This window comes from Aricia agestis, chromosome 22 (genome assembly GCF_905147365.1).
Source record: "Aricia agestis chromosome 22, ilAriAges1.1, whole genome shotgun sequence".
Classification (NCBI taxonomy): Eukaryota; Metazoa; Arthropoda; class Insecta; order Lepidoptera; family Lycaenidae; genus Aricia; species Aricia agestis.
Genome location: NC_056427.1, coordinates 3,949,334 through 4,075,412, shown reverse-complemented (window position 1 = coordinate 4,075,412; position 126,079 = coordinate 3,949,334). Strand labels below are relative to the sequence as shown.

Here is a 126,079-nt window from a genome sequence, read left to right as displayed (position 1 = left end):
CGCACTTGGCCGGTTTTACCCTTTAGTTACGGAACCCTCAAACCTTTGAGCAAAACTAGGCTAGTGCGAATCGTTAATATCTTATATATAAAATTCTCGTGTCACAATGTTAGGCCGCGTACTCCTCCGAAACGGCTTTACTAATTTTAACCAAATTTTATATGCATGTTCAGTGGGTCTGAGAATCGGCTACTGGGTACTTTATAATTTATATTGTTAAGTGCATTTGTTGAATAAATAATAGTAAATTATTACAACTCGAGACTGACGGCAACTATTGTTTGTGCGACGGGATAGCGATGGACATTGCCATGGTGACATACTTATTTAGTCACTTCAATAAAATAATACGGGCGAAATACTTTATATGGCAAAGAAAGCACGCATTTATACGTGGGAGAGCCATGCTTCGGCAAGAATGGGCCGGCTCGACCGGAGAAATACCACGTTCTCACAGAAAACCGGCGTGAAACAGCGCTTGCGCTGTGTTTCGCCGAGTGAGTGAGTTTACCGGAGGCCCAATTCCCTTCTCTGTCCTCCCCTATTCCATTCCCTTCCCATCCCTACCCTCCCCTATTACCCTATTCCCTCTTAAAAGGCCGGCAACGCACCTGCAGCTCTTCTGATGCTGCGAGTGTCCATGGGCGACGGCAGTTGCTTTCCATCAGGTGACCCGATTGCTCGTTTGCCCCCTTCTTTCATAAAAAAAAAGAAACGTTTGCCGAGACAAGCTAGTTTGATATAAAATCCGTTTTTAATGAAAACTGCTCAGCATTCAACTCACAAATGTAATATCCCATATTCAATATAGACACAATAAGCATTTTCCCTTATGTCTGGATAATATCTTGGAATATGACGGCCAATAAAAACTCCTACCACGTAGGCCTTTTGGGCATTATTCAAAGGGTAAGGGCACATATTCTGTAATCAGTGGCATGGCAACTAAGGAAATTTTTGTAGGATATACAATTTTGTCCCTGTCCCTCGACAAGGACAGCAGATAGCTTTTAAAAGGGGTGACAAGGAGGAAATGTGATCTCTGTAATCGTATTATTAAGAAATTGACATTTTGGATGGTGTTTATAATCTTATATCTTTAAACGAGCAATTCTTGTATATATATATATATATATATATATATATATATATATATATATATATATATATATATATATATTTTTTTTTTTTTTTTGGAATCTCGGAATCGGCTCCAACGATTTTCATGAAATTTAGTATATAGGGGGTTTCGGGGGCGATAAATCGATCTAGCTAGGAATCATTTTCAGAAAATGTCTTTTTATTCGTGTTTTATCGATAATCGATAAGATGAAAAATATGACTCTTCCTGACATCTATTGACGAATAATAATATTATTTTGTTAGCAACAAATTGTTTTAACGACCAGTAGATGGCGTTATTAAGTAACACGAAGTCAATGAGTGTTTGCTATACTGAGCAAGGCTCGGTCATCCAGGTACTATTTATATTATACTAGATGACGGCCGCAACTCCGTTGCGCCAAAATTCGTTTACCGCGCGGCAACCGTACATTTTTTCGGGATAAAAAATATCCTATGTCCTTTACCGGGACACAAAGTATCTCCATACCAAATTTCAGCAAAATCGGTTCAGCAGTCGGATCGTGAAGAGGTAACAGACAGACAGACACACTTTCGCATTTATAATATTAATATGGATTACAACAAACGGGCTTTGGCCCACCACTGTAATCTCCTGTGCCTCCTCTTCATGTATTATGCGTTCCTGGTACCTTAAGTATAATAACCTCTTAACTCAGTAGTACGGTACCAGCCTCTAAAACTCGCCAAGATTTTGTTGTGTGCCGTACGTGGCTACGCATTGATACTCTTATGGCGGCTCTCGACATAGGCGAACGCGTTGGCCAACGCGTCTGCAGACGCGTTGGCCCAATGTGTAGAACGGGCGTTCGCGCGTTGGCCGTAGGTATTTAGACGTTGGCCAACGCGCGAACGCCCGTTCTACACATTGGGCCAACGCGTCTGCCAACGCGTCGGCCAACGCGTTCGCCTATGTCGAGAGCCGCCAATAGGCGGGTCCACACCAAGCGAGCCGCCGCGGGCCAGGCCCGCCTCGCGCGGCATGCGCCGTACGCTCGCTTGGTGTGGACGTTGCTCGGCCGAGGCGGGCGCATGCTCACGCTCGGGCGAGCGCGCGCGTGGCGGAGCCGAGCGGTGTCGGTTTTTTGAAATGCTCAAAGGTGCCTCGGTCGTTTGCCTCGCGCAGTGTGGACGTCATACGTTTTTGTTTGTGCCGCGGTCAAAAATGAACGATCAGAGTCGATAACTAATAAGTTTATACGCCGCAAATGTACGTACACTAACAGAGGGATAAGGGAAGATTCTTGCAGAAAAATCAGCCGCAAAATGAATATTCCTGTTAAGGATCTAAAAAATGGAGTCGACTAATGGCTCGGGCTGTTCGAGCGAGGCAACCTTGCTGTGTACGCCCGTCCGCCTCGCTCTCGGCGAGCATGCCTCGCCCGCGGCTGCTCGCTTGCCGCGCGCGGCGGGCCTCGCCCGAGGCGGCTCGCTTGGTGTGGACCCGCCTAATGGCGCACACATACAAGCCACGCGCGGTACCTTTGTATGAAGATAACTTACTTCCCCTCCTTTAATATGTTAGTATTATAACCTCTTAACTCGGTAGTAATTCATAGTATTATAAGCTCTTTATGTATTATGCGTTCCTGGTACCTCAAGTATAATTAACCTCTTAACTAAGTAGTATAACCTCATGACTCAGCAGTATTATAATCTCTTAACTCAATAAATAATATTATAACCTCATAACTCGGTAGTATAATAACTTTCTCATATTGTATAATACGTTCCTGGTACCTCAAATATCGTAACCTCTTCATAAAATATTATGTGCTCCTGCAAACTCAAGTATTTCTCGGTAATATTACTTCTTCATACATTTTGCGATCCTGGTTATTATAACTCGGCAGCATTTTAATGTCCAAGCGGGCCCCTAGACGGTTTTTATTGTGCATTATTACATATTGCGCAATATTATTGACCGTCTAAGGCGCTGCGCCTTTCATTCTTATTGTCAAATATGGTGTTCAATGGCTTTGTCCACACTGTACCTTTTTCTGTTCGTCAAGGGCATGCGTTATAGCGCAATCAACAGCAAACGCGAGGCATGCCCGCGATGCATTCCCTCTGACCGTATCCAAAAAACAAAAATGAAAATGTTGGCGTTGCGTTCGTTGACGCATTCAATTATTGAATGCGCCAAAACGAAAGTTGAATTAAAGAAGATGACGAAAAATAGCTTTGTCCATACTGTGCATTTTTCTGTTCGTCAAGGGCATGCGTTATAGCGCAATCAACAGCAAACGTGAGGCATGCCCGCGACGCATGTCCTCTGACCGTATCCAAAACTTCAAAAATGACAATATTGGCGTTACGTTCCTTGACGCATTCAATTATTGAATGCGCCAATATGAAACTTGATGACGAAAATTGAAGATGAAAGTGCACAGTGTGGACATAGCTAATAGACTAAGAATTAAGATTTTGGTTTCAAATAACATTATTTTTTATCCGCTTTGTACTTCCTAGTAAATATCTATACTAGTATCATTCAGAAATTCAGGAAATTTATTTCAAGGGTATATTTATATACTTAATTGACGTGGGAGAGCCATGCTTCGGCACGAATGGGCCGGCTCGACCGGAGAGATACCACGTCCTCACAGAAAACCGGCGTGAAACAGCGCTTCCGCTGTGTTTCGCCGAGTAAGTGAGTTTACCGGAGGCCCAATCCCCTACCCTTTTGCTTTCCCTACCCTCCCCTATTTCCTCCCGTACCCTCCCCTATTCTCTTCCCTACCCTCTCCTATTACCCCTTAGAAGGCCGGCAAACGCACCTGCAGCTCTTCTGATGCTGCGAGTGTCCATGGGCGACGGAAGTTGCTTTCCATCAGGTGACCCGTTTGCTCGTTTGCCCCCTTATTTCACCTAAAAGTTAGACAAAAGAGGTATGTTTAATCAGGATAATTTCAGAACAGGGTTACATCGGAACAGGGTAATTTCGGATAAGCAATTCAAGACCGGATGGCGTTTCTTACTACGAAGCTAGGCTTTTCAAGCTATTAACTTAAGCTATCTGGACATACCCTGTTTTTGGACATACCCTGTTTTCGAACTTACCCTGATCAACTCAAAATAAAACATGAAATAGGCCAAAGTTTCATTTTATTTAGAAAAGTATTTGTACAATGTAACTATAGTTAACACTCTAGTTCACCCCAAAAAAACTAAACTAAGATTATAAGCTTTACATTAACAACTCGTAATATTTACAAAAGAAAAAACACACGTTACACTATTTATCACAGAAAAATAATTTTACGTAGCACATTTTAGTAACTATGGTAAGTTCAGTAAGAAAAAGCCAAATCACGTACGAAAACAAGCCAAAGAATGGCTTCAAAATAAATTATGCTAATACAATCTAGTATTATTTTGATCGAGTTTTAATGTAGGTAATGGAGCTATATATTTATTTATGCATAATCATTCTCATAAAAATATTGTGTAACAATAATATGACGCTTCACTCCACGTCAGTCTGGCCCCGTGCTAAGTACCTGAAGGACTTGTGTTACAGGTACCAGACAACGATTTTTATGATATTATGCTACAGATATTTAATACACATCCACGACCCAGGAACTTTTGAAAACTTTTTGTTCCGTAGGCGGGATCCGAACCCGTCGTCGAGTCGAGATGTCAAAGCAAGGAAAATGCGTTCCGACTGGTTAAAACTGCAAATCGTTTGAAGTTTATTTTTTGTATGTTATTACATTTTACTTATAATATACTGAATCAAATGTGTATTAATGCTAGATTATATTAGCAGAATTGTGGTAAACATGATATAAATTGGCTCCTGAAGCCAAATTTCAAAGTATTTTTGACTGAACTTATAATAGCTTTATCTATAACGTCAAAAGACGAGAGAGTTACATTTTACATAATATTTTAGCTTAAAAAGTAGAAAATCTTTTGATAATATCCACTAAACTATACTTAACTATAATGAAATAGGTAAATTTATTTGAAGAAATTATATTAAAAATTTTAAACATGATACTTTTTATGATTTTAAATAATCGACTAAAGAGCAATATTTTAAACTATCTAATTCAATATTATGATAATATTATACAATAATCTTAAATACAATATGATTCTGTACAATTCACTTAATATTACAATATAGTTTGTCTTGATATTTTTTTTATAATTGACATTATTATAATATTATATTTAGCTAAAATTCCAAAAACGAAACGAGTCAAAAATTAATTGTTAACACTCAAACCTCCGCAAGTTTTTGGATTTGGCTTATATTTTTAATCATACATTTTACTAGTCATAGAAATTTCAAGACAATCCATATTATTTATAAGACGGATGATTCTAGGCCATGGATATTTATAATGTATTAACAGCACAATGCTGTACAATTTTTATATTAAAAAATGTAAAACTTACGTGATAAAAAATATTTTAACCGAGTCGATGAGATCGAACGATAAACGATAAAATATTTTATAATATAAAATTTCGACAAGTTTCTTTTCTAAATTCAGAAATGTTTGTCAATTGAAAACGTTTTTTCAATGTCACCTATAATTTTCCATCGCAATACGAAAAAATATAAATCAATAGTAAAAAATTGTAACAACAAATAATTATATGTCGATTAATGTCATTACCACTATATTTGATGACAGGGCACGAAAATAACATGTTCGAGACGTTGAATTATAAGTTAAAAAGTGAATATTATGTTTTTATACCTCATAAATGATTATAATTAATGGATCAATAGCATATTTTCAAGGTCATAGAATAGGGACAAGATCGCCATAAAAATTTTAGGGTCCTTTTTGTATGTTAAAAAAGTAAGTAGCAATTGAATAAAACAGTATATTTGGGCTGTTCCATCAGGTTACTGACTTTCATTAGATTATCCGAAACATCTAGATAAACTTTATGTTTATGTAGAAAGCTTACATAATTCTACCATAGACTGTGTAAAGAGGTCTTTCCAAGTTAGAATTATTTAGAGCGAAACCTAGTTTTAGATTTTATTTCAATGAAAGATACATACGTGGAAAATGTCTGGTCTCTAAATTATTCGAACTAAAAAGTAAAACTACTAATTGTACTGTCCCGTACAAAAGACGTGTTGTGTTTAAATGTTTCTAGGTCACCGATTTTAAGCTGAGGTTTTTCTAGACTCTCCCATTGAATTACAGTTAAAATGATTTTAAAACGAGAGCCTTTTTTTAGTGCTTATTATCTGCTTCGGGTCAGTTCAGATTGAAGAAACTAGACGCGAATGAATAGCATGCGTGTGTGTAATTCAAAATACAAATGTCAAATAAATCGCTTAGAATTTCCATTTTGTTTCGCCATTTCATAGATTATCATATTGTTTTAATACCTCAAAACATTAGATATTTATCCCCTTATATACCAAGCAAAACTAAAATCTTTAGGAGGGCACTAAAAAAAGGTTTCAAGGTCAAATATAGATGTACTTTGCATCTACCTCATCTCGTCTCTACATCACCCAAAGGTTGGCTGGAAGAAAATGCCTAAAGGCATTAAGCCCGCCTCTGTACCTTGATGTGTGCAAAAAGTATAATAAAAAAAATAAAAAAATATGGCTTCCCCCATTTTTGACGTTAAAAAGAAAAGCGGTCATTTGCACCCGATGCCCAAAGTTCACCTAGTTACCCCAATTTTCAACCCCATTTTGGCTTGTTAATTTGAATTTTTGATAAGGATATTGTCGCCTCAAGGATAATTATGTATGGAAATGCGACGATACCGTCGTATTAAGTTCACAATCTTTTGACTTTGATTGATTGAAAGATATGCTAAAAAGGTGTAATTAAGTTGGGTTTATATTTTTGTGGATTTTTGGAAAAAATATTTTTGTAACTATTAATAATTCTGTGTATACTAACAAAAGAAAAAAAAATCGACCGGAGTTATATAATATCACTAATTGTTTTTTGTTGGAATTTCTGTATATTTAATATTAATAATTATTTTAGTACAGAGATTAGTTAGAATGAAGTTATAATCAGTCTTAATAAACAAATCAAATAAGAATATCTACAATTGACATAATTGTTCGATATGTGAAATTCTAACTCTATTACAAAATTCCTAGAGATATGGTTTTAAGGATATGAAAATCTTATTTTATTTCAAACTGATTTAAAGACAGCTTTGTCTGAAAAAATATTATATGTATTTAAGTATTGAAAGATAATTTTTCATTGACTTTACCCCATTTTTCTTTATTTCTGAGATACTCAAATAGTAACAGACCAAAAATGAGGAATAATTTAGTAAGGACGTCACCTTATTGGATTTTTTTATAGATACCGTTATATTAGAATGTTTATAATAATATTATGATTTTATATGTATCCACATAATATATTTCTAATGAGATATGTTTAATGAATGGCACGATATTATTTAAAGCTTAAATTCGATATGAAATCAGTGCTTTCGATGGGAAAATAAGTATCAAAATTTTGGCGGCTTTCTACGGTAATATTTATTCAATATTGATGACCCGGTGAACATCGTACCTCTTGCAAACATAATAATTTCCTAACCATACAAACGTTCCCTCGACTTATACTAATATTTCATGGCTAAAATTAGCCAAATCGATTCGGCCGTTCACGATTTTTTTAGAAAACTAACAAAATAAATATTTTAGCAAGCCATGCTTAAAAGACCGCCAAATGGATGTTACAATCTATACTAAAATAAAATAACATTATAAAACTTATTCCTCGCGACTGTACTCTCCGATATAAAAGTCGTAATAAATTAGACTTACTTCCTCAGAATATTGACGGTACAGTTGAGAACAAAAGTCATTGAAATTTAAAGCAATTAAGAAAATAGCGATTAAAGGAAAGTCAACTCGAAGTTTGAGAGTTTTCCTATAAATTCCATAATCGTTGTTTTTTACGACTTCCATTTTAAGTGGATGTTCCGAATTCGAAATAATGCAATTTAAAAATGTACCAAGTTCCTTTAGATTTTATCCACTTCAATCTTATACTTTATTAAGTAATATGGGATAAAAAATTGTTTTTACTTAAATCTATAATCTAAAAGTGTAAATACGTGAAAATAATATATATTATGTAATATAATAAATCCTGTTTTTGTGCTACCAAAGTAAACATTACAAAATATTTGACGACAGTAAAAATAATAAATGATCTGTTGACGAAATTGACAATTCACATACATTTCATTGATTTTAATAAGTACTACATTTAGTATTTACATTTAAGTGAAAAATCTTATTCTAATATGTATAGTGAGGAGCAGTCTCGAATTTAAAATTGACTTAAATTCCTACAAATTCTTACTAATTACATCTCAAAATACTAAAAACAATTTTCTAGCTAACTATTCAAGACTCTAATAGACAATCATTATAATTATATTATAACTTTTAAGGAAAACAATTTCATTTAGCCACAGGACATAACACTTTGCATGCAATCATATTTATGTAAAGAACAGTACATTGCACAACTGTCAACTAAAAGGCTGTTTTTTTCAGGCGTGTCAAACCAGCTGTAGTTTCAACAAATATAAATAATGAAGATTTCAAGAGATTCATTGATGAATAATAATATAATAGAACACAATGCATTACATTTCCTTAAAATACTGAGTTTTAAGGAAACTTAGCCAAATAAATTCGATATTTACAGTATAAACAGTCAGCAGTCCGTTTCTGACATTTCAGAGTGACTTACACGTTATACATGCGTTGCCAATGGTTGCAGGTTGCTGTTACCTAAGACAAAAACAAAAAACAATTAATATATTATATATACAAAAATAGCAAAAAAGGATATGGGCGAATAGCCATATACAGGATGTAACAAAAACAAGTGATAATAATTTAGGGTGTGTACGTGTTCCCTGTGAAAGTAGCAGCGCTGAAAGACCAAAAATTTTTTTCACTTTTGTATGGGGAAACTCGTGACGCTCGGGCCCTTGCCCATACAAAAGTGAAAAAAAATTTTGGTCTTTCAGCGCTGCTACTTACACAGTGAAATCTCACAGGGAACATGTACACACCCTAAAGTATTATCACTTGTTTTTGTTACACCCTGTATACGGTCCCAAATTATTGATTAAAAAAATATAGGTACTTCATAGAAAAATATTTTAAGAGTTATCATGACGTTGGGAATAAAATTAAAAATTGTGTAATCAGGGTAGTATCAGAAACAGGGAAACAGTCCAGATAATTGAAGTTTTTTTTCTAATTAAAGGACTTTATCGTAAAACGCAGCTAAATCATCGAATATTTTATTCGCCTGGCAGCACTGGAAAAGCTAAAAACTGGAAAAGTAAAGCTAAAAAAATACTTGACTAAATTGCATATTAATTTGTATAATCCGTACTTACCCTGCATCTGAAATTACCCTGATTAGCCTTGTACTGAGTTCGGGAAAACCCTATAGGTAAAATACTAGTTTTTTTCGAACGATTCTAAGCTTGTCTAGTAAAGACCTAGGTAGTTCAGATTTGGCTATAACTAGTCTGTTGGTAGTTGGTTTGGAACAACTCTAGTATTCTTGATTTATGTAGCTTAAACAGGGTAAGTACCCCTGTATCTGAACTTACCCTGTAAGGACAGGGTAAACTCACCTTTTTTGGTAACAGTGTTTGTGATTGCCCTGTTGTTGGCGAGTATGTAGTGTGCGCCCGGCGACTGGGGGGTTACGGACGCCTGTGGAGAAATATACATTAATCCCTTGTACTAACAAATAAACAAGTTATCTTTTTTTTACTAAAATTAGGGCAAAAAAGGCAAACGGGCTAAGAGTTTACTATGTGTAATTTTCGGACGCTTAAATCGCTAAACCTATGTTTTTGGAATAGTACTGACTAACCTTCAACTGACAGCGCCATTAATTTTTCAGTGGCTCTAGGGTAATAAATATGGCATTAGTTAATGAGTTCCCCCCCAAGTGGGCCCCAGTTGCCACCTCATTCGTTACGATAAGGAGAGCGATTGAGACAAAGTCCACGTACAATACAAAAGAATAATAATTTTTTCATCTGACTTAGTTCTTTCCATTTTTTTTATTTTTTTTAAGAAATAAGGGGGCAAACGAGCAAACGGGTCACCTGATGGAAAGCAACTTCCGTCGCCCATGGACACTCGCAGCATCAGAAGAGATGCAGGTGCGTTGCCAGCCTTTTAAGAGGGAATAGAGTAATAGGGTAGGGTAGGGAAGGGAAGGGAAGGGAATAGGGGAGGGTAGGAAAGGGAATAGGGTAGGGGATTGGGCCTCCGGTAAACTCACTCACTCGGCGAAACACAGCGCAAGCGCTGTTTCACGCCGGTTTTCTGTGAGAACGTGGTATTTCTCCGGTCGAGCCGGCCCATTCGTGCTCTCCCACGTATTTTATACTAGATGATGCCCGCAACCGTACATTTTTCCAGGATAAAAAGTATCCTATGTCCTTTCCCGAGACTCGAAGCATCTCTACGCCAAATTTAGCAAAATCGGTTCAGCGGTTTGGGCGTGAAGATGTAATAGACAGACAGATACAGTGTAATTAATCTCTCTCTGGTCTGATTTCAAGGTCGAGTGTATCTACTGTGTTTATACTGTGTAATCAGCAAGGCGCTGACATAGGATTAGTACAGCCCGGTTCATATAATTATAGGGTTGTCAGCTTGCTAAGCTGAAAAGCCGGACAAAGCTGTCTTAGCCGGACATTCGACAAAAAAGCCGGAAACTCCATTATTGAATATTCAGGATATTATGTACAAATTGTCTGTTTTAATAAACATCTAATAGGTAACTGTATTTTAAAAAGATAAAACCGACTTCAAAATTGTACGTAATTGAGAATTAAAACTCCCTATCTCAAAAACTATCGAACCGATTTTGTTGAAACTTGAATTATTCCCTAAGATGAACAATACCTTACCAGGTATTGTTTGCCTTTTTTTAGTGGGTAGTTCCAGAGATATGCGAACACAAACATAAAAACATACATACACTTTTAGAATTTTCGCACATTTGTTCAGACGCTGATATAAAATAACGAAATGATAGAATAATGATATTAAATATACGAAAAATACGGCAGTTCTAGAAAATATATTACATACATACGCGTCGAACGACCTACTTTTTTTGAAGTCGGTTAATAAAATACATCTTATTTGTGGTACTATAATATTATGTAAAAATGTCTAACATTCTCATATGAAATTATTATAGACTTGATGACACCCGCATCTTTGGTTCGCCTAAATTCTTTTATCGCGGGGAAACCATTTTTTTTTCAAAGTATCTATATATCAAATTTCAGAAAAATCGATTTTGTGGTTTGGCCGTATCTGGCAACAGATAGATAGATAGAGATAGATAGCGTTCAAAACCAAACCTAACAGATAGAGGTAGATAGATATTTTCACATAATATTTTATGATGGACTATGGATAATGTTTTTTCAAAGCTCTACATAAGCCGGACTCCCTTAAACTTTAGCTGGACACGCAATCAGAATGACTGTGTCCGACTTTGTCCGGACGCCTGACAACCCTATTCATACCTAATCGCGTCTCGTCTAATCCCAATTTGGCCGGGATTGGGCAGTCACGTGATCATGGCTCGTCCGGGATGTAATTACCGATATTAAGTCAAACAGGTATATTTTATTACACAAACAAGTAGAGTAATGAATACTAATATTATAATTAAGATAGTGTCTGTCTGTTTACTCTTCACGCCCAAACCGCTGAACCGATTTCGATGAAATTCGGTGAGTGCTTTGAGCCCCGGGAAAGGATATAGGATACTTTTTAGTGGGAAAAATGTACGGTTTCCGCGCGATAAACGAATTTTGGCGCAACAGAGTTGCGGGCATTTTCTAGTATTATAATAATTTATTATGTAAGACGAAATCTAAGACAAAAATTATTTCATCTTATAATACTCAAACACATAGTCATATAAGAACTTTTATTACATTACTAGCGAGAAGGCAATAAACGCAAGCCTAAAACGATTTTCCGCGTAAATCTTGATTAAGAAGTCCCAAAATGCATATTTGGGAGTGCAATAGTGGAGGGCCCAATATTGGACCCTTTGGGCCTTAGGGGACTAAATTAAAGGAAGCATAGTGTCCGGCTAACGGACCATTTCGACGCCGAAGCCGGAAGTTTCATGTCCTTCTATATCTATACATAATATTATAAAACAAAGTTGCTTTTTTCCCTCATGTCCCTTTGTTCCCTTTAATCTTTAAAACTACGCAACGGATTTTGATGATTCTTTCAGTGTTAGATAGCCCATTTATCGAGGAAGGCTATAGGCTATATCACGCTAAGACTAATTATAGGAGCGAAGAAATAGAGGAAAATGTGGAAAAAACGGGTAACATTTTTCGAAAGGGCTAACTTGAACGCGCTAATCTCAGGAACTCCTGGTCCGATTTGAAAAATTATTTTAGTGTTCGATAGCTCATTTATTGAAGAAGGCTATTTTATTACGCTAAGACTAGTAGGAGAATGTGGAAAAAACGGGGGAAATTATTTGAAAGGGCTTATCTCGCGAACTACTGGAGCAATTTTTGTTACTTAGCACCGATAAGAAGTAGACCACGTGAAGGATAATAGGCTATCGATTTGAATCATTTTTTCAGTGGCTATATATTTTATACCCGTGCGACGCCGGGGCGGGTCGCTAGTACAAAATAAAATTGGCTACAGTTATTTTTCGATGCTATGCAAACTTTATGAAAATTTATAATATTAACTGTTCTAAAAATAAAAATTTACACGTATACTGTTCATTTTCTAGGAAAGAAACTTTGACATTGGTTTACCAGGAAAATAGCTTACATTTGAAGACGACGCTTTTGCCCAATAAAATATATTAGGGCTAAACGTGCGATAAAGGAAATTGGACAGAAGTGGCCAAAGCTGAACATTGATTTTAATGGCTGAAAATAGCTAAAGCCGAAGATCGTTGTAGCCGTAAATATCTGAAGCCGAACAAGGCCGAATGAAGCCGAAGCCGAATCCCCCTTTTAAACACTAGGAAACGCTGTCAGTTGATTCAAATTAAAACAAATTGAAGTCAACAGAAGGTTGTATCTTCATTTCTACCCCTTATGAATAAAATACACATTTCGGGAGAATTTCATTAGGCCCAGAGATGCTGAACCGTTTTTAGTAATGTTTTAATTAACAAAATGTTTACAAATAATTTACATTGTAACGAATGAAATATTGCTTAGATAACAGTCATTTGCATTGAGAAGTGGTAAATTATGTGTTTTGAAATTTTATAGTTTAAAATATCTTTGGCTCTTTTTAAAGGTTCCGTCCCCAAAGGGTAAAAACGGGACCCCATTACTAACACTTCGTTGTATGTCCGTCTGTCTGTCTCCAGGCTGTCCGTCCGTCTATCTCAAGAACCGCTATAGTAGGAAATCTGAAATTTTCAGAAGTTCAGATTCAGGCACAGGACCGATTTTTCAGATGCTCATCCGACGCATGGATACCTACTACTACCATAACAGCTTAACAACGCCTCCGTGGTCCAGTGGTTTAGAGCGTGGCTCTTGGTAAGATCGTGGGTTCGATTTCCACGTTGGAAACGTGTTATTTTCCAAATTTGTTTAGGACAATGCAGGCTGATCACCTGACTGTCTGACAAGTAAGATGATCCATGCGTCGGATGGGCATGTAAAAAGTCGGTCCTGCGCTTGATCTCTCGCCGGTCGTGTCGGTCTTCCGTCCCACTGGGTTATGAGAGTAAAGAAATAGATAGTGCTCTTGTGTACTGCGCATACACTTGGGTACTATAAAATTACTCCTGCGTAGCTGGCCTGGTTTAAATGAAACCGGTCACCGTCACCGTCAAACGGTGTGGGAACTTATCACATTTTATTGAATTAGTTTATCCGTTTAAGCGTGAATAAGAAACGGACAGACGAACAGACATATGCTTTTATATCTATATTTACTTAATATTATAAAGCGGAAGAGTTTGTTTGTTTGAACGCTCTAATCTCAGGAACTACTGGTCCGATTTGAAAAATTATTTCAGTGTTAGATAGCCTCACAAAGCTCGGCTTTTAGCTTGTATACTATTATTTATAGTACTACTATTATTACTTACCGGTTGTGCGCTGTCATTTGACAGTGTTGAGTTGGTGACGGGGCTGGTGGCATGAGGCGAGGCCCCACTGGTGGGCGACGTGATGGAGTGGGATGATGTACCTGAAAGACGTGGTTGGATTAGTTGGCAAGTTTCGCTTCGTGGCATTAAATGTTTTGCTTAATTGATATGAGAGTTGTAAAACAATAAGATTTTATTCCTGTCTTTTTGGCAAAACTTTAAATTCCTTATTTAACGCTTTAAGGGGTAGGATTCAGAAAAATCCAAAACGAATTTTCTTAAAAATTTCTATCCCCGTTTTAGTAAAATCGCTTCAGTATTGCACATTGAAATTTTTCAGAGCGCACTTGATTGAGTATACTATACATTGGTCCATATCACTTGGTCCATTTTAGACCAACTGATCTTGCACGAAAGCACGATATAATCGTGAAGTCTAGATTACTTACGCATTACTTCGTTTAAATGCGCTTCACTTAGATACACGATGCTTAGATACGTTTCGCTCAAAAACGCTTCACTCACTTCAAACACTTCACTTATACAAAATGACTTGCTCAGCGCGGAAAATAGAAGCTTCGTTAAATACGCTTCGCTCATGTCACATGCGTACATAATACCTTACCGAATGCCATGTGCTGCTGCGAAGCACAGTTTATAAACCCGAAGCTTCGTTAAATACGCTTCGCTTATGTCACATGCGTACAGAATACCTTACCGAATGCCATGTGCTGCTGCGAAGCACAGTTTATAAACCCGAAGCTTCGTTAAATACGCTTCGCTCATGTCACATGCGTACAGAATACCTTACCGAATGCCATGTGCTGCTGCGAAGCACAGTTTATAAACCCGAAGCTTCGTTAAATACGCTTCGCTTATGTCACATGCGTATAGAATACCTTACCGAATGCCATGTGCTGCTGCGAAGCGCAATTTATGGACACGAAGCTTCGCTAAATTACGCTTGTGTATGTACCAACTCACCCGACGGCATTATGACGGAGTTCCGTAGCGCGGAATACGGCGGCGGGGCAGGCGTCGCGGCCGGCACCGCGGTGTGCACGGCGAGGGCTCGCAGGTGCGGGTTGCCGTACGTCGCCGCGTAGCGCACGTCGACGCCGGGCAGGATGCCGTTGGGGGCTCTGCTGCCTGCTGACAAGAAGACCTTATGATTATTTTTGGCGAAACCGATCGTGTATTTGGCTATAAATTAACTTGCGGCCCTCGGGAACCGCCACAGTAACGCCACGGTAAAGCTATAATTGCATAGCATTTTTATCAACTTACTAGAAGACGCCCGCAAACTCGTTGCCCCAAAACTCGTTTATCGCTCGGGAACCGTACATTTTTCCGGGACAAAAAGTATCCTATGTCCTTTCCCGGGACTCAAAGTATATACATGCCAAATTTCAGCAAAATCAGTTCAGCGGTTTGGGCGTGAAGAGGTGACAGACAGACATACTAATGGAAGTATGGATGCAAATAAAATTTGCATACGTCTAGTCGCACGCACACAAACACCGTGCCGAAGTCTGCCGAACTAAAAGCACGTTAGACGATGACGCCGCAGCGATGTCGGAGTGGAGGCATTAGGTTTATTTTCGTCACTTAGATTTGGTCGCCGCGATCAAATCCCGCGATAAAAGCTATGCAATAGTAACAAAACTACATCAAAATTGGCCCGCTCGTTTAGATGCTACGATGCCACGGTCAGACAGACACGTAAAAAAGAGTACTGAGAAGAGGCAAATCGTAATAATATTATACTATCTATAGTGCACTAATATTTGTGTTAATTGTGTTTGTTTTAGGTTTTTCAATTTTCAAAATTTTCAAAGATTTTTCAACAAACATAATAATAATTGTAGATTCACCGTACCATTCTTTGTTCACAACACCATCTTTTAAAGCAGAGTCTACTCTAACACACTGACATTGGCGATTCACAAAGGAGCCATAATTTAAAAAGAAGAAGGAGTACTATCTTGACTGAATAATTTAAAAAAGAGTACTATTTGGACGTGGGAGAGGCATGCTTCGGCAGGAATGGGCCGGCTCGACAGGAGAAATACCACGTTCTCACATAAAACCGGAGTGAAACAGCGCTTACGCTGTGTTTCGCCGAGTGAGTGAGTTTACCGGAGGCCCAACCCCTACCCTAGACCCCTTCCTACCCTCCCCTCTAAAAAGGGCGGGAACGCACCTGCAGCTCTTCTGATGCTGCGAGTGTCCATGGGCGACGGAAGTTGTTTTTCATCAGGTTCCCGTTTGCTCGTTTGCCCCCTTATTTCATTAAAAAATATATATATCTATACGATATGAAAATCGGATCAGTTTTTTTTTGACAAGGCTAAGTTAATACAAACAGTAAGTATATTAAATTGCGCCAGTACCATAATATCAAGTTGCTCAACTTTCAATTCTCACTTAAAGCTCTTTAATGCTAATATTATTTAGCTTTTATACGGCTTTTATAAGCTCAGTAGCTCAGCTTAATTGAAACTAATTTTCACGGACTATTTCGCTTCATTCCTCTCGGGGCAATGAAGCTATACTTTGCTAGGACATTATTACTTGTTATTATATTAATATACGCCTCCGTGGTGCAGTGGTTCAGAGCGTGGCTCTTGACTCGGAGGTCATGGGTTCAAATCCCGCGTTGGAAACATGTTATTTCCAAGTTTGGTTAGGACAATGCAGGCTGATCACCTGATTGTCTGACAAGTAAGATGATCCATTACGCGTTTGTGAGTGAAAACGAACGTTTGCGCTAGTCTCCCGGAATGTTATATCGAAATTCCACAGAAAAACGTGTGTAAGCAGTCACCCTAAAAGACGTTTTCTCGACGATAGTACGTCATGACCTATCCTTACGATAGTCAACACAAACGCATAGAAATCAATAGGTAACAAATTCTTTAAACTGCAAAGAATTTTCATTTCAACTGTTGCCAGTTGGAGTTAAAATTACTAGTTCGAAGGCATTTCCTCGATATTGCCTGTCTATTTTATTGAAATCGAAGGAAATATTACTTTGCAGTTTGGAACATCGGCAATGCATTTCTCAGGTACTGCTTAAGGTGACTTATAAGTCCTCGCGGCGAGCACCCGCGACCGCCAAAAATTCAAATTAATCATGTCATTTTATGACCTAGGTTTTATTTTCTACCGATATTAGTCAGATAGTGACCCCATAAACCAAGCGGAATAGAGCAACAATCTCGAGCTGTCAAACAAAACCGAAATTGGTTTACATCTGTGTACGTATTTACACAAGCATGATTGAACATGAATTCTATGAGATTAAATTGTCAGCGTGCCGATAAGTGCCGACTGGACGTCAAAAACAGAGTTCTGCTGTCAAGTATCACACGTCTCTTTTTACCACGCAGTGTTACTGATAGTGACATATCGCTTGCTCAGGCCTTTGTTTCTCTATTCCGGTAGGTATCTTATATCTTTAAACGAGCAATTCTTGTATATATATAATTGGAATCTCGGAATCGGCTCCAACGATTTTCTGAAATTTAGTATATAAGGGGTTTCGGGGGCGATAAATCGATCTAGCTAGGAATCATTTTCAGAAAATGTCTTTTTATTCGTGTTTTATCGATAATCGATAAACTGAAAAATATGACTCTTCCTGACATCTATTGGCGAATAATACTATTTTGTCAGCAACTAATTGTTTTAACGACCAGCAGATGGCGTTATTAAGTAACACGAACTCAATGAGTGTTTGCTATACGGTACCGAGCAAAGCTCGGTCATCCAGGTACTATTAACTTTATGAGTGACCCATGCCGCCGCTGCTATGTCCACCACAAAGCAAAATAAACTTAGAGCAAAATCAAACCTGTCGTCTACATTTTTTATTTCTTTGAAAATTTGCATTGGTGATACTGTGAGTCCCGGAAAAGAACAAGAACAGGATACTTTTTATTCCAGCAAAATGTAGGGTTCCCCGCGATTATTGAATTTTTGCAGCCGTCATCATCCATACTTCCATACTAATATTATAAATGCGAAAGTGTGACTGTCTGTCTGTCTGTTCCCTCTTCACGCTCAAACCGCTGAACTGATTTTGCGGAAATTTGGCCCCGGGAAAGGACATAGGACACTTTTTATCCCGGAAAAATGTACGGTTCCCGCGCGATAAACGAGTTTTGGCGCAACAGAGTTGCGGACGTCATCTAGTATATGTACATCTTTAAACTATCTACATATAAATGAAATGGGTTAAATGAGATTTAAACAAAGTATCTCAGCAAATATTGTGCAAGCTCAAACATTTGTATCACAGCTAATTTAGTTGGAGAGAGCTCAGGCGTTAAACTAATTAAATATTCGCAGACAACATCTTGATTATACAGAATTAAGCGGAGTAAATTATAAGAATACTAATTATAATCAATGTAGCTAGTAGTATAACTAGTGGGTAGACCTTTGGTTTGCACTCGAGTGGTTGCAGGTTCGATTTCGGGTGGAGTCGTGTACCAATAAAACATTTTCAGATCTCAAGTACATAACACGGACGAAAACCGCACGTGGTTTCAGATTTCAGTATGTGCTTGGGCAACCATACATATAAGTATTTAAATTCATGTCCTAGGCACTACACAATATTTGAAGTGTGGTTACTTCAATCGGAAAATCTACACTACTATTATAAAGAGGAAAGATGTGATTGTTTGTTTGTCTTGAATAGGCTCCGAAACTACTGGACCGATTTGAAAGATTCTTTTACCATTGGAATCCTACATTAATTCTGCTGAACATAGGCTAAATTTTATTTTGGAAAAAATAGGGTTCCGTAAGATATTCGGGATTTTCGGACGCAAGGTGTAAAAAATCAACCAGAAATGTTACTTTTTTCGCGTACGCTGCCTAAACTATAACAGATAGAACCATAAAATGTTCTAAGTAATTGTAGATCTTTTAAATATCTACAAAAAAGTCCGCGACACACTATACCTATCTATGTTGAATGACCATGTACATATGCACAATAACCATGTTTTTATTAAAAAATCTTGAAATGTTTTTGGACTACATTTAAATGCCTTTATTTTACTCATGGCATTAATTCTTATCAAAATAAATTATTTAAAAATCAATGTCCACCCGTGCGAAGCATCAGAAGAGCTGCAGGTGCGTTGCCGGTCTTTTAAGAGGGAATAGGGTAGGGAAGGGAATAGGGGAGAGTAGGGAAGGAAATAGGGGAGGGTAGGAAAGGGAAAAGGGTAGGGGATTGGGCCTCCGGTAAACTCACTCACCCGGCGAAACACAGCGCAAGCGCTGTTTCACGCCGGTTTTCTGTGAGCCCGTGGTATTACTCCGGTCAAGCCGGCCCATTCGTGCCGAAGTATGGCAACTAAGTATTAACCAACAAAAGATACAGTTTCGTAAAGTAAAAATATTCATATTATAATAAGATCAGCTCAGTAGCTCAAATAAATGTTGCTTTGTGTGGAAGGAATAAAAATATTTACTTTATGGTTTATTTTCCAAAGTAGCGTAAGTTATTATGTAGAAGTTAAGAACATGACGTAAACTTCTACTCTACACATAACAAGCCTAAAATATCACCCGAGAACACTAAACAGTGTTATAAAACTTGCTCCCACTATTACTGACTTAGAGTTAATTTTGTTTTCAATCTTATTATCCTTAGTTCGAAGCAAAACTTCAACTTGTTTAATGTAAACTAATTTATACAACATACCTTCGCCATTTTGTGCAATATTGCTGAGAGTTCCGCTGCTGTCTAGCCTTTTTGTTGAACGCTGCAGGGAGTTATTTTGTGATCCGTTCGCGTTGTATTGAGCTGATGATGGTGTGTCTATGCTTCTTGGTAAACTACCGTTGATCGACCTGTCAAAATATCTTTTTAATTATTTATCGAAAATAATATTTTAATCAACAGAAAAAATCTTGTAAAATATCATCATTATAATTAATAAACAAAAGTTGTCCAAAATGTATCCTTGTGGTACTCCAAGGGAAATTTCACGGTGGTTTAGTATATGTGTTGTTTTTTATATAGAAACCTGCAGAGTTATTATAATTACCTGTTTGGCGTCAATTTCTCACTGCCTAACGTTGGAGAGCGTACCCTCAGTGAGCCAGGAGTATAATCATGACCGTAGTGGACGTATGTGTGATATCCATTGCTTATGCCATTTACCTGTCGGAGAAGTATTATCTTGTAGCAAGAATCACAGTGATTTAGATTCAGATAGAGATAATTTAAGATATATTGAATTGAACTTTTCGGAGTTTTTATACTTTTAATCTATTAGTATTGAGGTCAGTAAATCATGCGAAGTCGTTTCAAAAGGCTTACTTAAACATTTCATAATCGATCTCTCTAATGACATTGATTTCAAAAACATTCCTGCTTTCTCTAAATTTAATGCAAACAGAGCTAGGTACATTGTTTTAAATGCTTACCTTATAGCAATCAGCATAAGCTGGATCTGTATAGTCATTGCTATATCTATACGGTTGATATGTGTTACCCTGATTGATGGTGGTAAGTGGTACCGTACCAGCCAGTGGTATACCGCTACCGAGTTTGGCATTCGAACATAACGTACTGTCGGAACCAGTATTTGAGTAATCCTGAAAGAATATTTTAATTAGTGAAGACCTCCTCCAAGCTATATTATAAAACCTAACCTATCAACTTTGGTAAGGTTTAGCAAGTCGTGTTTTTAGTTAGGTATTCATAGTAATTTTTTTTCAATAATACATATTTATTGTTTGATTTGATGCTGTTTTAAACCATTTCAATGCTCATTAAACTCTAAAGAATTTAGTGTTTAAACGATCTACCATTATTTTGGAAAATAAGCCAATTATTTCTTACAACTGCAAAGTTATGCCGTGAGGTTTTTTATACCACTGTTTATGTTCTTTTAGTTATACTATTTTATGCACCTCAGAGTCTATTTAATGATCTACAATGATTAATAATAGTAAATTAGATTTCTTTTAGAAATAAACATTAATTTAGAATTTAATTTAGAAATAAACTTACAATTTCACAGCTTCCATTCGCTTGTCGTAGCTCCAGCTTCAGATCACTTATATTTGAATTCCTATCGTTCTCCTTGTAGAGGTCTTCTGTGGTCACTGTCACGTCTGGCTTCTCCGTGACCTGCTGCTTGTTCTTCCTCTGCTTTCTCTGACAGAGTATCACCAGCATAATCACAGCAGCCACCATGATTGTACCAGACGTCACTCCGAACAATATCAGCAGCAGTGGAAACGATTCTGAAAATAATGTTTCTTTTAGTACCCAATACTTTAAAGGGATACATTTTTCGTATTTGAACTAGATGAAGCCAACTATGTTTCGCCAAATTTCGTTTATCACGCAGGAACAGTAAATTTTTCAGGGATAAAATCCTATGTCCTTTCATGGGACTCAAAGTTACTCTTCACCAAATTTCAGCAAAATAGGCTCGAAGATGTGGGAGTGAAGAACCAACAGGCAGACAAACAGACCGACAAGCAGACAGACGGACACAATTTCGCATTTATAATATTAGTAAAATCCAGAATCCACACGTTCTGAAAGGTTTCAAAACAGCAACCAAAATATAGTTTAGTATATATACGCAAACTGATATTGTAACTAAATCGAGCAGCACAATGTTACAATGTTCTATAGCACTAAGCTTTCCTTTTGAGCTGTAACAGCTACTAAGGTGCTTAGGGTCCTATTACAAAGGAATACCTTAAGAGTCGGATATCCTGGCTGACGTCTGATATATTACATAATATACTACATATACTATATGTATACCCTGGATTCGCCTTGTTTATTTGCAATATGATACAATTAATTACATGATATCTATATTAGATCACAATTCCATTAAAAATGCGAAAGTGTGTCTGTCTGTCTGTCTTTCTGTTACCTATTCACGCCCAAACTTTTGCTGAAACTTGGCATAGTTTGAGATTCGGGAAAAGTCATAGAATTTACCCCGGAAAATATATACGGATATAAACGAATATTGGCGCAACGGAACCACTGCACAGATTTTAATGAAATTTGGAATCAAGATTTTTCAAAATGAAATATGATAGTTTTTATCATGGGAAAAGGTACGGCCAAGTTGTGTACTAGTTATTTTTTAGGAATTAAAACGAGTAATTTCAACGACATCAACATAATAATTACAAAGTTTTAATCGTTACAAAGCGAGAAAAACCTGCAAAAAGCTTTCCTACATGCTCTCGATAAAATCTAATATAGCAAAAAATAAAATAGCTTTGTGTGAAAACAAACAAAGTTTTCTGTATGCATTAGTGTTAAAATGTCAAGAGTTAAGGTTTTTATTCCAGTTGGAAAAAGAAAGTTTAGATTATGGAAAATTATTTTTCCGACAGATTGGAAAAGTTCGGAAGCTATTTAGCCTAATTGAGTGTTATACATACAATTTGTAAAAGTTGACATTAACTCTATCCCTACTCCTATTATAAATGCGAAATGTCTGTCTTTTTCTTCTTCATGCCCAAACTACTGAACCGATATTGTTAAAATTTGGTATGAAGATACTTTGAGTCCCGGGAAAGGACATAGTATACTTACCCATCGATCGTGGAATAACGAGACACAATAGCTTATCTATTGTTATCGCGGCCGAATGCGGCCGCTTAGGGCTTCATGAATTAATCTTGGAAAAAGGCATCATTTTAGTTTGTCTATAATATTGTGAGTTTTACCAGACAAAGTCAAGCCAACTTTGTAAATATTTTAATTACTCAGAGGGGCTGATTGCAAGCAGCAGACGAAACCGTAAAAATCAGACGTTAAAGAACTCAATAAAATTTCTAAAATTGGTGCGAAAAACCTACATACAAAGATAGCAAAAAGAAAAAAAAAGGAAATGGGCTAATAGCCCATAGACGGCCTCAAATTATAAAAATAAAATAAAAATCTAATAGAAATGTGGGTATACGCGTAGTGACCGTAGTCCGTAGTCCGTAGACCGTTGACGTTTGACAACGTTTCTGTAATATTCTGATTATCTTATATCTTTAAACGAGCAATTCTTGTATATATATATATATAATTGGAATCTCGGAATCGGCTCCAACGATTTTAATGAAATTTAGTATATAGGGGGTTTCGGGGGCGATAAATCGATCTAGCTAGGAATCATTTCTAGAAAATGTCATTTAATTCGTGTTTTATCGAATACCGAGCAAAACTTAGTCTAATAGCTAGTTATATCTTTAAACGAGCAATTCTTGTATAAATTTCGGGGGCGATAAATCGATCTAGCTAGGAATGACATTTAATTCGTGTTTTATCGAATACCGAGCAAAGCTCGGTCAAATAGCTAGTTCTGATAATATAACGAGAGCAACATGTCAGATTTTGGCCAGATATACTGTATGCGCAAGTAGCGCCCTCTGCTCCGACCTTTGCGTACCCAATCCCAGAAATAGTATGCTGATGGTAATATTATTAGAAAGGAAGGCACATAATATTGCGTTCCATAAAACAATATATTATTGTAACGAAAATCCAGTGCGACGTTCTCTATTTGGGACAATTATGTAAATGCCTGTAGCGCTCCCGAAATATAAATATTTATCGAATTCCCGCCGAAATATTTTGTCAATTCACCCCCGGGCTAAAACCTCCAAATTAACAATATGGAATTTGAAATGTGCGGTAATAATGTGGCCGACGCGTTAGGAATTATTATAATATGATAGATAATAATATTGTGACTTATTTTAATACTAGATGACGCCCGCAACTCCGTTGCGCCAAGATTCGTATATACGTGGGAGAGCCATGCTTCGGCACGAATGGGCCGGCTCGACCGGAGAAATACTACGTTCTCATAGAAAACCGGCGTGAAACAGCGCTTGCGCTGTGTTTCGCCGAGTGAGTGAGTTTACCGGAGGCCCAATCCCCTACCCTATTCTTTTCCCTACCCTCCCCTATTCCCTTCCTATCCCTGCCCTCCCCTATTACCCTATTCCCTCTTAAAAGGCCGGCAACGCACCTGCAGCTCTTCTGATGCTGCGAGTGTCCATGGGCGACGGAAGTTGCTTTCCATCAGGTGACCCGTTTGCTCGTTTGCCACCTTATTTCATAAAAAAAACGTGGTAGGTACTTACTGTTAGGCTGCAAGACGATCTCCAAAGTGTCACTTCCAAAGTCGTTCGACACGTTGCACTTGTACACGCCGAAATGACGTGACTGGCTGTCTCTGATGATGAGGGTGGAGTTGACGATGCCGCCGGGCTGAAGATCCTCGAGGAAGGCGTAGTCCTGGAGGAAGAATTCAGATTGGCAATGGTTCAGCTGAAGGAAGTAAATAACATTATGAATATTGTCACCGCACACAAACGAAAACAAGTGGAAAAACTAGGTACTTAACAGTTAAATTTTTTGCATAAATGGAGGCTTTAGGGCCGGAAAATTATTTGAAATAAGTGTGGACAGTAGTCACAGTTCTGTGTTTACAGAACCCTATAACGGAACCCTAACGAGCTGGTTTTTTGTTTATTGATAGATTAATAATCATATAATTTAAGAGTAACATTGTCCTACAAATAAAACAGTCCATATTTTAGGATCATCAATTCAAAGTATGAAATCCTTTCTATCTCTGTTAGCTACAACTTTCGAGATTTTTCGCAAAATAAAAATGTTGTTCGTCTTATCAAAATGAAGCTACTCACAAAAAATTTGCTTGATAGTTATAAAAAAAATTGTTCTAGGGCTCCCGTACTATTATTTTTGTAGTCCTTCACGAATCTAACAGTAGAATAAGTGAACTCTTAATTTGACAATAGAAAAAACGTTTACGTTCGTCTAGTACCATTTCAGCTGCTGTGGCAATAAACTTATGATTGAGAAAGAGTAAGCACATAAAATTAAATCTTCTTTCTTCATGAAAATTATTAATTCATTTTATTTACTTCAACTACCATTAAAGGTAGTTTTAAGTACTTTATTTGTACACAGTTTTCCTGTATTCTTTTAGCTTTGAGTTGTACAAAATATAAAGAACTTTCTATTATTTTCTATTCTACCATTATAAATAAACGTTCTTTCTTACCTGATCGTGTAAAGTATCAATCTCTTTCCCCTCAAACGTCCATACAATGTTGTCTATCTTAGGCACCGAGAACGCTGCACATTCTATATGTACGGCGTCACCTTGCGACCCGAACTGGGTGTTGTTGGACAGGATTTTTGGAGGTCCTGAAACAAAAGATGTTGTGAGTACAGAATTAACTAAAGTAAAATAATCGGCCAAGTACGAGTCGGACCTGCGCACGAAGGATTCCGTACCATTATAGAGCAAAATTAGGCCAAAAATTGTGTATTTTGTATGGGAGCCACCCTTAATTTTTAATTTTATTTTAATATTATTATGTAATATTAAAGTACACATAATATAACTAAGGACTTTGAGAAAAAATCATATACCTGTTGCCATTATTGATATATTGCAAAAAAGGCCAAAAAATCATGTTTATTGTATGGGAGCTCCCCTTAAATATTAATTTTATTTTGTTTTTAGTATTTATTGTTATAGCAGCAACAGATATACACAATCTGTGAAAATTTCAACTCTCTAGGTATTACCGTTCTTGAGTTACAGCCTGGAGACAGACAGAGAGACGGACAGACATCGAAGTCTCAGTAATAGGGTCCCGTTTTTACCTTTTGGGTAAGGAACCCTAAAAATACGTGTGTCACTATGGGACTGCCACGGTAAATATATTGGAGAGCTTGCCACGGTAAATTTTTATCAACTTATGCAGTTATAATTCGCATAGATGTCACACAAACACCGTACCGAAGTCTGGCTGTGCCAGTATTCAGAGTTGATAGGTTTATTAGGTTAGGTTTATTTTTACCGCCTCACTTAAAGCCCGCGATAGAAGCTATGCAATAATAATTATTATTAGGAGGTAAGAGCAACAGTTACAGCGTAAAACAAGAAAGGCTGATAACCGAAATCATGATGACTTTCTGAATAAATTATTCTGTGTAGTTTTGATCACATTACAAATATTTTTTTCTTGGTAGAAGTATGGGCCATATTATTTTTTTTATTTTATTTAAAACTTTTGCACGTTTCTGTACAAAGGCGGGCTTAATGCCTCGTGGCATTATCTTCCAGCCAAACCTTAGGGTGTTGCAGAGAATGTGAGGTAGATGCAAACCCTTAGAGGACAAGTGATTAAAAATACCTTAAAATTAATAATACAATTATAGATATATATTCATAATCATACATACAATTCAAAGTAAAATAAACACATTATATACAATATAATATACATATATTATATACAATATTACATATTATATAAGTAATAATTAATATAAAATAAATATATAGGTAATATAAAATAAATATATTAGTTTCTAGACACACTAGGCCGAAGTTACGCGGCGTAAATTCCGCATGATTACGCCCGAAATGTCAAACGCATACAAAATACGGACGGAACGCGACGGAATAGTGTGTCGTAATTAACATACATTGCGGGCGTAATCAAGCGGAATTTACGCCGCGTAACTTCGGCCTAGTGAGTGACACTAAGTTACTAGATGACATCTGCAACAACTTAGCGCCAAAAGTCGTTGATCACACATTTTTCCGCGGGGATAAAAAGGATCCTGTTTTTTTTTCCCAAGGCCTAAGACGAAATTCTCCGTACAGACGAGAAGAGGTAACAGACAGACAGACACACTGTCTAGAATGGATAGTCTATAGTTAACTATAGACGCCTAAGCTTAGATCACTATAACATGTTTTGTAGAATATACAGAATCGCCTACGAATAATAAAAACTAAGGAAAAGTAACTCCGTCAAAAAACATGCTCCACAATACTTGTCAAAAAAGTGTACCTTAGGTACACATTTCAATACATTTGCAATATTTAGGTGACCTTGAGCGGTACTAGGCTGACGTTACATGACAGATCAAAAGGAACCAAATTTAAAACGGTAATAGTATGGGAGTTACGATTCCTTAGTTTTTATTATTCGTAGAGAATCGCTAAAGATTTAGCGCTAGCAAATACCTACGCTAGGTTCATCAGCATTAAATTCTTAACTAAGCAATTAGCAATAGTTCTATTATAATTTAACTGCTTGTAGAGAGTTAACCCAGGTTGATAGTACTTGAACAGGTTTAAACGGAAGTTATTCTGGTCCGGTTAGTTGCACGTCAAAAGTTATAGTAGGGGAGCCCAAGAGCGGATTTCACGAAACGAGCGTGTCAGATTAAGCTTAGGCTTCCCACATGTACAGACTTCAATCTGATGAAGACAATCATATTTTAGACCATGATAAATAGAGAATTATCATGGTATACCAATCAGATTTCTTATTTGGTGGGTTAAAAAAGTTATTTTAAGTGTTGAAATGTCATCGGATCTGGAGCAAGGAAGCTTACACATAAATTCATTCTAATATTGTAAATAAGAATCATAATACACATAAATAAGAATCTGTCTGTCTGTCTGTTACCTCTTTACGCCCAAAACCGCTGAACCGATTTTTCTGAAATTTGGTATGGAAATACTTTGAATCCCGGGAAAGCACAAAGGATACTTTTTATCCTGGAAAAATGTACGGTTTCGGCGCAACGGAGTTGCGAGCGTCATAATATTATCACTGATAATAATTTAAGACACGGTAAGCCTGTTTTAAAATATAGAGCTTCATATTTACTAAGCTTCCCAGATATTTTATGTTGTACTCGCAGGAACAGCCGCTCAATTACATGAATAGCACTCTCGCCTCCCCTACTATTACGGTTTAAATAATTCACAGTTTAATGACCACCGTATTGATTTGAACCTACATAGATAGTTGAGAACTAGAAAACACAAAATGGAGTAACCACTATAAATTGAGCTCAGTTAAAATGGGAACAACGTCAGTGTAAAGTTCATGTTATTTTGGATAAGGAGTCAAAACTTTAATTTGACATTTTGATCCGTGGGAAAAGCTTTTGGCTTTGATTTTGAGATTCCCGAAATAATATCGGAAAACGGTTTCATTTTCATCCAAGCTTAATATTAGCTAACAAGTTCATTTAAATACCTTTTTGAGGCGGCAAAAATTCAAAACTGCCTTTTCACTTAGTCGACCGATTTATCAGTCAAATCTTCTTCCTTCGTACAATTAATATAGTAATACTGATCATAAAAATATAAACTTAATAAGGAATGTGTACAATGTCCGCTAATTGCCTTTGGCATCTATTGTACATTCTCAGACTACTAGAATATTTTTTATAATTCCTGTTGTAAATAGCTCTAAGTCATAATATTGTTACAGTTCGACAAGGCTTTAAGAGCTCACCTGACTCTAAAAATCAAACATCGTCCTTCTCTCTTCACACTCACGCCCGTCTTTCATATGCCAGGTGAAAAAGGACGGCGCGGAATCATCGCCGAGTTAGTTTTACTTGAATAAAAGACGAACTATAATGATTATGAAAAAAGTGTTTTGAGCAAATTTAGGTTTTATCAATACCTTTTTAGATATTAAAAAATATTAAAGAAAAGACAGCAAACTTCGAAGATCCAAGCAAAAATGTGTCTCAAACAAGGTTTTTTGTAAAAAAGAAACAATCGAGCATTTTTTGAGTAATCGTGTTTTCGTCTTGAGCGTTTAATCTTTATGAACTGAAGTTCCTTGTGTCGAAAAAACCGTTTTCTAGACCTTACAGATTTTGAAATCTAGGTTAAAGTATGTAGTCAAGTTAGGGTCATATGGGCTTGTAAATGAACGTGGCGAGAAAAGGAACTAACGCGATTTTCATACAAAAACGTCATTTTTAACAGTTCTCCTTTACCAGCAGCGCCCATTGACATATTCATTTAAAGCCTTGGTGCACTATATATGTTAAATTCTAATTTTCCATCTTTTTAGTAAAAGATGGCCCCGTGCGAGTTTCTTACGTCGGTTCTTCTCGCCGGGTTAGTTCCCGAACCGGTGGTAGGCACCTTAGCAACGACGTTCGGAAATATTTTTGTAAAAAAATTACTCCAGGAATAAAAAAATTTTTGATTTTGATTTTGTAAAAGTCACTCGACACAGAAGTAGCGCGCACTTTTTTTTTACTTTTGCATGGAAAAATCGATGACGCTCGGGCGCTTGCCCATGACAAATCACTGTAAATTTTTTTTCAGCGCTGCTTTCTTTACTATGAACTATATATGAGGAGCCCATACACACCCTAAAATGTTATCAGTTATCACTTACTTTTGTTACTGACACCCTGTATACTTTTTCTTTAAACGAGAAATTCTTGTATTATATACTTATATGTATATTATATTATGTAATTGGAATATCGGAATCGGCTCCAACGATTTTCATGAAATTTTACTATAGTGGGTTTCGGGGACGATAAATCGATCTGGCTAGGAATAATTTTTAGAAAATGACATTTTATTCGTGTTTTATCGAATACCAAGCAAAGATCGGTCAAATAGCTAGTATCATTTAAATAAAAAACATAGCAACACAATCCATCATAAGGAGAAACTGTAAGTAAATTGGTACCGGAAAAAGAACTCATTATTCGCGAAGGTGAAAACTCCATTGACGATAAAATGTAAGCTCTCTCTGTATTTAAATATGCACCGGTCGATACGGAAGAAAGCTCAAGGACTTTCCGTGCTTTTGTAAGTTTCATAAAGCTTTTGTAAGCTCCATCTAATTGAGTGTGAAGTTGGGAATGACATAGATTTTTTCGCATGGTACGCGCGTCTCTGGGTTTGACCTTGAAAGAAAATCAATCACTATTTTATATCGTTTGTGTCTTGAATATATCCATACTAAATAATGTTATAAACTTATAAATTCGAGAGTGTGTCTGTCTGTCTATCTGTCTGTTTGTCTGCCTATGTAAATTTGGCCGGGATGAAAAATATCCTGTGTCCTTTCCCGAGACTCAAAGTATCTTCATACCAAATTTCAGCAAAATCGATTCAGCGGTTTGGGCGTGACAGACAGACAGACACACTTTCGCATTTATAATATTAGTATGGATAATTATTACCTTGCATAATTGAGCAGGTCTCATAAAGGTCTACCAGAATCTGATGGCAAAAAGTGACAAAATAAATTGACTTTAGCAATACCGGGATGATAGGAATAAAACATTTTGATCCTTTTTTCCTTTAGCGGCTTAACTTGCAAATATAAAAATTTCTCCAATGTTCAAGGATATTTTTTGAAAATCTGCCGTCAAAATTTGCCATCAGATTCTGGTAGACCTATATATTATGCATGGTAATAATTATCCATACTAATATTATAAATGCGAAAGTGTACCTGTCTGTCTGTCACGCCCAAACCGCTGAATTGATTTTGCTGAAATTTGGTATGAAGATACTTTGAGTCTCGGGAAAGGACTTATGATATTATTTATCCCGGCAAAATTTACCCCGGCAGACAGACAGACAGATAGACAGACACAGACAGACAGACAGATAGACAGACAGACACACTTTCGCATTTATAAGTTGTACTCAAATGTAACCTCATTTTTGGTCAAACTATGCTGTCCACATTTCAGGGAACGTTCTGACTATTACCAACTAAATTTAAGTTATGTCAGCGAAACTCCAAGATTGCCGCAAACTCCAATCTTTGAGGGGTCGGAGTAATTACATTTCTTCCCAAGTCCGGCCTTATGGGTCGCTTTTTACAAATCTTTGTATGTTCGGAAGTTTCATACTTTGAACTGCGAAGTTACAAATGTCGTGGCTTAATTTAATTGTGGGTTATTAAAAGTTTTATTTTATTTCACTTCTTCGTGGCAATATTCTTGTCATATTTAGCGTTGTCTAAGATTTTAAGATTTATTTTATTATTATCTTATATCTAAAAATGGATTTTCAAATGTGTTAGTCGCGCTAAAACTCGAAAACGGCTGAACGGATTGGGCTGATTTTAATCTTAAAATATTCGTAGAAGTCCAGGGAAGGTTTTAAAGTGACACGAAGTTCACCGGGACAGCTAGTTTATATATATAAAAATGGATTTTCAATTGTGTTAGTAACGCTAAAACTCGAAAACGGCTGAACGGATTGGGCTAATTTTAGTCTTAAAATATTCGTAGAAGTCCAGGGAAGGTTTTACAGTGAAACGAAGTTCACCGGGACAGCTAGCTGATTAATATTTATTTTATCAACCGACTTAAAAAATTTCCTTCGAACGTAACTCCGTAAACTGTATGTAATATTTCCAGAACTGCCCACTTTTCGTATTATACACATTTATACGTGGGAGAGCCATGCTTCGACACGAATGGGCCGGCTCGACCGGAGAAATACCACGTTCTCACAGAAAGCCGGCGTGAAACAGCGCTTGCGCTGTGTTTCGCCGAGTGAGTGAGTTTACCGGAGGCCCAATCCCCTACCCTATTCCCTTCCCTACTCTCCCCTATTCCCTTCCCTTCCCATCCCTACCCTTCCCTATTACCCTATTCCCCCTTAAAAGGCCGGCAACGCACCTGCAGCTCTGCTGATGCTGCGAGTGTCCATGGGCGACGGAAGTTGATTTCCATCAGGTGACCCGTTTGCTCGTTTGCCCCCTTATTTCATAAAAAAAAAAAAAATAATAATATGTTAGTCTATATCAGCGTCTGAACAGATATGCTAAATTTGTATCAGTTGTGTAAAAATTATGTACGTGTATCTTTTTATGTTTACAAGTCCGATTTAACTGTGATCTGACTGTTGATCCTGGCGACACAGGAGTTGCAGTAGTGGAAATGTGTCGTGAGCCATTTGCCCGTTTTAAAAAAAAAGTCCGATTTAAGTAATTATTTTTTGTTGTAATTATTCAACTCTGGGAATACTGCGAGTTTCATCAAAATAGATTCAGCAGTTTTTATTTTGTGTTCGTAAATAGGTTCCTTTGCTTGAATATATTTAATTTTTTCATTTTTGATTAATCTTATCACCAAAAATTTTAATAATCCGACATCTTATGTTATTCTGTTTAACATTTCATAACGACCAATCACAATTCACATCTAAGTGTTTTGCTGTGACAGTTGTGACACTTGTCACATTCGTGTGACATATCGGTGTGTTACGTATAATCGAGATGTTCTTAGTTCATTTAAGGCGACGCCTTGATAATTTAGATGTAGCGATATCGATTTCTCAGCAATGACTAAAGCTAAGAAATTAAAGTTCATTGTCAGTATTCATCATGTCTTTGTCTTTGAATTACCCATAGCATAACACGATTGATCAACTTTTATAACACAGAATGATTCAATCAAAAAGACCTCTGTAAAAAAAGGGATTCCTATTTTGCCAACAGAGGAGAGTGATGTAAGCTTCTAAAATTTGTACATAGATTGTTTCAAGCATACACTTTAATTTGCCCATAGCTTATATGAAATATATTTATGGTTTTCAAATTACGTGACAAAAACCATTTTGTCGCTTACGCCCTTTCCATTTCTTGTTTTCTATGAGAGGCCGGGCCGGCCTCTCATAGAAAACAAACAATCTAAAAAATATCCAACACTATTTTTTACTTTAACGTGGCGTCACCTTAACAAACCCAAACTGTCTTTAAGAAACTTTAAAAAACGGAACACTTCGTGCGCGAGTCCGACTCGCACCTGGCCGACTTCTAAAATATAAATCGGGCTTTGGCCCACCACACATTACCACCGCTGTATCTCCTGTGTCACCAGGATCAACAGTGGTGACCAACCACGAAATGTAACCCTTATGTAATCTCAGGGAGACCGAGGGACATGCCAAAGCTGTCTTGAGACCAGCAAAGAAACTAATCAGATGGAATGGGTTTTCATTTAGCCCTATGGAGCAGCCGGCAGGGAAGTGGGTAGCGCGAGAATGTAAATAGTCACTCGCGCTGCCATTCGCCATGCGCTATACCGCCATACGGCAAGTATGCAGAGGGCTGTGTGTAAACGCTCACGTCGTTACTGCCGCAGAAGTATTCAGGGCAATATTGCCGGCAGCGCGAGGAGCAGCGGTAGTGGCTGAATATAAATGACCCAGAATAATAATAATAACTCCCACACCAGTTACGGTGACGGCGGCCGGATTCATTGAAACCATTCCAGTTACGCAGGAGTAATTTTATAGTGCCCAAGTGTATGCGCAGTGCACCAGAGCACTCTCTTTTCCTATACTCTCATAACCCAGTGGGACGGAAGATCGACACGGCTGGTAAGAGATCAGGCGCAGGACAGACTTTTTACATGCCCATATATGTAAAAATTCGGTCCGATGCATGGATCATCTTACTTGTCATACAATCAGGTCCAACCAAACTTGGAAATAACATGTTTCCAACGCGGGAATCGAACCCACGAGTCACGACCCCCGATTCAAAAGCCACGATCTAAACCACTGGACCATGGAGGCGTTAACGTCCCAGACGAAGGAGTAGGAAGTACATACCTTTGATGAATATGCTGGCCTCAGCCTCAATCTCCTTGTAGCCCTCGACGGAGGCTTTGCACAGATATCGGCCAGAGGTATGAGTGTCCACCGTCAGCGTCAGATTGGAGGTCCGGCCCACACGCTAAAAACAAACTTAGAGTTAATGAATGTGACTAATCTAAATCCTACTAAGTCGAAATTGATTGGAAAGTCTGTTTTCAGTTTTGTCATTTTGATTATAATTTGATTCCCAAACTATTTTTGGAGTTTTATGAAGTTTTATCCAACCAATCAATGGCGACGTAGTCAAGAACAGCAGTCTCGTATGACTTTCCCAATATTATGATAAATTAAGTTAAGCAGACCTTATATGGCTATTCATTGTGTATCTTATTGTAAGCGGGAAGATATTGTTCATATCTCCGCAGTGCCTGAAATAATCTCTCGCCCGCTCAAGGGAAGGGGCAGGGGTATATCGGACTCCCTCCGCAGAGGTTTACCAACTAAAATGGGGGCCATGCCCTCATCAACGCTACACGTGGAGGAGCGGGATCACTACGCATTCTACCGCGTCAAATAATTCATCCTGTAGAAACTGTTCATAATTCCAGAAGAAAACCAATCTTATGTGCGTTTTTCAGTACTCCAAGTATGACCATTAAATTCGGATCAACGATAAGTCATGAAGAGGTAACAAACAGACACACTGCAAGTGTAAACAAACACTGCTGAACTATTTCATCTAGATTTTTTGAGACACTTAGTTCTTTATCCTAAACGTCGTGGTAGACGTGGTTGAAGGTCAAATCACTTCGAACAGCAATTGTAGAAGATTGTATCTTTTGACAACTTTCGATGCTTTCAAATTCAGAGCTATCAGATGCAAAGCGCCCGTTGGATAGCTGGGAATCAATTGGTAAATCTTTTGACGTTTTACGGCCGTTCCCAATATTTGATCTATCTCTGGTTTTGGCCTACAAGAGATAGGAATAGCTCACAATTGACATAAAATATATTATGTCTCTAATGTCTAATCTGAGCTATTCCTATCTCTAGTAGGGCTAAACCAGAGATAGATCAAATATTGGGAACGGCCGTTAGACATTTGATAAAATCTGATATCAAAGTCTTACAAGTGGTTCATGTTATGTCTGGGTGTAAAAACTCACATGAAACCTTTGGTTTGTAAATGCATTTTTAGGGTTCCGTAGCCAAATGGCGAAAAACGGAATCCTTATAGATTCGTCATGTTCTGTCTGTCCGTCCGTATGTCACAGCCGCTTTTCTCCGAAACTATAAGATCTATACTATTGAAACTTAGTAAGTAGATGTTGTCTGTGAACCGCATTAGGATTTTGATACAAAAATGGAAAAATTATAAAAAAATTTAGGGGTCCCCCATAGGTACAACTGAAACAAAAAGGTTTTTTTCATCTAACCTATGCGTGTGGGGTATCTATGGATAGGTCTTCAAAAATCATATTGAGGTTTCTAATATCATTTTTTTCTAACCTGAACAGTTTGCGAGAAAGACTCTTCCAAAGTGGTAAAATATGTGTCCCCCCTCTAACTTCTAAAGTAGGGACATGATAAGTCTAAAAGAAATATATTATGATGTACATTACTATAAAAACTACCAACGAAAATTGGTTTGAATGAGATCTAGCAAGTAGTTTTTTTTATACGTCATAAATGGTAAACCTTAAATTAACTTTCATTTTTTTATCCTGTATTGTATAAAGTTTATTCATTTAGGTCTTCCAAACCTCTAATAGAAACATCAAATATTATTATTATTGTTGCATTATAATTTTACGTGGGAGAGCCATGCTTCGGCACGAATGGGCCGGCTCGACCGGAGAAATACCACGTTCTCACAGAAAACCGGCGTGAAACAGCGCTGTGTTTCGCCGAGTGAGTGAGTTTACCGGAGGCCCAATTCCCTTCCCTATCATCCCCAATTCCCTTCCCTTCCCATCCCTACCCTCCCCTATTACCCTATTCGCTCTTAAAAGGCCGGCAACGCACCTGAAGCTCTTCTGATGCTGCGAGTGTCCATGGGCGACGGATGTTGCCCCCTTATTTCATAAAAAAAAACCTTACTAGGTACTTTTTTCTCCAATGATTGGAAAATCACAAATTACCGTTTTATATTTAAGCCCAATTTAAAAGCCCGAATCGAAGCCTTATCAATTGTTGCCGTCCATGGATGGATTAGGCAGATAGCTTTGAATTCGAAAGCGATGTTTATTCAAAAGCCTCTAAACCCATGTTCGAACCTGGCTATCAAATGTCCAATGTCCATACATTAGAATCGACGTTTGAAAGTAATGTTCTTAATACAAATTTACAATTATTAGGAATTACTGTGATGGATTTATATTTAAGCTTACAATGTTTAATGAGAATTATGTTGATCGTATTGGTCTTGTTGGGTCTCTCTAGGGTCGATGTTTGGTCATAAAATGCTTATAAAAATCTCATTAAGAACTATTTCTATTTTCGTTTCTACTTTCTTTACTAATCAAGAAGTTTTTTTTTGTCTGCAAGAGAGAAAAAGGTTTCTTAATAGCCAAGCCAAGCTGATCCAAATCTAGCAACTTTTTTATAAAATAATTTTTGATTTGTTGACAATTGGATAAGAGAAATTTGGAGTTGAGAATACAGTTCCCTTTCTAATACTTTATTTTCCAAAGGGGAGCATCTGTTATATGCTACGACCAATTTAAATAATTATTAGTGCAGTCGCAAATCACAAAATTCCATCGTTTCTTGTCTCTGTTACATGCGCACGGATATTTTGACTGTCGCATTCTCATCGTCTGTTTTAGCCACAGACATAGATCAAGATAGATACCGCATGCGTACGTACTTCGCGTGCCATATCGCGCTCCCAAACGACGAGCAATGCTCGTCTTTCGAAACTCTGTTCTTTAGTTTGCCCTCCACCGTTCGGAATCGGACGTCAATTGAATTTTAAAAATGCCTGATTGTGCCGTATAGAGCTGTAGAAATTCGAATAGAAACGTTGGCCTAGTTAATGGGCACGTTTCTTATCATCGGTACGTCACAGTAGGTAGGAAAAAAAGTGGCACGCTCGTTTTCATACAAATGGAAGGACACATGCGGTATCTATCTTGATCTATGTCTGGGGTTTTAGCGCATTCCCAGGAAAGTTCAAGAAGTTACCATGACTTCCAAAATTGTTATGCGACCACACTGTAGTATCTTTTGTAGCAATACTTACAATATTGGTATCTTCTTCGTAATGCAGCCATCTGATCTCCGGAGCTGGAAACCCGTCGACATCACAGCTCAGGGTGACCTGCTTCCCCACTTCTGCTTCCACGTCCTTTGGTCTATTCCGGAATGATGGTGGATCTAGGACAATCATGAAATCATTATCGTTAACTTTTATAATGGCCAATGTGGTAAGACTTGATTTTGAAATGTTTTGATTATTTTTAATGTACCGTCGAGGAAATTGATTCCTAGGCAGTTGACGAACCTACGTCATGTGGTCGGCTTATGTCAATGGTAGCTGTGATCGGTCGGATGGATTTGACTTAGCGTGACCAAATTAATTAGGTCCGCAACCTACCTAGGAACCAACTTCTCTGATAATACATATTTGATTGTTTTACTAAATATTTTTATCATTCCAAATAATAATGACTAGATATTGCCGCGTTCGTTGCGCAGAAATTCGTTTATCGCGGGAACCGTACATTTTACCGGGATAAAAAGAATCCTGTGTTCTTTCTCGGGACTCACAGCATACAAAATTTCAGCAAAATAGGTTCTGTCGTTTCAGCGTGAAGAAGTTAGGGTGAAGCCAAACGAGCGTAATTTGTGAGTTGCAGAATTTCGGCTGGCAGAAATTCTGTTGCATTCAGTTTCATATTCAAAAGTCCAGTTTGATTCACACGAGCGTAATTTTGTGAGTCATGATTTGTATGAAAAGATATTTACGTGGCAGAAATTCTGCGATCGTAATTTAGTGCGAGCGTAAGTTTGTGAATCGTGCTCACAAAATTACGCTCGTTTGGTTTCACCGTTACTTGATGATTATCGACTGATAATCATGAATGGGCCCGATTTTCAACCATGATTATTACCAAATACTTACATGTAACCTCAAGTGTTTCTGTCTACTCGCTTCTCCCGGGATAAAAAGTATTCTATGTCCTTTCTCGGGACTCACAGCATACAAAATTTCAGCAAAATAGGTTCTGTCGTTTCAGCGTGAAGAAGTTACTTGATGACTATCAACTGATAATCATGACTGAGCCCGAATTTCAACCATTTCAACCATGATTATTACCAAAATACTTACATGTAACCTCCATAGTTTCTGTCTCCTCGCTTTTGCCAACCTCATTGAAGACCATGCACTTGATGACGACTCCGTTGAAGTCCCTCGACACGTTCGGTATTCGCTGAAACAAATCAAATGTTAGTACGCTAAGCAAACATTTCGGGTACGCTCTTATACGTAGGAGAGCCATGCTTCGGCACGAATGGGCCGGCTCGACCGGAGAAATACCACGTTCTCACAGAAAACCGGCGTGAAACAGCGCTTGCGCTGTGTTTCGCCGAGTGAGTGAGTGTACCGGAGGCACAATCCCCTACCCTATTCTCTTCCCTACTCTCTGAGGGTGAGGAAGGAAATAGGTTTCCTTCCTCACCCTCCCCTATTACCCTATTCCCTCTTAAAAGGCCGGCAACGCACCTGCAGCTCTTCTGATGCTGCGAGTGTCCATGGGCGACGGAACTTGCTTTCCATCAGGTGACCCGTTTGCTCGTTTGCCCCCTTATTTCATAAAAAAAACGCTGTGTATTTTCTTCTCCTTTTGGCGTCTTTTATCTCAATCGCATGCTGAAATTTTGTGCTTTTTGGATGCAAGGATTTAACGGACAGATGCACACACAAACAGACAGACATAAAGACAGACACGTCAAATTATAACACTCTGTTTTCGGCGGGGGTTAAAAAAACATTTTGTCAATCTATCAGACCATTTGCCATTAACCTTGAGCGCGGCGACCGAATCAGGAAATTCCGTAACGAAAAGAAACCTAGCGCATGGTCTAACGTTGCTTCAGTTTGACAGACTTCGGAACTGTTTTCGTATGTGTAAGTCTGTGTGCGACTAGACGTATGCGAGTAGACTAGCTATTAGCTTTGTCCACACTGTGCCTGTTTCTGCTCGTCAAGGGCATGCGTTATAGCGCAGTCAACAGCGAACGTGAGGCATGCCCGCGACGCATGCCCTCTGACCGTATCCAAAACTTCAAAAATGACAATATTGGCGTTGCGTTTCTTGACGCATTCAGTTATTGAATGCGTCAATAAATTGTAAGGTGTACAGGACTAACCCTAGATTTTTCAACAGTCACCGTACGCGTCTCATGATACCGTAACCTTGTTTCTTTATAAAGCCATCTCATAAAGTAAAGTCTTTGCCAAAACACTCTGATACTGGCAACTCACAAAGGAGCCATTAATAAAAAAGAAGAAGTATGAAAGTTGATGATGAAAATTGAAGATGAAAGTGCACAGTGTGGACATAACTATTGCTTTAACAGTACCGCGGCAGTCCCTGAGTGTCACACTTTTTTTTAATCAAGAGGCAAAATAAAATTCAAACTTATAAAATACGAATTATAATTACGAACGAATTTCGACTAAACGCGAAACTCGATATTCAGAACTGTTATCCCCAGCGGCATAAAGTGACATAACGAAATGACAGTTCCCCGAAAATATTGACCCGAAATCGGTAAAATGTCGCATTTGTGTTGGCGGATGAGTGGATATTTGTTATTCAATAACGCCAAGGTACAAACTGTCCACTGCATCAGAATCGGGATGTACGGGCCGGCATAGTAAAAGGAGGGGAAGTAAGTTATCTTCATACAAAGGCACCGCGCGCGGCTTGTATGTGTGCGCCATAGTATCAATGCGTCGCCACACGGCACACAACAAAATCTCGGCGGTACGAGCCTAGTAAAACTGGCCGAGATTTTGTTGTGTGCCGTACGTGGCGACGCATTGATACTATGGCGCACACATACAAGCCACGCGCGGTGCCTTTGTATGAAGATAACTTACTTCCCCTCCTTTTACTATGAACTACGCGCTTGCATCGCTACAAGTTACAACCACGGGTTGCATCACAACAGTCGCGCGTTTCAAATGCGACTAACAAACGTCAAGACTTAAGGCCTTCGCCCACTGCGACTTTTAGTAGCGATGCAGTCGCGCGACTACGAAGCGCACGACTGCATCGCTACTAACGCGCGTCAGTCGACTGCATCGCGACTGTATCGACTGTTTTTTTTTTTATGAAATAAGGGGGCAAACGAGCAAACGGGTCACCTGATGGAAAGCAACTTCCATCGCCCATGGACACTCGCAGCATCAGAAGAGCTGCAAGTGAGTTGCCGACCTTTTAAGAGGGAATAGGGTAATAGGGGAGGGCAGGGAAGGGAAGGGAATAGTTGAGAGTAGGGAAGGGAATAGGGTAGGGGTTAGGGGATTGGGCCTCCGGTAAACTCACTCACTCGGCGAAACACAGCGCAAGCGCTGTTTCACGCCGGTTTTCTGTGAGAACGTGGTATTTATCCGGTCGAGCCGGCCCATTCGTGCCGAAGCATGGCTCTGCCACGTATGAAAGTCGCCGTCAGTCTCGAGTATGCGACAGTATCGCGACTGCATCGCTACAAAAAGGGCGCACGGCCTTAACTAATTAAATCTGATTACTTACCAAAATTAATATCATCAAAACATTTAGTCGATCGAAATAATAGTCAGTTCCTAATTTAGACTTATCGTCAGAAATGAGGCCGACGCCTCCGCACTCATTATATTCGCGAAATTCATTATACAAAGGCCTCATTCAATTAACGAAAAACAATTATTCAACCATTGTGCAGTCAACAGGCCATGCGAAATCACATTTCTATGTGTTATTATTTGGATGAAAAACCGTTAATAGAATCAGGCGTTACTTTGCACAAATCGATATACTTACTAAATTTCAAGCTACAAAATTTAGTGTATAATAAAAATAATTAAATAATATACTTACTAGCTGTCCTGGCAAACGTTTCTTTGCCATATAAAGTATTCCGCCCGTATTATTTTATTGAAGTTACTAAATAAATATGTCACCATGGCAACGTCCATCGCTATCCCGTCGCACAAACAATGGTCGCCGTCAGTCTCGAGTTGAAATAATTTACTATTATTTATTCAACAAATGCACTTATCAATATATAAAGTACCCAGTAGCCGATTCTCAGACCCACTGAACATGCATATAAAATTTGGTTAAAATCAGTAAAGCCGTTTCGGAGGAGTACGCGGCCTAACATTGTGATACGAGAATTAAATAAGATGTAAAAACTGATAATATAGCAATTCAAAGACAGACATTATAAAGCTTTTTTTTCCAATACTCCCAACATATTCTTGGCAATACCTGCAGCCGATGCCGAGAAAAACGTATAAATATACAAGACTAGATGACGCCCGCAACTCTGTTGCGCCAAAACTCGTTTATCGCGGTGGAACCGTACATTTTTCCGGGATAAAAAGTATCCTATGTCCTTTCCCAGGACTCAAAGTATCTCCATGCCCAGCAAAATCGGTTCAGCGTTTTGAGCGTGAAGAGGTAACAGACAGACAGATAGATAGACGGACAGACAGACACACTTTCGCATTTATAATATTAGTATGGAAGTATGGATTGTCTCGTTTGAAGTATATTGAAGTTTGAACTTACCAGTACCGAACTGTTGCCCACAACGGAATCGTTCATCACCCATTTGTATGTGAGATTGTTCGGATTCGCTTCAGCTGTGCACTCTGTAACAAAACGAAAATACAGATTTACAAGGATGTTTATACAGTGTGTAACAAAAATAAGTGATAATACTTTAGGGTGTGTTATGTGTTCCTTGTAAAGAGTTTACTGTGAAAGTAGCAGCGCTGAAAGACCAAAATTTTTTTTCACTTTTGTATGGGCAAGGGCCCGAGCGTCACGAGTTTCCCCATACAAAAGTGAAAAAATATTTTGGTCTTTCAGCGCTGCTACTTTCACAGTAAACTCTCTACAAGGAACACGTACACACCCTAAAGTATTATCACTTATTTTTGTTACACCCTGTATATTACTAGCGACCCGCCCCGGCGTCGCACGGGTATAAAATATATGGCTGCTGTTGCATTGGTGTTTCATCCCACATAAAATCGGGTTTTGAGTTAATAATGCAGTTTTGTTCTTTATAACATAAGGTTTACGACAGTGAAATCCATTTTTTTGAAAACCAACTGTAGCATATTCTAGAGTACAAAAATGGTTAATGCTTATTCCTGTAAGTGAGGTTTTGTATATAGCATTTATGTACTATGTTTCTAAAATTATTTGCGCTTAAACCGCAGAACAGATTTTGATAAAATTTTGTATGCGGATACTTTGAATCAATTAAAATGACATTATATGCTTTTTGTCCCGGAAAATGTACGGTTCCCGCGCAGTCAACAACAATGAATTTGGCATAAGATATCGATATTGAGTACAAGTAGATTATATTTTACGTAAGGTTTTGGAGAAGGACATAGGATAATATTTTTTATCATGGAAAATATTCGGTTTTCACGCAATAAACTTTATTAATTTGCGTTTAAGCTGCTGAACCGATTTTGATTAAATTTAGTTGATGTAGAAATAATTAGTTTATCACGTGCAGAGTTGGGCAAAAAGTAATTAGTAATTTTAATCAGATTACAAATTAATCAGATTGATGAAGTAATTGTGCATCTGAAATTACCCGTAAGTTGATTAATAATAATATGTATAAAATGTATTCTAATAATTTTAGTTTGCAATTAGATTAATAATTTAATTAGACTAACGAGTATTTCAATAATTATGCCCAATGTCCAATGCTGGTAATTATAATAAATAAAAAAACTCCCACACCGATTTCAGGGCGGTGGCCGGATTCAATAAAACCAGGCCAGTTACGCAGGAGTAATATCATAGTGCCCAAGTGTGTGCGCAGTACACAAGAGCACTCTGGGTTCAATGAAACCAGGTCAGTTACGCAGGAGTAATTTTATAGTGCCCAAGTGTGTGCGCAATCACAAGAGCACTCTGGTTTCAATGAAACCAGGCCAGTTACACAGGAGTAATTTTATAGTGCCCAAATGTGTGCGCGATACATAAGAGGACTCTCCGGGAAGCGCGGGAAGGGAAGAAGAAGCGGGAACTCTCTGTCCTTTTCCGATACATAACGTATCTGCATACCAAATATCATCAAAATCCATGTAGCGGTATAAGCAGAAATCATTTTATTTAACGCCTGGGAACCGTACATTTTTCCGAGACAAAAAGGATCCTATGACCTTTTCCGGGACTCAAAGTATCTCCATACCAAGTTTCATCAAAATCTGTTCAGCGGCTTAGGCGCAAAATAGAATTTTTTTTTTATTTCCTATTTTGCGCCTTTTTTATCAAAATCGGTTCAGTGGTTTAGGCGCAAATCATTTTTGTTTATCATACGGGTACCGTACCTTTTTCCCGGATGTAAAGTATCCTATGTCCTTTCCCGAGACATAGCGTATCTGTATACCAAATATCATCGAAATCCACGTAGCCGGTAGCGGTATAAGCTGAAATCATTTTTATTTAATGCCTGGGAACCGTACATTTTTTTTAAATAAAAAGGGACCTATGTCCTTTCCCGGGACTCAAAGTATCTCCATACCAAATTTCAGAAGAATCGGTTCAGCGGTTTGGGCGTGACAAGGTAATTTTATAACATTTTGTTAAAATTAAAGCACATCTGTATTGAAAGAACAAATCAGAATTTTGCATTTATGTGAAATAGCACAAAGGACATTAATGCTATGTAATAAGTCCTATAGCAATGTTGCATTAACCATTTTTATACGTTTTCTCTTAAAACTGAATGTAAAATTAAAATGTTTTTTCATAATCATAATCTACGCATTTCAACAAAAAAAAAAAGATACCGCACAATAACATTTTTTTGCTTAAAATAAGCAGAAAATAAAGATTATTCCAAAAAAACTTAAAACACCAATTACTCAAAACTAGTCCGATGTGGGATGACACACCAATGCTTAACAGCATCCAATTATAGCCACTGAAAAAAAATTATTAAAATCGATAGCCTATCATGATCCTTCACGACCTTCACGTGGTCTACTTCTTATCTGTGCCAAATAACATAAAAATTGCTCCAGTCGTTCGCGAGATAAGCCCTTTCAAATAATTTCCCCCGTTTTTTCCACATTCTCCTATTAGTCTTAGCGTGATAAAATATAGCATATAGCCTTCCTCAATAAATGGGCTATCTAACACTGAAAGAATTTTTCAAATCGGACCAGTATTTCCTGAGATTAGCGCGTTCAAACAAACAAACAAACTCTTCCCAATTATAATATTAAGGTAAATATCTCTCTTACTAATAAACGCTGTATAAGCTTTGAATAGTTATACAGTGTTTTGTCTTCTTCAATCCAATTAAAAATGTAACTTGTGTGACAGGAACAAAACACTGTATAACTATTCAAAGCACACAACGTTTATTAGTAAGGGGGTAGAAGTATAGATGATACAGTCGCGATGCAGTCGCTAGCTGTGTGTCCTGTATGGAGTTGCAAATGCGACTGACTGACTGCATCGCTACTAAAAGTCGCAGTGGGCAGACCCTTAGGGCAGCGGCTCTCAACTTTTTTTGGTGGCGGAATCACAACAAAAAAAAAATTGTCATTGAATGAATTATTCTCTCCATGCTGGTATCTAATGACATTAATTCTAAAAGCACAAGTCCTTAGCGGAGCTCCAGTGCCCCACTGAGAGCACGCTTTGGAAATGGGTGCTTTAGGGTATGTTTTTTTCTCATTATGAAAGTAGCGGCGCCGAAAGAATTAACTTTTGACTTGTCTCCATGAAGTATGAGTATAAAGTTAATATACCTAGCGGAATAGAGAAACAAAGGCCTGAGCAAGCAAGATGTCACTATCAGTAGCACTGCGAGACGCGTAATACATGACAGCAGCACTCTTTTTTTTGACGTCCATTCGGCACGTGCCGCACGTTGACAATTTAATCTCATAGAATTCATTTTCAATCATGCTTGTGTAAGTGTATACGTGCACATATTTTTTCACACAGATGAAACCAATTTCGGTTTCGTTTGACAGCTCGAGGTTATTTCTCTATTCCGTTAGGTATATTAACTTTATGAGCGTGAGTGAGAAATGCCACAAATCATAAATTTGCCCATAGCATAAATATGATGAAGTGATGACTGATGACACATCAGCTCTTTAGCGATTTCTATGTTAAAAGTACTTCAAAGAACAAACAAAATATTATTATCCAAATTGCGTAAACCAATTCGAAGTGACACATTTTAGTCCAAAGTATAGACGTTTCCAAGAATTATCTTTCCACTAGAAAAACGTAATGCTGATTGGCGTTTTTGAAACAATACAGGTAGCGTCGAATTCCTTCGAACTTCCAAGGAAGATATTTTTCCTGGGTATTGTGTACCTTAGGAGCATATTATTATAGTACTCGTATCACCGTAAAATAGTGTATATCTTACATTATAATACAACTGGCGTGATTATAAAAAAATTGTTCAACCTACAAAACTTACTAATCTGCTCATCATCAGGCAACATTCTGCCTCCTTTAAGTGCAAATTGTCTATGGGATAGGATGGTATGACCAGAGCATAATAGTAGAAAACAACAGGTCTGAGATATAGGACCAGAATTAGAACTAGATAGTCGTACTGTGGTACAAATTAATGAGCATGATATGGGACCAATTTTTTGTAGTTGGGGACCATAATAAGGATAGTGTCTTACCTATAACCACATCAGACCCTTCGGGAACCCTTCTGCCAGCTTTCACGTGGATCTTGACCTTGGGTGCGTATTTCACCTGCAAAGATATACAAAATTAGTAAATTTATCCCATAGGCATCATAAATATTTATAAAATATATTCTTAAATTTTAAGAAATTATTCGATTAAAACTTTTCTGGTTTATTTACTACTAGCTGTCCCGGCAAACGTTTGTTTGGCCATAAAATGATTTTCCCTGTTTTCCTGCTTTTCTCTTGAATATTTTCTGATATTTTTTTTCTATAGACCTCACGGAGCCCGAGACCTTTCCAACGAATGCAAAACCGTGGAAATCGGTTCGTGCGTTGTGGAGTTATAGCGTCAGGAAGGAAAACCCGACTTATTTTCATATATTAGAATATATCCAAGAAGATAATGACGTCATATAAGCATATCGTAACATCGAATTAACGAAATAAATCTTTATTTGGAGCCCGATATAGCTTGATGATATAATGTGTTGTAATAAGAACTCTTTAGTTCGTATTAGTAATTTAAAATATTACTGTTTGAAGTATGATGTCAATAATATAGAATAATGTCTTCGTAAAATAAAATTTGCCTAAACTCGACACGTTATTTTTCCTTGAATTCAACATAATGACATCATGAGCTAAATAATATTATTATGATGATTTAAAGATTTAAACATCTTTAATCACGCAGATAAAAATCACTTAGTATAGTTGAGAGGTTCAATGATACAGATAGACACACAGACACATAAATTTTGTAGCAATAATGCTACGTTTAAGTCAGGGCTTAAAAAGAAATAACCTTAATTGCACAAACCGATAAAAACAGGCGCCATGTTTTATCTCTAAATTCAAAAAAGGAAACCGATAGATTAGTGCTAGCTTTAAAAATGCAGCTGCCATTATATTATTCCAGTTCCACAGCTAAGCCTGTATATTTATGGATGCCCTGTTTCCATGGTTGTACGCATTTGGGGACACGAATTTTATTTTCCCGGTAGTTTCATTTTAATTTTACTTGGGTAACTTATTCTGTAAATTCAAGGTAATAATTTGGTTCCAGTGGAGTCCAAACTTCATGTACTATTTCATTCCCATGTTATTAGATAATACCAATGATATAATATGAAAAACTCAAAGCAGATATTATGTTACTACCGCGCGCGTTGTGAAGATTCAAATACGGCCCAATTGGGCCGTCTGTTGTTTAGTCTGCATCGAGCGCAGTCACGAACGTGCCGCGTCTTGTCTTACCTAAATAAATTGAAAATGCCGTCGTGTGTGTTTCGAAAATGTACCAATTATGACTCGAAAGTAATCAAAACACATGGAATTTCTTACCACATGTCTTGTATGAAATAAATACCTCGATTATTTACATTTTCAATTATTTTTTTGAACAATCTGGAAAAAATCGAATTTCTCCTCATAGCTCAGGTGAAGAAAGAGACAGCGATACGGTTTTGACGCAAGAACGATAAGGATGGTTGCGCTGCAGAATATATACTTACTAGTAATCTGTGCGCAGCAGACATCTAAGAGTAGTTAGTGCAGACTCGCCACATGACTGTTAGACCGTGACTTAAATGCCTACAATTGCAGTTTATTTGTATTCTATTTTATATGCTATGCGATATCATATGCAACTGTACCGCACTGTTTTTTAGGTTAGAAATACTGTTTTTTTTTAGATTAGGTAAGAAATTATACACAAAATTTCAAAGAGAAAGAAAAGAAACAAATAAAATATTTTTGAAGGTATTCATAAAATATGTATTTAATGTAGTACTTATATTTCATTATTAATTATTTCAATGTTAAAATTTTCAATAAGTAAAATTAACTCTTACCTAAGTTATTTCATTTCTTACCTACTAATATTTTTGTATCAAGTGTCCACTCTACGGCTATTTAGGTTACTCTCCACGCACAAGAAACTTTGCAGTTCGACGTTTAAAAATAGAGCTGTCTCTTTTATGTAAATGGCATTCGTATCTTTTGTTTCACTTATCTGTCAAATTTGTCAATGCGTGCAATTTTGAATTTGAAAATTGTTCAGAAGAGATTTAAGCCGGAAAATGTAACGGAAAATGGACGTAACAGATCTGTATAAGTAAAATATCATTGGACAATACCTTTGTCCTATATACAGTGTGTAACAAAAATAAGTGATAATACTTTAGGGCGCGTACGTGCTCCTTGTAGAGAGTTCACTGTGAAAGTAGCAGCTCTGAAAGACGATTTTTTTTTCACTTTTGTATGGGCAAGGGCGTCACGAGTTTCCCCATACAAAAGTGAAAAAAAATGTTGGTCTTTCAGCGCTGCTACTTTCACAGTGTACTCTACAAGGAACACGTACACACCCTAAAGTATTATCACTTATTTTTGTTACATCCTGTATAATAAGAAAAACCTATGTGCGTAATATAAACGCCAAACGCATCATTATTTGTCAGATTTCCTAAAGTCAGTTGTTTATAAATTTTTCACGTACTATAAAATATGCTAGTAGACTTAGTACTAATAAAATGCGATCATGAGAAATACAGTTCTACAGGGATATTTAAGCGAGAGGATAAATTTTATTTAGCTGCGTCACCTGTGACAATCCAACTTCCTTCCACTTTGTGGTCAGCATCATATTTATACCATCTGTGTCCTAGTGCGTACACACTCACAGCAATAATTTTTAGTGCGCCTATTCTATTCAATTTGAGTATTTTCGACTGTTGATATTTCGTTAGATGGAGTGCCGGACGGGCCGCTTATTGAATTATTTCCGTTCAAGTTTGTTTTTTCAATAATCCAATTGAACGCGAGTTTTTTGGGATGTGTTTTTACTGTAGTTACTTTTTTATGAAAAAATCGAGCAAATACTTACATCATCTTATTTGCTGATAACATGAATGAATTATCGGAAATTTAGCATTGTTCCCTTGGGAAGTTCTTCTGTTTTTCATAATTTGGACTTGACTTGGGGAGAAAAATTTAAATTTAATGTGGTGTGGTATAGAATTGTGAAAGGATATATTGGTGGCTAGTGTTGATTAAAACAAATTGCCAAAATTAGAAATGATATCTTCAATTACAACAAAATAATATCAAAATATAGTGTTAAAGAAACAAAAAATACTCTTTAACTAACAATTTAGCCTCTAGCTAATGTCCAAAACATAAATAAAGTTTATTAGCACTTAAATATAAAAAAAAAGCCAGCTCCTGACAAAAACAATAATAACCCTAAACTTTTAACAATAGGTGCTGGGGGAGTAAGACATTAATTTCGACAATAAACTCTTACGGACCCTAAAAAAGGATTTAATCCGTCATCAAACGGGGACAGTAAAATTTCAATCGAAAACAAGATGGACCATGAAAATTTATGTACAGAATAATCATTAAAGTGAAAAAATGGTCAAAACGGAACAAACGCTGGTCATGGTCGTAAAAAGTAATTGGGTGGCCCATAAAGGGTTCTTTATGACCATCAAAACATATGACATATAAAGTGCCTTTTTTGGCACATAAAATTTGCGGGTAGCACTAACAATGTTTTACGAGACACCAAGATTAGGTCACGAATCTAATAAAGTGGACGAAAAAGATGCAACATAAAAAGGGTTGACGAGATTCGCAAAATTTGACCACCGAGCAGTGATAAACAAGAAAAATGTTGTTACATCTCCGTACTAACATTGAGATGTAGATAAACATGATTTTTTAGGAGTGATATCCAACTGAAACTTTGGTTAGGAATTAGGATACCTTCAGCATAATAATTAAGGCAGAACAACCTTTAGATAAGATCACGGCAAAGCCTAAAGGTCAATTCAACCGCAACGCGACGCGAAGATGCATTTCTAAATTTGTATTGATTTGACAGATTCGCAAGACATCTCACACTCACGAAATCTGTCAATTCAGTACAAATTGCATCTACGCGTCGCGTTGCGGTCTAAATTGACCCTTAGGCTTGCTGAATTTCTTTGTAAGCATACATAGAAATCGCACGAAGTAAGTTAGTCTAAAGGTTGCCATTTTCAAATTTTGATCAATATTTTTTTAAATACTACACAGTAAAAAAATTAAATATATATAATATATACATTTAAATTTCTTAGACATTTAAAAACTTCGGCTTTAAGATTGTAGTGCCTATCAAAATTGTACCTAAAGTGGGACAATATTAATTATTACCAAGTGTATTAATAACTCAAGGTAGGCACTAAGTAGATCACCATTATGCCTACAAATTGAACCTTTGTAGAACCTTTGTCTTTCAACCCCTAAATGCTCACAATAACAATGCTTTTAGGTCGTTTGTCCACCGTCGCCGTCACCGGGACGTCGCCGACAAAAATTCAAATAAAATGCCACCTTATGACCTAGGCTATAGATTTCATTTTCTACCGACATGGGTCTAGCGACCTGCCGCCGCTGCGTTGTAGTGGCGTAAAGCAAAATGAAACCTGCAGCATCCCCGAAACTGATAGGATTTTGATCTACGAGTCTGATGCCTGCTTTCACCAACGGTCTCCTAACGCTAAGTGTTCCCTAGCGATCTTTGCGGGCCAAATATCTCCTAAAACAAACACATTAAAAAAAAAGTAATGTTTTGCAAAAGTTCTTACGCCCTAAGAACGAACGTGACACATAAAATTCGTGAAATCTTGAAGGATATGTTCCTCTAATGGCCGCTAGGGGACCACTTAGCGTTAGGAGGCGGTTGGTGAAAACAGGCATAATAAGTTTAAAATTGAGCCGCAGCACGATCGTGCGCTAGTATAGCTGTCAGGAGTGGCAAAAACCGTTGAGATCGAATTAGTTCCAAATTGAGCCGCAGCACGATCGTGCGCTAGTATATATGTCGGAGGTAGCAAAAGCCCTCAAGCTGATTCCATTCTCGATTCGATTCTGATTCTGTCGAAGGCAGCAGTAGTCTAAATCACATTTGTGTCGCTCAATCTCAATCACGGTGGCGTTTCATTTTAATTTTTGTCGGTGACGTCCCGTGAAGGTGGCGATGGACAAGCATCCTTACAATTAAATTTGACCGTATTATGCAGGCTCTGACCCAAATTCTGATGAGCTAATCTGTCTAATAATGTCAATCTAAAGGCTGGAATTAGCTCAGAATTATGCACTATCTCATTGTACTCCTAATTAGGTTCATCATCATCATCAAAGTCATTAGTCTTCATCATTTTACTAACCGACTAAAACAGAGCGGTGATTTACATGTCTGTCTGTGTGTCCGTGCCAAACAAAAGGGTGGACCGATTTTGATCTAGTTTTTAACCCCCGGCGAAAAGAGGGGTGATTTAAGTTGAAATCTGTTTGTCTGTCTTAACAGTCTTGTCTGTGCTGTATGTGGCTGGCATCGTAGCCTGCAGACAGATTTGATATAGTTTTTTGTTGTTGTAGGAACGATGCAGGACGATCATTTGGGATCTCAGGACAATACTACAGATCCATGTCCATTCTAATATTATAAATGCAAAAGTGTATCCGTCTATCTGTTCTGTCCGTCTGTCTGTTACGTCTTCGCGCCCAAACCGCTGAACCGATTTTGCTGAAATTTGGAATGAAGATACTTTCAGTCCCGGGAAAGGACATAGGGTACTTCTCATCTCGTAAATGTACGATCCCCGCATGATAAACGAATTTTGACGCAACCGACTAGCGGGCGTCATCTAGTTCTTTATTTTTTATAAAAATGTATGTATGTATGTAGTAATTACATTACCGAAAACAGAACACTTTGTAACACACCATTAAGATCTACCTTTACGGCTCATTAAATGGAATTGGTACATTTTATTTGACCACTAAAACTATATAGGGTCAGCAAAATGGGTTACCTACAATGTATTAACCACGGCAATAGTTATGCTCCATTGGAACATGTGAATTCAAATATTTAGGTAAAGCATGTTAATTTGTATAAAAAACTGACGAAAAAAGTTGGAGTTAAACAGTATAAAAAACGAAAAAAAAAACGTTTGTTTGTATCGAATAGGCTCCGAAACTACTGGGATGATTTTGATAAAACTTGGCACAGTAGAATTATAGAGCATGGAAAAAATATTTTATGTGCCAATATTGTTTTTTCGCGCGTAGTGTGCATTGTAAATTTTTCGTAAAAGATCTTGTAAAGTTTCTTAAGGGGGCGACTAATCCAAAATTGTCGATTTCATAATTCATTTTTATACTTATAATAAGCTCCGAATTGTTTTCTTTTTAAACATAGATACTACATTATATTTCTGAAGATCCGACCTAACGGGAACACGATATCTTAAAAATTTCTCGATAGAAAAAAATCACAAAGATTCATCTAATTTTCACGAATTTTTCATATATTGCCATAACCGTAAGACTCTATCATTGAAACACTGACCTGGCGGGTTTTTAAAATGTTGTATGTTTATCGAGCTAATAAGAAAAAATTAACTTGGCTTTACTTTGACTGATTTTTTTCACCTGGCATATGAAAGACGGGCGTGAGTGTGAAGAGAGAAGGACGATGTTTGATTTTTTGGATTAGTCGCATTACCAGAGTGGAAGTTATAACATTCTAAAACGTGGCAAAAATGTATGCCTGCTTAATCTGTTCCAGCTGTTTCGTTTTCATTTCTACCGGCAGTGATGTAGTTTTTATTTCAATAATTTTATTTAATTAATTAAGTCTTTTTATGATCAAATGAAATTAGACCATCGCGATAACCTAGATTCAGGCTGCACTCAGAGCACAAATTTAAATGAAAAAAAATATCTGAATAAATACCAAAAAGAACCTAGCATAATGTTTAGAAACGCATAAAATATGAAAGGATGCGGGAATAAAGGCCTTTGCATCCGTATGTGGATTATTTATACCTACATTACTAGATGTCCCGACTCCCGGTGAACTTCGTATCACTTAACGTAGTTGTGCACTTAATTTTGTTATAATTTAATATATTATATTTCCTTAATTTCCTTAATAATTAAATAATAAGTTCTCGAATTACACTCTGGATTTGTGTTGGGTTTGATTTCCACTGTTGGGATGTAGCTCAGTTTGGGAGTTTCTGTTCATCAACCGTTGGATGAACCTTTAACATAATATGGCAATTCACCACTGTCCGAAGAAGACGAAGAATACATATCTTTGACACTTGACAGATGACAAGTGTTTGCTGGCCGCTTTTTGCCGCGGACCGGATTTGATGGCATTCGAGAAAATTTTGTTCTGATAATTTTTCCTTGAAAAGGCTTAATCCAGCTGGAATTTCAAGTTTCTTTCCCTTTTGGTTTTTTTTTATATAATCGCTGTGAACTTTTTGTGTGGTCGGCCGACCAAAGTGCATCAAAATTCAAGAGTACTTCAGCTACGCTCCGGAGCGGACCACTTGCGCTACAGAAGACAATCATCTTGCTCCTACAAGATCCAACGGGCTTGCTGCTACTGCAATTGCCTGATGAGCACCCCTGCTGACTATGGAACAGGTTAGTCGGGCATGATACGGGTTCCGGAGTGTTTTTTTTTGAGAACTTTGTATTATCCCGCAGGCAATTTAGCTATTTACACGCTATTGCCTCTCCAATAATCCTTCCATGGTCTTCCACGGATATATTTTCAAGACTAAAATTAGTCGGATTGGCTTAAACGTTCTCGAGTTTTAGCGAGAAGTTGTAATACCATGTAACTTGGTTACGAAAAAATAATCCCACCAAAAAATTTAATGTAAAAAGGAGCCAAGCAAAATATTGCATAGCCATGCAATATATCTATCGTAAAAAGTTTTCAGATCACATTCAAGCCAAGCCTTCAACTTATTTTGTAATTTAAATCAACATTAAGTAATTTTATCAATAGTTTTCTTTATTTTATAATTATTATAGTGGCTCGGCAATGAGCACAAGGAATACAAATATAAAACTTCATATTTGGGGTAGTTAATACTTACACAAACGGCAAGCGTAAAGTGTTTTTAGTATGTAACGACGCATGTGGACGATGGTACCCAATAAATCCAATCAGTCGCTGATAAGTAATCTCTAGTGGAGGTTGGAGGACAAAAACTTGAGTGTTCCCGGGATTTATCATTCAATGTACTTTATCAAATATCATGTGAATCAGCAAGTTTCCAACGCGGAAATCGAACCCGAGGTCTCCGAGTCAAGAGCGCGGCTCCACCACCACTGGTCAACGGAGGTCTCTAGAGAGGTGATGATGATGATTAAGTGCAAGTTTCCTCACGATGTTCCGATGAAAAGATGAAAGGATAATCTTGTGTTGATTTATGAATTGAGGATATTATTGAAGTTAATTGTGGGATTGGCAAAAACGTTTTTGTAACATAATACAATATTGTGTTCATATTTCTGTCTTTGCTTTATCATCGTTGTTTATCATCGTTAGTTTGACGTGTCTGTCTGTCCGTGGCATTGTAACATCCAAACGGGTTTCTAAGCTATTGCATGGCTTTGAGCGCGGCGACCGAATCATGAAATCCTGTAACGAAAAAGACCTAACAACAACCCCCCTCTCCAACCGGAACGGCTGTGCGGCGTTGCGGTGTTTGTGTGGGTTCAACTGTATGCGAACTATAATTGCATAAGTTGATTGAAAAATGCTATGCAATAGCTTTACCGCGGCAGTTCCCGAGTGCCAAACGTATTTTTACTTTACACAGTATTAGAGATCTATGCCGACTTTACACCATAAAATTCACGGCATTTCCTTCCAATGTAGCCCCAACTTAAGAGGATACACCAGGGGCTAGAGAAATGAAAAAAAAGTACGTGTAATAGATATTACACGTACTTTTTTTCTGTCTGCTTGCTGTCTCCCTTACCTCAAGCCTATACCGCAGAACGCGATAGAGACAACTGCAGAAAATCAACGATTCGTTGTCCCCTGATTCCTTCTCCAAAACTTAACCGATTTAAGTACTTTTTTCATCAAAGATTAAAGAAAGGCTTGAGCTGTGTTTCTATGATTTTTTTATATAATCTAGCCAAATCTGTTTTCTGGATGTTTGAAGACAGCTGAAAATCTGGCCATTTTTTTGGGTTTTTGAACGTTCATATCTTATTTAATAATTAAAAAAAAAGAACACATAGGGACATTGTATTAGTGGCCGTAGATATTCAGGAAAAAAATTATAACTCTACTAGCATTATCCAGGGCGGAAACAGGGGACAACGTTTGTATGGAGAAAAAGGCGGTGACTCCTCTTAAGGGCCAGATGTTACAGACGTAGTACTTAAGTGTCACTCGCTACATGCTCAGAATATGTAACTACCCCCAATATGTTGTTTCAAGAGTCTTCAATCGTTTCATTCTTGGCGAAATACGTAACTTGGTTTGTGAATTGGCTGCTATTTTACCCGATTATTGCAAAAAAGTGTAATGGATTTGGTAGTCTATATATTATTTATTTGTTTTTTTTTTGTATATTTCTATTACCTTTTGTCGTTATTATTGTATATTTTAATGTCATCATACTGGTGCACTTCCTATCTGCTGTTTTAATCCTATCTCTCTCCGTAGGGCTGCTGGAAGAATTTTTTTTAGAAATAAGCAGATCCTTTGTGTCGTCTTATTGTGTACTGTTATATTGTTACGTTTTCCTGTGCACAATAAATTATTTAAATAAAATTAAAATTAAAAATAGTCTAGCTAGGAGGTATCCACTACCAACGTCAAAGAACACAACGTCAAGAAAAAATCCACAGCCGAATATATAACCTCCTCGTTTTTTGGAAGTCGTTTAAAAATAGTCGACAGTGTTTCTTTCAGGGCCGCTACTTTCACAGTGAACTATCCATACTAATATGTAACGCCCAAACCAATGAATCTCATTATGGAGATATTTTGAGTCCCGGGAAAGGACAATAGGATACTTTTTAATCGCGAAAAAATGTACAGTTCCTTCGCAATAAGCGAATTTTGGCGCAACGGAGTTGCGGGCGTCATCTAGCTGAATGTGGCTTTCGGACCTATGCCGCGAGCGACCGCGACCGATAAAAATTCAAATGAAATGCTACTCTATGACACAGAATATACGTATGATTTTCTACTGACATTTGTGTGGCGATCCATGCTGCCGCCGGGGGCGGCGTAAAAACTAGTGGAGTAGTAAAATGAAACTTATAGTCTATGTCATAAAGTTGAATTTTGTTTGAAGCTTCTCGGTCGCGATCGCTCGCGGCAAAGACCCGAAAGCCACCTAAACACCCTAAAGTGTTTTCACTTTGTTTTATTACGCCCTGTATTTTTCATTACGTCCCTATAATGTATTCCCATGAAATGATCAAAATTATGATTATTACAATGAAAGAGCGTGACAGCTATTAACAGAGAGAGATGAATATAAAAATCAATGAATGCACAGTAACATTATTTAGGCGCCACAGAAAACGTTTATAAATTAAAGTGCCTAAAATGAGGTGTATAAACCATAAAGTTAATATACCTAGCGGAATAGAGCAACAATCTCGAGCTGTCAAACGTAACCGAAATTGGTTTTCATCTGTGTGAAAAATATGTGTACGTATACACTTACACAAGCATGATTGAACATGATTTCTATGAGAATAAATTGTCAACGTGCGGCACGTGCCGACTGGACGTCAAAAAAAAGAGTGCTGCTGTCATGTATCAAACGTCTCTTTTTACCACGCAGTGTTACTGATAGTGACATCTCTCTTGCTCAGGCCTTTGTTTCTCTATTCCGCTAGGTATATTAACTTTATGGTATAAACACAAAATTTGAAATTCCGAATCGTTTGCAATTATTAAATTAAGTGCAATAATACAATAATTCGAAAGTTTGTCTGTTTGTCTATCAACAGATAACTATATAACTAACAGGAAGAGTAGACGACTAACAACATCTTCACGTTAAATTCGCTCAACTGATTTTGAAAAAACTTGGTATGGGGATACTTTAAAGCTTGGAGAAGGATTGTTATTGTTGTCAAATGCACGGTTTCCGTACCACAAATTTCGATGAAACAAAATTACGGGCATCTTCTAAAATAATACTTATAGGCACAGAAATAAATCAAGATAGAACGGCTAAGCGGGTGGAGTACGCGTGTTTCAATCTTGCTCTGTCGTGCAAGATTCATTGAACGTTCATTCAGTCAGCACTCAGCGCGCTCGTCTCGACTTGATAACACCGGAGCGGTTGTGCAAAAATGCCTCATTGTGCAGTGTCTAATTGTAAAAATAGAAGTATGAAAGTGAATCGGTCAAAGGGAGGTATTTCTGGCCACCGGTAAGTTATTTGTTATAACTAAAAGGAAAGCAAAAATTGACACGAGCGATTCCTTAGCAACGCACGCGCGTCGCCGTTCTATCTTGATTTATTTCTGTGCTTACTGCTTATAGGTCGATCAGAATTTGATGGCAATTTTTTACGGCAGTTTAAAAAAAATATCCTTGATCGTTGGATAAATTTTTATATTTCACACAGAGAGTAAGCCGCTAAAGGAAAAAAAGGATCAAAATGTTTTATTTCTATCACCCCGGTATTGCTAGAGTCAATTTATTTTGTCACTTTTTGCCATCAGATTCTGGTAGACCTATACCTTCACAAGAAATAATTTTAAAATCACAAACGCAAGTTCCTCATTAAATTCTGTTATTTGTTTTAAATTACCTATCTTGGTTGGCCTACGGCTAGTTTTACTATTATTTTAGGTTTTATTAATTCAAAACATACCCCGAGATCTCTTGTTATTTTTGAATGAATAAAAAATAATATACAGTAAGAATTTTTAGCGGTGTTCGGGCACGTTACATGATATAAAATTCGAAAGATAGTAACTAGTAAGGTATTTGACCGCTGTGTAGGACAGGCAGTTATATGTATCCTATACAATAAAATCCCAGACGACGTCCAAAATCTTTGAATTAATAAATTTAAAAAAGTTGTTAAAGATCGTTTGTGTGCTAAGGCTTATTATAAGGTAACTGATTTTCTCAATGAAATTGATAGCACACCTTGGAATAAATAAGCTGACAAACCATAGGTCGCTTCTATATAAATGAACCATATTTATACTTACTATAAGTACTTGCATACTTAACGTAAATTAGTTTAAACTATCTTTGTTATTTTCCACCTTTTTGGTAAAAGAGTTTCTTACGCCGGTTCTTCTCGGCGGGGTAGTTCCCGAACCGGTGGTATGCCTCATGTAGACACGACGTTCCAAAAGAGTTAACTTTATTAACCTATTTGAAAATAAATATTTTTGATTTTGATTCCCCCTCTTTCTAATATGCGGCGAAAAAGCATGTCTGCATCTGCTGTTTCGTTGTAAATACATTTATTTTTCAAGCACTCCTGGAACACAAAGCGTTTTTTCATCATGTTGATATGACGAGTCAATTTTAAACCAAAGTAAAAACTAAAATCTCATAGGTCTGTACCCAAAAAATAATTTTGACTATTGTTGAACAAACATAATATTATGAGAATAATCTATACTGATATTATAAATGGGAAAGTTCGTCTGTCGGTCTGTCTGTTACCTCTTCAAGTCCAAGCCGCTCAACCGATTTTGCTGAAAGTGGGTACGGATATACTTTCAGTCCCGGGAAAGGACATAGGATACTTCTTGTAAAACGAGTGTTGACGCAACGGGCATGCGGGCGTCATCTAATATTTCATAAGATAAATCCGAACTGGATCGAGGTGTAGATATAGAAATGGGTACCGATAAACAAAACATAATTGTGATGAAATCTGTAAAAGTATCAGCCCACGCAAGAAACCAAAGACGACCGACCATAACAAGTCTTAAACGTGACAAAAATATCATTACAATTAATTATTCTTATCTTCAAACTTAGTTCAATTCGAGTTCTGAGAATTTTATCAAAGTTAGTCACTTTATTAGACAGCTACAGATAAGAGTAGTTATAATAAAAATGAAAACGTCTTAATGGAGAGACAAATGATTGTGGGAGACGTTAGAAGTCAAATCATTTCTGTAATTTATTGTGTGGAACTGAATAAAATTTATTGTTCTGTGATAGATGAGGCAAGAACACCTCTGAAATCTAGATAGAGACTTAGGCCCGATTTGACCTTGAAGAATAATTTTACTCCTTTAATTTACTCTAGGGTATTATCGTTTGCATTTTACCAAGTTACTCAAAGAGTATGAAATATGAAATAAAACAAAAGTAAAAAATAAAATAGCTGATCAGCAGTCTTACCCCCAAAACTGACACGATTTTGATTTACGAGTCTGATTAGTTTCAAATTGATCCGCATTACGATCATGCGCTTATAGCTGTCAGGAGTGGGGAAAGCCGTTGAGATCGAATTAGTTCCAAATTGAGCCGCATCACGATCGTGCGCTAGTATAGCTGTCGGAAATATCAAAAGCTTTGAGATCTAGCTGATTCGATTCTCGATTCGATTCTGATTCTGTCGGGACTAAGACAACTGGTTTCAATGAATGGCTACCGTCACCTAAACAGTAGCCTGCTATAATGAAAATTACCTCTATCTGTATGCTCGCCGCTCTGTATGCTCTGTCCGCTGTGTTCTGCGCCTGGCATGTGAACGTCTGGTTGTGATGCTCCTGCTTCGGCGTCATCTTGATTATTGACCTGAGAAAGACAGTATTTATTAGTAATATGCAATACAGTCTTAATATTACATACAATAAGTATTTATTCTATTGACGCCTCCGTGGTCTAGTGGTACAGAGCGCGGCTCTTGACTTGGAGGTCGTGGATTCGATTTCCGCGTTGGAAACTTATTATTTCCAAGTTTGGTTATACAAGTAAGATGATTCATACGTCGGATGGGCATTGGGCATGTAAAAAGTCGGTCCTGCGCCTGATCTCTCGCCAGTCGTGTCAGTCTTCCGTCCCATTGGGTTATGAGAGTAAAGGAATAGAGAGTGCTCTTGTGTACTGCGCACACACTTGGGCACTATAAAAATTAATCCTGCGTAGCTGGCCTGGTTTCAATGAAACCGGCCACCGTCACCGAAACCGGTGTGGGAGCTATTATTATTATTATTTATTCTATGCCTTTGCGAAGTAGGCGATATTATCTTTCAAGTGGCTTTTCCACGTATCAGGCAAAGACACATGGATTAGCGAAAGCAAATAAGTGGCATTAGAATAATTTACAACAAAATAAGTTTACACTTACAAATCTACTATGCTTACTTATAAGTAAGCTTAAAGTATTCATAAATAAATACTATCACTTATTAACCTTGATTTTGTCACATTTGAATTATCTATCTAGCACATACTATTTTTGATTATAAAACAATTATTTGTCCTTGTCCCAAAATTTATCTACATCCTCTGACCCATTTAGCGTAAAATTTTAATCATAACTCCATTAGTTGTCATTGAATTTATTCATTGCATATAGGAGAAAACAACTAGTCTGCAGTTAGTTACTTCCAAAACCTAATAAGTAATAAGTAATATTGATAAGGACTCAGCAATCGAAACGTGTTTACTGTTTAGTAATGATAGTGACGATGATGATATAAACGATAAAGAAAAAGTTATTAACCGACTAGTTGACCCGGCAAAATTCGTATCATAGGGGGGTGTCCTAATGTAATCCTTCCCTGGATTTCCACGAATATATAAAGACTAGCCAAATCGGTTCAGTCGTTCTCAAGTTTTAGCGAGAAAATTAATTTTTATTATATAGATTTTTATAACCTTACACGTACTCGTTACAACACCACATTAAAGAAATATTATTACTTAATAATCCTTTCATATTTCCTTTATAACATTATAAGCTAAGTGGACTCCCCTGGGTAACCCTTGAAGGCTGTCACAACTCACAACAGACTTACTTTGACACAAAGATAGAATCTTTGGACTTCGCAGATGATAAAATAAGTTTTATTTGATATTTACCTGTAATAATATTATGTGTGTGGGACGTATTTTATTTAAGGTTTTGAAGTCCAAAGCTGTTAAAAAATCTAATACTTAGCAAGTATATTACTTATACAATTTTTAATATTTGTTAGATATTATTTCCCTTAGATTATAAGGGTGTGAATTCTGATTTACTGTTACTCATAGCAGAATAAACATTGTCATGTAAATATAAACACAATTATGAATATATTTAATAATCCCAAAAGTTGGTTTCCACTCTAAAATTGGATACAGATTACAAGCTTTAATAAAATACCGTTCTTAAAATACCCTTTTGGGTATTACTTTAAAGTTCTAAAGTTCTCCCTTATGTGCAATGTCTATAATAATTATAAACATCATCCATCGAAATACAATACAGAATAGAATAATAAGGTTACTGTCGTAGGTAGCTAGGGGAAGTACATACGTAGGTTGGTACTATTAATATAATATATTCTGTGACGTAGGTATGGGGAAGTACGTATCTATCTATGATAGTTGTATGACTGACACGATATGAACCAACCGCAAGAAAATGGGTTTTTTACCTCTTTACTTTATGTCCCCTAGAGGGCGCTGTAGCCAATTTAATGAGACGACGTGTAGCACATAACCAGCGGACGATCAAGAGGCTTTCGATAACATCTCGTTTGTCTAATTTTGATGACTAGAATTTGGCAACAGAATATTCATCGCAAAATACAGGTCAAAATCATAAACCTACTTTTCGCTTCACTATAGCCGGGTAAAAACTACACCTTTGTGCATTTTCTGGAACCAGTTTTTGACTGAGTTACTCTTCCATAGTATTGTATTTCGATGGCAGCTATAGCTCTATATTACCCTCGCTTTAAGACCTTTTGAATCACGCCGATCAATGTATTATAAACTTTTGCGGCTTGGGAAAACCTTTTAGGCCCATTTATTCGTTCGCCCAAAACTAATCCCGAAAACTATCAAATACCTTTCGGTTATCATCATCATCAGCCTTATACCCCTTACTAACACAGAGAGACAAAGCGTATTGAAGGCCTAGGTTTCGAAATAAGAGCCGGTCCACAAGGCGCGTTGCGTCAGCGTTGCGTTGACGCAGCGCTGCCGTTTGACGCATAGCCGGCCACACGGGCGCTGCGTCATCGCAGCATTACGAAGCAGTCACGTCAACACCACCTCCCGCTTCGTCTCGGGTGCTGCTGTCCGTCATTTTAGCGTTGCGACGACGCAGCGCGCCGTGTGAAAACCTTGATTATTTGTATGTAAACAACGCAACGGCAGCGCTGCGTCGACGCAACGCGCCTTGTGGACTGGCTCTAAAACCCAGTGAGCGTGTTGGTGAGACAAGTGTGACGATAATAACATCACAATAAAGACATAGTAAACGGCAATGCACTATGTCATAAGGAACCAACAACTAATATGACATATTCTAATCTAGACGCTTCTGACTCATGAGCACTGGCCACTATTCTGGGTTACATACCTAATAGATGTCTTAATTGGTAAACTCAAACTCAAACTTTTTTATTCAGAATAAATTTTTGCAAATGTTCTCTGAACGTCTACATGATGCCTACCACCGGTTCGGGAACTAACCCGGCGAGAAGAACCGGCGTAAGAAACTCGCAAAGTAAAGAAAATTAAAGGGTTTAGTCTTTATGTATTTACTCTGGCGAATAAGAAACAGTCAGTCACTTAATTGCCATCACCAATTTGAGTGACCTTGATGCCCATTCTTTTTATCTTACCAGCCAGCTGATTCGTGCCAAAAGACTGCTATGGTGCAACTTTTTAATTTAATCTAACTCAGATTAAACTAATCCCTATGATTAGCCAAGCAAACAATTTTATTCACATACCCATATTATACTCATGACATGACATTGACAGTTATAATTAACAACGACTTTTTATGCATGATCTTAGTTTGAAAGGGTATAGTCTAACACGTTATTAAATATTTGAAGGATAACAAGTTATAATTTGGAGTATAGCACATTAGAGAGTCTCACTTCTCTAAGCGACACTTTGCTGTGCATGCTGGTAGTAGAAAGACGCGACACGTAACGGCCAAATCTTCATAAGAGGATAAAATTTTTTTAGTGTTTAAATATTTTGTAGTAAATTTTTGTGCAGGAACCTAGGTAATTACTATTTGAAGCTGAAAAATAATTCAAACATATTAAATATTTTCGTATGAGAAAATGATTTTGGTATTATCTCAATAAAAAAAAAATTAAAAAAAAATACGTATGTATGAGAATTTCGATGGCACCCGGCCTCTTAAGTTGAAGTCGTATGAGATCAGCAGCATCTCACGGCGCGTACTACGCGACACAAAAAGTCAGTACTGTCAACTATCAACTATATCGCACGTGAAATGTCACTTTACTTTGCTGTAAGTTGGTAGACCTTTAACGCTTGGTACCTCCTAAAGTAAACGCCTGGCTCGCGTTTACTTTAGGAGGACTCCATAGTCACTGGACTTTCTTACCTCTAATTATTATTATAGGCGACATATTGTACAAAAAACTTGAGAAGTATCAAGGGATGGAACGAAGTTTTAAATTTCCAGCCAGTTGACGTCATGACCACATCAACGCCCTCTGCCTACTTCTCAGGTATCAAAATAAGTGTCGGTTAAAAAGTGTTGTTACAACTTTTTCCGTCTAGCCCCCTTTCGCAACGCGAGATAAGAAACTTCGTCCAAAAAAAATTGGACTTTTCATAAAATTACAAGGGTTAACAGGGGGACATGAGTGAAATTCTCAGCCCTGTATCGTACCCCTGGCTCTTGGGCCTTATTGTCTAACAGATCATTAAGAATTTGAAGAACAACAAGGTATAATTTGGACATTAATACCAACCTTGCTGTGAATCTCTGTCCATCCGAAAGCGGCTCCACGGTATACGTCACTCCCTGCGTCAAAACGCCCGCATTGCTGTCCACCCATGTGATCTGAAACAACAAAATAATATCAATCATATCTGACAAGATAACAATTTCAATCTAGGTTCGGTTTGAAATAGGAAGACTTTAGTATGATTGTGATAGCTTTTTCGAAGTAAAAAGGTTTGTTTTTTTATCGTTTCCTTTATTTTAAAATTATATGCTGAAATATAGACACAAAATAGGTGCTTTAAGCAAAAAAAATCTTTTGTTTTGAAAAAGTGCTAGTTCTTACGCTGGTTCTTTTGGCTCGCAAACTGGTGGTAGCTGTTATGTTAGACAATTTAAAAGTGTTCGTTTTTAAATACAACTGCCAATTTGCAATTGCAAAAATAATGCAATTTTAAGGGTGAAAAAAAAGTAAAAATACATCATAATTTGCAACCTGGAAAACCGCGAATTTTGATTAATTGTTGATTTTTTGAGATCAAAATCCTGGTATTAAACTATACATCGAATTGAGATTATACAAAATATATTAATAAATAACAAGTCTTAGTAAACAAAACCATATACAAATCAACTTATCATCCAAACAAATTGGTCTGAAATTCTATTTCATTTACAAAGCAACTTCTACTCCCAAGGGTCGGCGACATCATATTCAATTTTATCCTTAATTGTGTTTTGTCCCGGGTGTATAGCTTCAATAGATTAAACGTAATGGCTATAAGTGCTAATAAATTTGAGAATAACCTCTGTGGAATTGAAGGGGATCGAATGGTGATCAAATGACTTTTTATGTTGCAAATAATTCGTTTTATGTTTAGAGCAATATTGGTATTTGAGAAAGCTTTCAAGTGGTTTGGTTTCTAAAGAAGCTGTGATATCAAGACGATTCGTTTTGGTTTTCAAAGACACGCCAAAAATATGTTATATCGACATCATATAAATAGGATTCTTTCTATTTTTAATACCCGAAGCCTGAAGTTTTGGAGGGGGTCACACAAAAAAAATCGCTGTTATAGGATAACTAGAAATTTCCTGTTTATTATTTGGCAAGATTTTGAGATTTTTAAATTTGACCTTAAATTTTGGGGGGGTCATGTCCCCTGTGACCCCTCTCCTTCGGACCGCGCCTGCCCGAAGCAAAACAGAGGTGTGATTATAATATAAACAAATATAATAATATGTTTGACGTGCCGCAATTCACTGCTAGATTTTTATATTTATGGATTAAGTAAAAAAAACTAACAACGGAAATATTGTTGAGAAATTTTTGGGCTGAAATTTGGCATGCAGGTAGATGATATGACGTACGCATCCGCTACGAAAGGATTTTGATCAATTCCACCTCCAAGGGGTTAAAATAGGGGATGAAAGTTGGTATATAATAATACTTCTTATAATAATAATATCTATGGCCTCTTCACACCATGTCAACACAAATTACAAAGGAAAACTACTTGTTATACTAGATGAATTATGTAGTAGGTATAAGTGCGGAAAATTTGAAAGTTAGTTAAATAAGGAAATTGGGGTTAAAACCATACAAATTACCAGAACATTCGATCAAACGTGAAATTGTTTGAATAACAAACACAAATTACGAGTGCCGACCTAATTTTATTATGCCATTAGCATTCCTATCCAACCTTGATTCATGGGTTTTTTTTTATTGAATTGATTACAGGTTAAAAAAAAATTCACCCCATTTTAATATTGCTACTTCAAAATAGGGGTGGACCGTGGAATAGGTCACAGGAAACAAGTAATAAGTTTGAAAATACTATAAATATAACTGCTAAAATAATCTAAAATAATCACTTATTTATTATAGACACCTCATTTGTTAAAATCGGACCAGTAGTTTAGGTGTTACGAGGGTACATAGGTACATACGTAAACTGCAAAGTCAGAAAAAACCAGACGCTAAAAACTATTAGTAGTCACTAATAGTTGCATAAATTTTAATCCGAAATACAGATTTTACGGCATAGCCTGAAAACGATCATAAAATATTAACAGGTCAAGTTAAGGTGACGCCGCGTTAAAGTCAAAAACCGTGTTGGATATGTTTTAAATTGCTTGTTTTCTATGAGAAGCTGGCCTGGCCTCTCATAGAAAACAAGCAATGGAACAGCAAAAAATGGATAGGGCGTAAGCGACAAAATACTTTTGTCGCGTAATTTAAAACCCATAAATACATTTCATATATGCTATGGGCAAATTAAGGTGTATGCTTGAATCAATTTATGTACTTTTGGAAGCTTAAATCACTCTCCTCTGTTGGCAAAATAGGAATCCCTTTTTTTACAGAGGTCTTTTTGATTGATTATTCTGTGTTATAAAAGTTGACCAATCGTGTTATGCTATGGGTAATTCAAAGACAAAGACATGATGAATACTGACAATGAACTTTAATTTCTTAGCTTTAGTTATCGCTGAGAAAAATCGATATCGCTACAGTCAAATTATCAAGGCGCAGCCTTAATGAAAAGAAGACATTCACAAAAACTTTAGGCGGCACCGAGGCCCTTACTAATTTAAACAACAAATGTTTAGGAGACATTAAGCTACTTAACATTCAACAAACTTTTGCTGTAAATAAATTCTTAAATGAAATATTGGGTGCTTTCAAAACAGTCTCTAAGGTAATGGTGGCATATTGTTGCCAGAAATACAGTATTAGAGGAATCAAGATAAAGTTATTTTTATTTATAAGAGTCTCAAATATGATAAAATGTAATAATAAATGTGGGAAAATAGAGTAAAAAATAGAAAAGGGAATGAGAACCAATATTTATATATATATATATATATATATATATATATATATATATATATATATATATATATATATATATATATATATATATATATATATATATATATATATATATATATATATATATATATATATAAAGCAACTTCCGTCGCCCATGGACACTTGCAGCATCAGAAGAGCTGCAGGTGCTTTGGTAAGGCTAAGCTAAGCTAAGGTAATAGGGGAGGGTAAGGATGGGAAGGGAAGGGAATAGGGGAGGGTAGGGATGGGAAGGGAAGGAAATAGGGGAGGGTAGGAAAGGGAATAGGGTAGGTTGAACAGAAATGGACTAGATCCATTTCTGTGGGATTGGGCCTCCGGTAAACTCACTCACTCGGCGAAACACAGCGCAAGCGCTGTTTCACGCCGGTTTTCTGTGAGAACGTGGCATTTCTCCGGTCGAGCCGGCCCATTCGTGCCGAAGCATGGCTCTCCCACGTATAAATTTGTAAGTAATAACAGTAAAAAAAAAGGTTTTAGACGCATGAGATTAAAACTAGATTAAGATGATTTTTTATACCGTGGCACAAAAGTTTTACAAAGTGATAAATTAATTTTGGCACAAATGAAACTGAATTTCTTTTAAAGAAAACCTAGGCCTCAAACGTAAAATAAAATAAATTGATCCTAATAATTCGCAATAATTTCACATTTTCCAATCTCCCCATGGAACCTTGATAAATGTTATTCTCAGTAAATAGGGTAACAAAAAACCTTTTGATCAAAACATTTTTGTTTAGTCACATATTACTGGGACAATCCAATATAATTGCTTTGGCTTCGCAAAAAAAACGTTTATGTAAATTCGTATTTGATTTAAAAATATTACTGTTGGTGGAACGGAGGGGATCGATGGTAATATTGATATAGGATATGTTTTTGGACTCTTTTAACATGAAAACGCAGTTTACATTTGATTAATTTTGAAAAACATGTAGCTCAGAGGTTTTCAAACTTTTTTGGCGGCGAAACCTTTTTAAGCAGCGACGTTTTAGGGGGTCCCTCAAAAAATATTGTCATTGAATGGAGTGTCTGAAAAAACAATATTATTATAATATGTATCGTTGGAGACACTTGGAGAATGGCTAATGTAGCCATTAGCCAATGAAATGGTCTAATTAAATTAAAGGATTTGCATCTAGGTGTAGATGATACCGATAACACAAGTCCTCCAGTTACTCAGCATGGGGCCAAACTGAGGTGGTGTGAAGCATCCATAGATATTATTAATCAATATTTTCCATTCCAGGTCAAATGCTACAACTGTGACAATAATAAGCCCAAAATGAATTATGTATGCGGAGTTCAGCTTGATTTTGTTGTTTCTGCGGTTTAAATTCACCAACAAATGAATTTGCATTTTGTCGTTTGTGAATTTTTTGGAATACATAATTTTAGGCGGTTGCACACTAATAACGGCCTTTGTTGTGGTCGAGCGTCATGATTTTTACGCTGGATCTACAAAAACGTTGGCTCTTATTGTATTTACTATAGGATCATTTATCCATACTAATATTATGGATGCGAAAGTGGGTCCTTTTCCCGCTTAAGGTAACGCCTTGATAATTTGGCTGCAGCGATATCGATTTTTCTCAACAATGACTAAAGCTAAGAAATTAAAGTTCAATGTCAGTATTCATAATGTCTTTGTCTTTGAATTACCCATAGAATAATCAATCAAAAATACCTCTGTAAAAAAAGGGATTCCTATTTTGCCAACAGAGGAGAGTGATTTAAGCTTCCAAAATTCGTACATAGATTGGTTCAAGCGTATACTATAAATTGCGAATAGCTTATATGAAATATAATTATGGTTTTTAAATTACGCGACAAAAACCATTTTGTCGCTTACGCCCTTTCCATTTCTTGCTGTTCAATTTCCTGTTTTCTATGAGGGGCCGGCCCGGCCACTCATAGAAAACAAGCGATCTAAAACATAAATCCAAAACGATTTTTTACTTTAAGCGCTGAAACGACTTTGACGAATTTTGGTATGGAGATAGTTTGAGTCCCGGGAAAGGACATAGATAATTTTCATTCCGATAAAGATGTACGGTTCCCGCGCAATTAATTTTTACGCAACGGAGTTGCGGGCGCCATCTAGTCTGATAATAAATCAGACGTGCTTGGAAATACGCTAAGGCGAGAGTAGTTTTAGCTTGAAGATCGTTTTTTTTTATGAAATAAGGGGGCAAACGAGCGAACGGGTCACCTGATGGAAATGCAACTTCCGTCGCGCATGGACACTCGCAGCATCAGAAGAGCTGCAGGTGCGTTGCCTTTTAAGAGGGAATGGGGTAATAGGAGAGGGTAGGGAAGGGAAAAGGGTAGGAGAGGATTGGGCCTCCGGTAAACTCACTCACTCGGCGAAACACAGCGCAAGCGCTGTTTCACGCCGGTATTCTGTGAGCCCGTTTTATTTATCGTGTGATCCTATTTCCTAGTTTTGTTAATAATAATTTAGACCTATTATAGATTGTCAAGAGTGATGTGACTGGAGAAGAGAGAGTCAAGGAAAAAGTATGCTTGTGTACTGCGCACACACTTGGGCATTTTACAATCACTCCTGCATACGTATATTTTTAGAGGTATAAATGTCATCGGACATCAGAAGTAAGACATTATAATTATTCATTCGAAGATAAAACATTCATTTTGTGGGAGTTCATCAAAAACGTCACTTCTTAAAAGGGGTTTGCCACCTAAAAAGGTTGAGAACTGCTGCTAGAGAACGCTATTATTTACGTTGACCAATTCACCTTAAACACCATTCACCGAAAAATATCATCCCTTAAATGAAAAATAGTTGACCTAAATAGCAATCTGTATATTTTATTAATACCCTTAATTTTAACCAACACCATTCATTCGATTTCCGATCTTACACTAATGCGATAAAGTTAATTTTCGCTTGTCAGCTTTAGTTACATTACGGCATTGTAATAAGATTGAATTTCGCTTACCTCAGCAGGGGGCTTGCCGCCGACGGAGACGCATTCCAATTTGATTATTCTGTCTTCGGTGGTAGAGTAGAAACTCCCTTGCAGTATTTTCGGCGGCTCGGGAGGCACTAGCACGGTCAAACGGGCATAGCGTGACCTGATTGGAGGCTCACCTGCACAAAGAGATTTCATTTTAGTTCTGTCAATGGAGTGGAAATTATTAATCTAATAGTTTACTAGTGATTTAAGAAGTTTAGATTTTCCTAGCTTTTACAATAAAAATAAATAACATTTCCATTCATAAGAAAAATAAGAAACGCTCTCAAATTTCTTCATACATTTTCGCCCTATCAAGAACGCGGCGAGCGTCGTAACCGCCACTGTACAAGGCGCGCTGATATGAATGTTATTTTAATGTCCTTAACGTCGATATTCGTACTGACAGACATCGACCTGCTAATTTTTATGTGATAGCGTCCTTATAATTATCTCAATCCAAAACGATAACCTTGCACACAACCAAAGACCAAGCGTATACGCATCGCAATGGGATTCATTTTAGCTTAGCATAAAACTGTAGTTACTCGGGCGGATCTTCTCTATTTGTCATGTTTTTTTTAAATATCTTTGGAAATAAGCATTAAGAAACAAAATTGTTCGGTTAAGGACATTTTAATATAGATTTACTAACAATTTATTCAAATAAAATGTATAATTATCCTAATTAATTAATCCTAATTAATATTTCGATGAAATAGATTTTTGTCAGAGGTGAGTTTGTAAATTAATTACAGCCAAAGTATTACGTTTTATTAAAATGTTTATGGTTTAAGGTATTTTAAATATTGTGCTTTATATCTCATATTTTTGAACACTCGTTATTATATTGGAACTAGGTAAACCGGGAGTCACGGAATAACAAATTGGGGCTTATCCTCGCCTTAAGGCAAAAAATAAAAAGTATAATACTAAAAGACACCTAGAATTTTGGCGCAACCCCGTTGCGCCAAAATTCGTTAATTGCGCGGGAACCGTAAATTGTATCCATGTCCTTTACCGGGACTGGATTGGAATAATATAAACCCGCTATTATGTATAAAAGGAAATAAGACAACAAGACTCCATTCGCTGTTTCTCCACTTCTATAGAACAAGTTTTCATAACTCTCAAGTTTTGTGTTGGTACTTGGTTTATTCCGATGAAAATCATTTTCTGTTCATTTAAGAGGATACACCAGGGGCGAGAGAAATTGAAAATAGGTATTTGAAAATGTATTGCTGTCTCACCAATCTCAAGTCTCCCACCGCAGATCGCGATAGAGACAACACGACAAAAGTTCTAATAAAAGAACAGAAAATCTTTGATTTGTTGTCCGCTGATTCCTTCTCCAAAACTTAACCGATTTAAGTAATTTTTTCATTAAGAATTAAAGCAAGGCTTGAGCTGTGTTCCTATGTTTTATTTTTCTTGTATATTTTAGCCAGTTTTGTTTTCTGGGTGTTTGAACACAGAGGAAAATCTGGCCATTTTTTTGGGTTTTTCGACGTTCTTATCTTTTTTAATAATAAAATTATGAAAAAGAAGAAAACATCGGGACAATATGCTAATAGTGGCCATAGATATTCAGGAAAAAAATCATAACTCTACCGGCATTATCCAGGGAGGAAACAGGGGAGCTACCAGCCCGGAAAAGTTCTGAGATCCTTGACATAGAACTGACGCTAAGGTAAGCTGGTACCGACTTCAAAAGCATGAAGATTGAGTACAGAAATAGTTGAGGTTTAGGCGAAGTCTGAAGACGACACTATAATAAGGAATAAGAATTATTTGATTCTTTTTAGATTATTTTTAAGAATATTACTTTAGTTTTTACCTTGGAAGTCGGTTTTAATTTTTTGTTAAAAAATAATAATTTTACCCTTTTTAGTTACCTATGAGACCACAAGGCTATATTACTCATAGCTTGTTGTCTTAGAGTTGTACATAATATTATTACTAACGGTCGCCCGCGGCTCCGCCCGCGTGGATGTCGGTTACGGCTGCAAAAATCCTACCCAGGAAAGACTCGGTCAGCAAAATGATTCCCAGGTCAATTCACAGACTCCAACACTGACATCGACGACGCGAACGCAGTCATTGTTCGAAGGGATGCATATAGTGCACACTGCACAGATTGTCTTCCTCTCGCACGCGCACCCCCGCTTGGTGACGCCCACTATCGTTATATTTTCATTTCGCCATAATTTCAAAACTAAACGTCCAATTTTAATCATTCAAAGACCAAATGTTATCTACATAAACTGTACTTAGTGATGAAAGAATTTATTTTCTTAAGGATTAATAGCATAAGTAAAATAAACGCGTTTAAATGTAGTCCAAAAAAAATTCAAGATTTTTAAATAAAAAAATGGTTATTGTGCCTTACTCGACATAGACGAGTATAGTGTGTCGCGGGCTTTTTTGTAGATATTTATAAGATCTACAATTACTTAGAACATTTTATGGTTCTATCTTTTATAGTTTCGGCAGCGTACGCAAAATAAGTAACTTTTCTGGTTGATTTTACACCTGGCGTCCGAAAAACCCAAATATCTTACGAAACCCAATTTTTTTCAAAATAAAATTTAGCCTTTATTCAGCAGTAGTATAAATAAAGCCAAAATCCTCGAACTTGTATCTATAAGGATTCAAAAGTTCTGTTGGGTACCTTCGGAACCAGGGTACATTCTGGTGCAAAATCTTACTTTTTGGTATACTACCATTGGTATGCCTGAAACACTTCAGAAAAAATCAAAATCACTATATGTTTCCATACAAATTTCAAGGAGTCCCCTCGATTCCTCAGGGATCCCATCTTCAGATCACCATTTTTGTGAACATGGTACCAACCTCGGATTCAAACCTGTACAACAACAAAATAATCATGAATATCGGTCCACGAACGGCGAAGTTATGGTTGAACATACAAAAAAAAATATAAATATAAACAGACGAACGTATAACCTCCTCCTTTTTGGAAGTCGGTTAAAAAAAGACGGTGTGGACTCCTCTTAATGGTAGTATACTACTGCTTTAATCCTAAATTAATACAGCTTCGACATGGCTTCGATATACAGGGTGTAATCAAACTTACTGCCCTAGTAGACAAGTGGCAAGCGATTATCGTAAACGCTAACAAAATGCGATTTGACATAAGTCATCGCTTCGCTAGCGAATGCTAATGTCAAATCCCATACATTTTGTGGCATTGGCGTTTACGATAATCGCTTGCCGCTTGTCTAGGCCCTCTGATAATACCTTAGGGTGTGTATGCGTCTCTTAAACGAGCAAATTTTTTTATGGATTCTATGGGCAAGCGCCCCAGCTTCAAGAATTTGCCCATACAGTTAGTTAGACAATGGAAATCCGCCATTTTGTCGATAAAATCTGTCAGTATGTCGATTCTTCCGAAGAAAGAAACTGTTTCTATGGTGACCATGCTACGCTTGCTGGGGCTCCGAAAAGGCGTTATTCGCGAGTGGTACATAAATTGTTTTTACAAAATATGTCATCAAAGACCAGCAAACCGAAAGCATGGAGATATACAACGTGACATAAGACATTTTATTAGTTGTTTTTTCGCAGCAGAACGATTCACCTATAGTTTTTTTTTTTAATGAAATAAGGGGGCAAACGAGCGGGTCACCTGATGGAAAGCAACTTCCGTCGCCCATGGACACTCGCAGCATCAGAAGAGCTGCAGGTGCGTTGCCGGCTTTTTAAGAGGGAATAGGGTAACAGGGAAGGGTAGGGATGGGAAGGGAAGGGAAGGGAATAGGGAAGGGTAGGGAAGGCAATAGGGTAGTGGATTGGGCCTCCGGTAAACTCACTCACTCGGCGAAACACAGCGCAAGCGCTGTTTCACGCCGGTTTTCTGTGAGAACGTGGTATTTCTCCGGTCTAGCCGGCCCGTTCGTGCCAAAGCATGGCTCTCCCACGTATAAATAGTAGTACTATCGAATCATGCAAGTTATTTTTCGAAAATAAAAAAATATTTTGTATGACGTATTAAGGCCACTTTATGCCGATAGGCGCGAGCGGGGGGGTTTTTGGAAGAATGTGAAAGAGTGATGTTGTGTTTTTATATTATTTTCCTAAAATTGTGTTATCTGGGTTTTTAATGTGTAATATTGGTAGGATATTAACCATTAAATATTCGTTATCATGCACAAGTGTAGGAAAGTGATGTAATAACCAGAAACGTGCTCTTTTGTGTTCCCTCCAAAACTCCATCAAAAGTTTCAGTAAAGCGTCCTACCACTTTACTGAATCGACCGACTTCACTTCTTGACTGTATTGATTTTATACTTAGACTTTGACTAGACTTTAGACCTGACTGACCTGATGATAATATAGAAAAAATTGTATAAAGAATATTGTTTTCCCGCCATAATACTATACTCGACACTGGCCATAGTTATAGCCGAAGTGCCAATAAATGGAAAAAAAAGGCGCGAGCGGCTATACCCGGCTGAATTTTATTTATGATTTGAAATAAAAAAAACTTCACAAATCTATTGTACTAAGATAGAATCGTTTTACTGTGGGAAAACAACCTTTAAAATGTCACTCAGTATACATTCATTCAAAACAAAAATTTTGAAAATCGGTTCACAAACGGGCAACGGCGGAAGTCGGTTAAAAATGAACACATTTTTTGGGGTCCAAGAAATCCGCTAAGAATGTTTGAGAGCCGCTGCTACAGTGATCTTTTTATCATGTTATAATCAAAGACGTATTTCAAATATCACTATACAAAAGAGCCAATTAATTTAATATACAAAATATTATACATTTCAACATCTTTAAGCAATGGTTTCTTTGACAACATTTTCAATGTTCGTATTGAAGAGAATTTCAAAAGCTCAATGTAAGATTTAATAAAGCGAATTGCTTAACTTAAACAAAAGATAAGAGGTTTAAGGATTAAGTTAATTCGCTGTTAAAACCTAACTGAAGTTTAATGTTAAAATAGATTATTATATTTTTAAGTCCTTTGATGGGATTGTGTCTTTTTTGTAGAGGTTTTTAACCAATTAGGCTAAGAGGGTTTTACTATTCAAATATATAAAACGAACTTTTGCCCGCGGCTTCGCTCGCGTTAAGAAGTATTATTATATACAAACTTTCATCCCCTATTTGAACCCCTTGGGGTTGGAATTGATCAAAATCCTTTCTTAGCGGATGCCTACGTCATAACATCTACCTGCATGCAAAATTTCAGCCCGATCCGTCCAGTGGTTTGGGCTGTGCGTTGATAGATCACTATGTCAATCAGTCAGTCAGTCACCTTTGAGTTTTATTTATATAGACTTTACCTAAGTAGGCACTATAATATTATCCTATCATAATATTAAACGTCTGGATCGATTGTGAAAAAATTTCTTTGTGTCTCAAGCAGGTTTCGGAAATGGTTAAGATTTAAAACTCGGGTAGCCAAAGTTTTTTTTTGTATTGTAACAGCTGATTAATAAAAGTTTATATTAAACGCCTCCGTGGTCTAGTGGTTATAGCGCGGCTCTCGAATCCGGAGTTCGTGGGTTCGAATCCCGCGTTAGAAACATGTTATTTCCAAGTTTGGTTAGGACAATGCAGGCTGATCACCTGATTGTCTGACAAGTAAGATGATCCATGCGTCGGATGGGCATGTAAAAAGTCGGTCCTGCGCCTGATCTCTCGCCAGTCGTGTCGGTCTGCCGTCCCACTGGGTTATGAGAGTAAAGGAATAGAGAGTGCTCTTGTGTGCTGCGCACACACTTGGGCACTATAAAACTACTCCTGCGTAACAGGCCTGGTTTCAATGAAACTGGCCACCGCCATCGAAATCGGTGTGGGGAGTATTATTATTATATTTAATACTTGATGGTCGTTTAGTGCTGGTGAACTTCGTGTCACTTTCCCCCTATTATAAACCTTCCATGGACTTCCACGGATATTACAAGACTAAAATAAGTCAAATCGGTTCAGACTTTAGCCGTTCTAATTTTTTATTTTAATTTATATAGTAATCTATACATCTCGTCAAAACTGTACATTTCGGTAATCCGAAATGTACAGTTTTGACGGGATTTGATATTTGAATCTAGTGTGTGATACGACTCCAAGCATTTAACGAGACAATTTTAACTAAGGTTTTTGAAATACTTATCTATGATCTAACCTGTAACTCAAAGACAACTCCCAAAAGATAGGAGCCACTTAAGTTAGATGGAAAGATAAGTTAATTAGTGATAATATAATTAATCCGCTTTATTAATTGGTTCTCCGATAACGGTTGGGACATTTGGTTAAAATACGGTGTTTTGGGCAGTGCAGACGGGCCACAAGAAACGAGTTCAAATTTTTAATCCCAAACAAAAATAGAAAATCTGTGAAAATTTCAGAAGTTTATCTATAGTGGTTCTTACAGCCTGGAGACAGGCAGACGGACAGACAGACAAACACACAGGCAGACGGACGGATAGACAGACGGACAGACATCGAAGTCTCAGTAATAGGGCCCGGTTTTGCGAACCCTAAAAAGGGTTAAATAATTTTGACATGTCTATCTATGGCGTCGTAGCATCCAAAGGAGTAGATCGATTTTGATCCAATTATTTATGTGTGAAAGCTGACATGATGTAGAGTGTTTTTCAGCAATAGCCCTATCATGATTAGCCCGCAAAATGCTGAAAATGTAAGGTTCATTTTCATTAAATTTTCTAATCAACTTCTAGTGTGGGTTGGTTATAATATTTTGGAATTATCCTCTTATTAAAATTTTTAAGTTGGGGGGTGTTTGTATTAGCTAAACATTATATTTTATTTGTTTGTTTTTCTGATTTGTCGCTCGTCTGCACCGTCCGTAAAATATACAAATACGGGTAATTACTTGAATTTCTTCAAATATTTACTGGGCTGTTATCAAGATGCCGATACTTAGATTACATAGATCTGTGCATTACTGTGTCGTAATTGATATAGCTTTTGGACTAAGAAGTTACTACCGCGTCAAACGTGACGACTGACCTGGTGATGACGATGATGATGATTATAATGATAATGAGGGAGAGACTACTTGCGCGGCGTAGATAAGGAAGTACCTCAAGAGGAAATACGCCTACCCAACTCAAGTTTCGTTAAATCCAAATCTTGAGTCTGTTTCTAAGTCAACAATAGTTACTTGATACTTCAAAAGGTTATGTGCCCTAAGGTTATAACCCAAGAGCCAGCGTCAGCCAGATTTTTGTCATTTTAGAAAACCTGAAAGTTTTCCTGTAAAAGTCCCCCATAGAGATAATAATAATAATAGCTCCCACACCGATTCGGTGACGGTGGCCGGTTTCATTGAAACCAGGCCAGCAACGCAGGAGTAATTTTATAGTGCCCAAGTGTGTACGCAGAAGACAAGAGCAATCTCTATTCCTTTACTCTCATAACCCAGTGGGACGGAAGACCGACATGACCGTCGAGACATCTATCAGGCGCAGGACCGACTTTTTACATGCCCATGCATGGATCATCTTACTTGTCAGACAATCAGGTGATCAGCCTGCATTGTCCTAACCAAACTTGGAAATAACATGTTTCCAACGCGGGAATGGAACCCACGACCTCCGTAAGTCAAGAGCCGCGCTCTATACCACTAGACCACGGAGACGTTATAGAGGTAATAACGACGGACGACCAGCAATTACTGTGGAGTTTCGGTTGCGGTTACTTTAGGAGTTTCAGTTATGTAGGTCTACTTGACCTCCGTGGTCTAGTGGTATGGAGCGCGGCTCTCGAGTCTCGACTCGGAGGTCGTGGGTTCGATCACCTGATTGTATCACAAGTAAGATGATCCATGCGTCGGATGGGCATGTAAAAAGTCGGTCCTGCGCCTGATCTCTCGCAGGTCGTGTCGGTCTTCCGTCCCGGGTTATGAGAGTGAAGGAATAGAGAGTGCTCTTGTGTACTGCGCACACACTTGGGCATTATAAAAATAACTCCTACGTAGCTGGCCTGGTTTCAATGAAACCGGCCACCGTCACCGAAACCGGTGTGGGAGCTATTACTATTATCTACTTGACCTTCGATAACTGTAGAAGTCTCGTCTCTCACTGCTGGTCATTTTTGACAGTTGCTTCCTACTGCCAGACCACCTCAAAGTCTAAAAAAAATCCATACTAATATTATAAAAGCGAAAGTGTGTCTATTACCTCTTCACGCCCAAATAGCTGAACCGATTTTGCTGAAATTCGGTATGGAGATACTTTAAGTCCCGGGAAGGGTCATGGAATATTTTTTTGGACCGGTTACAGTTCCCGATGAACGAATTTTGGCGCATCGGAGTTGCCGGCGTCGTATAGTCTAAACTGTAAACTAAAATTTTCATCTTTTCAAAAAGGACGAAAATCTGGCTATCTCTGGCTCTTGGCCTATTATGAAAAGGTCGTACTGAGGAATTGCTGTTTGTTTGTTTAGTATGTATAATGTTAAATGTATTAATATACTCTTGCCTGCGGCTCAGTACGCATTTCGAGACCACGTGCAACTTTAATACCTCGGTCCTCGATCGTGGGAATAGCAGACACGATAGATTTTCAATTGTTATGCGGCAGCCGGGTGCTGCTTGGGGATTGATGGGTTAAGACTTAAGATCCATAGGAGCTGGAGGTAAATCAGGCGACCGATTCTCAAGCGTCGAATTTCGATCGCAGGATATCCTCCATTTCTGATACAATTCTTGTATGTTTTTAAAAGAGTTACGGAGATAACAATGCAATAATCAACTTTGAACTAATCTAATAAGGGTAAAATTTGATTGTCAGTTTGCTTACTAATAATTATAATAATTAATAAGCTACGAATTAATCATGATCGTTTTTGAAGACATTGTCGGAACCTCCGGAACAGTCAACAAAATTGAAGATGGCAAATTTGAAAACCTTAAAATATTATGTAAGTATTACAATTTACAATAGCCAGTAAGTCTTTGCGATGTAAAATTGAGAAAAATAAAAAATATACGTTCGAAATTTAAAATTTTAAACATAGAAAGAGAATTTCCAATTTATTAAAAGAACACAATTTCTTTGTGAATTTGCTCAGAAAACACTGTGGAAGATCGATGAAAAGTGAGGTTAAAGTTGAAATAAAAATTGTACGAGTAATTCTTTCATCATCATCACCTTTAGTCACTTCTTACGAAGGGCAAATTATTGTCCCTAAAAGTACATGTTTATTCTCTTAAAATCACGTTAGAACAGCACTTTTTCCGAGATTAAAAACTATATTTTAATTTCCTGAGATTTAAAATACTTCTATACAAAATTTTATCCAAACAGCTATGCAGTTTTTAAGTTTAAGGGTATATTCACATTGCGCCGTGACGTGACGCAGTGATGTAAAGCATTTTGAGAGTTCCGTACCCAAAGAGTAAAAACGGAACTCTATTACTAACACTTTGCTATCTGGCCGCCTGTCTGTCTGTCTGTTTGTCTCCAGGCTGTATCGCAAGAACCTCTATGGTTACAATTCTGAAATTTTCACTAGCGAGTCTATCAATCTGATATTTGGTACTACTAATCTATTATTATATTATTAATACGTGAGCCAAAAATTTTTGTAACCCTTTTGACGAAAAATGGGGACACGTAGGTGAATGAAATTTTGCACAGTTATAGTTTACTAGCTGTTGCCCGCGACTTCGTCCGCGTGGACTTCAGTTTATAGCGCGCGATGTCAACAAAATTGGTGTCAAAAGCTTTTATAAAAAAAACCCTGGTACCCCTTAAATCAAAACAGCTGTGCAGTGTGCACATAATATTCCTTTTTTTTTAAATTAAACTTTATATTTTATGCCAAATTTTAAAGCTTATTTAGCCCCCCAATTACACAACTTTACCCATAAACTATTTATCATTGATAGGTTTAAGGTTACGTCACTGTATCACTGTATATAATATAAAGTACTGACTTATTAAATAACGTAAAAAAGAAATAACAATCGAAAAAAATCGAAACTCGAATGTATGACCACCACCTCTTATAGAAACATGTTGGGCAAGCGTTAGCGCGATGTAAGAGACGCACGGCTCCAGAATTTTTGGAACTAACTTAATTTGAACAAATTTTCGTATTTTCACCCCCTGACAACCCTTTTTTCCAGTAAAAAAGTAGCCTATGTCCTTTCTCAGGCTTTAGACTATCTGTATACAAAATTTCATTACAATCGGTTCGGTAGTTTTGGCGTGAAAGCGAGACAGACAGACAGACAGACAGAGATACTTTCGCATTTATAATATTAGTATAGATATGGTGAAGGAGTGCATCGAGCTAATATTATTTTGAAATTATGCTTTTATCATACATTTTTTTAACAAATAAAACATTACACACACTACAACACACACACTAGGAAAAATGCAGATTTTTGAGTGACAAGCCTATACATACGAATTATAGTCTTTTATTTATGGTTGAAGTCTGTTGACAACAAGGTGACAAATTGAAAATGGATTAAAGTTTTTCTATTGAATCTGAGATACTATTAGACAATGCTTACACGGCCAGTCTGAGATCAGCTGAGTTCCAGAGACAAAAGTTAAAAAAAATATGATAAGGTCAATATTCTTTACAAAATATAGGTAGTAGGTAGTCCTAATGTCGTTAGAACTAAGGTCGAATTTCGACCATTGGGCGATCTCTAGTATAATTTATTCTGTGCTAATATGTATATTTTCATCTAGTTAATAAAGTTTAGTTTGGAACGGCTCGTTAAAAAATGCATCGCATTGCATCGTCCTAAACAAACGTAAGAGGTAACAGACATACACACGCATCTGTATGGATCACCCTTACCCTATAATTTAGGAGTTATCACGTAAAGAAACAAACCAAATCATTTTAATCATATGGTTCTCGAAACTTCGAGTATTCTCACTCGTTTCTCACGTATTTTGAGTAATTACACTCAATTTTACTATACAAACACTGTACCATATGGTATAATAATATACCTGGTATACCTTACATGCCTGCCTAGCATACGATAACGAGATATCTCACTGTACATGTTTCTCGATGTTTGATGGATTATCTCTTCATCTCTATTGACCCTAGCAAAACAAACATTTTTACTCGCGTAGATCTATCATCGAAATAGAGTTTTGTCGAGATATTGTCGAGATTTTGACATTATGAGACGAGTAGTTTTTAATTATCTCGAGAGTGAGATATCTCGTTGGCGTATGCTAGGCAGGCAGGTATGATTAGTAAAACTTTTATACATGGTGAATGTGTATGGGTCCCCCTGTAATATAAGAGTTTGCTGTGAAAGTGGCACCGCTGAAAGAGTACTTACTTTTTTTCACCTTTATATGGAAAATTCATGACGCAGCCCGGAGCGGGGGCGCTTGCCCATACAAATCACAAGTAAATAATCGACCAAGTGCGAGTCGGACTCGCGCACGTACTGTTATAGAGCAAAAATAAGGCAAAAATTGTGTTTTTTGTATGGGAGGCAGGTTTTATTAATTATTAAAGTACACATATAATTTAGGACTTTCTGAAAATTTCAAGTGCCTACCTGTTGCCATTATTAATAACGAGCAAAAAAAGGCCAAAAAAATCACGTTTCTTGTATGGGAGCCCCCCTTCAATATTAATTTTATTTTGTTTTTAGTATTTGTTGTTATAGCGGCAACAGATATACATAATCTGTGAAAATTTCATCAGTCTAGCTACAGCGGTTCTTGAGATACAGCCTGGTGACAGACAGACGGACAGGCAGACGGACAGACAGACGGACAGACAGACATCGAAGTCTCATATGAATAGGGTTCCGTTTTCACCCTTTGGGTACGGAACCCTAAAAATACTCTTTCAGCGATGCAATGCTATTTTCACAGTGAACTCTCTATAAGTGACATCACCTTGTTTTATTACACCCTGTATAGTTCTGTTCGTTTACACTTTTGCCGATACTCCCATAGTATAAACTTTTTTTGGTTCGCTAGCCAATTCGCGCCGAAGCAAAGGTTTCTGACGATGGACCTACCACGTTAAAATACCTTTGACTTCAATCTTTTTTTCCTACCTCACACAGTTCAAACCGTTTATCTTTTTATGATAAAACGTTGACTTTATTACCTCTTGGGAGGCAAAGTCGTAAAAACTACCTACGGAGTTGAAATAAAAACAAATCTTTCTTTACTTCTTTGACAATGTTATGAAGTCTAGTTAAAAAAAGTTTTATATTATAATATTACCTAAAACCTACTATTATTTTCTTACATTAGAGAGAAAGAAATCCTTTTACCCTGGGTTGAAAATATATTATGATCCTCTAACCCCACATAAAAAGGTAAAGTGTATCCCTTTTACCCCAAGGTGCTAAATACACAACGTCTTTCTTACCCCAGAGTGTTAAATAAACTATGGCCATTTTATCCCATTCTTCCACTTATTACAGAGTGGTAACTAAACAATGTTCCTCATACCCTAGGAGCTTATAGTGAACTATGTTCCTTTTACCCCATAATAAGATCTTATGTACACTTACCCCTCGCTCCTGAGCTGACTTGGCATTGATACTTTGCGTCGTCGTCCAGCGTGACGTCTCGAATGTCCAACGAGTAGTCGCCTGGAAGTAATAAAAAAGTTACCAAAGTTCGACCGAGAAAAATATTTGTTGGCGTGGTAGATATTCGTGCAATTTTGGATATTATTATATTCTGCCTATGCTTATGCTAGATCTCTTGCATAAACAGTGTTTGGATAATGAGCCCAAGACGCATCGATGGACGGACATGGAACTATGAGCTTTCTAAGACTGAACTGTCGAACCCTTTCACAGGCAGAGTTTTGCGAATCACTATTTGAGGCCACTCAAACTTTGCATATATCACTTTTGGAACGAAGTTCCTTATCGCACGTTTGGCGTAAAGGGGGCTAGACAGAACGATATTTGACCTCAACACTTTTTTATTAGTACCTGCAAGGTAGGGGCAGAGAGCGTTGATAGTATTCCTGGGCGTCAAGAGATGGCGTTTTTTTGATAATTTTTTTGAGTGTATATGTAATTAATTATGTATAAAGGTTTTTGGAACATAAGAAATAACTTTGTTTCATTCGGGTGTCCCGACACCAGGTCTCAAGTTTTTTTGTTTATCAAACTTCCATCTTCATTTGTCTGAAGGTGTACCCACAATAAAAGAACCATTTCAAGGACTTTAAAAATCTATCATATCGGTAGAAAGAGGCAGAATAATCTTACCTTCCTCGTCGCTTCCAATCATCTTATACCGGTCGTACCCACTGAGCTCCCTATGAAGTCCAAGACCGAAGTCGTCCTTCGTCCACTGTAGCTGACCTGCCTTCTTCTCTACACGACAGGGCAGGGTCACTCGAGAGCCCACTACTGCTGTCTGGAAGAGAAGCATAATCATTATCATCATCATTAATAAGCGCTAACTGCACGCAGAGCGAATAAAACTAATCTATTTCTGTTACAAGTTTAGAAAAACAATATTTCATATTTTAACCCCATTACTAGCGTGGCTCGTTATTATAACGAGCTCTTAAAAGCTGACAGTAAAGATATAGACATATTTATCCATAACATAAATAAATTTAAAAACACTTTGATGAATGCCCTTCAAACCACTAAGCACTCTCTCCTGTAACTCAAATATTAGTCATATTGTTATCTCTGTTAATAACTTTATCTTTGTTATCTTTGTCTAAAATCATTTATTTAATTGTAATAATTTGTCACTCAATTTGTAATGATGTGTACGCCTATAATTGGTACATACATCAGATCTTTACTTTGCTTAATTATTTTATATGTGTAACAATGTATGTACTGTTGGTGAACCTTATTAAAGTAAATAAATAAATAAATAACTATTCGGTTTAAAAAGGAAATAAATAAAATGCCACTTTATGATCTAGGCCTAGGATAAAAGTATAATTTTGTTATAATATTAATATATTAGCTTTGTGCACACTGTGCCTTTTTCTGGTCGTCAAGGGCATGCGTTTTTAACATTTGCGCAGTTAACAGCGAACGTGAGGCATGCCCTCTGACCATATCCAAAACTTCAAAAATGACAATATTGGCGTTGCGTTCTTTGAGGCGTTCAATTATTGAATGCGCCAATATGAAAGTTGATGACGAAAATTGAAGATGAAAGTGCACAGTGTGGACATAGCTATTAAACGTGGGAAAGCCATGCTTCGGCACGAATGGGCCGGCTCAACCGGAGAAATACCACGTTCTCAAAGAAAACCGGCGTGAAACAGCGCTTACGCTGTGTTTCGCCGAGTCAGTGAGTTTACCGCCGGCCCAATCCCCTACCCTATTCCCTTCCCTACCCTCCCCTATTCCCTTCCCTTCCCATCCCTACCCTCCCCTATTACCCTATTCCCTCTTAAAAGGCCGGCAACGCACCTGCAGCTCTTCTGATGCTGCGAGTGTCCATGGGCGACGGAAGTTGCTTTCCATCAGGTGCCCGTTTGCTCGTTTGCCCCCTTATTTCATTAAAAAAAAAATGTGTATCGTCCACGGGCCAACATCGTTTTATAAAATGTCTAGATGACGCGTGCAACTCCGTTGCGCCAAAATTCGTTTATCTCGCGGGAACCGTACATTTTTCCGGGATAAAAAGTTTCCTATGTCCTTTCCCGGGACTCAAAGCATCTCCATACAAAATTCCGCAAAATCGGTTCAGCGGTTTGAACGTGAAGAGGTTACAGACAGACAGATAGACGGACAGACAGACAGACACACTTTAGCATTTATTATAATATTAGTATGGATTAATTAAATCGTATAAAATGCACTGGCGCTGGCGGATGCTAAGTTTCATCAAAATCAGTCCAGTAGATTTGGAGCCCACGCAAATATCTAAATACAGTAAATACAGTAGGGCCTCTCTAGTCCGAACCCCAGCTAATCCGAACGCCTCTATAATCCGACCGACATCCCTTCCCCCGCACAAATCACTCCCGTAATTTTTTTTTATGAAATAAGGGGGCAAACGAGCAAACGGGTCACCTGATGGAAAGCAACTTCCGTCGTCCATGGACACTCGCAGCATCAAAAGAGCTGCAGGTGCGTTGCCGGCCTTTTAACCCGTCGATCGTGGAAAAACGAGACACAATAGAATTTCTATTGTGTCTCGGTCACCGGTGACCGTATGGGGCTTGATGAATGCGGGAATAGGGTAATAGGAGAGGGTAGGGATAGCAAGGGAAGGGAATAGGGGAGGGTAGGGAAGGGAATAGGGTAGGGGATTGGGCCTCCGGTAAACTCACTCACTCAGCGAAACACAGCGCAATCGCTGTTTTACGCCGGTTTTCTGTGAGAACGTGGTATTTCTCCGCTCGAGCTGGACCATTCGTGCCGAAGCATGGCTCTCCCTTAATGTCCATCCGAACAGGGTATAAATTTTGGGTGTTCGGAGTTCGGACTATCGAGGCCCTATTGTAATAGCAACGATAAACAGTTAAACATAAGAGAACGTTTTAAATTTAATAAAGCAGTTTTCCAAGAATGCAATATTTCCTTTGCATTTCCTTGTAGTATTGTTGAATACGATTATTGAAGATTCAAAGAAGTTGTTATTGTATGCTTGAAACGTTTTAGTCAGCTTACATTATACGAAGAATCTAGCTATTTATACTTCTATAATTATTCCATACTAATATTCTAGACGCAAAATTGCGTCTATCTTTTTGTCTGTCCTCTCAGGCCCAAACCACTAAACCGATTTCGCTGAAATTTAATATGAAGATACTTTGAGTCCCAAGAAAGGACATAGAATACATTTCATCCCGGAAAAATGTACGATTTTCGTTTAAATTTTGGCGCAACGCAGTTGCAATCATCTAGTCAGAAACTTGCAGGCTATGACCATAAAGTTAATATACCTAGCGTAATAGAGAAACAAAGGCCTGAGCAAGAGAGATGTCACTATCTAGTAACACTGCGTGGTAAAAAGAGACGTGTGATACATGACAGCAGCACTCTTTTTTTGACGTCCAGTCGGCACGTGCCGCACGTTGACAATTTAATCTCATAGAAATCATGTTCAATCATGCTTGTGTAAGTGTATACGTACACATATTTTTACACACAGATGAAACCAATTTTGGTTTCGTTTGACAGCTCGAGATTGTTGCTCTATTCCGCTAGGTATATTAACTTAATGGCTATGACATAAAGCGACATTTTATTTGAATTTTTGCCGGTCGCGGTCGCGAGCATCGAAAAGTCACCTTTAAGCTTTGAACATCCCCAACACAAAAACTAAAGCCACCAACAGCCGTTTTTCACACAACAAACATACTTTACAAGACTTTATTCACAGATTTATTTATAAACCAAATAAATTGTGTACACAAACTATATTTTCATGTCGTCTGAAATGACACATCTATACATTATTTATCTCAATGGCGCCTTGGGGGGAAGTTGGAGCGCAAAAGAATAATGCATTATATCCACCCTCTCAGAGTTACAAAGAAAATCGGCATAGATGTGTGCAGTTTAGATAAAACCAACTATTATCTATTCTGTGATAAAACTAGACGATGCCCGCAACTCGCGTTTATCACGCGGGAACCGAACCGGGAACCCGGGGCTTAACAGACATACCGACAGACAGACACACTTTCGTATTTATAATAATACGAGGTTTTGCCCGCGGCTTCGCTCACGTTAACAAGTATTATTATATACAAACTTTCATCCTCTATTTTGACCCCATGGGGGTAGAATTGATCAAAATCCTTTCTTAGCGGATGCCTACGTCATAATAACATCAGCCCGACCCGTCCAGTGGTTTTGGCTGTGCGTTGATAGATCACCATGTCAGTCAGTCACCTTTGAGTTTTATATAAATAGATTAGTATGGATTGATTTTTGTGATAGTGGCAGCATAACGTCATAAGTCACAAAATATAATAATAATATGATATTGTTTGATTTTTTTTTCACAAAATATGAAAATAATAATTGTGAGCTATTTAAATTTTTAAATGCAAGTTTTCAATGTTGGACTAGCTCGTTTTTCTCCCTTTTAATGGTTCTTTGTGATTTTAATAACTTATAGATGACCCTGCAACTCCATTGCGCCAAAAATCGTTTATCGCGTGGAACCGTATCTTTTTAGGGTTCCGTACCCAAAGGGTAAAAACGGGACCCTATTACTGAGACTTCGATGTCTGTCCGTCTGTCTCCAGGCTGTAACTCAAGAACAGTAATAGCTATAGAGTTGAAATTTTCACAGATTATGTATTTCTATTTCCACTATAACAACAAATACTAAAAACAAAATAAATTTTATATTTAAAGTGGGCTCCCATACAAGAAACGTGATTTTTTTTAACATTTTTTGCTAGTTATTAATGATGACAAATTACTCAGTTTTATTTGTACTTTAAATATTCATAATAAAATTTAAATAAAATTAATAATTAAGGGGGTCCCATACAAAAACACTAATATTTTACGTAAGTGCGTGAGTCCAACTCGCACTTGGCCGATTATTCCGAGATAAAAATAATCTATGTCCTTTCCCGGGATTCAATGAATCATCATAAACCAGCTAAATCTGTTCAGCGTTGAAGAAGCGTTTTCGCGGGTAGGCGATCAAAAAAGACAGACGCAATTTTATGTGCTCTGATAGTATTTATTTTCAATTAATATAATATTTGAGTGTTTATGTAAATATCCTAATGTAGTAATTAATTATAAGTTACCTGCGCCCCCTTTTCATAATCACACAATAATTTTCCAATTAATTTCATCACTTTCACATCATAAAATTTTTTCGTCAAGAACACTTAAAATTGCCACAAAATGGAGTCAATTAAGCAGTCAATCATGGATATGACCGAAATGTTTAACTCAAGAATGACAGATTTCCAGAAGGACCTTGAAAGTTCTGCACCACACTCAGAAAGCCCCACATCTAACTTGTCATCGGACTTCAATATTTTCAAGGAGTTTGTACTTCAGGCGCTGAAGAGCTTGCAAGCCCAGGTAGAATTGTTGACAGATTCTTTGGATCAAATGGAGACAGCACGCAGAAAGAAGATGTTGCTCCTTCATGGCATCCCAGAAGACAAGGAGAATCTTCAGCAAAAAATTGTGAATCTTTTTGTGAACAAACTTCAAGTCACAGGTATAGATGTTTCCTCCATTAGCTTTTGTTACAGGCTGGGCCGTCCTAAGGAGGCAAAGTGTAGGCCCATTTTGGTTAAATTCAAGGAGTTCAGCCACCGTAGTAAAGTATGGGATTCAAAAACCAAGCTCAAACAGACTGGCATTACTTTAACCGAATACCTAACCAAGAAAAGGCACAACTTATTCATGGCAGCTCGGCAACGTTGTGGTTTGACCAAATCATGGACACGGGATGGCAGTATTTTTGTAATAGGTCCGGATGGGTCACGGCACTGCATACACAATTTTTCTGAGCTTGATAAGCTGCCAGGTATGACTGGTAATGCATCAGATGTGTCTAGTGAAGTTGCTCCATTGGGAAGTGTGCCTAAGTTTAAACAACCACCTGCAACAAGGACAAGGAAGAATATTAAAGGAAAATAAGTTAGTACTTACCATATTTAATAAGTATTCATACTACTCTGCTTATAGTATTTGCTTAAATATTTAATTAGTATTCATTTGCTATTGCTGATTACTGATTCATGCTACACTGCTTAAAATATTTGCTTTCAATCATATCAAAGCTTTCAATAATATAACTTTTAGCAGGTATATTTCATACAAATTTTAAATGTTAGAAAACATATAATACATTAGGATCGTTGCTATATTTTGTAATGAAATATACTTGCTTTTTCGCAGATTTCATGATTATAATATTATGATCATTATGTATTTGGCAATGTTTATACCTACTGTTATTAGTGCATGCTAAGTTGCATACTTATTCATTTCCTCTCCTGCATCTCATCTATGCTTTTTAATGCGGGTAGTATAGAGTATTTCACTGTGCTTTAATTTCTTTTTATCTGTAAATATTTAATAAGGTATTTGCTAAATATTTGTTTGGCGTAGAGATTATTTTTAGGTCAGACAAAATTGAACTTTGAAGGTTGTTAGCTTGACAGGTGACAGCTCCGTTGAACTATCAGTGACCACAGATAACATCAAATGAACTGTCAAGCTATGACAAGTGATGTGTTATAAGAAAGAAGAAGATTTCAATTTTGCATGTTTGGATTGATTAAAATATGTTTAGTTATTGTTTAGTATAAATTGTTATAGAAAGACATTTGAAGATTTATTACGTAGACTAGTTTACAAATAAAGTTAAGCATTATATTTAATGGAAATAGTGTAAAATGTAAACAACATTTGCTTCATCATTGGGGTGGGCCCTTGGTAGCTTTGCACCTAACCAGAAACGTATTTAGAGTTTATTTTAGTGTTATTGTATACTTTTTTTTTTTTATATTATTATTTAGTATTGTATTATATTTATTTTATTATTATTTATGGATTTAAATTCAAGTAGTGAAAGTATTGATTTTACATCATGTTCCTCATCAAATTGCTCATTTTACAGCACAGAATCTTTAATCTCTCTTAATGAATCTTTGGCCTTAGAGTTTCAACAAGAATATAAAAATTTAAATGTTGTCCACATTAACGCACAGAGCATTCCAGCCCACTATTCCGATATGTTGGCATTATTTACACCAAAATTAAACATTCATGCAATACTGATATCCGAGTCATGGCTTAAACCATGTCTCCCTTCCCAATGTTATGACTTACCCGGTTATCAGCTCATTCGCAATGACAGAACTGGTCGAACTGGTGGTGGTGTTGCAATTTATTTGCGCTCTGATATTTCTTTTTCCCACATAAGCTCATCCAATCAGCCACCACCAGTAAATGCTCCAGAACATTTGTTTATAGAAGTAACACTGTGTCACACAAAGGTTCTACTTGGTGTTCTGTATTGTCCTTCTTCCCAGATTAATTATTTTACAGCTTTTGAAAGTTTACTTGAAGAACTAACACCGGCATATAAGCATACAGTCATCATGGGAGATCTGAACACATGTTTACTCAAAAATGATACCAGGTGCAACAAGTTAGTTTCTATCGTAAACTCATGTAATATGCAATTACTACCTTTAAATGCAACCCATTGTGCTCCCAACAGTAAGCCATCTCTTCTAGATGTAATAATTGTAGCATCCTCGACAGCTATTTCCAAACATGGTCAGTACAATGCTGACATGTTCTCATGTCATGATCTCATTTTTGCATCATGCAAGATAAAACCGCCCAAACTGAAACATAAGATACGTATGGTTCGTAGTTTTATCGGAATCGACTTGGACAAGTTGCGTGTTGATGCAAAAAGTCTGGATTGGTCACCGGTTACTTCAGCTGATAACATCGATGATAAGATAGAAACTTTTACATTAATGATTACAAAACTATATGACATCCATGCACCACTTAAGCCAGTTAAATTAAAACATCTACCTGCCCCTTGGTTATCTAATGAAATTAAAGAATTAATAACTAGCAAACACCGTGCTAAGGCTGCTTACAGACGACATAGAACTGATGAACATCACGAAAAATACATCAAAATTCGCAACCGCTGTAACACTATGTGTCGAGATGCACAGAGGCGCTACATTCATTCGTCGGTAGAAAGTGGTGGGACAGCTAAAACTTGGAAATTTTTAAAGTCGCTTGGTATAGCTAATCGAAGTGGGCAGGTTCCAATCAACACAGGACTTGAGGAACTTAATAAATTTTTCTCATCGCCATCAACAGCATTGAGTGCGACTGACAAGACTAAGACCTTACATCAACTATCTTTGCAGCCTCCTGAAAGTCATTCTCCTTTTTGTTTCAGTCCAGTTACTTTCAGTGAGGTTAAGAAAAATATAATGTCGATTTCATCCAGTGCTGTTGGTAGCGATGAACTTGGTCGAAACATGATTGTGCCAATAGTAGACATAATTTGTCCCATTATAACAGATATACTAAATCACTCATTAATAACAGGTACTTTTCCAGAATCTTGGAAAAGAGCTAAAATTATCCCTCTGCCCAAAAAATCTAACCCACAATCTTGTAAAGACTATCGACCAATCTCCATTTTGCCATTTTTATCAAAAGTACTGGAGCGTCTAGTCCATCAGCAGGTTGAAAACTTCTTAAACAGGTTGGAATTTTTTAACCCCCTGCAGTCTGGATTCCGTCCTGGCCATAGCACCTCAACAGCATTAATAAAGGTAACCGACGATATTCGTCGTGCCATGGACAACGGCGAATTAACAATTTTAACACTGTTGGACTTTACTAATGCTTTTAACACCGTTGATCATGATATTCTCCTGCAACTCCTGGTCTCTATGAATTTTTCCCCTACCGTAGTGGGATGGTTCCGGAGCTATTTGAATAACCGTAAACAGCGTGTTGTGGTCGAGGATGACGCCTCTGAGTGGTCAACAGTCAAGGATGGAGTCCCTCAGGGCGGTGTCTTATCACCTTTATTGTTTAGTATCTTTATTAATAACATAATAAAAATAATTATTTTCTCCTGCTCTCACATGTATGCCGATGACCTGCAAATTTATCTTCACGCACCTGTTAATGACTTGCCATCAGCTATTGCAAGAACTAATGAAGACCTTAAAAGTATCTGCGCTTGGTGTAAGTCTCGTGGACTGGTTATTAACCCTGTCAAATCTCAAACAATTATCATTGGCAGTCCAGGGCTTCTGACAAGGGCTCAAGTTCATAACCTTTGTCCCGTAATGGTTGATGGTAAAATTATTCCATTCTCGCAAACCGTTAAAAACCTTGGGATTCATCTTGACTCAACGTTGTCTTGGAACAAGCACATTAGTGAGACCAGCAAAAGAGTTTTTGGTGCGTGGAGTGCGTTGAGGCGCTTCCAGAATTTTTTGCCGATCCCGACTAAAATCCTGCTTGCAGAATCACTCATATTGCCCATACTCGATTACGCTGACATATGCTTCACAAATATTACAGAAGAGCAGCTAAATAAACTTGAGCGCCTCCAAAACCTCTGCATTAGATTTATTTTCGGTTTGCGAAAGTATGATCACGTTTCCCAATTTCGTGTCAAACTCAAGTGGCTGCCAATCCGACTTCGGCGGAATGCTCATATACTGTCGTGTTTATACAGTATTTTATATGACCCTAAGACACCACCCTACTTAAAAGAAAGGTTTACATTTTTAGATGACAATGTTAAAACATTTCGAAACACTAATTTGTCACTAATACCACCCACTCGTAATACAAAATTTTATGACTCTTCATTCACAGCTCGTGCTGTCAGTCTGTGGAACAAATTACCCACATCTTTGAGACGTGCTCAGTCCTCATACATTTTTAAAAATGGCGTGAAGGAACATTTTTTGTCACAATTAGTCCATATTAACTCATAATTACCGATATTGTATTATTTCTATTTATTTTTTATTTGTATGTATTATTTTGTATGTATGTATGTATATATATTATATTATATGTATGTATGTATTTGTAATATACTTATATATTTCAAAAAGTTTACACTTAGCTGTCTATGTAGTCACCTACCATCTATTACTACTGTTACTTTATAGTTTTACAATAAGGGTTGTCTGGAAGAAATCGCTTGTAGCGATAAGGCCGCCTTTTGTACTTTTTACTTTTATAGTTATTAAGTATTGTATGTCATGTTTGTTTTGGTGCAATAAAGTATTTTCATTCATTCATTCATTCAAGAAGTTACAGATAGACATACTCTTAGAGTATGTCTGGGACTTAATCTTTAAGGCCCACTATTTTAACATTTAACTAGTCTATATTTACAAGGGTTTTTAACCATACAATTAATTGTCTTTGACATAATATCGGTAAAGATACAATACAACGGACCTTGAATATAAAAGTGTGTACTTACTTTACATTTAACATCCATAAATCTACCAACAAATCCTTATTTCTCATAAAGAAACACGGATAATGTAAGATAAACATCCTGAATATCAACGGTCATTTTATGTATGAGCAGAGTTAGATACTTCAAACAAATCTGAATATTTCATATCAATGTTGCCTTGCAGATAGGAATCTTTGCGATGTTGTGACAAGTCATATTATTTTATGTATTAATATTTGTGTAGCTTTTATGAAAAGTCTAAACAGAGTAGACAGAATGATAGAGTATGTCGACTTAGAACTGATGTTGAAATTTTTAAATTTGACGTATTATGACGAAAATCGTCGCTAGGGTTGTTAACTTGTTACCTACGAATTTAAAACTATGACATATTCGATGGACGTGTTCCTCTTTGGTCGTATTATTGTTTGTGTTTTGGCACATGTGATTAAAATTGTCAGAATCCAATTTTGAAATCTTTATTTTAAATATTTAAAAATAAATTATATCAGCCAGCGCGAGGCACATTCCGTTCATAGTCCTAGTGAAACCCGACGAATTTGACAGATATTGAAACCTGTCCGTCTCTTTGCAGTCGAACTACTGGTCGTTATGTCTATTGTGGTCTAAATCTTCTAACTTTGGATTATTTAAAATGATTTTTCCAACAAGTTGAAAAAGTTTTGGAGCTATTTAGTCGAATACATACAATTTGAGAACGTTGACTACTGCCAAGTATACTAATATTATAAATGTGTGTCTGTTTGTCTGTTACCTCCTTACACCCAAACCACTGAACCGACTTTGCTGGGTACGGATATACTTTGAGTCCAGGGAAAGGACAAAGTACCTATTTTTTCTATCGAATTCGAAACAAACTTCACAACAGGGTTCGTCTTCACTCTACAGGGTGCATTAAAACTCAGTAATAATTATTGTCTAGGGAGTGTACTGTGTATTGTTGTTGCCCCCCTTATATTATAAAGTTCTAGTGGACGAGAAAAGTCCATTAATAATTAAGATTTTTTTAAGCCCGGCCGCACATTATCCGAAATTTCTGATCAGAAAAATTTGGACGCCCGCCGGAACGCACTCTGTTCATAGGTACATTGTGTTGTAGACCCCGCACACTTTCTTTTTTTATGAAATAAGGGGGCAAACGAGCAAACGGGTCACCTGATGGAAAGCAACTTCCGTCGCCCATGGACACTCGCAGCATCAGAAGAGCTGAAGGTGCATTGCCGGCCTTTTAAGAGGAAATAGGGTAATAGGGGAGGGTAGGGAAGGGAAAAGGGTAGGGGATTGGGCCTCCGGTAAACTCACTCACTCGGCGAAACACAGCGCAAGCACTGTTTCACGCCGGTTTTAAGTGAGAACGTGGTATTTCTCCGGTCGAGCCGGCCCATTCGTGCCGAAGCATGGCTCTCCCACGTCACACTATCAGAATTTCTTACGTCCCGAATTTTTCTGATCTAAAATTCGGATAATGTGCGGTCGGGCTAAATTGCTTGAAAAAGAAACATACCTGATCCTGCGGCTCCATCGCGAACTTCTGCTCTTGGAAGGCGTCCACACACACACACACAAACACACATGTCCGCAGGAGTAGGAACAGCGGTTGGACACACCGACTAGTAAGTCTGCACTTATAACTCATCTTTGACTTATTTCTCACTTCCCCCTCGCGTTCTATTTTCGAACGGCATTATTTTTAAATAATCGATGGCCCGTCGCCGCTATCTGTAACAAAATATCAGATTTTAAAATTAGAATAAAAGGCACAGTAACATAAATTGAAATGGTGGTGGTAAAGGTCGGAGCAGAGGGCGTTACTAGCACACATAGTAAACAATCTGACCAAAATCCGACATGTTGCACACGTCATATCAGAATATTGACAATAACGTTGTCAAACGTCAAACAAAACGTTTTTGTCCATGCTTATACTGCACTCTAGCGTCAAAACATTGCATTAAATTTTCTATTGCAACTTAATAATAATTTATTTTGTAATGTGATAAAGTCGTACTTAATTATAACGTCGAATTTCCTGGACTCCACTCAAATTTACGCAATTGTATACTGGAGTGGGGGACAACCCGGATACGAGTAAGTATTTGTAATATAAAAGTCCAATAAATAATTAGAGTTTTTGAAAATTTCACCCCTTAAGGGATCAAATTTTTTTTTTTTATGAAATAAGGGGGCAAACGAGCAAACGGGTCACCTGATGGAAAGCAACTTCCGTCGCCCATGGACACTCGCATCATCAGAAGGGCTGCAGGTGCGTTACCGGCCTTTTAAGAGGGAATAGGGTAATAGGGGAGGATAGGGATAGGAAGGGAAGGGAATAGGGTAGGGATTAGGCCTCCGCCGGTTTTCTGTGAGAACGTGGTTTTTTTCCGGTCGAGCCGGCCCATTCGTGCCGAAGCATGGCTCTCCCACGTGTGTGGGAGAGCCAAAAATATTTAATTCATAAATACTATTATGCGTCAAAGCAGCTGCTGCGGAACTCTACTAGAGAAATAACTTAAAACTATTTTCGTAGACACCTACATAAATAGCATAAATTAAGGATTTAAGTAAATCATTTTATATAATTTATGTACAAATTCGGGGGGTGAAAACTACCTTTCGCTGTTGGGCCAAAATTTTCAAACTAAATGTCGTCTAAGAATAATTTAAAAGTTTCCAATGACCCCTTTTAAGAGTTACGACTTCGAAGTTTGGCCTCTCAGGAAAAGGAAACGCCTCGAGGAAGTGTGTCACTCAACGCTAAAACCACTGAACTTATTCGCCGGAAGTTAATGTCGAATGATGGGTGGAGTATTTTAGTTGTTGTAAAAACGCATTGGCTAGCTGCAGTGGTGGCAAATAGACGTTGGTTCTCTGACCTAATCGCGCAAAAATTTATCAAAAACAGTCCAACCGTTACTTCAGATGTTACAACAGAGAAATGTTATGGAATAAAAGTTTTGAAGTAAAAGGCAGACAGCCAAACATGACGGCCGTAACTCCGCTTCGCCAAGATTCGTTTATCACGTGGAAACCGTACATATTTCCGGAATGAAAATTATATGTCCTTTACCCGGGAATCAAAGTATCTCCATACCTTACAGTAAGATTGGTTAAGCGGTTTGGGCGTGATGATTTAACAGACAGACGGACACACCTTCGCATCTACAGTGTGTAACAAAAATAAGTGATAATACTTTAGGGTGTGTACGTGTTCCTTGTAGAGAGTTCACTGTTAAAGTAGCAGCGCTGAAAGACTAAAAAAAAATTTCACTTTTGTATGGGCAAGGGCCCGAGCGTCACGAGTTTCCCAATACAAAAGTGAAAAAAAAAATTGTCTTTTAGCGCTGCTACTTTCACAGTGAACTCTCTACAAGGAACACGTACACACCCTAAAGTATTATCACTTAGTTTTGTTACACCCTGTATATATTATATAAAAATTTTGTTACAGCCTGTATATATTATATAAAAATGTATTTTCAATTGTGTTAGTAACGCTAAAACGACTGAACGGATTGGGCTAATGTTCTTAAAATATTCGTAGAAGTTATTAAGGGAAAGGTTTTAAAGTGACACGAAGTTCACCGGGACAGCTAGTTTATAATATTATTATGTATGGATCGAACGCCTCTGTGGTCTAGTGGTTAGAGCGTCGCTCTCGACTCCGGAGGTCGTGGGTTCGAATCCCGCGTTGGAAACATGTTATTTCCAAGTTTGGTTAGGACAATGCAGGCTGATCACCTGATTGTCTGACAAGTAAGATGATCCATGCGTCGGATGGGCATGTAAAAAGTCGGTCCTGCGCCTGATCTCTCGCCAGTCGTGTCGGTCGTCCGTCCCACTGGGTTATGAGAGTAAAAGGAATAGAGAGTGCTCTTGTATACTGCGCACACACTTGGGCACTATCAAATTACTCCTGCGTAGCTGGCCTGGTTTCAATGAAACCGGCCACCGTCACCGAAACCGGTGTGGGGAGTATTATTATTATTATGTATGGATCATAATAATCTAAAAAATGATGATACTATAAACCTAGTAATTTTAATACACTTTTAACATCACGAAACACCAAAGGAGGTTATTAAAGAATACTGCATAAATCTGCTTTACATATTTTTAATTTAAAATCCCTCTTTCAAAGAGTTTCTTTTCCGCTTAAAAATTTTGTAAAAAGCCTTTGAACACGTTTTCACAAGACGGAGCATTATATAATTCGCTAAAGGTCTGTTCACAATGCAACGTGTCGAATGCAATGGGATTTGGGATGCATTTTTCGCCCCCACCAAAAAATGGATGTAACAAGTTTATGGTGTTTTGGTGTGTCTTTTTTTTTTTATGAAATAAGGGGGCAAACGAGCAAACGGGTCACCTGATGGAAAGCAACTTCCGTCGCCCATGGACACTCGCAGCATCAGAAGAGCTGCATGTGCGTTGCCGGCCTTTTAAGAGGTAATAGGAAAGGGTAGGGAAGGGAAGGGAGTAGGGGAGGGTAGGAAAGGGAATAGGGTAGGGGATTGGGCCTCCGGTAAACTCACTCACTCAGCGAAACACAGCACAAGCGCTGTTTCACGCCGGTTTTCTGTAAGAACGTGGTATTTATCCGGTCGAGCCGGCCCATTCGTGCCGAAGCATGGCTCTCCCACGTCTAAATGGATAAACCGATTTTGATCTTATTTTTTGTTTCCAAGCTGGCATGATTAAGGGTATTCTTAGCAATAGTTCATCATCATGAGCTCGCTTCTGGAAATTTTGGGATTTATTTCCTGCATGAAAGGTTTGCAAATATTATATTTCCGTTGTCTGATACCCGTAACACAAGTCCTTCAGTACTTAGCAAGGGGTCAGACTGACGTGGTGTGAAGCGTCCATAAAAATATAAAATCTTATATATAAAATTCTCGTGTCACAATATTAGGCCGCGTACTCCTCCGAAACGGCTTTACTGATTTTAACCAAATTTTATATGCATATTCAGTAGGTCTGAGAATCGGCTACTGGGTACTTTTTATGATAAGTACATTTGTTGAATAAATAATAGTAAATTATTACAACTCGAGACTTGACGACCACCATTGTTTGTGCGACGGGATAGCGATGGACGTTGCCATGGTGACATACTTATTTAGTCACTTCAACAAAATAACATGGGCGAAAGTGAAATCATCCGGTGTATGTCATGTGTATGTATTATATATTTCTCTGTGTGCGAAATACTTTATATGGCAAAGCAACGTTTGCCGGGACAGCTGGTATAAATATAATTCTAACATTAATTGGATTGGTTCCATATTTTGCATTCTGCTTCATTACACATATACGTGGGAGAGACATGCTTCGGCACGAATGGGCCGGCTCGACCGGAGAAATACCACGCTCTCACAGAAAACCGGCGTGAAACAGGAGGCCCTATTCCCTTCCCTGCCCTCCCCTATTCCCTTCCCTTCCCTACCTTTCCCACCTTCCCCTATTGCCTTCCCATCCCTACCCTCCCCTATTACCCTATTCCCTCTTAAAAGGCCGGCAACGCACCTGCAGCTCTTCTGATGCTGTAAGTGTCCATGGGCGACGGAAGTTGCTTTCCATCAGCTGACCCGTTTGCTCGTTTGCCCCCTTATTTCATAAAAAAAATACACTGTTTCTAATCGGAGGTTGTTTCATAATTTCTTAATTTGATATTCTTGGGGTGTTGCTTTTTATTTGGTTGAATTGATTTATAAAATCAACTGTCAACAGTGAGGAACAGAATTTGGCTACCAAACTTGAAAATATAATGAATATTAGTATTTTATTTCTATTAATGATATTGGTGTGGTGTTGAGTTATGTCGCCACCGCACGCATAATTGTACGTTCGCGGAAATAAAATTTTTGCCACTCACTTACAATGCACTCCCGTACTTTCCATATTATCACAGTGAACACAATCTTAATAAGTAAGTTTCATCACAAACGTCACTGCCACAATGAGTATAAATTTAAAAAAAAAATCCAAGTTTACACAGACTACAAAACGAGGAACAGCGTCACCTAAATCGTCACTGCCACATTAAGCATCAAAAAATCTACTTTTACTTATTACCACAGCTACAATCTAAACGAGTTTCATTGAAATCGATACAGCTTTCCACCAAAAATCTAACCAACAACTTGAAACACCACACATTCCAACATTCTACTAACTACTGACAGTGGTCGTGTATTTTTAACTCACCCCAGTCTGGTCTAAAATAAGAACGAGAAATTCCCCTAAATAGTCAACTAAAATCATTAACCCTTCTAAAAATAATTTAAAATTGCTATAATACATTTTTCAGCTATAAAAATATATTTTGAATGTCTTTAACTGGGATTCAGAGTATTTCCATTGTAATTTTAATAGAAAATCGGTTCAGCATTTCAAGCGTAAAGCAGCAAGAGACAGGCTTGCAGAGATACAGACAAACAGGTAGACAAACATTCGCATTTATATTAGTAGTAAAGATTCGTAACTATAAAGCCAACATAATACTAAAAATAATTGTAGTATTAATAGCAGTAGAAACTGCTAAACATTTATTTTTCCCGACTGTACGTAATATTATTTACCTAAAAACTCCCAAGTTATAAAGATAATAATTAGTTCCCAAATATAGCATTAAAAATAAAATGCATTTCATCAGTAGTCCGTTACAGATTGCCTTTACCGGTTTTAATGAAATTTTTCGGTAAAAACACACTAATTAAGACTGCAACAGGAATTTTGCTCCGATTTAAAAATGTCCACCATTAATTTTGTTTTATCTCAATCGAATGACAAGAATTAAAAATGCAAAATGCAGTCTTTGGGCTGGTAATAAAAAAACGGTAAAACCTTTTTGTGGTTTTGGATTAAAAAAGCGGAACTTAGTCTTAACTGTCTTATTAATAAACTAAGTTAACGATCCCGCCGAGGCCGCCGTAAGTTAAACATTTTTTAATAATCACAAAAAAAGTTACAACATTTTTTTAAACTTTTTTTTACTATTGTAAAAAATATTGAACGTCACTATAAAAGTTTTAATTACAAAAATCCTGACAAATATTATAAATGCGAAATTGAAACTATAAATTCATAACCTAACTATTTATACTCAAACAATTCAACCGATTTTAAGTCCCGGGTAGGAACAAATTATACTTTTATCCAGGAAAAATGTACCAAGAAGATATTATACTTTTATCCCGGAAAAATGTACAGTTCACGCGGATAACGAATTTGGGCGCCATCTTATTAATAATAATCTTGTTATTGTTTATTTTCCTACTCATCTGATTATTAATTATTATTAATTATCAATCTATCTTTATCTAACATCTAAAGTAGCTTATAAGAAACCGTTACATCTGATAAACATTTCCGCTACCTATCAGGAGGCAAGTTCTTTAAATAACATATTGATTGTGCCGACACGTCATGTTGTAACATGGCGGTGCCACGTCATCCTTGTTTATGGATTTTTTCCGCTGTTTCGGCATTTCGGGCTTTCCATTTTGTAATATATTACGCCTCTATCACTTGTCAAGAGTTCCGTACCCGAAGGGTAAAAACGGGGTACTAAGACTTTGCTGACAGTCCGTCTGTCCGTCACAAAAAAAACCTCTGCCGGATTAGCAATGTAGTATTACTAGATGTCGCATGTAATTCCATTGCGTTGAAATGTGTTTATCGCGCGGGAACCGTACATTTTTGTCAACAAAATATCTGCTTAACATATTTCAGTAAAATCGGTTCAGCGGCTTAATCCTTCGATCGTGGATTTTTGGAAATCTATTGTTACTCTATTGTGTCTCGCTCACTGACGGTGAGCTTATGATATAGCTTTATAGGTTAAGCGCAAATCAATAAGGTTGCGCAGGAATCGTACATTTTCGCAGTAAAAGTTATTCTTATTACTTACCCGTGTCTCTGTGTCTAAACCACCAAGCCGAAGTTTCGCGGCGGAAGTTCGGCTTGATTCTGCCTGCAATGTATTTTAAACTACCGATGACACACCATGCCGAAATTCCGTCGCGTATTGTATGCGTTTGATATTGCTGTCGTAATCATGCCAAACTTCCGACGCGGAACTTCGGCATGGTGTGTTTAGACACTTAGTATCAAAATAGTAAACCTTAATATGGACTATCTACTTTGTATGAAATAAACGATTTGAATTTGAATTAATCGGTTCAACTGTTTAAGGAGTGAGCCCATTAAGACGGGCCGTGCCGGCGCTCAGCGTGCCGGGGCTCATCGCAAAAATCCGCCTCCATTTTTTGGTAGATTTGAGGTCAAATGAATGACCATTTAGAAGTCCAAATTTTTTTGTAAATTTTAAAAGAAGATCGATATTATATAACAAATAATATAAAAAATTAAAATGCATAATGAAGACAGTCCATATAAACATTTTAGTTTCAAACACGTAGAATACATTGATTAATAAAGGTAGATTTTCGGTAGAATCTAAAACACGGTCTAGTAGATTTTACTAGCAATGTTTTTAATATATCGAGTCACGAGTGATTTAAGAGTGGACACACTGGAGCTATCCAAAGTACTCAAAATCCGTCAATGCGATGCGGCCCGGCACGCGCCGACAAACTGTGCGCGTACCTAACGTAAAGAGGTAACAGACAGACGCTTTCGCGACTAATAATAATAATGATCCGGTGGCCAGTTTCATTGAAACCAGGCCACGCAGGAGTAGTTTTATAGTGCCCAAATGTGTGCGCAGTACACAAGAACACTCTCTATTCCTTTCACTCTCATAACCCAGTGGTATGGAAGAGCGACACGACTGGCGAGCGATCAGGCTCAGCACCGACTTTTTACATGCCCATCCGACGCATGGATCATCTTACTTGTCAGACAATCAGGTGATCAGCCTGCATTGTCCTAACCAAACTTGGAAATAACACGACCTCCGGAGTCGAGAGCCACGCTCTAACCACTAGACAGCGGCGTTATTTATAAATTATAATATTGATTTAGTACATATTTATAGAACAAATATAAAATATTATATCAATTTCCTGTAATAGCGCCAAAGTATTGTTAAACTTTTACAACCCCCATATTATCCGGTGGTAAATTTTTACGGCTGTCTGTCCGATCTGCTATTTGTATACGCCATCTAGCAACCGCCATGTTACAATATGGCGTAATCGAAGTATATTCCGCCATCTTGAAACCCCCATGTAAGAATTTAGCATAATCGAAGCATATTCCATCGTAAACGTTTTATACGTGGGAGAGTCATGCTTTTTTTTCAGTTGCTTTCCATCAGGTGACCCGTTTGCTCGTTTGCCCCCTTATTTCATAAAAAAAAAAACATTTTAGAATATGGTATAAAGGCTGTTATATTTTGGCTAAGCTAGCATTTTATGCAATAAGCTAGAATAGCTTATAAAGATTAAAAGACAGACATAGACAATACATTTATAATAATTTATGGACGTCTGTCTGTCTGTCTTGTTCTTGGTGTCATAATTTTCATATCGTTGAACCGATTTTGATTCAACTTTTTTGTTTGAATAGTTCTTTGACTATAATTCATCATCAACTTCTTTACTGCTTACCACATTAAAATTGTAATTTTGCTTCTCTCTCTATATCTCTACATAGGAAACTATTTCTATTTCTCAGTCTATATTCGTAGCTACAAAAATATCCAAATTCCTTAAAGCAATCAAACTAACTTTTCCCTTACTAAAAGCTATAAATAAAAAAATCTAACTATGTAATCTCAATAAAGACTTTATTTTATTATTATAAGGTTTATTTTTGAATGCAGTTAAAGTGTTCTAAATTTAAACACATTTGGGTCCGGAAACGGTGTACATTCCATATTTAAAACCCTAATGCCTCTCACTGATTGACGAAATCAAGTTAAAATGTTTCTAAAAATATCAAAATTGGTCGATATTCGATACTTGATACTTTTTATCCAACTGCAAAGACAGGGGATATGTTTTTGAAGTAAATACTTCTTTGTGGTATTGTGCACTTTTTCTGGGATTGGTAAGAAATGTTAAAAATGCATCAGCACACGTGACCTGATCGAAACTTCGTAAGAACGAGAGTGTCTATTGCCTGCTCTGCTGTTTCGTTTACATGAATTCTGCCGGCACTGTCAGAGTGCAAGCAGTTTCCATTTTAAAAAACTCAACCCTTGTAACGTAATAGATGATAATTTATTTTGATTTAGAAACATTTTGACACAAATGTCATTCCTGGGCCTTAATGTATGTTTATACCAAATTGCATCTAAATCGGTTCAGACGTTTAAGGTGACGCCTTGATAATTTGGCTGCAGCGATATCGATTTTTCTCAACAATGACTAAAGCTAAGAAATTAAAGTTCATTGTCAGTATTCATCATGTCTGTATCTTCGAATTACCCATAGCATAATACGATTGGTCAACTTTTATAACACAGAATAATTAATCAAAATGACCTCTATAAAACAGGGATTCTAATTTAGTCACCAGAGGAGAGTGATTAAGCTTCCGAAATTTGTACATATATTAGTTTAAGCATAGGTACACTATACTGCCCTGATACCAGAAAAGACCGCTACGTGCAAAACGCAACTTTTGGTAATTGACAAAAATAGCGGGAAAACAGATTTCTTGAAAAGTATTATGATTAGTTAAGATTTAATTATTGATTAAAATAAGTGACGTTACGTAGAATATTTTCATGTTCTCCTTTTCTATTTAATATGTTTGTAAGGTAATTTAAAATACATATTTCTGGTTTAGCTTAGCCCGTAAATAACTTTTTCATTCACGCTGCTAGGTTAAAACGCAGTTACCTCGATGGTAACTGCCATTTAGCGTATGATTTTTGTCTTTAAATTTTGATATATCTATTTTTTACATGAATCATACGAAAAAATGCCGCTATGTCGCCTAACTGCTTTATAGATTATTACGTAACTGAGAAGAAACAGATTCATCAATCTAAAAACGCCATTATGTGACGTCAACGGCATTTTTGATTAGTTTAATCAAAATTGGTTTAAAAGTTATCAGTATAATACTAAAAAAGAAAGCAGTTAAATGCACTACCCACTTAATAACTGTATTTTAACTAAGTATTCCACTTCAAATAATTCTAGTCATTAGCTGAAAAGACCATTAGATCAAAAATGCAACAGCAAAAGAAATTAAATTTGAGCAGAAATAAAACCATAATATCAAAACAAATTGTTTATTTGTGAAAGAAACTTAAATGCTTAATTTATTATTTGGTAATAAATTGTAAACGACGTTACGTAAACATCATAACAATCAATAGAATTCTTACTGACTTCAGTCCTAATAATTTCTAGTACAGTACCATAACTAAACATATGAAAATTATAAAAAAGTAACTTAAAAAATATTACACATCCAAAATAAAATATAATTATCAAATATTTATCAAAAACTTAATTGTAATGAGATCAAAAACATTACTTCTATGAGAGATCAAAAAGTAGATATATTAAAACCTAATCATTAATCAGTCTCTTCGTTATTTATATTATTAGTTGGTATTCTTTTCCAGAATGTAAGTTTATGAGAAGGCATAAGTTTGGTTAACTTGGTTAAAATATTCAATTTTCTTGTTTCTGATATTCCTCTCGCACTTTCTCTAGGAGTCAGCACCTCGGGAACAGATCCATTTTTTTGGTTTAAGGTAAGTATCTTTTAAAAAACAAACTTCAGTATAATCGCCGTCAAAATCCGATTTGTAAAACATATTGTAGCTTTTTCGTTCGAAACTAACTTGAACGATATTTTTCATGTACACTCTTGGTGTTGAAGTTTGAATTCTTCGATTAGAAGTATAGTCAGATATATCGATAAAATCTCCTAATTACATCTCTTTCACAGCTACCTTTCCAGAATTTGCTTTTTCGACACAATCAACAAAATCTTGAAAGTCATAGAGTTTGCCTGACTTCTTCATGGAGAGTTCTACTTGGTGATGAAAATGATCACAGCTCATATACGTATGCCCTTTTTCGAAATAATTCAATATTATTTTGTTAGCGCTTATTTCATCCGAGTTAATGAGATGAACCAAAAAGAAATAGAGGAGCCAATTTTTATTTTGTGCCGAACAATTGTCAAGCCACAAATCAAAATATTTGGTATCACGATATTTATTGAAAAAAGCTTTAAACGCACTGATGATATCATTCTGCTTCCTTCCAGCTATAGCTTCGTGCCATACAACCGCTAAGGGTTTCTCATCATTGGATTTCCCTAGTGGTGCAAATGTTTGGTTGTAAGCTACTAAGCGCTGACAAAATATGACTTCTTTAAAAGTGTCTAGTCTCGGCAACATAATTATTTTCTCAAGATCTGTACTGAAATATAAGTGCGATTCATTTTTGCTGTTCTTATGTTTACTGTGTAACATCCTAGCTTTTTTTGCTCGCATTTTGTGGTTTAAATAATCATTGCAGACTTGGCAATCAGTAGGTAAATTATCTTTTTCATGACATTCGCTGTCAGAATGAATTCGGTGAGCTTCGCAGATCTCACACTCTTCATTGCCAAGTCTAGCAAACGATATGTTTAAAGACCTTAAATGTTTTCTATATAAATCGTAAGACATCTGTTGATTAGGATTTTTCTCTAAAAAATTTTCGTGCATCATTTTTACGTTTATATCACTTGGCAGGTATCTTCTCAATGGAGCATGCTCGGATCCTGTAGTGTGAAACTGTTGGATGAAAGGATTCTATGTGTCGTGTTATATTATCTCGGTCAAATAGTATGATTTTCTTATGCTTTCCTCTATTGTCCTGTATTTCTTCGCTTTTCCCCCCGGTCTCCTCTAAATCAACTTAAATAGCGGTCTTTTTGTTTAGTTTTTTAATTAAACCGCGTTTATAAAATGCCATCATGCAAATATTTAAATAATATCCTAAGTTAAATGACGGTCATAGTTTTGTAGTGTAGTTTTTTTAGTTTGATTTATTAATATTCTACTACGCTTAAAAACAGTTTAGATATCATAACGTGGTTCTAGTGTATGACGATAATTTAGCCGTTTTATTGCTTATAATGGAAATAGTTCTGGGCAAAAATTTGCTACGTATTAAGGTCGTTATAGTTAAATAACGGTTTTTATACTTATCATGACCATTTCACGGCATTCTTCTGTAGTAGTTCCCCAACCATGTTTTCAATTCTTACTAACATAAACATCAGTTAAGATATTATAACATGTTTATAGCTTAACAATTTAGTTTAGCGGCTTTTTATCTAATGGCCATCTCTAAAAACTGAAAAAAGGGGTCTTATAGCGGCAACTTATCTCAGAAACTAATAAACTTAAAAATATAAGTCAAATAGAACCAGAAAGCTGACAATCTGCTTAGTTTACACATAAAAAAATAAAAATAACGTATTTTTCACGTAGCGGTCTTTTCTGGTATCAGGGCAGTATAATTTGCCCATAGCTTATATAAAATATATTTATGGTTTTTAAATTACGCGACAAAAACCATTTTGTCCCTTACGCCCTTTTCTATGAGAGGCCAGGCCAGCCTCTCATAGAAAACAAGCAATCTAAAACATATCCAAAACGATTTTTTACTTTAATAGTAAAGAGCTAACTGACATTCACATAGGATTCGTAAGCATAGTAAAACCTAGTTTACAATTTCAAAATGAATAAAGTTACTTTTATTCTACCTCCATACAAATCGTAGGTTTTATTCCTTCGGTTTCATAGAACTCGGAGTTATAAATCGACAAGTTTTTTCTTTTATTAATCTCTCTGAGAACGGATGTATAGAAAGTCGGCATCCGGCATGCTGCATTCCAATTCGCACTTTAACACGACCGGGTAAGGTATAAATTGCATCGCACCGAAGAATGTTGCCAGCTCAAGAATTTAAAATAATTACCATTTTGTTCCGATGAAATATTAATCCAGTGTTGAGTTTTACACTAGTGAATGCGCCAATTTATTTATCCGATTGTGTTTTGTGAGTTGTGTTTTTCGAGCTTCTGTTTTATTTGTGTGGTAAAATTTTAGTAGTGGATGTCGCCCGTAACTCGAAACTTATTTTTACCGTAACCGAAACCGTACTTTTTTCGGGATAAAATGTATACTATTACCTATCATTTTCCGGGCCTCAAAAGTCAAAGTATCTGCTGTCCCTGGAATCATAATGGGAAAGAACGAATCGAAAATTTTTAAACAGCGAATGACAAAATCAATTTAATAAAGCAAATTCACAAAAAATCTTATTACCAATCCTTCACACAAACATCCCCCTAATGCTAATACTCACGTCATATTTTTTTGAGCCAATAACGTCGAGCAAAACCCCCGGCTCGGGCTTTCGTCCATACATTCAGCATTGCTCGATAGTTTTGTAGTCTGTCAAGAAAGTGAAGAAATTAAAAAGTGGCAACATCGTAGTGTCCTTTCAAAACAATCTAAGAAAAAAGAGATGACACTACGATGTTGCCACTTTTTAATTTCTTGACATTCTTGACGGACTATACTCTAAGGCTCAATTCACACCGGAATGGCAGATAAAGTTTAATTAAAATCATATAACACTGAAACTGCTCGCCTCGCCTCTGCCATTCCGGTGTGGATTGAGCCTAAGGCGCTTTGCAGACGACGGGACGGGGCGAGCCGGTCAATTTCGCCGCGTACGCCCGTCGATGTCTGCGGCTGCCCGCGCACTATAGTCACACAGTATAGTCCGTCAAGAATGTCTGCGTTACTGCATGTAAACTGGGTTGTGTGCTCCACGGCGGGCCGCCGCGCCGGCAGCCGCGGACATGCGCCGCCCGCCGGACACCAGCGGCGCGGTCCTTTTGCCCGCCGTGAGCGTTGGTAATATAGGATTCCCTTTGTGCTATCTGTCGTCTGCAAAGCGCCTAAATCGATATATTTAATTCCGTCAAGCCGGCTCGATGCGAGCCTTCGAGCTGTCATTTTGCGGTCCACACAGTAATTATTACTCGATTTGGAGTAAAACTATCGAGCAAAATCGTACTTAGTGTAAAAGGTGGGAAAATCGCGCAATTAAAAAAAAACGCGTCAACAAACCCCAATATTGGTATTCAGGGTTGCCAGCATAATCGGATCGGGCTTTCAATTTATTTTCTTTGCGCGCTCGAGGAGGGCTTAAAAATAACGATTCGGCAAAATTGTTTCTTGATTCAAAAATAAATTGAATAATTCGGATTCGATTTGCAACACAAATTGGTATATTTGGGTTCCATTTCTACCGTGTCTAAATAATTAACTGACTTATAAAAAGGAGGAAAAGAAATCAAATATTATCATAAATTATCATTATAATACAAGTGCAAAAGTTTGTCTGTCTATTTTTTTACTCTTTACGCCCAAGCCTCTAAACACATTTTGTGGAAATTTGGTATGTAGATTGTCTGAGTCCCAAGAAAAGGCACACGATACTTTTTATTTCAGCTTATTTTGGAGCAACGGATTTGCCGGCGTCAATGCGTCATCTAGTTAGCAATAAAGGCTACAATTTTTTTTATGAAATAAGGGGGCAAACGAGCAAACGGGTCACCTGATGGAAAGCAACTATCGTCGCCCACGGACACACGCAACATCAGCAGAGCTGCAGGTGCGTTGCCGGCCTTTCAAGAGGGAATAGGATTGCAGGGTGGGGAGGTAAGGAAGGGAATAGGGAAGGGTAGGGAAGGGAAGGGTAGGGAACTGGAACTCCGGTAAACTCACTCACTCGGCGAAACACAGCGCAAGCGCTGTCTCAAGCCGGTTTATTATTGTATTCATGAAAAATGAAAATATATTTTTATTAAATAAGATATAAAAACATCAAATATAATTAATATAATATTATAAAATAGCTTGAAATCAATATCATATCAGTTTCTTCGAAAGATTTAGTCTTGACAAGTCTACAGAATCACATTCCTTTGATCAAATTAATCTTAAATTAATTGCTAATTATATTCTATTAACGAATAATTATAAAGAACCAGTTGTCCCGGCAAACGTTGTTTTGCCATAAAATGATTTTACCTGGTTTCCTGCTTTTCTGATTATGAAGTTTTTTCTGATTTTTTTTCTATAGACCTCACGGAGCCCGAGACTTTTCCAACGAATACAAAACCGTGGAAATCGGTTCGCGCGTTCTGGAGTTATAGCGTCAGGAAGGAAAAACCAACTTATTTTTATATATTAGACTAGCTGTTGCCCGCGACTTCGTCCGCGTCAACATAGTATAATAATTAATAAGTAAAAACAAAGATGGACAGTCCGCTAACAAATATGAAAAAAGTAAATGTCACCTCCTCCTTTTTGGAAGTCGGTTAAAAAGTAGCCTAAGTTACACCTTACTACATCAGTTATCTACAAAAAAAGTCCCGGCAAAATAGCTCCAGCCGTTTCAGAGACTAGCCGGAACAAACGACAGACAGACAGACATACAGACAAAAATTGTAAAAAATGTAGTTTTGGTGTATGTAGGCTGTAGCGTATATAAAAAATGGTTCTTTCAATATTACAAACAGACACTCCAATTTTATTTATATGTATAGATGTATGGATGTATAGATTTAGTACCTGGTAGTCAAAAAGAGTAAAAAAAAACTTTTCTGCGAAAAACGGATAGCATTTAATTATTATTATGTAATAGACTAGATGGCCCGGTAATTTATTTATATTAACACTTTTCTCCTAATCTTTCCCTGGACTTCCACGGACACAATATTTTCAAGAGTAAAATTTGCGAAATCGGTTCAGCAGTTCTCGAGTTTTAGCGAAACTTATAAATTTGAAATGGATTTAATATACTTAAATAATATCAAGTTCTAAACTCTTTATGCAGCATAAAGGTAATATTTTACACTTAAAACCATGATTTACATACAAAATATCTTCTCTATCTTGTTCTAGATAAGTAGCTGTAAATGATTATCAAAATTATAGATCATTTAGTATCTATATGTTGTAGAAACTTAAAACCTTAATAACAATAAAATTTATTATTATTTTATATCTAAAGTATATAAATCGTAAAATCTCAAATAGCATAAAGATAGAGTATCTTTAATGCATTTAAATATAAATCTATCTAACATTTGTCATTACACGTTTAGACAAGGGAGAGCCATGCTTCGGCACGAATGGGCCGGCTCGACCGGAGAAATACCACGTTTTCACAGAAAACCGGCGTGAAACAGCGCTTGCGCTGTGTTTCGCCGAGTGAGTGAGTTTACCGGAAGCCCAATCCCCTACCCTATTCCCTTCCCTACCCTCCCCTATTCCCTTCCCTTCCCATCCTTACCTTCCCCTATTACCCTGTTCCCTCTTAAAAGGTCGGCAACGCACTTGCAGCTCTTCTGATGCTGCGAGTGTCCATGGGCGACGGAAGTTGCTTTCCATCAGGTGACCCGTTAGCTCGTTTGCCCCCTTATTTCATTAAAAAAAAAATACATTAAAATAGGTATAGTCGAGAAAATTATTTTACTACATAACGCCCGCAACTCCGTCGCGCAAAAATTCGTTTATTGGGCGGCAACCGTACATTTTTCGGGATAAAAGTATCCTATGTCTTTTTCCAAGACTCAATGTTTTAGAAAAATCGGTTTAGTGGTTTGGAAGTGAAGACGTAACAGACAGACAGGCTTTCGAATTTATAATATTACTAGCTGTCCCGGCAAACGTTTCTTTGCCATATAAAGTATTTCGCCCGTATTATTTTATTGAAGTGACTAAATAAGTATGTCACCATGGCAACGTCCATCGCTATCCCGTCGCACAAACAATGGTCGCCGTCAGTCTCCAGTTGTAATAATTTACTATTATTTATTCAACAAATGCACTTATCAATATAAAAAGTACCTAATAGCCGATTCTCAGACCCACTGAATATGCATATAAAATTTGGTTAAAATCAGTAAAGCCGTTTCGGAGGAGTACGCGGCCTAACATTGTGACACGAGAATTTTATAAGTTTTTATAGTAGATTTTATAGTATCTATATATATAAAAATGGATTCTCAAATGTGTTAGTAACGCTAAAACTCGAAAACGGCTGAACGGATTGGGCTGATTTTAGTCTTAAAATATTCGTAGATGTCCAGGGAAGGTTTTAAAGTGACACGAAGTTCACCGGGACAGCTAGTATAAGTATAAGATTAAGTTTTTTTTTCGAAAAGTTTATTACTTTCGACAGCTTACTTACATACTTACTTTCGAAAATACTGTCATGACTCAATTTGTTTACAATCCGCATTACAGAGATTCAAGAACTTCGCCTTCACTATAAAAACTTGCAATAAAATACCCCAGTGGTTCTCAAAAATTGAAGCGAACTAAATTTTGATGAACGCATTAACCCCTAAATGTAGTGATGAAAAAAATGTCACGTACTTGTAGTCATGGGTCCAGTAGACCCATGGATTTATAAAATTAGTTCCATTTTTTGACTTGAAAAATAGTATCAAAATATTAATTTAGTAAGTACATAATAAATATGCAAAAATTCTTGTGAGATTTTTAAGATTTTTATACACATGTTTGTAAAATATAGTTTTCCGGGGTTCCTAAACTAGAAAAGGTTGAAAAATATATTTTATTTTAATATATTTTTGCTGTCGCGATTATGAAAAAGGCTTTTTTACATACTTTTTCGACTTAAACTTACGAGTACACTTTAAATTGTATTTAACTTCGAGAGCCACTGGTATTCGGTACATATAACATTTATGATTTATTTGCCTTTGCATTTTACATCAAATGCACAACGTGTGCTCACTCACTCACTCCGCAAACTGTGAAAGGTCAAAATATGCATAAGTAAACATTTATTTTTAGGATTCAGTCGTAATTGTGAAGATCTTTTCTTCTGACGTTTTATCCGTTCGTCTGTCTTACATATTAAAAATTATTAAGAGACACACACATTCATATTATAAACATTGTCATCCTTATATAAACGGTAAAGTATGTCTGTCTGTCTGTTTATCTGTTCGTCTGTCTGTCTGTCTCTTACCTCTTTATGCTCAAACTATCGATTTTTCTTAAATTTGGTATTGAGATACTTTGAGTCCCGGGAAAGGACATAACAGGATATTTTTATCCCGGTAAATCGTACAGTTTACACGCAAATCGCAATCAATGAATTTTTCCCAACGGAGATGCGGGCGTCATCTAGTTAGGCTACGTTCAGACGTGCGCGTGCTCGTAGAACACGCGCAGAACACACGCACGTCTGAACGTAGTCTTAGAGTTCCGTACCCAAAGGGTAAAAAACGGGACCCTATTACTAAGACTTCGTTGTCCGCCCGTCTGTCTGTCTCCAGGCTGTATCTCAAGAACCGCTATAGCTAGATTTCTGAAACTTTCACAGATTGTGTGTATATGTTGCCGCTATAACAACAAATAGTAAAAAAAAAAATATTTAATGGGGGCTCCCATACAAAAAACGTAATTTTTTTGCTATTTTTTGCTTGATATTAATAATGGCAATAGATACGCTCTTCAAATATTCACAAAATACTCAATTGTATTTATACTTTAATAATTAATAATTTAAATAAAATAAATCATTAAGGGAGACTCCAATACAAAAAAAAACACGTTTTTACCAATTTTTGCTTTATAACGGTACGGAACCCTACGTGCCTGGCCAATTTTTTATATAAAGTTTTGCACCACGTTTCGCTATTTGAACTTAAAATATTTTTTACTCGATTTTGCCCTACACCTCCTCAACTCATTTATCAACGCAAATTTGCGAAGGTATAAGGATTGACAGTTTCTCTTTATCCGGAAAATATACCTAATCAGCCCAAATAAAAGAGGATAAATGTACAGAAAATTCAAAAAAATGTCAAAGGTAAAAGGTAAATAAACATGTACATAACACTCGGCCAATAAGACCCCACTTTCATCTTTCAACCCTAAAAAGCCGACGGATGTCAGAATTGACCCATCCTAATAAAATTTCCGTACACACTTTGATCAATTTAAAGGGTTTGTCTTATTTGAATAGCTTTGGTATTTCGTCGTTTGCTTTATTCAGACATTTTACTTAGGTAAAGTATTTTTTGTGGTTCCGTACCCAAAAGGTTAAAACAGAATCCTATTACTTAGACTTGTCTGTCTGTCCGTCTGTATGTCTCTAGGCTGTATCTTAAAAACCACGATTCTTCTGAAATTTTCAATTGCGTATTTCTGTTGCCGCTATAACAAAGAAAGACTAACTATAGGTACATAATATTATAAAAAAGTCGCTTTTTTCCCTCATGTCTCTTTGTTCCCTTTAATCTTTAAAACTACGCAACGGATTTTGATGATTCTTTCAGTGTTAGATAGCCCATTTTTCGAGGAAGGCTATAGGCTATATTTTATCACGCTAATGTGAAAAAAAACGGGGGAAATTATTTGAAAGGGCTTGTCTTGCGAACTACTGGAGCAATTTGTATGTTATTTGGCACAGACAAGAAGTAGACCACGTGAAGGATCATAGGCTATCGATTTTAATCATTTTTTCAGTGGCTATATTTATATTTTATACCCGTGGGACGCCGGGACGGGTCTCTAGTAAACAAAATAAAATAAATATTGCTCCCATACAATTAATACAATTTTTTGCCTATTTTTGCTCTAGAACGGTAGAAAACCATTCGCTCGCGACTCCAGCTTGCACTTAGTCGATTTTTCAATAATCATAAACTTGTACAGTTTATTATTATTGAAAAATCGGATTAATATGTTATTATACAATTTTATTATAAGTATGTACCATTTAATATTAACCTAACATCTCCCAAGCGGTCGTATTCGACCTCGATAACAATGGAATAACAATAGATTTCCAAGAATCCGCGATCGAGGGAATTATAAAGGTAACATGACTTTCAACATTTTAAGACCAACTCTAGAACTGTTAAAATATACAAAACGCACTAAAATAAAAAATAAAATGGTTGCTTTTGTTGCTACCAATAAACTTATGTTTAATCCACTCTACCAAATTGGTAACGCTATAGTATTATGGGTCGTAATGACCCACACGATAATATAATTCACTATACAAAAGAGTTGACAGGTTAATTTCAGTTTATGACTTTAACGCTTTAATATCGATACGTTAAAAACTTATTAATGGTGGTCAAATAAAATAACATATTTATGTTTAATATAATAAAAACATAACATTAATGTAAGCTTACGACGTTAGATTAAAATTATTTGAATAATTTCAGATTCGAGAGATGCATAACAATATTTTATTCCCATGGAATAAAATTAATTATTTTTTAATCCCTACTTAATTAATTTTACATGGAAATGGATAACATAGATAATATACTGTCATTATAATGACATAAGAATCTCACCACTATAGCGACATTTAAATTGTAAGGGGAATAGCAAGAGCATATTTTATAGTCTTTTGTTACAATCATGTACTATCCTTAGGGTGAAGCCAAACGAGTGTAATTTTGTGAGTCGTGAGTCGCAGAATTTCTTTCGTAAATATCTTTTCATGACTCACAAAATTACGCTCGTGTGAATCAAACAGGACTTTTGTATGAAACTGAATGCAGCAGAATTTCTGCCAACCGAAATTCTGCGACTCACAACTCACAAATTACGCTCGTTTGGCTTCACCCTAAACGTGAAGAGTTAACAGACTGACATGCAAATTTTCGCATGTATAATATTGTATGGATTGGACAATGGACCTATCTGGATTAGGTCTTAGGGGATACGTCCCTCCGAAAACATGACTGCTATTTTTAAGTCGGTTAAATAGAGAAATTATGCTCTACATAAATAACTATGTAAATATTAAACATATAATATTATGTTGAACTGATAACTAAAACGTCTATAATTAATGTTGTTATTAAGGTAGGTGGTTATCGAATGCCTACCAGTTAAATCAGTGGTTCTCAACCATTTTTTACACGGGCCACGAACACGTTTCCGTCTTAGCGTCGCGGGCCACAACCAAAATTTTTTTGGGTTAAATTAAGAACGTTCTTTAAAACTTGCGATTCAAAAGTGGCAAAATTTTCACGACTTTCACGACCACTGTACTATTTTGCCGTTGGGGGTGAAATTCAACGCGGGCCACTGAAAAAGTCCCGGCCGGCCGCATGCGGCCCGCGGGTCGCAGGTTGGAGATAGCTGAGTTAAATGTTATAGTTAAATCCAATGAATATTAAGTTAAACCAATAGCTGGAGGTTGAAAGGTTTATCTTTAACTGGAATTAATATCCTCTAGTAAGTAGTTACACGCTTCTAATGGTATGGCTTTAACCGACTTTAAAAAAGAGGGTTGTATATTATTTTGTATGTATTACAGATTTAGGCGACTAAATGACGTCAACTCCGTTGCGCCAAATTCGCTTATTACGAAAGAAACATACATTTTTTCAGGATAAAAAGTATCGTGGGAGAGCCATGCTTCGGCACGAATTTGCCGGCTCGACCGGAGAAATACCACGGGCTCATAGAAAACCGTGAATGAGTGAGTTTATAGGAGGCCCAATTCCCTACCCTTTTCCCTTCCCTACCCTCCCCTATTTCCTTCCCTACCCTCCCCTATTCCCTTCCCTACCCTCCCCTATTCCCTCTTAAAAGGCTGGCAACGCACCTATAGCTCTTCTGATGCTGCGAGTGTCCATGGGCGACGGAAGTTACTTTCCACCAGGTGACCCGCTTGCTCGTTTGCCCCCTTATTACATAAAAAAAATCCTATGTCCTTGCCCGGGACTCAAAGTATCTTGCGGATATTATCTAGTAAACACATATAAAATATATATTATATTATTGTTATGTTATATGTTTATTATCCTACAAAGGACTTATAGCGTAAACAGCAGATAAAATTGTATAAGGGCGACCACAACAAAGGGCTAAACTTTTGAAGACTGTTTGTGGCTATTATGGTATTGTACCATCAGAATACTTTGATGGTAACCATGGTATGTTTAATACTAGATGCAGCTCTCAACTCCATTGCGTCAAAATTCGGTTATCACGCGAGAACCGTACATTTTCCGGGATGAAAAGTAATCTATGCCCTTCACTAGAACTTAAAGTATCTCCATACCAAATTTCAGGAAAATCGGTTCAGCGGTTTAGGCGCGAAGAGGTAACATACAGACAGAGAGACTTTCGCATTTATAAATTAGTAAGGAAGTAAGGATTGGTTAACTACTACTAAATATAATATTATTATATTTGTATACTATACATCATTCTTTCCCAAAGTGCAGGGTGATAACGCCCCCTTGTGGGCGCTGGAGGTCTAAAGGGGCGCCCCCCTGTGTGGAACCCAGAAAAAAAATGGGAGCGTAGTGTAGGGGCTTGGGGGGTGATTTATTTCATCTGGATGCATTTTAAATTGAAACAATGGGGGCGCTAAAATTTTTTTTTCCGCAAAGTGGGCAGTAGGCAAAATAAGTTTGGGACCTGCTATACATAATATAAATAGCAGAAGATTGAGTGAATAGCGCACTGACCCTTACCAACTGCCAGAGTAAGAACCTATAAATTAAGGTGGAAACATCCAGAAAAAAAATATTTTTAAAATTTCAGCCCCAAGGTGCTAAAAATAGGCGACCAAAGGTTTTATGCCAGGAATAATCTTGCGGGCAAAGGCGCACGAAAAGTCAAATTACGGCCTAAAATATCAGCCATCATTAATTCTAAAAATACTGTCCCGAAATTGGTGTTTTATTTGTCATTAACTGTATGTGCGCGTCATAGCTCACTGACCTCTAGTAATTTGGGCCAAAAAAGCCTTAATCAATACTGATGACACTTTTTACCCCACTTCCGTCAAAACCGTGGCGAATGTTTAGCTTTCTTGGGTTAATCGTCAAGGTCTTTTTGACACCTGAGCGCGTTTCGTGTAACTCAAAACAAGGCGGGTTTTTTAGGGTTAATTTTTGTTGAGAGTACATTTTTTTCGATTCGAAATATCATAATTATTTTTTTGATAAAATAATAATAATATAATATTGCTAGATGACATCCGTAACTCCGTTGCTCCAAAATTCGTGTGTCGCGTGGGAACCGTAAATTTTTTGAGATAAAAAAAAAATCTGTCTTCTGCCGGGACTTAAAGTATTTCCATTCCAAATTTCAGCAAATTCGGTTCAGTTCAGCGGTTTGGTCGTGTAGAGGTAACAGACAGACGGACAGACAGACACACTTTCGCAATTATAAAGTTGTCTTAACTCTTAAGGAGTGAGCACACTGAGACGGGCCGTGCCGGGGCGCAGCGTGCCGGGGCTCATCGTAAACATCCGCCTCCATACAATTTGTATGGAAGCGGAAATCCGCTGCGCCCCGACACAGTGTGCGATACGCGCATCCGCTTCCATACAAATTGTATGGAGGCGGATTTTTGCGATGAGCCCCGGCACGCTGCGCCCCGGCACGGCCCGTCTCAGTGTGCTCACTCCTTTATCCTCCAAATTTATTCGCATAAAAATCAATTTTATACTATCACTTTAAATACAGAATTTCGCCACCGACATAATTTATATATTAATAATAGCACATAATATCGGGGGTCATTGACCGACCATAGAACCAGTATCGTCAGACAGGTCCTACGATTTTATGCGGCGAGCACACCACCGTGAGAACTTAACAGCCAGAGATATAGAAAGTGACAGATGTGGTATTATTTAGTGATCTTTATTTCGGCTATCATATTCATGTATAATTATTAATTTTTGAGTTTCGGGAAAAGATGTAGCATAGCTTTTATCACGAAAAATGTGTAGATATAGCTCAATGAAATTGTAGGCTAAATCGATTCATAAATTCTTGACCAACATATTTATTAATGGGGGCTACCGCTTGTGAATTTTCCGCTAGAGGCGCTAGTGTCGCGGAAGGGGCAAAAACGTCTATTTTGTACTAGTTTTAGCGGTTTTCGTGACATAAATTAATATTTATGCAATTTACCCACTGACCTCCATTATACATTAATAATAATAATAATAAATAATTTATTTCAGACTAAGTCCATAATTTGTTAGTAATTACAATACTTAAAAAAAAAAATTATACAAGTACCTACTTGTATAATGGAGGTCAGTGAATTCACCTGTTGAAAAGCGATCTTCTTCGTAAAATTATCCCTAAAAGTATTATTTAGCGATAATCAATGTAAATAAAGCTTTATTTATCTTTAAGAGCGAAATTAAGAAAAAAAATATAATCGTATTAAAAAATATTCGGTTATTAAAAAAATAGCAAAAGTAATGGAGATATTATTTAATTAAATAAATAAATGGGATGGGATTAAATAAAGTTGCGTCCTCTAGTTTATACTATAACCTCCGCCATTTTGGAAGTCGGTTAAAAAAATTGCCACGACACATCTATTACTTACATACATCTACATAATATATAATATACTGTCATTGACATCTAAGAACCAATATTGGGATTATAACATTAATCTTGAGTTATACACAGTTTTAGGTCGTTTGTCCACCGACAACAATTCAAACAAAATGCCACTTTATGATCTAGGCTATAGGTTTCATTTTTCACTACGCCACTATAAGCAGCGGCGGCATGGGTCGCTACACCAATGTCGGTAGAAAAACAAATTAAACCAAAAGTAACTCGTTGACAAGTAATACTTTTTTAATTGGAGGATTAGTGTAATGGCGCCTTTACACTTTGGCCTATGATGGACTGATGCGAACGTGTGAAATGTCCTTCTCCTTATTAATATTGTAAATACGACATTCTGTCTGTTACCACTTGAAGCTTAAACGGCTGATCCAATTTCGATAAAATTTGGTGTGATACTTGGAGAGACGGGAAAGGGGAGATATACGTGGGAGAGCCATGCTTCGGCACGAATGGGCCGGCTCGACCGGAGAAATACCACGTTCTCACAGAAAACCGGCGTGAAACAGCGCTTGCGCTGCGTTTCGCCGAGTGAGTGAGTTTACCGGAGGCCCAATCCCCTACCCTATTCCCTTCCCTACCCTCCCCTATTACCCTATTCCCTCTTAAAAGGACGGCAACGCACCTGCGAGCTCTTCTGATGCTGCGAGTGTCCATGGGCGACAAAAGTTGCTTTCCATCAGTTTTCCACCCGTTTGCTCGTTTGCCCCCTTATTTCATAAAAAATCGTTAATATAATATGTGTGTAGAAAATTGTTTTTAAAACAGGAATCGAAACCACGACCTCCGGGTCACGTTTTAAACCACTGAATCACGGAGGCAATAAGCAATTAACATAATAATTGTATACTGACGTATGTGTTGCCTCCCGCTGTTACATATCAATCAGAAGCTAAAACTCTATTAAAATATGCTTAGCAAAAATATTTATTGGTATAGTATAGACCAGTAGTGTTAGCACAGCGACCAGCGGAAATGCAATTAAAATGCCACTTTATGACACACTATAGTATATGTCATAATGTAGGATATTATTTGAATTTTTAGAACTATAGTCTGTCATAAAGTGGCTTATTAATTGAATTATTCGGAACTAAAAAAGATCGGAGCTGCACCTTAAGTTTATCTCCACAGTTTGTGACTATAGTCTGTCATAAAGTGGCATTTAAATTGAATTTTTCGGAACGAAAAAAGATCGGAACGGCACCTTAGGTTTATTTCCACAGTTTGTCCATACTTTCGCATTTCCGCTGGTCGCCGTGCTAGCACTACAGCGGTCGGCAACACGCGGCCTGCGAACTTACTTGCGGCCCGTGAATGTGACATGAATAAGTTATGCGGTGTATCAAAAACAGTGTTTTCTAATATTGCCAGTAGTAATTGCCTCTTAAGAACGTAGGTAGCTGTTTGTGTCATTTTATAACAAACACTAAACTTATTTTCCTTCATTATGTTTTGTATAGGTATACTGAGCTTCTATGAGGCCCGCCTTTGTTTTGTTTTGCCACGTTGTGGCCCTTGCCTGCCAAAAGGTTGCCGACCGCTGCTGTATAGACAGCATATAGTATTTCAATCAATATATACTTCTTATATTGATTGAAATACTTTAAATTATAAATACCTACAGATTCATCTTGCGAAGGATTATAAATCCATTCTAATATTATAAATGCGAAAGTGCATCTGTCTGTCTGTCCGTTACCTCTTCACGCCGCTGAATCGTTTTTGCTGAAATTTGGTATTGAGATACTTTGAGGCCCGGAAAAGGACATAGGATACTTTTCATGTCGAAAAATGCACTGTTCCCGCGCGATAAACGTATTTCGGCACAACGGAGTTCTAGGCTTAATCTAGTTTGAAAATAAATAGAGATTCATCTTGAGAAGAAACATATAACACCTAAATAATAATATTATCATTATTATTGTATGTACTAGAAGATGAATTATATGAATTAAGTGATACTAAGCAATTAAATATTAACATAAACCTTCCCTAGACTTTAACGGGGCAAACGAGCAAACGGGTCACCTGATGGAAAGCAACTTCCGTCGCCCATGGACACTCGCGGCATCAGAAGAGCTGCAGGTGCGTTGCCGGCCTTTTAAGAGGGAATAGGGTAACAGGGAAGGAAATAGGAGAGGGTAGAGAAGGGAAAAGGATAGGGGATTGGGCCTCCGGTAAACTCATTCACTCGGCGAAACACAGCGCAAGCGCTGTTTCACGCCGGTTTTCTGTGAGCCCGTGGTATTTCTCCGGTCGAGCCGGCCCATTCGTGCCGAAGCATGGCTCTCCCACGTCAGAGTCAGGCTTCAGTCGGTCTCGAGATGGGGCTAGACAAAATGTAATATTCGTCTTTATATTTTAAAAAGATTAATATCCCATGGTGGTAATCGATCCCGCGACCACAAGTCAGCCACTGAACCATTGAGATAGTTAATCAGAATGTGGAACAAAATAAATCGTTACAATATATCAAGAAGATCCCATAACTTATGCGCGTATACATTTATATGTTTTTTATTTAAAACATAATTTATATGTCAATTTCTATGAACGGATGTGATCCATAAAATATATCAGATTAGTGTTTTGTTTATCTTAAGTTGATATATTTGGTGTATTGTAGCATAGATGTAAGAAATATAGTGACACAGTCTAAAGACTTAAGAAGATATAGACAAAAGTTTTAACTTCTGAGTGTTATACACACTAATATGGTTTCGGTGACGGTGACCGGTTTCATTGAAACCAGGCCAGCTACGCAGGAGTAATTTTATAGTGCCCAAGTGTGTGCGCAGTACACAAGAGCACTCTCTGTTCCTTTACTCTCATAACCCAGTGGGACGGAAGACCGACACGACCGGCGAGAGATCAGGCGCAGGACCGACTTTTTACATGCCCATCCGACGCATGGATCATCTTACTTGTCAGACAATCAGGTGATCAGCCTGCATTGTCCTAACCAAACTTGGAAATAATATGTCTCCAACGCAAATCGAACCAACGACCTCCGAGTCAAGAGCCACGCTCTTAACCACTGGACCACGGAGACGTACTAATATTATTAATACGAATGTGTGTTGCTGTTACCTCTTCAGCATTCACGTTCAAACCGCTTAACCGATTTTGCTGAAACTTGGTATAGAGATACTTCGGAACGGAGTTCCCGGCATCATAGTACAGAAATAAAAAATGTAAATGTTTCGGTGCTTCTACTTTCACAGTAAACTATCCATACTAATAATTTAAATGCAAAATTAGTGTGTCTGTCTGTCTGTTACCACGTCACGTCTAAACCGCTGAACCGATTTTGCTGAAATTTAGTATGGATAATGGATATAAGTACTTTAAGTCCCGGAAATGGACATAAGATACTTTTTATCCCGGTAAAATGTACGGTTCCCGCGTGATAAACGATTTTTGGCGTTGCGGAGGACCTGGCATCATAGTATAGAAATTATGAAATAAAAAAAATTATTATCTTTCGGCGCTTCAAATTTTGTCACACCTTTTATAAATATACTGCCAAAATCATAAGCCTTTTTACCACGGTCGAATAAAAAACGTTCCAAATTCAAAACAACTGTCATTGATCCACATTCAAACTTGACAAATGACTTCTAAAACCGGTCGACTGGCGCCTAAACTTTCGAATAACTGTTACCTTATTAATATTTAAATGTTTATTTCGGACCTATCAGCAAGGTCCAATTGAATTTAATTAATTAAAAATAGTTTTGTATGTATGTAAGGCAATCAATCTTGTGAACCAGTCATGGGATACGGTGAGAAATATTTAGTTAGAAGCCTTAAGGCCATCCCCTGAGCAAACGACCTCGACCATAAATACATTTGCCGCGTTGCCCAGATCGCGCCAAAATCCTAATTTTTACTTATCTTAGTTAAAAATTGACCTAAATAAAAATTCAAACGGGTAGTATGTAGTTAATGAAATTGTCTATCTCGGATCTATTGGCGTGATTTTCAAATAAACCTAATTTGTAAATACTAGGGAGATGCTGAATGTATGATTGAATTTAAATAAATAGGTATAACTTTGGAAGCTGATATCATGAGTAAGTATAATAAACAAAAATAGGAAATTAATAACGATTAAAGGAACATTTTTTATACGTGGGAGAGCCAGGCTTCGGCACGAATGGGCCGGCTCGACCGGATAAATACCACGTTCTCACAGAAAACGGGCGTGAAACAGCGCTTGCGCTGTGTTTCGCCGAGTGAGTGAGTTTACCGGAGGCTCAATCCCCTAACCCCTACCCTGTTCCCTTCCCTACCCTCAACTATTCCCTTCCCTTCCCTACCCTCCCCTATTACCCTATTCCCTCTTAAAAGGCCGGCAACGCACTTGCAGCTCTTCTGATGCTGCGAGTGTCCATGGGCGACGGAAGTTGCTTTCCATCAGGTGACCCGTTTGCTCGTTTGCCCCCTTATATCATAAAAAAAAAAAGACTTTCGCATTTATAATATCAAGTATCTCTCTGTGTTATTTACGAGTCTGAAAAATGTCGTAATGGCGGAAATTATTTCCCTTTTAATTTCTGTTTTGTTGTTCGCAGATAATTGTGTTTGTTGGGAGAGATTTGTTGGCGAAACTTTAGTTATACCCTGGGTGGCGTTAGGGTGGTCACAACTGTTCGCGATTTTGGAATTCGGTTAAAAAGGTATGATTTGGCAGATGTCTCTGTGATTTTTGACTAGTGCCACAGAATATATAATATTAGTAGTACTAGCTAGTGCGCTTTTATTATTCCGGATCTCACGTTATCGTGGATGCCGACTTCCAACATTGGGTACGTTAAATGCCCTTTTGATTTTAGGCACCGCGGATGTCTTGTGCGGTTCAGAAGAGTGTAGACGTCGTGATGTCCTCTAAACGTTAAAAAGTTATTGTCGACGGAAATTTAAAAGCGTCTTCATATATTTTCATACACTTTACTTCTTTATGTTATCGTTTTACCGCGGAGGTCCACGATATTACCGCCACGTCCAAGATTATAAAAGCGCACAAGCGAAGTAAGTAGTTATATATAATATAACGAATCCATACTAATATTATTATGAGGGCGAAAGTGTGTCTGTCTGTCTGTTACGTCTTCACGCCCAAACGATAACAAAGATAACATCGGTTCAGTGGAACCGATTATGCTGAAATTTGGTAAAGAGATACTTCGAGTCCCAGGAAAGGACAAAGAATACTCTCCCGCAAATAAGTACCTACCTACTCTATAACTATGCCTAATTACATTAAAATCGGTCCTACGTTCTTGAGTTTAGGGCTTTCAAACAAACTCTTCAGCTTTATAATATTAGTTTAGCTCATAAAATTAATATACCTAGCGGAATAGAGAAACAAAGGCCTGAGCAAGAGAGATGTCACTATCAGTAACACTGCGTGGTAAAAAGAGACGTGTGATACATGACAGCAGCACTCTTTTTTTGACGTCCAGTCGGCACGTGCCGCCCTTTGACAATTATTAAGTAAGTGTATACGTACACATATTTTTCACACAGATAAAAGCCAATTTTGGTTTCGTTTGACAGCTCGAGATTGTTGCTCTATTCCGCTAGGTATATTAACTTTATGGTTTAGCTTTATATTCTTTACATAGGCTCCTCATAAGATAAAATAATACTTCTTTCATTACTCATGACTCACAAGATAAAAAGGCGCACAAAAAAAGAAAATGACTTCTAAAAAGATTCATGCGTAAAATTACATCAGGGCAAGGACCTAGGTTTTCAATATCTAGACAGCCTAGGCAAGCTAGTTTTCCAGACCCCAGAGACATAGGCTATTAAAATACGTGCGACAGAGATGGCTATTAGTGCGAGAGAGACAGATATACCAATTTATATCAAGTTGACGTTGCCTGATTGCGGTTTTTTGTTGAAGAAAATTCTTGATAGTTATTGGAATTGAAATCATTTTTGTTTATTTTGTAAGCAACTTTTACCCGACTGCGTAAGGATGGTTATGTTTTTTGAATGCATACGAATACTAGATAGATAACAACCGCAACGTGCTGGAACCGTACATGTTTCCGCGTTAAAAAGTATCCTATAACCCTTCCCAGCAAAATCGGTTCATCTGTTTGGGCGTGATGAGGTAGCGCACAGACAAACAGCTACACACTTTCGCATTTATAATAATATTATTAGTATGGATGCGTCTGTTAGTCTATCCTTCTGAATGTATGTTATTTTGGCACGGTGGTGGTGCTGTAAGTCCCGGGAAAGGACTCAGAATAGTTTTCGGGAAAACGCGCTTCTCTAAAAATGGTGTTATTTGTTTAACTATTAAACTCTCGTCTACAACTTAGAAAAACCAGCCAAGTGCGAGTTGGACTTGCCCATGAAGGATTCCGCAGCAGCAATAAGGTTTATTTCTATGAAATTAAAAGGTTTATGATTTATTTTTATATTTCAGTTGATTTAATGAAAGTTAAATTAAGGTTTACCATTTATGACGTATAAAAAAACTACTTGCTAGATCTCGTTCAAACCAATTTTCGTTGGTAGTTTTTATAGTAATGTACATCATATATATTTTTTAGAATTATCATGCTCCTACTTTAGAAGTGAGAGGGGCGGGGACACACACACACACACACACACACACACACACACACACACACACACACACACACACACACACACACACACACATTTTACCACTTTGGAAGACTCTCTAGCAAGTCAGCCATGACGAATCTATAAGGGTTCCATATTTTGCCATTTGGCGATTGCAAGATAATGCAACATTTTAAAGCCAAATAATATATTCATTCATAATATTATTATTCAGAAGCTTACGACATAAGTGCGTACTCTTTCGGTATAATAAAAAGAATATTAAAAAGATAATAAAGAAAATTTCACAATCGTGCAGAGGAAAGAGCCAAATAAGGCAAGATCACGGTACTAATATTATGTGCATACAGTAGCATAACTTTAGTGTGTGTACATGCATACGTGGGAGAGCCATGCTTCGGCACGAATGGGCCGGCTCGACCGGAGAAATACCACGTTCTCACAGAAAACCGGCGTTGAACAGCGCTTACGATGTGTTTCGCCGAGTGAGTGAGTTTACCGGAGGCCCAATCCCCTACCCTATTCCCTTCCCCACCCTCCCCTATTTCCTTTCCTTCCCATCCCTACCCATCCCTACCCTCCCCTATTACCCTATTCCCTCTTAAAAGGCCGGCAACGCACCTGCAGCTCTTCTGATGCTGCGAGTGTCCATGGGCGACGGAAGTTGCTTTCCATCAGGTGACGCATTTGCTCGTTTGCCCCCTTATTTCATAAAAAAAAAAGTGTAACATAGATAATTTTAACGCGTGTACGACTGTGACACGATACTTCTACTGTGAGGGTTGATTCAGACCGCAGCGCGACGCGTAGATGCATTTTTAAGTTAGTATGGATTTGACAGATTCGCAAGACGACTGACGCAATTGAAATCTGTCAAATCCATATTAATTTAGAAATGCATCTACGCGTCGCGTTGCGGTCTGAATTAACCCTAAGTGTCTAAACACACTAGGCCGAAAATACGCGGCCGAAGTTCGGCATGATTACGCCTGCAATGTCTTTTAAATTACTGATGACACACCATGCCGAAATTACGTCGCGTTAAATCCTATGCGTAGCGCATTGCAGGCGTATAATCATGCCGAACTTTGGCCGCATATTTTCGGCCTAGTGTGCTTAGACACGAAAGGCAGAGGGATGAATGTATTAAGAGTACACTGCGAGAACTTGTATGGGATCAAAACAACGCTCCTAGTGGCAAATAATAATAGAAAGTAATTTTGTATGACACCTCATATTATAGTAAAAGAGGCCAAGTTGTTAACGGGAAGAATGTAGTAGGTACTAATAACTGTATTTTAAAAAGATTAAACTGACTTGAAATTGTACGTAATTGAGAATTAAAACTCCCTATCTCCAAAATTGCTGAACTGATTTTGATGAAACTTACACTATTCCCTAAGTTGAACAGTAACTACTACAACAAAGAAAGAATTACTGAAATCGATATGGTAGTTCCAGAGGTATGCGAACACAAACATAAAACATACATACCTACATACATACACTTTTGTGTGGCACATTTGTTCAGACGCTAATGTAGATTAACATAATATACGAAAATTGGGCAGTCGTGGAAATATTACATACGTGTCGAATTGTTAACCTCCTTTATTGAAGTCGATTAAAAATTCACACATTTTGCTCTCTAAAGTTCTAAAATCACGTTTATGCACGCACCAGCGATGTCTGAGGATGGCTCGGTAGCTGCCCCTTTGCGACTCTTCTGGTATCACCTATCTAATCAATAAATTTTAGCGCGAAGTATGGAACTGTGTCCCGCCTTTTTTAAAAACT

General features: G+C 37.3%; 1 protein-coding gene and 1 long non-coding RNA gene across 3 annotated transcripts in view; both read right to left on the bottom strand.

The window, feature by feature from the left end:
* Positions 1–8,452: 8,452 nt before the first annotated feature.
* LOC121738059 (irregular chiasm C-roughest protein-like) lies at positions 8,453–93,958 on the bottom strand. 2 transcript variants are annotated; one of them, XM_042129877.1, is made up of 21 exons: positions 93,749–93,958; positions 82,533–82,683; positions 81,819–81,899; positions 69,275–69,426; positions 63,462–63,553; positions 59,190–59,298; positions 45,663–45,738; positions 41,536–41,618; positions 38,082–38,184; positions 36,993–37,126; positions 33,764–33,887; positions 25,385–25,530; positions 24,438–24,591; positions 21,328–21,563; positions 20,739–20,909; positions 20,357–20,472; positions 20,011–20,159; positions 15,270–15,437; positions 14,286–14,386; positions 9,784–9,865; positions 8,453–8,920 (listed from the first exon to the last, which is right to left on the bottom strand). In XM_042129877.1, the coding sequence occupies exons 1-21, from the start codon at positions 93,878–93,880 to the stop codon at positions 8,883–8,885; spliced, it is 2,598 nt and encodes an 865-aa protein (XP_041985811.1). In that variant the 5' UTR covers positions 93,881–93,958; the 3' UTR covers positions 8,453–8,882. The 2 variants fall into 2 exon arrangements, with proteins under 2 accessions (XP_041985811.1, XP_041985812.1); XM_042129878.1 differs by having other exon boundaries at positions 8,454–8,920; positions 15,270–15,434.
* Positions 93,959–119,162: 25,204 nt separating this feature from the next.
* The window catches only part of LOC121738166, an 18,869-nt gene continuing 11,952 nt past the window's right edge, over positions 119,163–126,079 (bottom strand). Inside the window, exons 3-4 of the long non-coding RNA XR_006037253.1 lie at positions 124,718–124,720; positions 119,163–119,213 (exon numbers count right to left, since the gene is read on the bottom strand). This is a non-coding gene — a long non-coding RNA (uncharacterized LOC121738166). The remainder of the gene's footprint in view (positions 119,214–124,717; positions 124,721–126,079) is intronic.

Bases quoted from the DNA above. Each gene is read 5' to 3' on its own strand.
- LOC121738059 (XM_042129877.1), bottom strand. From the start codon at position 93,880: ATGAGTTATAAGTGCAGACTTACTAGTCGGTGTGTCCAACCGCTGTTC. The intron at 63,554-69,274 runs GTAAGCGAAATT...TTGTTGTTTCAG, and splicing joins GCGGCAAGCCCCCTGCTGAG to ATCACATGGGTGGACAGCAA. The intron at 20,473-20,738 runs GTAAGCATTTAA...CTTCTCCGACAG, and splicing joins CTTATGCTGATTGCTATAAG to GTAAATGGCATAAGCAATGG.